The sequence below is a fragment of the Callospermophilus lateralis genome, unplaced genomic scaffold, assembly GCF_048772815.1.
Source record: "Callospermophilus lateralis isolate mCalLat2 unplaced genomic scaffold, mCalLat2.hap1 Scaffold_413, whole genome shotgun sequence".
Taxonomy (NCBI): Eukaryota; Metazoa; Chordata; class Mammalia; order Rodentia; family Sciuridae; genus Callospermophilus; species Callospermophilus lateralis.
In genome coordinates, this window is record NW_027514365.1 from 914,497 (window position 1) to 1,058,675 (window position 144,179).

General features: G+C 33.6%; 1 protein-coding gene across 1 annotated transcript; it reads left to right on the forward strand.

Annotated features, from left to right (window-relative positions):
* The first annotated feature begins 27,793 nt into the window (after positions 1–27,793).
* LOC143388008 (A-kinase anchor protein 9-like) lies at positions 27,794–100,397 on the forward strand. The gene is given in 30 exon segments (XM_077108296.1): positions 27,794–27,840; positions 27,884–28,165; positions 30,568–30,619; positions 47,967–48,212; positions 48,737–48,781; positions 52,357–52,410; positions 52,999–53,154; positions 53,927–54,124; positions 58,504–60,864; positions 68,230–68,440; positions 70,161–70,323; positions 80,582–80,681; positions 81,805–81,897; positions 82,653–83,009; positions 84,685–84,888; positions 86,137–86,277; positions 87,400–87,522; positions 87,621–87,729; positions 88,773–88,828; positions 88,917–89,007; positions 89,179–89,317; positions 93,994–94,095; positions 94,965–95,025; positions 95,136–95,171; positions 95,248–95,315; positions 95,426–95,526; positions 95,710–95,847; positions 96,798–96,874; positions 98,480–98,642; positions 99,653–100,397. Coding segments are annotated over 30 exon segments (6,288 nt in total). The 3' UTR covers positions 99,967–100,397.
* The last annotated feature ends 43,782 nt before the right edge of the window (positions 100,398–144,179 follow it).

Sequence of the window (144,179 nt, forward strand, 5' to 3'; positions counted from 1 at the left end):
TATCACTGGCTGCAGTGGTACATGCCTGTAATCCCAGCAACTCAGGAGGCTGAGGCAGGAGGATCTAAAGTTCAAAGTCAGTCTCAGAAATTTAGCAAGCCCCTAAGAACTTTAAGCAGACCCTGTCTCAATATTAAACATAAGAAGAGTTGGAAATATGACTCAATGGAAAAGCACCCCTGGGTTTAATTCTTGGAAGGAAGGAGAGAAGGAAGGGAAGTGGGGGTAGGGAAGGGAAGGGCAAAAGAGAAGCAAGAGGAGAAAAGAAAGATTTATTTTTTTTTTAAATCCACATGAGTGGATGATTTCTCTTGTTGTTTTCTAGTCCTTGAAGGTCTAGTACACAAAACCAAAGAATATAGAAGCCCTGAGTAATTTAGGAGCAAGATTGAGGATGAGGATATGGCTATATATAATAGATATACCTAGACAGACTAATACATCTCATAAGTATGAACCATATTATATATAAACTTTATGTAAATGTATACACATGTGTGTTTAAGTACTTTTCAAGTACCTATGGAAAAATTCATCATAAATTAAACCCCCAAAAAACTACATTGTATCAGAAGCACTATACAGACTTAATGCAATTTGATCAAAATCTCAGTGTCATTCCTCATAGAAATAGAAAAAGTAACCATGAAATTAATCTAGAAAGGGCTGGGGATGTGGCTCAAGTGGTAGATCGCTCGCCTGGCATGCGTGCGGCCTGGGTTCGATCCTCAGCACCACATACAAACAAGGATGTTGTGTCCGCCGAAAAACTAAAAAGTGAATATTAAAAATTCTCTCTCTCCCCCCCTCACTCTCTCTTAAAAAAAATTAATCTAGAAAAATAAGAGACCCAGAATAGATAAAGCAATCCTTAGCAAGAAGAGTGAAGCAGGTGGCATCTGGCATATACCAGACCTTAACCTATACTACAGATTAATAGTAACAAAACAGCATGGTATTGGCACCAAAACAGACTGGTAGACCAATGGTACATAATAGAGGACACAGAACTAACTCACAAAATTACAATTGTCTTACATTAGACAAAGGTGCCAAGAACATGCACTGGAGAAAAGATAGCCTCTTCAGTAAATGGTGCTCAGAAAACTGTAAATCCATATGCAACAAAATGAAATTAAAACCCTATCTCTCGCCATGCACAAAATTCAAAGTAATCAAGCACCTAGGAATTAGACCAGAGACCCTCCTTCTAATAGAAGAAAAAGTAGGCCCTAATCTGTCATGTGGGTTTAGGCCCCAACTTCCTTAATAAGACTACTTTGGTGCAAGAATTAAAATCTAGAATCAATAAATGGGATGGATCTTTTTTCAAACTAAAAAGTTTCTTCTCAGCAAAAGAAACAATCTGAGCTGAATAAAGAGCCCACATTATGGGAGAAAATTTTTACCCTCACGCATCACAAAGAGCATTAATCTCTAGGATATATAAAGAACTCAAAAAGCTAAACACCAAAAAAAAACCCCACAAATAACCTAATCAAAAATTGGGCCAAGGACTTGAACAGACACTTCTCAGAAGATGATGTACAATCACTTAACAAATACATGAAAAAAGGTTCATCATCACTAGCAATTAGAGTAGTTTTGATTTGCATTCCTCTAAGATTTCATCTCACTCCAATCAGAATGGCAGATATTATAAATACAAATAACAATAAATATTGGTGAGGATGTGGGGGGAAAGGTACACTCATACACTGCTTGTGGGACTGCAAATTGGTGCAGCCAATATGTAAAGCAGTATGGCGATTTCTTGGAAAATTGGGAATGGAACCACCATTTGACCCAGCTATCCCTCTCCTTGGTCTATACCTAAAAGACTTAAAAACAGCATACTACAGGGACACAACCACATCAATGTTTATAGCAGCACAATTCACAATAGCTAAACCATGAAACCAACCTAGCTGCCCTTCAGTAGATGAATGGATAAAAAAAAATGTGGCATATATACACAATGGAATATTACTCAGCAATAAAAATAAAATCCTGACACAGGTAAATGGATGGAGTTAGAGAAGATAATGGCAAGTGAAGTTATCCAATCCCAGAAAAACAAATGATGAATATTTTCTCTGATATAAGGAGACTGATTCATAGTGGGGTAGGATTGGGGAGCATTGGAGGAATTAGACAAACTCTAGATAGGGCAGAGGGGTGGGAGGGAAAGGGAGGGGGCATGGGGTCAGAAATGGTGGAATGGAATGGATGATATTATCCAAAGTACATGTATGAAGACCAAAATTGGTGTAAACATACTTTGTATACAACCAGAGATATGAAAAATTGTGCTCTATATGTGTAATAAGAATTGTAATGCCTTTTGCTGTCATGTAAAAATTTTTAAAAATGATTAAAAAAATTATTGACTTTCATACAAGTACACTGCCCTTTTGGTCATCTAATATAGTATTGAAGAAAAGTTTTTGCTAATGCTATGCATATGATGAAGACATTATTCAACACAGACATTACTATCACATTATTTAGTGAGCACTGATGAGATTAAAATGTACTGCCAGTTATGTAGCCTTATATTTTTCTATTATTTAGCAGTATTTTTCCTTTTAGCAAAAATGCTTGAGTTTAAATTGTTTTAAAAATTATATAGCATTCTTAGTAAACTCTCATCCTACTAAAAAAGGAAGGTAAGCAAACTAATTTGGTTAAATATTCCTAAAACTTCTTCATAGTCATATTCCTTCTTAATCAGTGTCAGTTATGTGTATCATTTCTATACATATTGCTCTTTGCATTCTAAAGGGAATTGGGGACAATATTTATTTTTAAATTATTCACTATTGTGTCAGGGAATGTTTTCCTAAATACCTGACAACTATTCTGCAAATTTTGATGCTAGTACTTAGTGAAGGCACTTAGGGTATGCATGGAGGAGGTGGGTCATTTTGGGTGTGCATTTTGAATCTGGTGAATGGAGTCTTTCTCTGCTTTCTGATCATATGAGCTGCTTTCCACTGCCATACTCTTCCACCAAGATCTTCTGCTTCACCTCAAACCATGAGAAATGGAGCCGTCTGCCTATGGACTGAGACCTTTGAAACCATGAGCCCCAGATAAACCTTTGCTGTCTTCTCAGTAGTTCTGCTCAGGTCTTTTAGTTGCAGCTGCAAAAGAAGCTAAGACATATACTACAAGATTCAGGCATGGACAATGGACAATTTATACTAACACCAAAAATGTTCCTATGGAGATAGATATCATAGACTGTTAACATGAACTTGGATTCCAGAAGTGGTTTTTAAAAATCTGCATACCTTGAAACTTATTAAAAGTAATGTTTATATGCTGATACAAATTTGATAACAAGATTAATGGAGCTAGTCCTATATTGGAAGATGGGAGGCATGTTATTATCTTACATTAAATTCAACTCCAAATCTTCTCTATTTACTACCTGATAGTCTTTAGTTTTGTGATGGGATAAGGCATTCATAGGTTGTATTCCTCAACACTTAACAATGAATGAAAGTACTTTCCTCAACAAGGCTAGAGATGAATACAGTAATTCATTAACTTAAGTAGTTGGAGAAACTTCTCCTTTCCTCCTGAGTGTTAGATGTGGCTTCTCTTATGCTTGGTCTCTTCCTATGTTCATTCAAAACCTAAAGTGTATTCCCTTTACTTACTTCAGAATTCAAGCTAAACCTCATGGTAAACTGTTATATTGAAGTATAAATAGTTAAAGATTAGAAGGTAAAAAAAATAAGCAAAATAATTTATTCTTATTTTTTATCTTATTATAAAGAAATTTCTAGTTCAGAATAGATTTGAAACATTAAAATGAAACTTAATTTTAAGACGAGTTTTATTCCACTTGATAAGGTGAGTTTCAAGCCTATGAGTTTGCTTCTTCAATGAAAATGCTTTAGAGTAATTATGTATTATTAATGTTACAAATGAGAGCATTTAAATATGCCAGATATCCTGCTGTTCATACATTAATTTGCTTATAAAATAAACAATTGATGCATTTGGGTGTTTTGAATAAACTTGTTGTATATAAGTATTAGATCATGCTTCCTCGAAGTGGGGCTAAACCCATTAGTTTTCATTTTCTATTGGTTTACTACACAACATGTAGTAACCGTTTATTTAAATGCAAAGGTATATTATACCTAATTAGAAGTGTAATTTTCTTTTCAAAATCCTCAGACTTGAGATTACTATAATTTCATTGAGCACCAGAAAGCACAGACTGTTATTAGATCTAGGGTAAATTTATGCTTTATATATGTATTGTATCAAATAAACTCACCACATGGAGAATATTTGCTTCATATTATTCAGTAAGACCATAGTGAAGCTGCAGCTTTTTATCAATAACCATGTTTGTTCTTATTTAGCTATCACAAAAAGTAGAACTTACTTTTGTTCATAACAAGATATATTCTCTTCAGAGAATTTTGTGGCAGGTTCGAGAAATGTGTCCTGTAAAAGGAAGCGGAATATGTTCCTAATGTACAGAATAGAAGAAAAATAATTTCAAATCATGAAGAAAAGGGGTTAATTTCTAAAATACATAAGGAAATCTTTCAATTCAATAATGAAACAACTAATAACCTAATTTTAAAACATAGTGTAAATATTTGGAGAGACTTTTTTTCAAAGAAGATATAAAAATGGGAAACAGGTATATTAAAGGGTGCTCAACAGTAACAATCACCAGGTAAATACATATCAAAATTATAAGGGATAACAAACACCTAACAGCTGTGCAATGGCAATTATTAAAAAAAAAAAGAAACCTAAAGATAGCAGGTGTTGGCAAAGACATGCAGAAACTGGAACCCTAAAGATAGCAGGTGTTGGCAAAGATATGCAGAAACTTGGTGGGAATGCAAAATGGTATAGATGCTAGGGAAAACAATGTTTCCCAAAAAAATTAAGAATAAAACTCCATCTATATGATTCAGCAATCCCGTTTCTAGGTATTTGCCCAAAATAATTGAAATCAAGGTCTTGAAGGGATTTATCAACCCCATATACCTTGCAGCATTATTCACAATAGCCAAGATGTAAATATAACCTAAATATACATGATGAGTGGATAAAAAGGTGGCGTGTACACACACCACACACACTACATAATATTATTTAGTCCTTATGAAAAAATAAATCCTTTAATATGTAACAATATTGATGAATCCAGAGGATATTATCCTCTGAAAAATAAGCAAGTAGTAGAGAAAAAGTACTGCATAATGCCTCTTACATGAGGCATCTAAAACAGTCAAGTCATAGAAAAGAATGAAATAGGGGTTTCTGGGAGTTAGGAGTAGAGAGAGTGGGGAATGGCTAATTGATGGATATGAAACATCAGTTATACAATGAGTAATTTCTGGAGATCTGTTTAACAATGTACCTATTAATGATAAGGCTGTACTGTACACTTAAAAATCTGTTAAGAGGGTAGGTCTCATTAATATTCGTGTAAAATAAATCTTGTTGAAAGGAAGCAAGTGAACATAGTGGGAAAAAGGAGACTATTTGGTATTGAAGAGACACGTTCTACTACTTACTAGAATTTTTGATAATTGCTTCCCCTCAAACAATAACTTTCCCTTTTGCAAAATGAAAACAATGCTTCTAACTTCACTCCAGAATAAAAGTTTGAGAGTAGGATCATTGTCCTGGTTTTAGCAGTGAAAGCCACATATCCCAGGAAACTTCTCAGTCTTAAACATATAGGGGTGGTTGTGCACTCTTATTAGCTCGAGGGAGACTGAGTGCTGCAAAAAATGCATATGAATAATGTATCATCTAAGAGGCTCTGTACTTTTCAATATGTGGATGACTAGAGGAAGGAGTAATTCCTATGGTCCACAGTTTTTGAGGAAGATTTCACAGAGACAATAATGCTGGGGCTGCATCCAGTGCTAAGTAGGAGCTGATAACTCTGATCATTAGCTGGTACTTAGTTTTATATCAACTGAACACAGGTATGTTGGAGATTCATTGACTCTTACATGTCTAGCTTTTACAGATGGATCAAATTATCTATAATAGTCATCTCTTAGTTGGTGAAAAATGATTAAAAAAGAAAAATGGAAAAATAATCTGCTATAATAGTCATATTCAACAAAATATACATTTACAGAAAATCAGCCTACAGTTATTTCCTCTGAAAATCAAGTTGAATGATAGTAATAGTGGAATTCAAACTCTGCTATTACCACTAAATTTAAAAAGGTTATTTTCCACTACAGGATTTTTCATCTTAGTTAAGTTCAACATCACTATTAAACTCTTAATACATTGCCAATTTTCATGTGTAACTGAGAGACTGAGGTTCAGGTTTTAAATTCTGCATAAAGATGGAAAGAGAAGAAATGGGGAAGATGATGGCTATGTTCAGTCAATAGAACTGAAAATGTGGAGAGCTCACTGGGATGTTGAAATGTGTATTTCTCACATGTGTATTGGTACAAATCTCTTCAATAGCTTTGTTTCAGTGTCCGATTTGGATTATTTCTCAGTTGACGAGGTTTTAATGAGTGACCTACTTTGGGATAGTTTTTGTTGAAAAAAAAAGTGTTTGCTGATGTCTTTTCCTTATATCCCAGATGGTTAATATCAGACTGCAGGAGGAGCCTGAGGGAGCATATGTGACCCAGAAAACTTTTAGATCAAGTCTGTTCAGAAATGATAGGCTGCCATGCCAAGTCTCCCTGCTTCAATGAACTTTGCAAATAAAATGAAAAAAAAATGAGAATCAGAAAAGAAATGCCTACCATTCCTAGGGGTGAGAGAGGTATTGATAAGACTTCATTGAAGTTGTTTCCAGAAAACTTAGTATCAGGATTTTCCCTGTATTTTGAGTGAGCCTGTGTGTTTGTGCTTGTGTGCAAACACTCATGCCTATGTGCACAAGAGGGGAGAGAAAAGGTGTTGAGGTGAGGGCTGTGGGTCTAATTTGAATGTAGTTGACTTTGAGTTTTTTATTACCTGAAATATATATATATAGACAGAGGTATCACTGAACTTGTCAATTATTTTTAGGTTTTTGAAATTTCATGGATGTTTGATTAAAAGGAGCAACGCAAAGATCCAAACTTAGGGATTTTATCCATTTTCCTCTTTTCTATGAAGCTCCTGTCTGCCTCATAATGCACCTAAAGAAGGTAATATAAAGTCCATCAAAATATGAAGAACATATAACATGCAAATGACTTAATTTGAAGGAATAGAAATATAAAGCTCAGGTCTCCCCCTGTGCTTTCTTTTGTGTTTTTGGTATAACTGTTGTAATAGGGTTTGCTGTGCATCATTGCCTTATTTAACCAAGGGAATAGCTTGTGTAAAGGGAGTAACTGTGGTAAAAATGATAAAAATAAAACCCCAAGATTTGTTCTTCCCCCCTGATAAAATGTAAGAAGAATACAGAGGAGAAGCTACCTGAGGAATAAGTTTGGAAGGCAGTTTAGCAATAAAACTTTAGTATTTATTGGTTTGAAGATGTGATTCAGAGAAATCATTTTGTGGGCTATAAGAGGGAAAAAAAGATAATGAGCTCTGGGTCTATTTCTCCTTCTCTTGCCATGTCTAAAATTAAATTTGCTTTAAAAACAATAAGGTCACAGTTAGTTTAAAAAAATGAGGTAGAAAATGTTAGTAAGTCTTGGTTTCCAAAGCTGTGGAGAATGTTGAAAAGCATCCCAGTTTCTCTCCACCGGGCCTCAGGAGTAAGGGTTGGAAATCTGAATGAGGTGGGACACACCATAGGTAAAATGACCTAACTGGACAAATTAGGCATTATTCCAAATCCTCCATGAAGCAGATACCAAGATGGAGTTATGAAAATGCAACAAACTAATTAGTAAACATTCATATGAGAACAAAATGAAATGGGATCCAGCAGAAACTTGGAAAGCAATTAGACGGAAGTGTAGTTTTGATTTGGAGAGGAGTAAGAAAAGGAAAAGTGTGAGGTAAGTCTGAGACAATCTATAGAAGAGAAGGTAGGATAGTTCTGTGTATCCTACTTCTAAGGAGCATATCGCACGGTCTTCAGTGGGAGTATGAGGGTGGTCCTTGAGTCAAATCAGAATCACAAGAGTCCTGCATCTGCCACCCATGGGTCTGCCTTAGTATCTCAGTGATGCTTAGTTATTGGTTAACAGGGGTCAGTAGGAAATGTGGTATCAGAGTGAAAATGATGGACTTCAGAGTGCAATTGCTAGAACCACGGCCAATTAAGCTCCCTGCAGTCAAAGAACTGAAAGATATTCTCATACCCAAAATACCATCCTGTGTATCCTAAAATGCACCTCAAACATTGAGAAGTAAAGCTAATTCAAGTTCCAAGGGAATTAAGAACTAGGGCTTGGTCTAGACTTAACTTCCTTTATTCCTTCATCTTTCCTTAAAAACATTGCTCAGGGGAATTAAAGATTGTGGGCTAGAGGAAAGCTGAGAGGTAAGCTGCATTCTTCATTGCTCCATGGCTCAGGATTCAAGTGGTAGGAGTATTGCTTCTCTACAAAGTGGATGAAAGTGGGATTTACTTATATTCAGTATTAGACAGTGAGAATGTCTTAGAAGTCATAAATTTGGGTACATTGAACAAATAAAGACTATATTAGAGCCAAGTTATTTAATGTACAAGCAGTGCTATTTTCACACAAAGGGAAGGGGAACATGGAAAGAAACCCAATAGACAGTTTTAGTATAGAAAATATTGAGATCGGAAAGCCGCCTGCCCTTAGCTGACCTATGGGCTGCACTCTGCATTGGTGCTTGAAAAGTATCCCATGTTTCCTAGCTGTTTGCAAAGAGATGAGGTGGCGCCATCTTGAGGTGGCCACACTGCAGCAGCCAAAACATGGTTACACTCTTCTGGCAAGTGCCTTCCATGTAGCCTAGGATGTTCCTAGAAGAATGGGAATGAAACAGGCATAGAAGATTTTACTCATGGTGATTCAAGTCAGAAAAGTGAAGGGGAACCAAAGTAACCAAAAGAAAATGGGAGAAAAACTAAATTTGCAGATGAAAAAGTAGAAATCATCATAGACATATCAGAAATCTAGCAGATAATTGGGGACTGTTTCGAAAACTTATGCTCCAATTAATTGAAAAACCTAGAAACAATACATTTCTAGACAAATACAATCTGCCAAAACTGAATCAAGAAGACATAGGAAACTTAAACAGATACATAACTTATACTGAGAGACAAGCAATAATAAAGACTTCCAACAAGGAAAAGACCAGAACCAGATGGATTCTCAGCTGAATTCTATCCAAACTTTAAATAAGAATGCATGAATTAGAAGGAGATGGAACACTTACAGCTTCATTCTATAAGGCCAGTATCACACTCATATCTAAAGCAGACAAGCTCACTATCCTTGATGAACTCAGATGCAAAAATACTTAATAAAACATTAGCAATTCATGTACAACAAAATAAGATTACATACCACGACCAAGTTGGTTTTATCCTAGATGCAAGAATGTTTTAATATATGCAAATGAATAAATGTAACTCATCACATTAACAGAATCAAGGACAAAAGTTACTTAGTAACTTCAATAGATGCAGAAAAGCCTTTGACAAAATTAATCACCCATTCATAATAAAAACACAGAAGAGACTAGGGATGGGAAGAACCTACCTCAACTTCATAAAGGCTATATATGAAAAACCAAAGACAGCCTTATAGTAAATGGGGAAAAACTTGAAAGCCTTTACTTTAAAATCTGGGACAAGACAAGAAAGGGTATCTACTCTCACCACTTCTATGCTAGAAATTCTAGCAGAGCATTTATGGAAAAGAAAATAAAAGGCGTAAATAAAGGAAAGGAAGAAATCATCATTGATATGATCCTATACACAGAAGAGCCAAAAAACTCCACCAAAAGACTGCTGGACTTGACAAACCCATTTTTCAAGGTAGGAAGTCACAAATTTGACGTAAGAAATCAGTAGCTTTCCTATGTACCAACAATGAATATGCTGAGAAAGAAATAGGACAATAATTTCATTTGCAATAGGAATAATTGTGAATAATTCTATTTACAGCAATTAGGATTGTGAATGGAATTATTTTAGGAATAAATCTAACCAAGGAGGTTAGATTTCACAAGGAGTTGAAAGAGCTCTACAATGAAAGGTATAGAATAATGAAAAATGAAATTGAAGACAATGGAAAGATCACCCATATTCATGGGTAGGCAGAATGAATATTGTTAAATGGCCATACTACCAAAAGCAACTTACAGATTCAATGAAATTTCCATCAAAAAGAAGCAATGGCATTCTTCATATAACTAGGAAAAGCAGTACTAAAATTCATTTGGAAGAATAAAAGACCCAGAATAGCCAAAACAGTTCTAAGTCTCTACCCTGCCCCTGGCAAAAACAAAAAAAAAAAAACAACAAAAAAAAATGGTAGAGTCATCACAATACCTGCATTCAAATTATGTTACAGATCTAGAGTAACAAAAAGTGCATGGTAGCATAAAAATAGACACACAGATTGATGGTACAGACAGAAGACACAGACAATCCCACACATCCACAGTCATCTAATCCTTGACAATGGTGCCAAAAATGCACATTGGTGAAAAGACGGCATCTTTATCCATTGGTAGAATGGTTATCCATTGGTAGAAGAATGAAACTCTCAACCTGCAAAAACATCAACTCAAACGGATCAAAGACCTCAGAATTAGACTAGAAGCTATGCAACTCTGAGAAGAAAATGTAGTGTCAACACTCCAGGTTTAGGCACTGCAATGATTTTCTCAATAAGACCTCCAAAGCTTAGGAAATAAAGTCAAGGGTTAATAAATCAAATGATATCAAATTAAAAAGTTTCTGTTCAGCAAAGGAAATAATCAGAAATATGAAAAAATTAACCCACAGAATGAAAGAATCTTTGCTAGCTACCCTGAAAGGATTAATATCTAGAACATATAAAGAGCTCAAAAACTTTATACCAAAAATTAACCTTTCATAACTGAGCAAATAAATTGAAGACACTTCTATAAAGAAAAAATACAATTAGCAAACAAATACATGAAATAAATGTTCAAGATCTTTACCAATTGGGGAAAAGTAAACCAAAATTACACTGAGATTTCATCTCAATCCAGTCAGAATGGCAATCATCAAGAATATAAATAATAATAAATGATTCAGAGATGTGGGAAAAAAGGAACACTTTTACACTATTGATGTGACAGTAAATTACTACAACTTCTATGGAAATAACTATAGAGACTTCTTAAAATGGTAGGAATGGGACTACCATATGACCTAACTATACCATTTCTCAGTATTTATTTGAAGTATTAAAAGAATCTACCTTACTATAGTGATACATGCATACCCATGTTTAAAACAGCATAATTTTCAATAGTCAAATACTGAATCAGCCGGGGTGTGCATTGATGGATGAATGAATAAATAAAATATAATACGTATATACACAATGGAGTTTTATTCAACCATAAAGAAAAATAAAATTATGGCATTGCAGAAAAATGGATGGAATTAGAAACCATCATGTTAAGTGAAATAAGTCAGAATGTTACAGTTCATATGTTTTCTCTCATATGTGGAAGCTAGAGAGAAAAAGGGAAAACAAAGTTGGGGATTGATCTTCTAAAAATCAAAGGGAGATCAGAGAAAATGGACCAAGAGATGGGAGGTAGGGATGGAGGGAGGTAGAGTGATATTGGTCAATATAAATGCTAGAGAGTGATATTGATCAATTTATATTGTTATTGTGTGCCTTTATCAATATATAACAAATAAATCCCATTAACATGCATACTTACAATACACCAATAAAAATGTGGGAAAAATTACTGACATTACAATTATACTAAAATCACTCTATCATTATGTATACTTTAAAGCACAGCATTTAGAATTAAAATTGTTTGTGACCAATGCATGTCTTTAATATTTGATTTTAGTAATCTATGTTGAATATAGTCTATTTGCTTTTAATACTAGGTTTCATTCATATAAATTTTCTTTCAAAGAAATATACCTTTAAATTCTAAAAATTTTTTCTGGATTCTTAATTATGAAGAAAATCTATCCATATGAATAAATTCTAAAGATAGCACTCAAATACAAATAGAATTCTCTGAAAACAAAAGCAAATACAAAAACCATTGATTAGGGACCACATCTGTGACAGGTTTCGTGGTAAATAATGCTAAGGCACATTTAACCTGGGGATACCATAGGAGGGGTTTTCTAGGCAATGATAGTAGATGATTGATAAAGCTGAGTCTCAACTTTGTTTATTATTCAAAACATTTTTTTTGCTGCTTTTATGTATATAAGAATATAAGAAAAGAATGGCCAGGCATGGCTAGCTGGGAAATCATGAGCCTGGCCAGGTGAATTGTTGACATTATCTAAGTAGAAGCTCAATGGGAAAATGAAGACAGCAGTCCATTTTAACAATTCTTCAACTTTGGGGGTTTATATCTTGTTCTAATTCAGACCCCAGTACCTGTCCATCCCCTCCTTAATCTACTCCCCTAATTTGCTTCCCTCTATTGAGCTGCCAGTTACACATAGTTATTTTTTAAATTAATTTCTTATGGTATGTTAATATATGTACACAGTCAGACTTGCCTAATTCTAAATCTTAGTATCAGACAATCCAGAAATAGTATAATTCTATTTATATAGAACTTCCAAGATAGATAAAAGTAGAGATACAAAGAAAATAAGTGGTTAAAAGAGACTGAATGTGGGAAAGAATGAGGGAGACTGTTAAATGGGTTCACAGTTTCCTTTTCAGGGGAAAGAAAATATCTTGACATTAGATGGTATGGTGATGGTTGCACAATATCATAAATGTGCTAAAATGCCACTAGATTATGCACTTTAAAATAGCTAATGGCTAATTTTATGTGAATACCTCAATTAGAGTAGAACTGTAGAGCCCACAGTTGAGAGTGCTTTATGTGAGACCAGGCAGGGGTTCAAGTATCTGTAATTTAAAGAACACTCTTGAATTAGCTGTCTCATTTATTCTTTTCCTCAACAAATACAGGTGGATACCCTGATGTGGGTACTTGGTTATGTTCTCAGAAGTGTGGCATGAACCAAATTGATAGAATCTTTACTGTCATGCAACTTAGAGTTTTTTTCAGAGATCTATGCACTTGATTTAATGCATTCTTATCATTACCTTTTATAGAATTGTATTACATACTACATGAAAAATAGATGTAAAAGTATCACTTTAGGAGAAGGTAATCTGAGAGCAAATTTTCAATTAGAATTAAATCTTAGCCCTAGTCTTACAAAAAAAAAGTGAAATGTATTTTTCCTTTGTAAGCAAAGAATTCTCTTAATCTTTGCTTAATCTAGGAAGCCTAAAGCCAAATATCTCAAATATAATGTACTGCTTCAATTTTTTCAGTAATGAACTCATTTTCATGCATGCATTGTGAAAAATTAGCCACAGATAATTTCTCTCCTTCTTGAGCCTGCAGAATCAATGGATTATCTAAGTACCACAGTCTGAAATCTTTTGCCATAAATGTAATTATAGAAGTTCTTTCTCATATTCAAAGTTCTCAGTAACAGTGGCTGAAATTTTAACAGAATGAAATTCAATATGGATCCATTAAGCATATTTTAAGTGAAAGGTACAGCCATACATCCTACTGTAGAGATTCAAAGAAGAATAGGATTCAAGTTGTCATAGATAACTTTATAACCTCATCAAGTAGGGGAAATCTGATAACCACATCATATTTAGTAATAGGAAATGCAGGAAGCAAACATCTGAAGAATTACACAGGCCCAAAATATGAGCTGAAAAGAGGGAGGTACACTTTCAGTACATAATAATAGATTTCTCAAGAAGTGCTGTTTGGTGGCCAGTAATAGAATTTTGAGAGGAAATTTGGCACAGAGGAGAGAGACTATTACAGCAGTAGCGAACACAATGTGCAGATGCAATAATAAGAAATGTCAAGATGTGCACGGGAAACAGGGAGCAATTCAGAAGTATGGAACAGTATTTTCCAAATCTCAGCCATACCAGGTCCTAACCTTCATGATTTTGTCATATTTTACTCTGTTTTGAATATTTGCACATAAATATTTGAAATAGTGACTCCTAATTATATACAAACCTTTAACTGATGAGTAATTTCATAATTGACATTTAAAAATGAAATTCAATAATCTTTACCTGGAAAGAGAAGGAGTAAATTAAGGCAGCAGTACTACTGTATTATGTATTGTTTGCCTAAGGTGGAATCAAGAGGTAGAGTGAATCTCATTTTCTTACTGCACATTTCTTATCTCAGTCTCTATCTCAAGGTAACTATATAATGAAAACAACATATGTCTGTTAGAAAGTCACTGATTGATATGAAGATTAGTCTTCCAAAAAAGGATTAGGAAAATTTTCCAGGCAGGAAGCAAAAAAAGAAAGCAAATAAGGGGGAAAGGATGTCAACAGGTACCTGGTATCCCAAGGAACAATTTTATAAATAAGGGAGAAGTAGATCACACTAAGCATATATTTTTATGTGCATTTTTTTGCCTCAGTAAAACTCTGAATTGAAGAATAGACCGGGGACAATTGTACTCTCTTCTAGTGCCTTGAAATTATTATGTATCAAGCTTTGAACTTGAAAATGTTCATGCTTAATCAAAACAATAACATTTTAGTTTGTTATTGTTTGCTTTAGCATCACAATTGTATTCCCTTCAGGTTCAGGAAAGTAGTTTCATGCACCTGATAAAATAGTGGATGGATATATAGTATGGAGTGAAAGAATGGTAGTAGATCTATTAAGATGCAGAGTTGAAATTTTTCAGCTCAAAGATGATATAGATTATCATGTTGAGATAGCTAACTCAGATTTTTCTACTTTAATTGTGTGCATCAACGTTTCCTTTCTCTGTGGCACATGGGAGTTTCTCTCTTTATTTACAGTTTTAATAACAGACGAAAAATTGGATTAGTAAATACTCCCTCTCATGTCCTATCCTTTTCCCTCTACTACATTTCAGTCTCCTCCCCTCTAAATACAAAAGCAATTAGGGGTTAGGAAATGTAATCAAAATGTCCTGATTCACAGGTTCACATTCCTCTTTTGAATTGCAATGTGGTTGAGATTGAGTGAACGATAGTGATGACACATGATTGATGCTCTTCCCAGAAACTCCTATGAAGTAGCTATTGCTCAATTCTCTGTCTCCATTCTATGATTTGCTGAATTCCAGCTTGGAAACTAAGAATATGACCAATATTGAACAATATAATGTTCCATATGAAATACTTTCTAAATCCAGTATATTCTAAGGGTTATAGGATTGTGATGAAAATTATTTCTTTAAAAAATATGGCCCTCATAATAAACATATTCATTGCTGTTGAAAACATGATTTTTGTATGTCTGAAACTAACTCTTGTTTTAGAGTAAAATAAGAAAAATGTGTAAATGTATACATACATGTCAGTGTAAAGGGTAAGCTTCCATTCTGGCCTTTCTAAATGCCAGTAAATAATCATTGAGATCTTTAAGTATATGACAATACCCTGGCCCTTTGGTAATAGTTTCCTAATAAGTTTCCTGGTAAGGTGGATACCATTTGCTCTCCTCTATCTCTTCCATTTGGTTGGTAGAGGTATAGGTGATGTAGTCATGTGTATTGTTTGAATTCTTGTTCTAGGATTGTGATGTAGTATTTTTATCTGTTAAATTGGCAGAATAATTGAGTCTCTTTAAATATTAAGTGAAATTATGTGTGTAAGTTTGGTGTCTGATATATAGTAATGGCTTTATAAATATTAGATATAATTATTTTAAGTATTTCTCAGCAGAGGTGAATACTTTTAGAATGTTAAATATTAGGATAGATGTTCAGTAAATTTGAGGGGATTGTCCTGAAATTATTAAAGATCAGAACTGCCCTCTAAAGGACATTTTTTTGGGGGGGAAAACAAGAAAGCAGTCCTTCTGGCTTACACAGACCATTAAGTATTGAAATTTAGCACACAGCAGGTGAGAACTGGGAATTCCTTGTATTTCTGTAATGGTGACCAGTGTTGTAGACCACTGTATATTTGTCATTAGCATGGATATTTTGGGTACTGTGGAATGGAAATATTTTTGTGTAACCTCACCAGAGTTTTTTCAATCATATTCTTTTTAATGTTATTGGACTATGATTTTTCAAGGACTGAAAAACATAAAATGGGGTCTATATGTTGAGATATTCTTGGATGCTTTTAGAGAAAAGTCTTCACCCCATTTTTCATTAATAATAACATTATGATTTATCTGATTTACATTTGAAAAAACATGGACACAATCTTCTAAAGATGAGTATGGTCAAGATGGTAACATGTAAACCAGTAGTAAAATAAAATAGATATAATTCTGCTGGCTATGATTTTAATAAATATAAGTTATTCTATAAACATTTCCTTAAGGAATCTCAAGAACAATAAACTCTTATGCCTGAGTTTAGAAAGAGTTTCAAAGTATTCACAGTTTTCATTTTGTATCACTGAGGATTTTTATCAATTTTCACTCACATTATTGTATATTATAGTGGGAGTATTCCAGTGTCATTCACATGTATTTGCCTCCTAGCACAGAGCCCCGTAGCATTGAAAAGTATGTTTGATATGCTCACCAACACTTGATAGCTTCAGATGTTTTAATTTGTACTAACCTGGTGAATATAAGATGATCTCTGATAATTAAAGACACATTGAATGTATGGTTTATGTGTTTATGAAGCATTCATATTTCCTCCATAAGACTCCTACTTGTGACTTTTGTGCATTTTAATGAGTTTTTTGTATTTTATTAATTTATAGAAGTTCTTTGTATGGTTTATAATGAGCCTTAGTTGATGTTATGGTTTGGAAATACATTCTCTTAGTGTCTTGAGTTTTTTTTTTTTTTTTTTTTTTTTGTGTGTGTGTGTGTGTGTATTTGGAAATGTTTTAAAGAAGAAAAATAAATTTTTATGTTTCAAGAGAGAGAATTATCATTTTATCCCCTCATGGCTATTGCACATAAGGTCTTTCTAAATCTTTACTACTTAAAGATCACAAATTTTTCATTTATTTGGAATATTAAAGTGCCAAATAATGATTTTCATATTCAACTCTTTAATCATGGAATTGATTTTTTTTTGGTAGAATGAGATATATGATCTAATTTTTTTTCTCACATAAAAAATGGTCTCACTACTATTTGTGAAGTAGTGTCACTCATCTGCACTGCTAGTTTTCTGTAGAGTAGACTCATATCTGTGTATCACTGAGGTGTGAGTTTTCAATGCTCTTATGCTAATCTATTTGTTCTTTTCTGAATTAGTAGCATACTATATTGTCTTAATCACTACAACTTTAGCATATTGTATTAATATATGGGGAAAAATTACCCCATTTAATTTTATTTTTAGAAACATTATAGTTCTATTGGTAGATTTGTTTTCAGACTTTAAAAGTCTTTAGTGATTTTTTGATCACTATAATAATGTTATCTTTCAAATTATTCAGATTTTTCTTCCATTTCTCAATAAAGTTTTATAAATTTGTACTTAAGTAGTTTATATATTTTTGGTAGGCTTATTATGTACCTTATTTTTTGGTTATTGTATATATGAAGATTAGATTACAGAATTTAATTAACTTGTGTTAATTGATGTTATGTTCAGTAACCTTGAAACAGTCCTTTGATTTCTAAAAGTTTGATTGATGATTCTCTTGGATTTTCAGTGCATGCAATTCATTATTTGCAAATAATGATTGCTGAATTTATTTCTTTTCAATTCTATCTTCCATATGTTTTTCTAAAATTATTGTACTTGTCAAATAGTAATAGTAATAATAATGGGTATCATATTTTCCTATTAGTTTTAGTGTGAATCATGATAACATTTTACTTTAACAGCAATGTTTGGTATAGGTATATACAAGTTAAAGAAGTTTGATTTTTATATTAGTCTACTAAGATTTATCTGAGTAATGCTATGCTCTACTGGCTGAATTTCTCCAAATACCCAGACCTGTATTCCTAGAAAAATATTAAGATTAAGGAATTAATAATTAATATTGTTATTAGTATTATTGAAAAATCACAAGTAAAAATTGAAGTTTACAGTTTCATTCTGAATTAGAACACTGATAAATTGTAATTTTTCCCCTTAAGGTTTCTATAATACTTTCCCATGTTAGGAAATAAGTTAAATCATATTATTTCACAAACAAAAATTCTTTGACTCCACCTCCCAATATCAAACTATTATGTAGAAGGGATGTTCTTTTGCCAAATTGTTAGTCTGACTTCTTTATTTTATGCATGGAAAGGCATGTGTAAAACAATATATGACTACTTGTGTTGCATTTAATTTTTCCTAAGATCTTGAATATATTTGAAGGATCTAGTTATAGTCTCAGCAAAATCCTCTGGTTATTGACTTTTTTTGATAGTCCTGTTGCATTTTAAAATGGCTATGAGTACCAAATTATATCAAATACCTTAATACAATGTGAATATTGATTAGATGATTATGAGCATAAACTTCAAATTACAGGAAAAATCATACTGCAAGATAAGGGTCATGTCCAAGATGCAACAAGAGTCAGAGAGATGAAAGTATCTTGGAATTGGGTCATGGAGAAGAAATGGGGAGAAGGCTATGCACTTCACACCTTAGTAAAAGGGAAGGGAAGACGTAAGATGCAGCTGTGTAGCAGGCAGAAAAGGCAGTCCGTCCACATTGATGCAGGAATTCTGCTCAGTCACATGCATACTATTGGGCGGATTCATGGGTCTAAAAGCTTCTCATTCCAGCCAAGCCCAGCTTCCCTGGTGTCTCAAGAAGATGACAAGACATTGTTGTAATTGTGCACAGAGAATGAAGAAAGGTGGGTGAGACAGTCCCCCCCACAGTGGAAGCAAGTAAGTTCCCACCAAACTAAGAAAACAATCAGTTTCTCCTTTCTTCCCAGAGAAGATGATAGTAGAAATTGTCTTACCAGGGAAGTCCTATGTCTTGGATTTATAATATCAGCAGAGAGATAAGTTGATGTCCATACTTACGAATCCCAGGAATACTATATATATGTATTTTTTTACTTTGATCTTGTCTTATAACTGTAAATATTTTAGAGATGTGATCTCTATTTATTATTCAAAGGAAGTTCTGCTGTGGAATTATACCTTTCCTCTGGCATTTTAGTAAGTTCTATATTTGCCAGCATGTTATATTCCTCTACCCCAGAATTAATCACATTTAAGCATACCTAATGTTTTCCTAGTTTTATTTATATGTTAGAAAAGTAGAGTTTGGCACAAAGGGATTTGTTTTGATTATGTCTCTATTCACATTAAGTTTAGGGTTGCTTATACGGGTTGCTGATTTTGTTGGACTATCTATATCACATTAGATGCTCTTCTATGTTTCCTTCCAGTAAATTCTAATGACACTGCTCTTTGGATGTGATTACTCATTCTTTTGAGAGTATTAAAAGGGTGTGAGCAAAGCTGTCACACAATGATGATGTTTTTATTTATGTAAAATATCTGGTGGCTGGAGTAGGAAACTCCTACACAGTGCCACCAGGTCACACAAACACTGCTCTGTTTCTTGAAGCCCAAGTAAGATTTCTTGGAGTCCCTGAAGAAAATTTGACTCCTCTTATTACAATCTATTGGACATACTCTGCTTCATATATTCTTTGCTGTTAACTCCAAGAACTTTTAAGTTTTCCAATGTCTGACAGACTAAGGAAAGAAGATAAGGGTGAACTAGCAGAAGCTGGTCAGAGGTAGGAGAATTTACTCTACAACTCTGGGAAAATTACCTGAACAAGGGGGAAGGGGAATATGTTTTGCTGTATTATTTTTGAGAATTTTACTATCTTTCTACTTACGTTTATAAATAAATACATATCAAAATTTCCACTTGAATTTTAAAATTATTTGGGTATATTCAGATTTGGTAATAAAGATATCAAAATTTATATAAGCCCTTTGGCTCCAAAATGTAATACAATATTTTAATGAAGATGACTTTTAAATCAACACAGGATGCTAACTTTATAAGCTGTGAGGTATGAAAGCAAGTCAGAAAGGTGTACTTTCAGGCCTAAGTCCTTTCTTTTTTTTTTTTTTTTTTTTAAAGAGAGGGAGAGAGGAATTTAAATCTGAATTTAAAAAGCTTCCTGGAGGATGCATAGCTACAAGCCAGATCTCATATGGGTGGTCTAAAAATTTTCAAGCTGAGAATTTAGTATGAAATGGTCCTGAACTGCTGGTGCCTCCAGGCATCTATCAGCAGTTTTCTCCAGAGAACTTATCATTTCAAAACTCACTAAATTTCCATGCATAAAGCTCTAAGGATCAGAGAAAGAGAGAGAGAGAGAGAGAGAGAGAGAGAGAGAGAGAGAGAGAGAGAGAGAGAGAATTTTCAATATTTATTTTTTTAGTTTTCGGTGGACACAACATCTTTGTTTGTATGTGGTGTTGAGGGTTGAACCCGGGCCGCATGCATGCCGGGCGAGCGCGCTACCACTTGAGCCACATCCCCAGCCCTAAATCCTTTCTTTTACCTTCTCTCTTATGTGCTGCTGAAGGAGATTTTAACTTCAGATTTAAATTCACAGTATTGCTGCTGAGGGTAAGAAACAAAACAATAGAAGAGTGTTTTCCTTAACAACATTGTCTCAGTTGATATTAAAAAAGTCAGGTGTTGATAAAATGTTTTAAAGATAATTTTCTTCAAGAAATTTGGCTTGTTAAAACCCTATATAATAAAGATTTTTCTTTATTAATTAATAAAGATGATGATAGTATTAATAAGTTAAACCAAAGAACAATAATAAGAAGCTGTGCAGAGTTAGATTCTACAAATGCCTGACTTGCGTACATACTGACTACAGTTAATGGGAGGAATATATCTAAAATCTTATTTTTAAATTAATTATTTGAAACTCAAAAGTTTAATATAAATTGGTGAGGTTCACAGCCCACTTGAGTCCAGTTAAGTTATATTGAATCTAAAGCATTATTAATGAAATTATTTTTAAAATGGTAATTCTAGAGTTTACAACTGTGTTTTTCTTTTCACACTCCAATGGGAAAGAATGTCCTCTCCTGGTACTTCTGGGTATCAGTAACTCATCATTTTAATTTAAGGCACATTTATATATGGATAAGTAACAGGAGGTTGGGGGGCCAGGGCTTACCCATGTGGTTATCACAGCACATCAGGAAACAGGGCAGTTGGCTCACTGAAGTCCCTGAACTGGATTTTTCCACACCATTAATATATAAGGATGTAAAAGTAAAGGACCATTTGGGTATGGCTTAAGGAAGGTGGAAATATTAGGTCACTAAAAAGTTGGTATTAATTTATTTTATATGACACTATAGACAAAACTATGCAATTACAATAATTTAGTCAAGACTTCCATTAATATCAACTAAAAATCAAGAATTTAATTTTTTTAAAAAAATTATTTAAAAGTTTTTTATTTACCTTTCTTTCTTTCTCTTTCTCTCTTTCTCTTTCTCTCTTTCTCTCTTTCTCTCTTTCTCTCTTTCTCTCTTTCTCTCTTCTTTCTCTCTTTCTCTCTTTCTCTCTTTCTCTCTTTCTCTCTTTCTCTCTTTCTCTCTTTCTCTCTTTCTTCCTTGCTTCCTTGCTTTCTTTCTGGAATTGAACACAGGGCTTTATACATGTTAAGCACATGCTCTTCCAGTGAGCTAGACTACCAGCCCTAAAAAATATTTTAGATGTATTCAAGAGCAGGCAGTCAGGTAAGGAAAGAGTTGGGGGTGGGGGAGTGAAAGTCAGAACTGGATGAATTTTAGCATCTGTTGTCATGGCCACATGAGGCTTGAGGCTTTTCCTAATATGGGAATCCAATAGGATACTCCTCATAAAGCAGACACCCCAGAGGGATTTAAGGAAAATCAATTATTTCAAACACCAAAACAGAGTAAAGGAGAAAAAAGCTTCCTGGAGGATGCATAGCTACAAGCCAGATCTCATATGGGAGGATGCATAGCTACAAGCCAGATCTCATATGAGCCAGATCTCATATAGGCATCTATCAGCAGTTTTCTCCGAGAACTTATCATTTCAAAACTCACTAAATTTCCATGCATAAAGCTCTAAGGATCAGATAACTTAAAAAATCACCACATACATAAGAAAATAATGGACCATAAGTAAGAACCAGCATGAACAAAAATCGAAGAATCAGATCCATGATTCAGATATTAGAGTATTCGGAAACAGAATTTAAGAAAATTTAAAAAATAAACTAACATAACTTTAGAAATAAAAGTAATATACATTAGAAACTAAAAAGATGATGTTAGCAGAAGATGAGACAAAACTGAAGAATCAATGAATAGGAAGACATTTGTGAAATTATCCAGAATGCAGCCCAGAGAGATAAAGAGAAAGATACTATGAAAGAGATATGGAGTGTAGAATGAGAATATATGTGCTATCAGCAGCCTAGAAAGAAAGAAGAGAAAAAGTGGGGTTCAGAATGTTTGAGAACTGATGAAGTCACCAACTCTAGAGTCAAAAAATCCAAGGATAGCAAGAAAGATGGATTCAAAAAAATCTGTACCTATATTTACTCTTATTGAGTAAAACTATTGTAAACTAACGACAAGGAGAAAATTCTAAATGTAGCTAGAGAGAAAAGATGGATTACATTTCAAGATTATTTTTCAAAATTCAAATTGTAACTAAAGAAGCTAGAAGATAGTGTGATTTTTTTTTTTAAAAGAATAAGGATAAAATACGTTCCCAAACAAAAAATGAGGAGATATACCAGCACTTACATCATATAATTTAGGTAAATGTAAAGTGATTCTAGATGGGAGATCTAAGGGAAAATAGGAAAAAAGAACAAAATGAGTGGTAAAATTCTGGATTAATCTGAACAAACATTGACTGTATAAAACAACATTCACTGGGCCTAGTGGCACATGTCTGTGATCCCAGTTATTTGGGAGGCTGAGGCAGGAAGATTGCAAGTTCAAGGTCCTGTCTCAAAATTAAAGATGTTATAAATACTTAATTACATACTGTAGTTTTGGATGGGCTTTTAAAGATTCTTGTGTTGTTTTGGAGAAATTGGGTCTATCAGTGAACTCTGAATTTAATCAGTTAGAATCTGCCTGTTAGATGTTATAAACTGTCAGCTAAATGCATAGAAAGTACAAAGCTTTCAAACTTGAAGGTTGATGTGTGAGTGTTGAAGCATAAAAAACCACAATCAATCCTAAAGAAGATGAAGGAGGAAAACAAATCAGGAGACACTGACAGGAAGCACAACATTAAAAGGCAGAAATAAGCTCATATTTATCAGAAATTATAATAGGTGCAAATGATTTAAAAGCTGGATCTAATTAGACTAGTTAGAAAGTAAAATTTATTAGGCAAATTTAAAACACAATGATTAAAAAGTTCAAATGTAAAAGAAAGAAAAGAGATATACTTATACCAGACAAATACTACTCAGAAGAAAACTGCTTAGCATTTAAGGCTCAAGAAATTTACCACATAATGATGAAAGGTTTCATTTACCTGGTAGATATAATAATTATAAACTGGCATGTATAACTGCAAACTATATGAAACAAAAAAAAATAGAAATGTTTGCCAGGTCTATAAGGTGAAATAGATGAATCCACCAATGTATTAGGATATCTTAACTCACCCTTCCCATTAATTGAACCAGTCAAGCACATGGAAATTCAGTAATAGAAAATGTCAAAACACACTCACTATCCTTGATACATATTGTTAGAATACTGTACCCAAGGGCTGCAGAATATATATTCTTTATATTTTTTAATTTTTCTTGAGGGGCCAAGGATGGCACTTAGGACCTTTCATATGCTAAGCAAGCATTCTACCATTGAGCTACAATTCCAATCCCAGAATATACTTTATAAACCTACACAAAACATTTAAAATAACTCTAAAAACATTTAAAAACATTAATATTTCCTAGTTACATATTCACTTTTCCACTTCAACTTAAAAAAATATATACAGAACAATAGCTAGATAAAATCTTAATCTCAAAGCAAAATATTTGCAATAGGTCAGTACTGCCTTCTCAACTTCAACCATCTTAGCCCAACATTAAACTTAGTGAGTAAAATCTTTATCAAATGTGTTGGTGCAACTAATTCTACAGAAATAATTGGTACTATAAAATTTTCATTTATATTTAGTTTTTTTTTTGTCTTTCCCATTTTGTTAGAAAAAAAAGAATTTATAGTTTAGCAATATAGGTGACATTTTGAAAGCTCTTCTTATAAATACATCTTTTGGAAGGACTTCAATTGATTACTACTATAAATCACTTAATCATACCACCTGTCTGTGTTTCTCTCTCTGTTTTTTTTTTTATTGGTTGTTCAAAACATTACAAAGCTCTTGACATATCATATTTCATACAGTAGATTCAAGTGGGTTATGAACTCCCTTTTTTTAGTTAAGTGAATATCATCCCTTATTTTCACAGGGCTCATTTCATAGATATACAAGGTTTACTTAGCAGAAAGTTAATAGATGTGATTAAATAGACATAAACTTTCTAAGTCTGTAAATACACCAGAAAATTCAACAAATATTTTAGTACCATTATGCAAATAATACTCTGCCAAAGACACCACTGTCAGATTCAAATAATGGGAAAAGGCATAGATGTAGGGGAAGTTCTACATAGTAAATTACACACACATTTTACAACAAAGGGCTAGCACAGGGACAGGCAAAACAAGGGTGGTTAGGATTCAGCTGGTAGGAAAAAATAATTGCAGACTACATTTTACCTAGAATTTTATTTTCAACACTGTCACAAAATTTGTTTAGGCTGTAAGAAAAAGTTGGTTGAGCTACAAAGAGGTCAGGTGCTTTTACCAGCCAGGAAACAGGAAATTAGACATTTCCAAGTACCAGCAGTCAAGCATTTTGGTTTTTTTTTCTGCATCTTTAAATTATTTTTTTCTGCATTTAACATTTTTTAAATGTCTCTGCCAGGTTTGTCATATTTTCATTCTAAGACATAGATGTAGCATTCAAATATTGAAGTTTTCTTTTAGCTTTAGAACAGTTTTTGGGTTTCTCTTTTTGCTAAAAACATGCCACTAAAACCTTTTTTTGTTCTATACTTAGTACTAATATAGAGAAGTGCTTACCAATCTTAGATTCTGGAGCAACAGTGCTATGCCCAGTACTTTGTGATCATCTAAGGTAACACAAATTCTCAAAAGCACACCATTCCTTTCCAATAGATTGTTGAAATCAGTTTTGAAGTATATTCTGCAATGAACCCTTTTGGAGTAGTTGTAAACTGTGATCTTAATTTTAGCCTCACCCAGTTAAAGGTCAGGTACCAATGAATTTCCAAAAATTGAACCCTAATCACAGTACCAGAGTGGTTGAAACAAAGTTATGATGCAAACTCTTATTAGGGAGGTGGTGGTGACAGCAGAAGCCCTCCAAGTGAATCCTCAGGAAGACGGTAACCCCTTAAAAAAAAAAAAATTAATATTGTGCAGATTGTGGTCTTTGAAAATGTTAACATCAAATGTCAATAAGGAAATTCTGCTGAAATATGATTTTTGGAAGGTCTAATACCAATTTGAAAGTCTGCCCTTTGTACACTTCTCTATCAGTCATAGGGGAAGTTCTACATGAAGTGTCACTAAGATTATACCACCAGTTTCAATAATCATATTACCAAGATAAGTATTAAATTCTTCTCCAGTAGTTTTTAGTAAATTATGTATGTAAATCATGTCCATCTGATTCTCTTTTACCTTGGTAATCTCAGAATAAATAGAACTCTTCATTACAGATACCTAAAAGGTGGTTTAAAAACATTCACTTTGGTGGTTTAAAAATATTCAAAACATATACATACAAGGTAAATAGAAAAAACAACACTGCATATTATGCAGGGCCATAACTGTCACTTAAAATACCAAAAATGGTTGGAGAAAACAATTGTACTTTCTCATGATGTAGGCATCCCAGGTAGGGTTTTTTTTTTTCTTTTTTTGCTTTGGAGAAGAATTAATTATAGTGAAAGGAGAAGTTCAAAAAATTCATAACACATGGAGCAGAAGTGGTTTTAAGTTTACAGAATTTATCTCAAGTCTTGGAGTATGCTAATGTCTTAGGTAGAAAAAACTTAATTTGGGAAAAACAAATTTATGTGGTGTAGTTGGCTTAATTATACAACTGAAATTCACAGAATAATATTTTAAAAGATCACACAAATTTATAGAACTTTAAAACTTGAACATTACTCTGTTCATGTGGTATTACTATAATTCCCACTTTATAAATGTAGGAACTGAGAAACTGAAGTTAAATGTCTTACCCCAAGTCAAGTTATGACAACACATTATGCCAAAATGAAACTTCAAAAAAAAATTCAGTTATGTTTTAGCTTCATTTTTGATTAAGAGGCCATAGCTGTGTAATGTCTTGTTTTGTTGACCAAGTAATAATAACCTTGGCAAGAAAGTTTCAGATCTTTGAATTTAACCTTAGCTTTTTTGATTCTAAGTTCCCTAATTTCCAAGACCTTGTTTGACTTTTATATCTCATGATACACTATATTCATACCACATTGGATTACCTCCTGCGTGAAAATAGACTGAAGTAACACACATTTGGATGACAATCAGTGTAGCCACGTGTCCTATGTTTGCTGGGAGGCTGGGGCGCCCGGATCCCGGCTCAGGCGTCCTCTGCAGGTTCCCGCCCTGGGCCCTGCGCCGGGCGCGTCCCAGTGCGCCCCTTCCCCCACTCCCGGCGACTTCCTGGTTTGTAGAAGGTGCAGGAGTTGCTGTGGGCGGCCTCGGTTGCAGGAACTAAGAGGCCCCTGCTTTAGTGGCGGTGGGAGCCGCGGCCTGCGGAGACCGGGGCAGCGGCCACGCCGCTGCTGCTGTCACAGAAAGGCTCTAGGGGTGGGGTGGGAGGCGGGGTAGCTCCGGTGGCGCCGCGACATGGGCCCGCCGCGACCGCAGCTGTGAGTAGCCTCCTTGGCGGTGGGGCGGCCGGCGGAGGCGGGAGCGGCGCCACCCTCGAGTGGAGGGCAGCTGGCTTCCAGGCCGGCCGCGGGTCGGGATGGACAGCCCCGCAGCGACATGTAACCATGGAGTGCAGGACCAGGTGAGTGGGGACCCCGGGCGCGCGGGGTGGGCGTCCCTCGGAGGCCCCTCCAGCTCGAATCCTGGCCCATGCAGCTGCCTCAGCCCCGCCCGGCGGGGCTGTCGGCCTGAGCTCCGAGCACGGGAAGGAGGGCCCCCGGCTGCCCGGCGGCGCGACCAGCTTGGGAGCGGGCATGCGGCCGACTCCGCAGCTCCGCGCTGCGCCCCGCCCTGCTCCTCCCGCGAGCCTGGAGCTCGCGCCCCGCCCACTCCCTGGGCGGCTCGCGCCGGGCCCTCCCGCGCCCTCCCGTGGCCGGCTGGCGCGTGGCGGGCTTCCCGAGCTCCGAGGGCGCACCCGGGAGTGCGTGCGCGGGGGTCTCGGCCCCCTCCTCCGCAGGCGGCTGGGGGCGGCGCGGTGGGGCCCCCGGCTCCGAGGGGCGGCGCCGGGCGGGCTGCACTTGGCGCCAGGCTAGGGCCATCCCCACCCCCACAGCGGTGCGCACCTGCCGGGCAACGCGGAGTTCGAGGCGCCTGCGCTCTGTGACGTGTCTTGACTCCCGCCTCACTCTGTGTTTACATGGAGACGAAGATGGCGGTGGCGACCGCTGTACTCGTGTGGACGAGGACAATTCGCCAGTGATTGGAGCGTCTGACTGGTTTTGTTCGGGTGGGGAGGCAGCTCCCGGCTGGGCCCTGTGGCCTGGGTCGTGGAGCTAGCCGTCCCACCTCGGTCTGAACCGATTTTTCCTTTCTACCCCCGACCGCCTCCGTGTTCTTTCCCTGCCTACCCCGCAGAAGCCATGGAGGATGAAGAAAGAAGGAGAAAGATAGAAGCTGGTAAAGCGAAGGTAGGAGAGCCGGGGACCGCCGGGCCAGAGGTGGGAGGCGGTGGCCAGGAAAGGGTGGGAGGAGGCCTGGGGAACGAGTTTGTGGCAGCCATGTGCGCTGCCCTCGGAGGGAGGTACTGCAGGGTCTGGGTTTCCTCCCTTCCCTCCTGTCCCTTTTCCTAGGACATGTAAAGCCCGGTGCTGCTACCTAGCTGAGGAGACTTCGATGGTGACTGAATGGTGTGGCTCTTTTCTCACGACTGCCCCAATAAAACACCTCTCTCTCTCTCTTTTCTTTAAACCGTATTGATAATTAGGTGGTAATTAATAGCCTTTAAACTTTCAGCCCTTCACTTTTAAAGGGAGTTTTATGGGTGGTGCAGGCATTGTGTTTTCCAGGGCAGGGATTTAGACCTTTCCTTTTATTCAGTGGGGAATTTGTGCGCTGATCATCAGCTTGTCTTCTTTAGGTGGCACGCTGGCACTCGAGGACGTGTGTGAGATTGGCCTGTGACAGCTGCCTCAGCAGTGGCCTGAGTGTGCCACAAGTGCCAGCTGTGAACTTGGCTTTAGGGACGTTTTTAAAAGCGTGTCTTTGTACGTTCCTGTTTGGAGGTCTTTGTCATGGCAGTTGGTTTTGTATCCTGTGGATTGGACGTTCTGAAAACGGAAAGATTCCACAGAACAAAGCTTTAGAATTCCTGCTTTAAATAATTTGTTCTGTGTGTGTGTGTGTGTGTGTGTGTAGTGAAGTTCTGATTTTATGTGTGTGTGCGTGTGTATATGTATGGAAATTGTAACGCAAACATTTGAAAATTGTATTATGCATAGATATCCTTCTTGGGGCATCATGAAAAATTTAACCTAGACAAACTATAAATTGAATAGCATTTTTTTTAAATTACATATTTGAGCAGCTCTTTAGGCTTGCCTGAAAGGCCCCCTTCCTCCCTACAATGAGTTACTTTTTATAGGTGATACTCTTTTTAGAGCTAATGGATAACAATCATACTTGAAACACAATTAACTATTTTTCCTCTCTTCCTTTCTTTCTTCATTCTTCCACATAAACAAAGGAAACCAGGTCAATAATTTCAGTAATCAATGAAAGAAAGGCCTTACTGCAGAGATGCAGTAGTAGATGTTCAAGAGAAGTGTGTTAAAGGAATGTGTAGGTTAACCAGCTTTGCATTTCTAAAATATAATTGACTTTTTTATAATCTCCCCCTTTTAATGTTAAGACTTAAATGCTTGCATGTAAACAGGTAGATTTTGTTTTTTACTCTAGGATATATAAATGAAGGAACATTGGCATTTTCAGAAGCCCAAAATTGCTTGCAGTTGTGCAACCCAAGGGACTAAGCAAGGGACTAAGCAAACACTCTGCATCTAAGGAATTGAAAGTAATTTTGTGTATCTTTTCAAAAGCATGGAAGTTCTGGTTCGATATCTTATTTTTTACCTAAGAATGTTTACTGCCTTCTGCCAAATGTATCTTTCTTAAATGTATGTAAAGCAGTTCTACTAAACATAGTTAATTTTGAACAGTCACATTTCATAATAATTAAATTTCTTGCTCAAAGTAGATTTGGCAAAGCAGAATTTTGATTTCTTTATGTATATATTTCTTTATCTTTCAAAAGTCTACCTATGGGGTAAAAATCTTTTTAAGTTAATTTTTATTGTAGTTTATTTTCCCCTATAAATGAACCCAGTTTCCAGTAAGAGATCCTTGAGGCCTTTAAGGCAACATATGTTTGCTGTAACATTAGCTATCTGGTATAAAATACTTTACTGAGGTCATGATTCCTCAGCCATGTAAGTGCAATGGAATATTATACAATCATTAAAAGAATTAAGGCTGAGAGGGACATGGTAAATAGAGTGAAAACAACATTATCAGAAATAGTTTAGATGTTGCAGTGGTATACACCTGTAATCCCAGCTACTCAGGAGGCTGAGGCAAGATCCTGTCTGAGGGGAAAAAAAAAAGGGGGAGCTTACATTATAGCTCAAAGGTAGAGCACTACTGCCCTTTATCTCAACTACTGCAAGAACAAAACTAAACAAAGTATGTACATTATTTCATTTGTATAAACATGTGCTTTTAGAATGGGATTGAAAAACTATTATAAATATAGTTATTCTTGGGCTAGGATATAGCTCCATGGTAGAGCACAAGTTCCTAGGTTTAGTCCCCAACACCAAACAAAATTTATAAAGCAGTTCTACTAAACATAGTTAACTTTGAACAGACACATAATCAGCAAACTTAGATCAAGAGGTGGAAATAGAGAAATGGCAACAGTCACTGCTTTCCAAATTAGGAGAGACAGATGCTCCTGGGTAATAAGTACAGTGAGAGGTTGGATTTTGGATCTTACCCCCCCCCACAACATTTTGTTAAAATATTTAAAATGCTACTGACTCATTTTCTAGAATATTTTATAAGGAAAACTCTCAATATCAATTAAATGCAACCTAGCATAGTGCTTTTCAAATAGCAGGTATTCAATAAGTGTTTGCTTCTCTCCAGCTGTGCATGCTGGCAAGATGAGCTGGTCAAAAGAGCTGGCTGCAACGTTAAAGTAAGGAAACAGCTAAGAATCATGCAACCCATGGACACCAGTTTCTCAGGTGGAGGGTGGGCCTGCTCTGCCACCTCAAGTGTCCTCTTCCATGCTGGAAGGCAAGAGGGCAAGACAGCGAGTGCACTTGGAACCCATCTGTTTATTAGGGAAAAGACATTTGATAGAATGTTCCACCCCAATAAGGCAGGGGATAGTGTTTCAGCAGGGGTTGCCCAATCCTGTTGGGTACTGCTCAAGCCCAGAGCTGAGGCTCTTCCTTGATGAGTGGGGGTAAAGGCCACTTGCTTGGTATAACACATGGTGTGGCGTATGTTGCCAGTCCAATATCCCCTTTACTCAAGGCTTTTGGAGGGGCTTAGCTCATGCACAGGGCTGTCCCTGACATTTGCTTCTTGAATGAATGAGCAGAATGACAGAATAAGTTCTTAATGAGTATAGTGTTACCAGCTAGGTTGGAATTTAATAAGAGTAATCCAGAATTTTCTTAATTAGAAGTCTCTTATTGCTGGTATCAGAAACCACCTAAAATGATCATTTCCCAAAATTTATTCAGAGACTTGGTTCTCCAAGTATCTCATTTATTCATAAGACTTAAGTGTTAACATTTGATAACAGTTTTACAACATACAACTTTTTAATCTTTTTCTTGGTAATTGGTCTTCTGTTTCTTTCTCTCTCGATTTCTCTAAATTTCCTTTTTCAAGACCTTTTAATAAATGATCATTTTAAAATTCTCATGTATACAGTATAGTATAATTTTAAAAATTTTTTTAGTTGTAAATGGACACAGTACCTTTATTTTATTTATTTACTTTTATGTGGTGCTGAGGATTGAAACCAGAGCCGCACATGTTGCTAGACAAGTGCTCCACCATTGAGCCACAACCCCAACCCCTACAGTATAGAAGTGTACTTTGTAAAGTATTTTATATTAACCCAAATCTGCAGTAATAGGAGAATGAATTATTTTATGTAGCCATTAAAATAGTTCTACAAACACTTTTCAAGTTGGGAAAATGCCCACAGAAAATGTCAGGTTAAAAAAAAAAAGGTACGTGTAAGTATTTATATATGAAGACATCTGAAAAAACATGCACCAAGATGTCAGTTGTGGTTATCTCTGGGTAGTGGGTTATAGGTATTTTAATTTTTTTATACTTTATTTTACAAATTCTCTACAACATTATTCTTTTATGATCAGGCACAATGTTCAGGTATCATTTTTTTTTTCTTTTTTCTTTTTTTATTTGGTGGGGTTCTTTTTTTTTTTTTTTGTCTTTTTTGGAACTGGGGGTCGAACTCAGGGCTTTGCAAATGCAAGGCAGACGCTTTGCCACTGAGCTACATCCCAGCCCCAGGTATCATTTTTAAGAAAAAGATATTACATGCTGTATGATAAACAGGTTAATGTTGTATGACTCTCATCTAGAACAAGAATATGAAATGCAAAATAACTTGGTCTCCTACATTAGTGTAGTCCTGGAACTCTAATTCTTACTCCAGTACCACTTGTATTATGTAGTCAGAATTCTATATTATTGGACATTTATGGATCGCCTTTTTGTTTTTGTCATTCTTATCCATTTTCCTTGCTGTCAGTTTTTTTGGTTTTTCCTATGAACTTGCTTGTCCAGCTTTGTATTTTCTCATTTGCCTTTTTCCCTAACTTGCTGCTTTAGATTTGTTGTAACAAAAGAACCCAGAAACTGAGGTTAATGGAATGATTTGTAAGAATGAAGGGCTAATGGAACTTAGTAGAAAGGATTTTGCAGCAATTCAGTTTTTCTGATGCTAGGTAGTTCTTTGGTTTGCTGTTGGGTCCTCAACTATCTCCTCAGTATTGATGTTGCAAGAAGCCCAATACTTGGAGATGTTAACTACATTATTACATATTTTCAGAGCTGGGCTTGACCTCATTTACAAGTTCCTGACAGAGATGGTCCCACATAGGCTATCCTTATAGTGAATCAACCAAACTATTTCAACTCCATTTTAAATTACTTCATTTTTTCCAAGTAAAATTATTTATGATTATATAAATAAAGTAGTTAATTATTAGTGGACAAAATTAAAGGACAGTTGTGTATTTAGAATGAAATTAGTCCTATAAATCACTTTTGCTATATTTTTAAAAAGTTCTTCAAATGTATTAGAATTCAGCAAAACCAAAGTATTATACTTCTATAGCATTTTATATAATTGTCATTATTTATTGAATAATTAAAATTTTTACTACATTCAGTAACTTGGAATTATATGAGTTTTTTTGTTGTTGTTGTTGTTGTTTAACAAGCATTTTTAGTTTGTAGAGTAATGCCAGTGTTGTGTACAATGTTCTGTGTAAGCTCTTTTATTAGGTTATTGATAGGATTTTTCAATTACTGTGCTGCTCTGATAGGCAAGCTAGTTATGGTATAAAATTGTTCCTTGCATTTTCAGATATTCTGCTCCACAGTGAAGAAAGCTATTCTCCCTCTCTGATTTCTTTTAAACTTTCTAGTTTTTTATACTTGTGACAGGTCTTACTTAATTTTCAAAGTTACATTTGATAACAGTTTTACAACGTACAATTTTTTAAGCTTTTTCTGGATATAGCAATTTGATGCCTCCATCAGAGACTGGTGCGTTCCTGTGATTTAAAACTAATTCATGACTTTTGGGCTTTGCTGAAATAAAAGAAATCATGGTGTTGAGAGGAAAGAATAGACATGACAGGCTTCTTGAAATGTATGTTAAAGAAATTTCTCTAAGGCAGGAAAACCGAGCGTCAGTAAAATCCAATGAAGAGATAATTTTGTTTGAGAACAATTTTTATCCCACTCCTGTTCTCATCTAGTCCCTTGGATGTGTCTTTTATTTTACTTTCTCTTTTCACTTTTCAGTTTTATTGACAGAACACCACAGACATCCTTACTGAATGATAACCCACAGCAACGAGGAAACAAAAAAGATAGAATTCATCCAAAGGATTGGACTATGACAAGAGTGGGACAAAAATTTTTCAAACAAAAACATTTCTTATTTTTGTTAAATAAAAAGGTTTGTAGAAAGAGCAAAACTATGACTATTAAACATTTAATTTAGGCTGCTGATGATTGAAATGTGAATTAATTTCTTCTAATATGACAAATAGAAAAAAGTTCTGGTAAATTGTGAAACATTAGTGATAAGGGACATTATTTTTATTTCTTAGTAAGATTTTTATAAAATTAAAATTAGGCATTCTATTTAATTGGTTAGCATCCGTTTAATTGGGAGCCAGGCATGGTGATGCATGCCTGTAATCCAGTGATTCAGGAGACTGAGGAAGGAAGATCACAAGTTCTAGGCCAGTCTCATTGATTTAGTGAGACCCTAGGCCACGTAGTGAGACCCTGTCTCAAAATAATAAATAAGAAGGGCCACGTGCAATGGTGTTTACATGTTTGGCTGTTTTCACTTAGTATAATGTTTTGAGGTTCAGCCATGGTGTAGCATGTGTCCATGCCTCATTCCCTTTTATGACTGAATAATATTCCAGTGTGTGTATATACAGCAATGTGTTCACACTTTAATCCATTGATCGGCATTTAGATTGTTTCTCTGTATTGTCTATTGTGAATAGTGCTGCTTTGAACATTTGTATACAAGCATTTGAATACCTGTTTTCATTTTTCTTGGGCGTATATTTAGGATTAAGAATTCTGGGTCTTATAGTAATTCCATTTAACATTTTGAAGAATCTCCAAATTGCTTACCATAGTGGCTTTACCATTTTACTGTACCATTTCATTTTACATACCCACTGATAATGCATGATAATTCTAGTTTCTCTGTATCTCAACAAATTTGGTTTCTTTTTTTAAAATCATAGCCATTCTAGTGGGCATAAAGGGATTTCTCACTGTGGTTTTAATTCTTGTTTTCTTGATGACTAATGACACTGAGTGTCATTTTTGTATGCTTTTTGGCCATTTGTAGATCTTCAGACCATTCAAGTCCTTTACCTATCTTGTAATTTGGTTGTTAGGAATTTGTTTTACATATTATTTACATATCTAGGGAGAGAGCATGTATGATCATGTACAAGAGAGGAACAGACAGAAATACACATTTCCAGTGGGATTATCTTTCATCTCTTTTGTTTTTTAAAGCTTGTTTGGCTCACCAAAATTTAAACTGGTACTTCCTTTGAATAAGCTGTTGGTGAGTTGATTACAGCGTGATGGTGAAGTTTGAGTTTTTTTGTGGTGCAGTGAGTCATTCCATTCCTTGACCAGCTGGTCAAATGGGCACCTGTTGGCCTTTTGGCTTGATCATTACCAATACATATCAGTTTGGGGGGAAAAATGACTTAGTCTTCCATAACAAAAAGCCCTGTCATTTTTCTGTGTGAACATGATAGACATGTACTAGACTACCTAGTACAAAGGATTTTTATTGTCATATCGACTCTCCTTTTACTTTTTGTGGTAGTTTTCACCAAAATAGAACTTAGGATATTTAATGCCCATTTTGGTACACCTCCTAAAGCTTGGTTAATTTGTTCATGGATTTTACACTGTTCAAAAGTGCTAAATGTTAAGACTTTTCATAAATTTAGCATTGTTCCAGGAGTAGTTTTGCCTAGGTTATTTATTTAAATCTATATTCTTTTGTTCTATGTAAAATTCCTTTATCTTACACGAACAATGTAATTCTTGTTTGCAGTTGCTGTCCTCTTTTGGGTTACTGTTTGCTCTGATTTTTATGTAATCTAAATTTTTTTGTGTAATTCTAAGATTTGTGTGTGTGTGTTGATGTGTTTCCCCTTTTAGAGATCATTTTTTAGAGCCTCAAGTTATTTTGATGATTCAGAACTACTCTATATATTATACAAAGTCCTATTTAAAAATTTGACTTTATAAATTGTATTGATTGATTAGATTTTCTGACTTACAGATTTCTGAAAAACTAACAAGATCTACAGTTTCTTTCTCTAGCCACTCCCTAGCCCCTCAGCAACCCTGGGATTGAGCCCAGAGGCTCATGCATGCTAGGCCTTCTATTTCTTGATATTGCATATACTATAAAATTCCTTGTTGTTTTCTAAGGATTGTTCATTGTGGGGGTTCAGTAATTAGGTTTTATTTATTCCTCAGAAGTCTCACTTTTATTCAAGTTGGTGTTTCTTTACTAGTTGTTTTCCCCAGGGAAGATAGAAAAAGGAACCAATTATAAATGAAATACTAGTTCAAGAATCAAATTTAATGTGTGAAAAGTGTGTGAGGGAGATGTGGGGGGTTGTTGTTGCCATAGGTGTGGTAAATGATCTCAGTTAACTTCCCGCATCATTAATATTTTATTGAGTGCATGTGTATATGTTGATTCCTTGAAAGTTGAATAAATTAGTAGATGCTCTAAAGATCAAGGTATTAGAAAAGGTATAAAAACTGCATTAACAAATGTGCACTAGGAGGACATTTTTTAAATGAAATAATGGGTTTTAGCTAAAAGTCACAGAAATTCTATATTCTACTAATAGATAAATATTTTTGGTGTGAAATCTTTTATATTTGTCAAACTAATGTTTACCTTTTGACTTGCATAAATTCCTTTTTAGTGAACTACATGTCTGAGTATTTCTAATGACTTTCATTTTTCTGCTTCAAACAACCAATACCAATTTTTAAAATAAAGTTTGACAGAAAAAGTTTAATTTGAGATTTATTTTTGTATATGATATTTATTTTTTGTAAATTAAAAAATGAAATAATATTTTATATAGGCCTCAAGATTTTAATTTTTTGAAAGAAGAATCTATACTTATTTTTTTCCTAGGATATGAACTTAAATTGTTTTAATGTTCTAAGTTTTCTCTGTCTCACACACAATCATATTTTCTATGCACAGTAGTATTTATTTCGAGACGCATCTTGGTTGAAAAATCCTTTGAACATTATGGGATTATTTTTTTATACTCATAGCCAAATCCCAAACCTGATTTTTTTTAATTCAAAATCTGCCTCATTCTATTCCTATCTCACACCCTAAAAAAATCAGGCCTAACTCACCTTTTATGTGCTTTTTTTTTGACTCTGTTAATTTTCTCAAGTTGATTCTGTACATTGTCACTGTCTTGATCTTAAAATGTCCCTTTCATTTTGTTACTCAGGTATTTTTAGTCTTAATAATCTATTTAATATTTATTTGACCTCCATGCAAGTTGGTGTAGATTCAGAGATAAAAATACCCACAGGCCTGCCCCTAATATTTTCACATTCTAATAGAGTAGAAAATCAACCACAATACAGTAAGTGAAGTGCAGATAATCATTTATTTACTCATTTGATAAATACATTTGTGCACTTATTGCTTGTTATTTCCTGTGCTAGACTGTAGAATGTGAAAGACATGAAATCTGCTAAATACAAGATTCATTTAGTTAGTAGTAGGCAGAAATATAAACAGATATTTATAAATTTAGGAATGTAATATAATTCTGGCTCTATGAAAAACACAAGGGAGGAATATCTGATTCCATTTGGCAGATAGAGAAGGTTTCTTGCATGGATAAACTCTGAATGAAGCCTTGAAGTTTTGAGAAAAACTTGGTGAAAAAGAGAGAGGTATGGGTAGAAACTTCAGGAAAATGAGACAGGAAGAGTAAAGCACCGAGGTGTGGAACAGTTTGACTTCTTTGGGGGAAGGTGTACAAGAGCATTGGTATTATTGGAGTATAAAGGTATAAGCAAGATAGGGCAAGAGATGAAGCTAAAGAAGGTAGGTCTGGGCTCTATCCTGAGGGTCTTGAATTTCATGTTAAGGAGATTTTTATCCTGAAGGTTGTGGGATATGTTGATGGGTTTTAAGACAAGGACTAATATGGTTACATATACATTCATTCATTTAAATTCTTGCAATTAAAAAATTATTTTTAACTGGTACTTAAAAAGATTGAGTTTCAGATTGATCCATTTTGCAGCTGTATGGAGGACAGACTTGAGGGTAAAACTATTTAGAGGCTGTTGAACTACAATTGAGACAGTGAAATAGGAGTGAAAGTGTAGGGATAATCAAGAAATATAGAGAGGATAAAATCAGAATGTGATTGGTTGGTAAAGGAGAGAACATGGATAGAAGGTTGGTGTTATCACTAAGAGAAAAAGAAGAACAGTTTCAGTTGTTGACTTCAGGCAAGATTGGGAAATCAGTTTGGAATATTTTGTATTAGAAGTTTCTTATGAGACATCTGAGTGGAATTTTTCAAAAATTTTGTTGAGAAAAGTATAACCTATAGTGGCTAACCCAGATTGTCTGGGATCAAGTGTGAATTTGTCAGTTATGGCTATATGTCTTTATGAAGTTATACTTAACCTCTCTGTAACTCATCTGTAAATGTTGATACTGGGGTTGATGTGAAGATTTAGCCTTTTAGTATAAAATACTTTAGAATTTTGTCAGGCTGTAAAAAGTCTTAAAGAATTATTAGCCATTCTTAAAATCATTGTCATGTTGGGATTTAGAAGATTAACGCTATATAGCAGAAAACTAGAGTAGAGAAATATGCTTGGATCAGATAATGAGGGACTGTATGTATCACTTAAAAGTAGTATGAATTTTAACCTAAATATAGCAGAAAACTTTTTTTTTAAAGTGTGTTGTATCTTAACCTCTGAAAGGGTTCTTTCCAAATAATTTATTATTTTTAGGTAGGTATGCTGCCACCAGGTGCTAGGTATGTGTTACTGTTGTACAAATGAAGCAATAAAACTATCATTTTTTTTAAATGAAGTATTGATTTGATTAAGATCGCTGAATATAAACAGTCTAATTCTGGTAGGACTTCCTTGTTTCAAAACAAAAACTAAGATTAGTTAAGATGAGGTAAGAGAGGGTTGTTGTAAAAATGCAGAGATTTCAGAGGAAGGACGGAGAAGTGTAGTAGGGCCTCAGAGAATCTGAAAAGCCATGGGAAATTGATGCCATTCTTGCCACCATTTCTTATCTCATTTCCATATTTTTGTATATTAACTTCCTTTATTTACACATCAGTTTGTGTATGAACAAAAATTATAGGATGAATTTCCAAACCTATGCTATATAGTGGAATGGTTTCCCATTAAATACATTTTAAATTTTTTTTAAAAGGCAAAAAAAAATATATATATAAACAGTGGAAGCAAATCTCATAAAATAAACCACTATCCGGTGGTTCCCAAATTTTGTTGTACACTCGAAGCTTCTGGTAAGCTTTTTAAAAATTCTTTTTACTGTTTAGAACACACACCATGCCAAAATCAGAAAGTCTCACTATTTTAAAAAGATTTTCAAAGAGCAGAAAAGTTTAAAACCATTGATAGAGCCACTTTGCAAGATTTTGCAATACTTGAGTGATTATATATTATGACTTCTTATAAGCCAGGTACTTTACTTGGTATGCTTCTGTAAGGATTATTTAATGCCAGAAGGAAAACTGGCTGTATTGGATATAGAGAAAAGTGTCTTGGGCTGCAATTTATCTTGTAGGATGATCATGTGTACTGTTATTTAGAGGTCATTTTAGTGGTGTGGCTGTAATTACATGAGGATCAAATTATGCACTAATTTTAGAATCCTTCATACAAGATATCTCTTCTCTATAACCTTTCTGGACAGCTCTGCTACTTCCTTGTTCCCTACTTTCAAGAGAAGAATCTAATTGATTCACTCCTCTTATCAAAAGAGGGTGAAAACAGATGTCATGGATGGTAGAAGTTGTAAGTACTGGCCAGTTCCCTCAGAATGAAGTTCTACATACTTTAAAAGTACTTCAGTGTTTCACCTACAGAAGAATGCATGGTAAATATATAATATTAAAACAAGTGAAAAAAAGACCTCTACATCTGTCACTTAGATTAAAAACATTCATCTACCAATGCAATAAAATCTTTATCTAATTCCACCCCTAGCACCTGAGCTAACTATAGTTCTGAATTTATCATCACCTTGCTTTTTATACCACATATGTGTACATAAACTATACTTAGTTTTCTGTTTTTGAACTAAGCGGTGTCATTATGTGACGTCTTCAGTGATTTTCCTTTTGTTCAATATCATTAGAGCATTTTCACTCCTGCAATAGTATTCCATTATAGAAATTTATCTCAGAGTCCATTCTCATCAGTGAGCATTTAGGTCATTTCCAGTTTTGTTACTGTTACAAATATTTCTATTGTGTTAGGTTTTGTCTGCAAGTGCCAAGGGTTTAGAGTTGGATAGAAATCATGAATCCTGTGTTCCCTTAGTCCTTGAGTACTAGAGAGTGTCTTTGAAAATGAGGTAGAAAGAGGGAGTGAAATCAAAAGCAACCTGGTGAGGCTGGGGTTGTAGCTCAGTAGTACAGCACTTGGCTAGCAGATATGAGGCACTGGGTTTAGTCCTCAGCACCATATAAAAATAATAAAATGGGAATTGAGTTTATCTACCACTAAAATATAAAAAAAATGAAAAAAAGCAAAACTTGTATTTTTTAATATTATCTACATGGTTTCATTATATAAATCATCAAACAGACATCCCTGGGAACTATTGATGAACACTTGATACCCATTGACCATTAATATGGATCACTGACCTGAACAGAGGTAGCAGTTCTTTTATTTTCTTTTCTATTTTTTTTAGTTGTAGATGAACATAATATCTTTATTTATTTCCTGTGGTGCTGAGGATTAAACCCAGTGCCTCACATGTGCAAGGCAAGTGCTCTACTAGTGAGCCAACCCCAGCCCAGTTCTTGTATTTTTGAGTTGATATTGCCTGCCAAAACTATATGCTTACCAGAAGGAGTCATTTATAACCTAGACTTAAAAATTAATAAATAATAAAATAGCCTGCATGACAGTGAAATGAAGCAGAGGTAGGTGGTATCTGAATAATACTCTTTTGGATGTGATTTCTAGTAGGTATATAGTTTTATTATTCTTTAAGAAAATAGTTATTATTGAAGGTGGAATGGTGGTGGAATGGTGGTGGAATGACAGTGGCGGGAGAAGACAGCCTGAGACATAAGCATACAAAGACTGAGCATACTATCCCAAGCAGCAATTGTAAATGATATTCTTGCTAGACATTTTCTATCAAGCATCTGAAATGAAACTCTCACATTGATTTGGATTGCCCTAGAGCCAGGAGTACTGGATTCAGTTGACTTCAGGCTAAAAAGAAAACACTCTTGGTTTTCATCATAAACATAGGAACCAATGTGATAGTAAAATGAAATGAGACTCCAATATGAAACTGTAGCCACTGCTTTAGCATTTATCACTTTGTTCCTCACTCTGTCTTGGTATTCTAGTGCTAATATCATTGTATTGATTCATGGAAGAAACTAAAAAGATTGTTTAATGACCTAAATTTTTTGTTGTATATGTTTATATGTGCATATTAGATACAGAGATCTCTCTGTGTATGCACATATACTTACATGCATCTATATGTATAAAATAAGAAGATGTAAATGGAAAACATAGGCACCATAAAAAATAGTTATAGTAACACATGGAGCCATGATAATATTATCAGTGAATATTCTTTAAAGATATGTAGGGGTAGAAGGCAGTAAAGATCTTTCAAAAAAGAAAAAATTACCTGTAGTCTCATAATCTACAAGTAATTATTTTTAATAATTTGTTTTAATTTTTAATAGTTTGTTTATATGCACAAATATATTTAAAAACTCCACTTGATTCATTTTATGCAGTTTTGTGCTCTTATTTTACCCAGCTTTATACTGAGAACATTTTCCCACATTAGAATTTTTTGAAAATATTTTTTGACAGCTGCATAACATTACATTGCATTAAGTAATTATAGCCATGTGTAGCCATGGACCTGAATGTATCATTTTAGGGTTTTTTTTTGTTGTTGTTGTTTGTTTGTTTGTTTTTGGTTAAAGAAACTATGTAGGAGTTCTGAAGTTCTGAGAAATAATGCCTATTATTAATGCCTAGAGGTGCCTCTTTCACAAAAAATCAGTTTTTTAAAAATTCAGCAATTATTCAGAGCTAATATGCAGTCATTGTTCTAGACTTGGAGTGTATAATGATTGATTTTTATTAAAAATCCCCTCCTTTATGGAACTTTCTAGTAATTTGTTCTGAATGATACTTAATAACATGAGAATAAAATAATGTTTTGGTAATTTTATGTACTTAGATGTGATTCGTTCTGAACACTGAATCATTCCACTTTTTCTGTATCCTATACCATTTTTCAGTTGGGATTATTTAGTAATAGCTATATACTTTTTGTTGGCTTGTATTTTCAAGCAACAGTTTACAAATTTTCATAAGTAAAATGCTGGTTTCCTTAGAATTGCAGGTAAAGAAAGGAAAGGAAATAATTGAAAAATTTTCTCAAAAAACCCCAAGACCTGGAGGAAATTTTAAATGATCCTTCTAATGTATCTCTTCATTATACAGTTGAAGAAACTGAATTCTCCTGATGTTAAGTGGCTTGTCCACTGTCACATAGCTAGTACTATATGACAGCTCAGCACTATATTATATGTAGTCCATATTGTTTTGAAATTCAAGAAATATTTGGGTTGTCTGTATACCCAGGCCATGAAGTACACAAAATTAAGATGATTCCGTAAGCTACAGAATCTGTTTTCTTTTTAAACATGAAGGTGATCAAATTGAATGAGATTATAGGCTATAAATAGGTTTGGTTGCTCAATGATTTAAAGTCTTATGGTCTTTTCCATTCTTGATTTCCTTAGTTTTATTTAGCACTATTTTTTTCTTACAGGTTTTTTTTTTTTTTTGAACGGGGGGTGTGTCTTGCTGATTCTGAGGCTGACCCCAAACTCCTACATTCAGGAGGTCCTTCTGCCTCATCCTCTCAAATAGCTGGGACTACAGGCATTCTACTAGGCCTGGTTTGTACCTTTTTGTTATTTTGGAAAATATGATTCAGAGCATCCTAAAATGTTGCTTTTATCTTTGCTCTCATTTCCCCTTCTTCAGCTGGTTTTTAGGTTAGTCGTTATAATCTTTTTGTTTCCATGGTTAGGCCACCAAAGTTTTTCTGTGATAGTTTATATAGCTTCTTGTTTATCATCCATAAAGAAATATTAAAAAGGCTTAATGACATCCCTGCAAAGAACAAATAGTCACCATAATTAGAATTATTTGGGATTTCTTCTATTTTCTACAGGAAAAACATAAAAATCACTTTTTATAGTTATTTTTAAATACTATAGAGATTACCAGATTACATATTTTTGTAACATTCTCTTTGTGGTATGTGCATTCTCACATTTGTTTTTCCTGTCATCAAAAAACACTTGTCAGTTTGGCAATTTCATTTGTTCATGCTTTAAAATTAATGTTCTAGGATTGTGAAATACAATGAAAAAGGACCTAAGAATACATAGAAAGCAAATTAGTATAATGAAAGGTTGGATTTGGAGTCAGATACTCTAGTTCTGTTTTGTTTTGCCACTGATTATAATATTGATCAGGTAACATTGATTTTTTAAAATATTTTTTATTTCTACATAATACATTTATTTTGTTTATTTACTTTTATGTGGTGCTGAGGGCCTCGCATGTGCTAGGTGAGTGCTCTACCGCTGAACCACAACCCCAGCCCCTAACAAATTGATTTTTATATATCAGCTTCTACATTTTTGTCTCAGTAAGATATTTTCTGACCTCTCCCTACAGTCCCACAAATTGAATTTCCATTGTATGCTGTCTTTAATGCATATACTTTCTCTTCAAAGCACTTTTTATAACTTGGATGTACGTATTTCTTTATTTGTTTAATATTATTTTTCTTACTGAATTACAATTCATGAGAGTTCATATGTGTTATTTATCACTACATGCCCTGTCATAGCTCATGATAGGCAGTCAATAAGTATTTGTTAAATAACTGAACTATATACTTACAACCTGACATAAATCCAATTTTTTATGCTTTCCAGGCATAAAACTACAACACATCTCTTTCGGAAGTCCTTTTTAAAGAAAATCAGGACAGTACAGTTTCCTATAACACAATACACCTCTTCTCTCTCTTCTCGCTGTCCATATATGTATATATGAACGATTTCCAGGCTTAAGAAATTGTGCTCTAACCCTTATTTCTCACTCCATTTAATAATAGAGTTTGGCATTATACTCTGAAGTTCTACCTTTGGGGCCATGTGTTTCATTTATGTCTAGCACAGTGCCTGGCATGTAGTAAATAGTCAATGTACACACAAAAACCTAAACAGACTTCAATTAGTCACTTATTTTTGAAGGAACATTATAAAAACTTGGCATGTTTTTATATATAACATTTTGAAAATGTATTGTTTTATTGAGAATGATCATTTATAAAATTATAAATATTGAGTTTAAGGAACTCAATATATTTATATTCAGTTGTTTATTCATGTTCTGGTCAAGATAAGACATTTACTTGTGATCTGGTCTACTTTTGAAAGACAAATATGTGAACATAATATCTTTCCAGTAAATCTTGCAACTATTTCTGTGACTACATATGTTAACACTTTTATAATTGGCTTCCAAATGACAAACACAGATGGCTGTAGTCTGAATTTTCAGCATGTTTTAGAATAAATGTTTTCTCAGTAATTTAAAGTGCATCATTTCAGTATCAGATGGTTATCTAATTGATTCAGATTTTTTTGCTTATCTGCTAGCTTGCCATTTTTCAAATTTAAAATAAAACTAAATAGTTATAAATAATTGAATACATGATACAATCTTATTCCTCTCACATTTTTATAAAACAGTAGTCTTACCAGAAAGCTATTATGGATATTATTTTTTATGAGAAACTTTTTGTTCTGTTTTGGTTTTCTTGGTGGAGGAGGGAGGTTATAGTGAGAAGGATTTTTTTTATGTTCTTATTCATTTATTAGCCATTTTTGTAGTTGGTCTATTTAATAGTTACAGTAATTCCAATCATATATTTCCTCTTTTTAAGGAACAAAGAAATTCACTTAGTCTCATTCTTTTATCTTTCACCTCTTAAGAGTGATTCAAGTAATTTGAAAATTGTTCATTTTAATTTTGAAACCATCGAACATTTTAATAAAGTAGAATTAGGTATGCCTTTTATATGATCTTGCTTAGTGTGGTGACTTTTCAATAAAAGATAAATTATCCTTTTAAAAAATTCAACATAGGGGCTGGGGATGTGGCTCAAGTGGTAGCGTGCTCGCCTGGCATGTATGCGGCCCGGGTTCAATCCTCAACACCACATACAAACAAAGATGTTGTGTCTGCTGATAACTAAAAAATAAATATTAAAATTCTCTCTCTCCATATCTCTCTCTCTCTCTCTCTCTCTCTCTCTCTCTCTCTCTCTCTTTTTGCCACAGTCCGGCTGCAGCAAACTAGCCGGGGGATGACGAACAACTTGTGTACGTTGATACAGCAGGAATGGGAGCCTTTTATTGTAGGACAGGAGCAGTATTTATACATTCCACCCAGCTTATCTAATTAACATAAACTAGATACAGCAGTCAACCAATCAGGAATCTCCACATTTAATGGCTCACTGGCATTATTTCACAAACCACTCCCTCTGGCAAAATGCCAGGCACCCATCCAGACTCGTTTACAGACTCTAACATCTTTTTAAAAAAATAGATAAAAAGTTCAACATATATTTATTTAATATTGCTCTAGGCTTTTAATATATAGAAGTAGGGAGGAAAAAAATCCTTGCCCTCATGGGGTTTACCTTCTGGTTAGTTTTTCTGAAAAAATAATATGACTCATATAATGAGTAGTATAGGCCTAGAACAGTATCTTTAATTATGTTGTAGAAGTGATTCATTCTAAATACTATAATGGAACTCTTTCTACTTTTTATTCCATATCTGTGTGCTTATTTTTTGCATTTAGTAACAGATATTAGTATTTTGGAGGGTTTTTTTTTTGTTATTTTGTTGTTGTTGTTTAAATCAAACTTTCCATTCTTTATTTATCTATCTTTCATTTTGTACTGATGGTTGAACCTGGGCCCTCTGTGCTTGCTAGGCAAGCACTCTACCACTGAGCCACATCCCCAGATCTAAGTCATTCTTTCTATAATGCAAAGTTAATAATTTTTTCCTTTGTTATATATTTGATATTTGAATAAATATTAGATATAAATTATTGATATAATCTAACACTTGGAATTTTAAGCAAAATCTTCATCTTTGCCTTGATAAATTTTGCTGACTAAATATATTCTGATGCAGAAACGTGATATTTCAAGAAGTTTCTGAAATTGAGTATAAATATTATAAATGTTATTATTAGTATTTATTTTTTGGCATTGCATTCTCTCAAAGGGATGTTTTTAAATAATGCTCCTGGATTTCTGATTCTATTTATAGATAAAGTATTTGCCAATATTCTAGTTAGTTTATTTTTAAGAATGATCTGCTATGCTCCAAGTAGTTCAAGTACATTTCAGCAGCTTAATAATGTGAAAATAGAGGCAACTGGTCTTGCACCTGTTCCTCAACACACTGGGTAGTTACTAAATAACTGGGAAAAATGTTAAATGTCATATATTTTTATTCTCTGTAAGTATAATCATGAGCTATTTCTGACTTATGAATTAAATATCTTTATTAAGGGAATAGAACTTGTTTATATGCTTTTCTTCATCTACAGCAGATAATTTAAGTATAAAATGTTATTTATAAATAATGTATTTGCCACATATTTTGATAGTAACATTAGCAAGATTGCTTTAATACTTTAGATAATAAGAAATTTATTTGCTGTCTTTGTAATTGGTCTGGTTAAGAGTTATGGTAATTCTAGGCATATATTTCCTCTTTCTAAAGCAGAAAGGAACTTACATGAGGTCTTCTTTTTTCTCCTCTTAAGAGTGTTCAGGAGCTCAAATTAAATTTAAGTCTTTGTCAGTAGTTGCTTTATATAAAAATCAGAATACTTACTGTATTTAAAAAAATACAGTAATAGCTTAGCAATATATCCTTTGCCTAGCACATACAAAGCTGTGGGTTTGATCCTCAGTACTACATAAAAATAAAATAAAGGGATTGTGTCCATCAAAAAAAATTCGAAAGAATAAATAAATAAAATGTAAGTGAGCAATAGGAAAAATACCTGTAATCTGAACTCCAAATGTAAACAAAAGTTGTTAAGGTTGTAGTTTTCCAGAATTTACCTATGCCTATGAATATAATGATGTTTAAATTCATACTGGATATAATCATTGAAAGCTATGAGCCTGAGACTTGCCTTATCTTTTAAAAAATGAAGTGTAATTTTCCTTTCATCAAAAGAAATAGATATGCTACAATACTACTTTATACCTGCTATTATATCACAAAGTCTTTAATAGCAATTGCTTGCATTGGCATTTTTAATATAAGTTCACCATAATTAGTTCTAGTGTTACCTGGTATATAATGTGTACTTCTGATTTTAGGTGGTAAGAAAATATTTTAGGTCTTAAAAAACTTTGAATAGTATAGTAAGAAAGTTTTTACCTTTTTCAGTTTTCTTTCTGCTTATGATAACGAAAATCTGTTTGATGCTTGTCTCTCTTTAACAGTCTTTTATTTTGTCCATTTTTTTCATAGCCTTCAGCAACCTCTTACTAAAATTTCAATAATAGATTTATCATTTCTTTTATTTTCAATTTATCTCTTAAAAAAATAACAAGTGATATTAACTTTCAATTTATGCCAGAGATTACATCTCCTTTTAAAATAAATTTAAAGAAAATACACTGTTTAAAATATGTTAAGTAAATGATAACATGTCGGCAACTAGGATTTGGTACAAATTCTGATGATGACAGACAAATGATAAAGGGTAGAAAACACTGCTGTTTAAAATTTTAAGTTACTTGTAAGGTTTTTCCCACTATAAATATGGTTGCATTGAGCATTTGTATAGCTAATAGGCTAATTATCTTTTTTGTATAAAAGATAATTATAAACAATATCTTTTGTATAAAGTAGTAGACCAGAACAAGTGTGTTTGGAGCTCCTTGTTTTTGTGTGTATTTTCATATAATCTTAAATCCAGAGATTATACTGTGAATGAGAGTCCCTCTATTCCCCTATTCTAGTTATAGAATAGTTTTTCCCCTAACTCAGCTAATTTCCTCTTCTTTAGACTTGACATGTTCATTTCTTACCCCTCAATATTTAATAAGTTCATTCACAAGTACCTAGTTTTACAACCTTTACAACCCGAATATTCAATCCAATAGTTATTCTGAAACTGTGAAGTCATCTATATTATTATCATGGTTTTAATTTGGTGATAGTTTGATCTTTTAAATAAAGTGATCCCAAAGAAAAATTATCATTGATATTAATGATACTTTTTTCCTGTAGCTTGCCCAGTTTCAACAAAGAAGAGCTCGATTGGATGGACAAAACCCTCATAAGAAGCCAAAAAAGAAGAAAACCTCAAGCAGTAAAAATGATGTTCATGGCTTGAATATTGATCAATCAAAGAGTGAGGAGATGTTCACAAATAGTTCTCAGGGTGTTGGATCAGCCGTGATGCCTGAATCCACAATAATGAGAACTCTAAACAATGAAGAAATGCTTAAGCATGAGGAGGTCTTTTCTATTGATGTAAGTATTCATCCAGATTTTAAAACATTCTACCTCTAACTAGAAAGTAGTGGCAGTGAAAAGTCATTAACATCCACCTGAGGGAAGCTTGACAAAGTCATTGACTTTTTAGCATCAAGAACTGATGATTCTTATAAAGAACTTGAACTTTTCTGATGGCATGTTAAGGATTTACTTTTATTTAAAAGAGTTACATGAATTAGAGGAATGGTGTCTTTCATGCTTTTGGCTTACAGATGACATCTACTATATATGTAAAAGTTCTTGGTACTTTTGTATTTATAACAATGCCTTGTTATAAACTTTACATGCATTATTATAAGTCATTATAATTCATAATGAAATGAAATTTTTAAAGATTTGGATAATTTTTACTAGTTTTTTAATAGTATTTTTTTGAATTTTCTATCGTTACTAACAGCAACGTCTTAGTAAAGCAGGATTTTTTTTTTTTTTTTTGTAAAGTATGATATTTAGCAGGGGAAAAATGTCATAATTGTAATCATGATTTACTTTTGTTGTAGCCGGAAAGTGAGATTTCAACCACAGCAGAAGATTATACTTCGGAGGTAAGACTAACATATCCCAATTAAAAATGTCATAGATAAAATTGATATTTTTTTTGAAATTATTGATTTTTTGTACTTTATTTCTTATAAATTTATATGCTTCTGTATATATTTAATATAATTTAAGGTAACATAATATAATATAAATGGATTGAAAAACTGAAAATAATATTTTACTGCTGTATCTTTTTCCAGTGGTTAGCTAAAGTCTTAACTGTTTGAATTGCTTAATTCTTAATTATATAGCAGCCCTATCTTGGTTTTTAGGAAAGTGAGTCTGCATTTCTAGGATCCATGACCATTTTAAGATAGCCATTTAACACAGTAAAAATTTTATAATTAGTATGATTTTTATAGTAATGCTTTTTACAAATGTTTGAATACTAGTGTGTGTATATATATGTATGTGTGTATATATATGTATGTGTGTGTATATATATATATATATATATATATATATATACACACATATATACACATTTATATATATAAATGTTTATTGGAATTAATGTTGCTGTAGTGTTGTGCGTGTGCATGGGCATTGAACTCAGGGCCTTGTACATGCTAGGAAAGCACTTTGTCACCAAGCTACATTCCCAGCCCTTTTTCAGTTTTACTTTAAGATAGATTCTCACTAAGTTGCCCAGGCTATCTTTGAACTTGTGATCCTCCTGTCTCAGCTTCCTGAGAAGATAGGATTAACGGTGTGCATCACCATGCCTGACAATGATGATTTTTATTTTAGGTGATAAACTATACAATAGGCATTGGTCTCTTAAGAAATACCTGCCTTCTTTATATGTTTGCAATAAGTATCACTTTGTTATCTTATTCTTTTTAGATATGATTGTCATTTCTTTGCTCCCAAGTTTAGAGTACATGGAAAATTATTCTTTACTCTGAATGTTTAAGCAACTTAGTATATTTCATAAGTCTGAATTTATTGTAGGCTTCTAATAGAAAAACTATGTCCTTTTTTTAAGAGAGAGAGAGAGAGAGAGAGAGAGAGAGAGAGAATGAGAATGAATATGAATCTTTTTTGTAGATGGACACAACACGATGCCTTTATTTTATTATTATTTTTTAATGTGGTGCTGAGAATCAAACCCAGGTCCTGCCCATGCTAGGCAAGCACTCTACCGCTGAGCCACAATCCCAGCTCAAAAAACTATGTTCTTAAATTAACATATTAGTTTTTATTTTTGTTGTTTGAGTGTGGGTGTGTGTTTGTTACTGGGGATTGAACCCAGGGTCGCTCTACCACTGAGCTACATTCCCAGCTGTTTTTATTTGAAACTTACTTGCTAAGTTGCTCAGGCTAGCCTTGTACTTGCAAACCAGAATTATCTCAACTTTTTCCATGGTGTGGTTCTCTGAGGACCTGCCTCTGAACATCTCCCAAGAAAATGCTTCAGCAGAGAAAAATCTTGAAAGTCATTCACAAAGACATTGTTAAAATTTGCCTTGAGCTTTTTTCTGAGCTGGCACAAAATAAAGAAAACTACAGGGAAAAAAATTTCAGAGGCATTCTCTTAAACTCTCTAAAACCTAGAAGCTCTGAGGACTCCCAATAACTACTGATGCCTTTCTGAGCTGCTTGACTATCATACCTCCCAGTCTGGAGGTGAGATCACTTTTCTGTCAAAAATGTCTGTTGCCTGAAGGAGACTCAGGTCTCATCACTGATGAGAGCAAAGATCAGATAGCAACTCTGCTTTTGTGGAGTGGAGAAACAGGGCTTTCAGTTTGTATATTGATGAGTATTATATGCTGTAGCTTGGGGAATTTGGTGGGAAGGCCTGCAACTAACTAAAGATGAGGATGAGAAGAATGAAATGGAGGAGAGTGAGGTGAAGTTTGAGAACTCTTCTGCAAACTTATGAAAAAAATCTTAGATAAGAAGTTGAGAATCTTAGTTATGAAGGTTGTGACAGTCCTACAGTAGGCTGTCTTCAACCTGCTGCATTGTGACTAGCACTCAGGGCTAAACAGCGAACTCAGAGCAGATCATAACAGTCCAGGCACTTCAAGACAACTCTACAATGGGCAACATGATGGCCAGAAAGTACTTGGAGATAGATCCTAACCAACTCATTGTGGGGCAATATAAATATGTTTAAACTGAATTAGAGGAGAACTAACAATGGGCAACATGATGGCCAGAAAGTACTTGGAGATAGATCCTAACCAACTCATTGTGGGGCATTATAAATATGTTTAAACTGAATTAGAGGAGAACTAACTGAATATTTGCTATAGAGGTATTAGATATAACTATTATACTGGATAAATAATTTATGTAATACTGATAACATGGTATTTGACATGATCTTTGATGATATTTACAAATATTCATTTTATTACACTGTTACTTCAAAATAGAAATTTTAGTGTGTACTAAAATTAGAATGTGTCATTTCTGAGTCATGAAAAACTAATTGAAATTTAGAAGTATTATAATTTGAAAATTATCACAAGTGACTTTATATCTAGAAGTAGTATTCTACATTCTTGTGGTTTTTCACCAATTACAATAATGTGTTAACAAAACTTGTTTTTTTGCCTTCCCTTTAGCTTTATTTCTCAGAGATTATTCTTAGAATAAAAGTAGAGGAATCAAACTGATTTTTTAAAAGTCTCTTAGTTAGGACCCTCTCCCCCTTTTATTTGGCAGTTGTGGGTATTGGGCCTTGCACATGCTAGACAGATGCTCTACAACTGGGCTACATCTTCAGTCCTAGGATTTTTACTTTTTAATGTGTCATGGCTCATACAGACTTAATCCTAACTCTAGACATTCTGACTAGTCTGTCCTACATATTTCAATGTTAACAATTTCATTCTCCTGGGTTCTATTAACATAGAATTGTGAAGGCTTAAGATATGGGCAGGAATGTGGGCAGGAATGAAGTTGGTTTTTGTATTCTTAGTGGTAAAAAGGCAATTAAATGATTAATTGATAAGAAATTAATTTCCCACTCCTTAAACCCTATATACATATTCTATCATCCTCCTTTCTCTTACTACAAAATATCTGTTCTACAGACAAGTGGTGATATGTTAAAGAAAGCCCCCACATCTGTCTGGATATGCATGACTAGCAATAGTACTATCCCCAGAGGAAAGTTTTTAGGGGAGTGTTCTTTACCTCTTTATTTCCCTTGGCTTGCTTACTAGCCTTTAATAAAATTTATACCAGTAAATGGTTTTATTTGAAAATAAATAAGGCTTAATTTTAAAAATATATTTAGCTAATTTTAAGGAAGCATTTTGTAAAAGAAGATCTAGTAACTTGAAGCTTTTAGTTTTCTTTCTGAAGACTAAATAGGAACTGCACTTAGAACTTCAGTTAACTTAAATGAAAGTGTCTTTTGCATTGTAAGAACTTAGATGTTTGAGGAATGATTGGCATTTGATATGCCTCTTAGATACTTCAGTTAAATATAATTACCATATTTGTTTTGCTATTAAGGCATTTTCCCTAGATGTAAAAGATACACAGTTAGTAGAAATATTATTGTTAGGTAAATAAAATTTGGTCTATCATAATATATCAGGAAATTGTTTTTATACAGGTAAATGATTGCTGTAATGTGGTGAAAACAGGAAAGCCTACCAATTTATTAATGGTACAGTATATAAAACTACTCATGATACTAATATTTTTTATTATTTAAAACCATTTGACTTACTAACCAAGCTTTCTCCTGTATGTAATTCTTTCTGTATGTGATTTCTAAAAGTTACTAGATCTTCTTTACTGCTTAACAAAACAAAGTTACCTCATTTTTATTATAACATGGAATTGGAACAAAATTTGCAGATATGCTGTTTAGGGGTAATGTCACATTAATAGCAAACCAGATTACCATAGAAGTGAACTTCAAAGTGAAGAGTGATGTTTTAAAGTGGATTTTGCTATGGAATTCAATATTTGAATTCCTCTCTCAGGAATGTTGCTAGTACTGAATTATTAAAAATATTGGATTAATTTAGGAAGAAGAATTTGGTGTCATTGATTCTTATTCTGAACAAGGCGCACACTATAGTGAGACTCACCTAGAGTTGATAGAAAACGATTTAGTTGGAAAACCTGTAAGAATTCCACTGATGTGTTTTGAATCTCATATTTTTTAAAAAGTTGCTTGTAACAATGATAACCAGTTTTATGTAAAATATAAGCCTAGAATGTAATTATTTTCACTGATTTCCTTTAGTTACAAGAATTTGAAGCAGCAGTTAAACAAAGAGATAGTATTATCACACAGCTCACCGCCAATTTACAACAGGCAAGAAGGGAAAGGGACGAAACGGTGACAAAATTTTTAGAGTTGACGGAGCAAAGTCAAAAATTGCAGATTCAATTCCAACAAGTAAGTATTACAAGTAGAACAAGACTTACTCGATTTTTATAATGAATTTTTAAATTTTTTCACTTTCTAGGACAAATCTGTTATAAAGCCATTTGTTTATTCGTACTGGAAAAACTAGTGAATAAGTGTTATGTTAATCAAGAATTTAATTTATACTTCTTGGGTAGTTTCTTGCTGTTGTTTTCTTTGTACTTCTTCCCTGTCTCTATTTAAAAATTCTACAAAGTCTTATCAGGTGTATTTTTGCAGAAATTTAACCTGCAGTTACACCCTACTTTTTCCAACCCTGGTATGGTTTTATGTTAATTAGGTTCTCAATTATAACTAGACTGACAACTGGATATATTCCATTTATCTTTAGTTGGAACTATAATCTAATTGCGTTAAACAAAAGGGAGGAATTTAAGGTAAGAATACAGGCTTGTTTATAGAACTTAAGGGCAGAAATACAATCAGAACTCTGAGAGAAATTGGAACTAGAGTTTGAAAAGTCATCAAGAATCCAGGAAGAACTTTCAGTCCGCATTTTTCTCTGCCTGTCTGCCTGTCTTATTTCTCCTATCTTCTCAGCTTTATAATGTGAAAGGTAAATTCTTTGGCTCATTACCCAAAGTGCACATGACCTATCAGCATGTTGACAGCATGGAAACTTGTTGACTGAGATAGTAAGCCGATGAAGTGAGCATAGTTTCCAGAGAACCCCTGTGGGCTGAGGGTACAATAAAGTGTCACTTCAAAATTTAATATTTTGAGATTTCTTTCTATTTTCAAGTTACAGGCTAGTGAAACTCTACGAAACAGCACTCACAGTAACACAGCTGCAGATTTACTGCAAGCCAAACAACAGATTCTCACTCATCAACAACAGCTTGAAGAACAAGACCATCTATTAGAAGATTATCAAAAAAAGAAAGAAGACTTCAAAATGCAAATTAATTTCTTACAGGAGAAAATTAAAGTATATGAAATGGTATGTGTGTCTTAAGGAAGTCAACCTACTTGTAGCAGCTTTGTAATTAACGTTAAAGTTTTTAATGGAGGTGTTTATCTTTTTTTATGCATATGCACCCAAAATTTCATAATTGAGACAAACTCTTTGAGTATATAAAATAATATATTTCAAAAACATTGAGAATTTCGTAGTAATAGTTTTAAAGATGATACTACTCATTACTCTGCTCCTTAAAAGTGATCTGCCTATGTTAAACTAAAGTCTCAGGAGAATCTATTTTTATGACTAGGATTTTTATCCTTTTTCCTCCAACTAAATGTATTTCTTCTTATTTTAGCCATGATTATAAAATTCTGAAAAAGAAAATTTGTAAATTTAAACTAGAAAAAATTGTGGTTGATTCTTTTTATTCACTTGAGTTATATTCCAGTTTGGGGGAATTATTTAGTCAATAAGTGCTCCTGGTAGGAAATGTATCACATGGATTGTAATCTTTAATCTTAAAAGCAATTCATGCTAGTAGATTCCATTTTTTTGTTTGTTTTTTTGAGAAGTTGAAGTTCAGATGTGATTTGCCTGAAGCTTCCCCATTAACAGGTGCCAGAGTTGAAATTCTGAGCTCCTTGCACTACACTGCACTCTGATCCTTGCCATCTCTGTCCTCTTTTTTGCTCTGTGAGAGCTGAAACAAGGCAGTGTGATCACCGTGTTTGAATGTAGCTGAACAGCATTTTACAGTAACTCAAATTTCTTTCCATCACTCTGTGTGTGTCTTCAAATGTCTATGAAAGCACCATTGGTATGGATTTGTGGGTTTAAAATAAATTTGAGCAAGTAGGCAAATACAGAATCTGGGAACAATGAAGATGGAGAATACATATAATACAGCATATTTTATAAACCAGAAGATTCTACAGGAAGTTGAGAAATTACCAAGACAAGAATATTGTTTGGATAACAAAAGCCTTAACTAGCACTTATTAAGTACTTACTCTATAACAGGCAGTATTCAAAGCCTCTTACACATATTAATGCATTGAATCATCACTACAACCCCATGAGATAAGGGTACCTTTATCATTTACAAATGATGGTACCAAGACAATGCAAGATGAAGGAAATAATCCAGGTGCAGAAGTGATGTATTGATAGAGCCATATTTCAAAGCTCAGTTATCTGACTCCAGAGACTCCTCTTTGAAAAATAGGAAATGTACAAATTAAAATTATGAGAAGGGCATGCTTTTCAATTAAGGTAATTTAAAGATTATGCAAGTGTTTACAGAATACCTATTCTGTAGTAACCCTTGCAAAAGATATATGACGGACCTTAAGATGTCCCCTTTCTTCACTGAACCCATGGAGAGGTGCGGCATGTACACAAGTTACCACAAAATAAAAAGTAAGTGCAGGTAACAAGTGTTATGAATGTTTTGACGAGGTCTGAATTATGAGGAAAAGATTCAGGGTAGACATCAGCAGGGAAGTAATATTTGAGATAGATCTATAAATTGGAATAATGTGTTATTTATATTTTGTTTACCCATAAATTGGTATAATATATGGAACAGCTATTCAATACCTATTTGGTAATCAAGAGAATTGTTTATGAATTCATGACAAATAGAGATAGGCAGGATATTCTTTGTGGGGTATGGAGTGGGCATAAAGACCCAGGCTGAAATGTTGAAAATGTATAGGGAGCAAAAAGTAATTTACTTAGAAAGCAATAGGCTTTGGAATTGTCTTTCTGGAGGGTAAGAGTAGAAAGACAATCGAGGCCTAAGTTGAAAGTGCCTGGATCTAGGATTTTATTATTTCTTATTGTCACTAGGCAGTATAATTTCAGATAATCTAAAATTTATGTAATTCATTTTAGTAATGAAAATAAACTGTTTACTTGAATGTTAGCAATAATACTTTTATTGTTTTATTATTATATTTTAATTTCTCAGTTTTCAAAAAATTTAATCCCTTTGAGAAGTAGTTCTGTCAGAGCACCTGAAGTAACTATATTGATAGTCAAAGGCTCATTATCCTAATCCTCCAAACCTCCTGTGTTATAGTAGTCACAAACAGGAAGTATATTATTCCCCACTCTTTCAGGTGTAGTTCTAAAAATAGAGGTTTCCTTGACTGAAGGGCTCTCAGTTTTGTAACATAGAACAAGTGATTTAAAACCATGTAATTTGAAAAAAGCTAAACAAAGAAAACTGTGAATTTGTGGTGTTTAATAGTTGAATGAAGAATTATGGTTATCATATTAGGTGTTGGACAGTGTTGAATTAAGTTATTTTCTTTTATGAGGAGTGTTCCTTTCATCTTATAGAAAATCAGGAAATAAAATTATAACAGATTTTTATATCAATGTTAACATTTTTCAAAACTAGTTATTAACAGTTTAGCTAAAATTGACCATCATGAACTGATTTTACTTTTTTTAAATTTTTTTTAGTTGTAGATGAACAAGATATCTTTATGTATTCATTTATTTTTATGTGGTGCTGAGAATTGAACCCAGTGCCTCATGTGTGTGAGGCAAACACTCTACCTCTGAGACCCAGCCCCAGTCCTGATTTTACATTTTATATAGGTTCCAAATGATTTATAAATTTCTTTCTAGTATATGAATATATTTGTATAAAGCTCAGTAAAAATAAAATACCTTAATTATTTTATTTTAACCTCAAACACGTTCTGGGAGGTAGAGGAAATTTATCTTTATTGTACAGATAGAAATACCAGGATTAATAGATTACACTAATTTACTAATGTTGCATTCTAGTGTAGAAATTAAGAAGGCTCAGCACTTGGTAATAACATATGATGTAATTGGAAAAGGAATATGTGACACTCGGACAACAGCTCATAGTCTCACTCAAGAGGCTGCACAAGATAACCTTGGTTTATGTAGTGCAAAATTTGGCCTTTATTTGTTAGGCTCAGAAGTCATATTTTTTTTTCTTGAGCTATATCAGAGGTGAATTAGTTCAAGAGGTTAATGTTTAAGTCTAAATATAAGACTGTGAATTTACAATGAGAAATAATTATCACAAACTTCAGATTTTAAGCTCATTGGATTTTATATTCTTTCTATGGACAGATGAATTTTAAAAGCCAGGTAATAATTTAAAAAGTTGTTTATTAAGTATTAGATGAAAGGGTGTTGGAGGAATCAGATGTTCAGTGGCATGAGGTTGAGATAACCTGTTACATCCATCTCAGAGTAGTAATGTTCATGTCTGTAGACTAAACTTCTTAAATGCTCCTTGCTGTAACTCCCAACATTGTTTTCTGCATTCAGTATGGTTTTTCGAGAGGGATCAGACTTCTAAAAGGTTGATGGTGCGTTGGTCTTCTTCCAAGAACTATACTCAATTGATCAATGCCTACATTTTCTTAGTACATTTATTCAAGGGGCCTAAAAGTCCTGTTTGGCAAGGACTCGTGTCTCCTTAAGATAACTTTACTTCCTTACCTATATTTTCATCAGTTATATGGATTTCACTTATTTCCTTGGCTTTGGGACTATAGCTCTTAACTGTTTAATGAATATGCGTTAATATGTCTTGTCTTAGCCTAATCTCCAGTTCCAAAGATAGGAACTGGGGAAAATTATCTGATGGTCTTTTATCTTTCTGTGTGAACTGTGGGTCTAAGCCCAAGTTGGTATGCTGTAAATATACAGTAGTGGTCTTAGGTGTCACTTATTGTTCAGTCACTTAAGCATTGCATATCCCTAAATTTCTGACTCACTTAAAACCCCAGGAATAAAGTTAAGGAAGACTTTAAGGAATCCACTTTAGTTCTTGTTGTTGTTCTCATTTTATAGCACTTGTCCATGAAATACCTTCAAATCACTAGAATCCAGGGGAGGACCGGTATTTATTTATTTATTTTGTTTCTTATGGGAATCCAGGGGAGGACCGGTTTTTATATTTTTGTGTCTTCTGAGAGTGTCTAGATAGTATGTAGTACTATAACTAGCCATCAGAAATACTTATATTTAGAATATTGACCAGTTAATAAGAAAAATGAAAATGTGATAGTTTATATAGATATTTTAGTCAGACTGGTTTTTGTTTTGTTTTGCTTTTTTGGTGGTGCTAGAAATCAAACCCAAGGCCTCACACATGCTAGGCAAATTAGATTGCATTTTTAAATTTAAATATTTAATCACAGCACAGTGTAAGAGAAATTTCTTCCCAAGAAGGGTAAAACTGTTATATTGTTTGCTCATATGTACTGAGTCCTAGGTCTCCTTGTACTGGGAAAAATGGGGGGGGGCAGGCCCAACAGTTGCTTTTTATAGAATTTTATAAAAAGGAGACACCCATAAGAAGTTGCCAGAAGCTAAAAATGTCATTCTTATATTTTCATTTTCTTTTCTTTCTAAAGGAACAAGATGAAGTAGAAAAGTCAAATAAAAAAGAATTACAAGAAAAGGAGGCGATCATCCAGGCATTAAATATAAGAATAACAGAAGAAGAAAAAAAGAATCTTGAGCTAAAGGATCAAGTTACAGCCACTGAAAAATTAATGAGAGAATTACAAGAACAAATTGCAAGTATGAAATTAGAGCTGGCTAATTCTAAGCAAAAAGAAAGACAATGTTCTGAAGAAATAAAACAATTAATGGGTACAGTTGAAGACCTTCAGAAAACACATCATTACACAGATAGCCAGTTTGAATCTGATGTGGTACAGAAAATGGTGGAACAAGAAATGCAGAAAAGATTAGAACAACTCCGAGCAGAGATGGATGAAATGTATGGGCAACAGATAGTACAGATGAAACAAGAGTTAATAAAGCAACACATGTCACAGATAGAGGAACTTAAAGCACAACATAAGGAAGAAATTGAGAGTGTTTTAAAATCACATTTAAATATTACAATTAATGAAGATCAAATAAAGTTAATGAACGTGGCAATAAATGAACTGAATATGAAATTACAAGATACTAATGCGCAAAAGGAAAAACTCCAAGAAGAACTAGGAATAGTTTCAGGAGAAAAATCTACTCTGCAGAGACAACTTGATGACCTTTTTGAAGAATTGAACTTTTTAAGGGACCAAATTCAGAGAGCTAGAATGATAATAGCTGAACAAGAAAGTCAACTGAATGAAGCACGTAAGTCCCTAAGTACAGTGGAAACTTTAAAAGCTGAGATTGTTCTGGCATCTGAATCTAGGAAAGAACTAGAGTTAAAACATGAAGCAAAAGTTACAAATTACAAGATAAAACTTGAAATGTTGGAAAAAGAAAAAAATGCTGTATTAGACAGAATGGCTGAATCACAAGAAGCTGAATTAGAGAGGCTGAGAACACAGCTCCTATTTAGTCATGAAGAAGAACTTTCGAAACTAAAAGATGATTTAGAATTTGAACATCGAATAAATATTGAAAAACTTGAAGATAGCTTAGGCATTCACTATAAACAGCAGATAGATGGCTTACAAAATTTAATGAGTCAAAAGATGGAAACAATGCAATTTGAAAAAGATAATTTGATAACTAAGCAGAATCAGTTGGTTTTGGAAATTTCAAAACTAAAAGATTTACAGAAGTCCATCATGGATTCAAAATCAGAAGAAATGACCCTTCAGATGCATGAACTCCAAGAGGAAATCGAAATATTAAGACAAGAAAAAAAAGAAAAAGGTACGCTTGAACAAGAAGTTCAGGAATTACAACTTAAAATTGAATTATTGGAGAAACAAATAAAGGAAAAAGAGGATGACCTTAAAGAAAAGTTTTCACAACTTGAAGCAGAAAATAACATTCTTCAAAATGAGAAAAAAGCTTTTGAGGACATGTTGAAAATTTATGTTCCTGCTGAACAAGAAGAAAAATTGATTTTCATTGACTCCAGCAAGTCCATATCCAAAGATTGCAGCTGGCAAAAAGAAATGAAAATGCTTACAAAAGAGAATGAGGCCCTCAAGCAACAGTGTATTCAGCTAAATGAAGAAATTGAAAATCAAAGAAGTACATTTTCATTTGCTGAAAAAAATTTTGAAGCTAACTATCAAGAGTTACAGGAGGAGTATACTTGCCTTCTCAAGGTAAAAGATGATTTAGAAGACAGTAAAAACAAACAAGAATTAGAGTATAAAAGTAAACTTAAAGCACTTAATGAAGAGCTTCATTTACAAAGAATAAATCCAGCTACAATCAAAGTGAAAAGTGCCATGCTTGATACTGACAAAGCTTTTGTCGCAGAGGCATTAGAAATCTGTGAAGTTGTTGAGAAAGATACAACAGAACTTATGGAAAAACTTGAGGTAACCAAGCGAGAAAAGCTAGAATTGTCAGAGAAACTGTCTGATCTCTTTGAACAATTAAAACAGAAACATGGTGAGGTTAATTTTCTCAGTGAAGAAGTCAAATCTTTAAAGCAAGAAAAAGAGAAAATTCTATTGAGATGTCAAGAGCTAGAACTCCTAATTAACCATCATAGAGCAGAAAATATAAACATGTGTGATGTTCATTTAAGTCCTTTACAAGATGGAATAGTAACTATTATAAACAAGGATTCTCAAGGATCATTATCTAATGTAGGTGAAGATTTTGGAGAAGAATCAAAAACAGTAGTGGAAGAGAAAATTTCTTTTGAAAATGTGGCTATTAGAAGAGAAAGCAAGCAAGAACAGTTATTTTCACCATCAGTAACAAATGAGTCCTCACCTGGGACAGATCAATCAAGTGAAAACGATAAACTCCATCAGGAACTTTATGTACTTAAATCAGAACAGGTATGTTTACTTATTTACATATGGTATAGCACAGTGAAAATGTACATTTCATGCTAAAAAGAGTTTTCACCTTCTTAAAACAAATTTATAAAAGAAAATGAAAGTGAATTATGTAATTCTCATTTGGATCTATCATTTATCATTTAATTTTTCTATTTTTTTCTTAAACTGTTTTTCTTTTAGCTAATCTATTATGTATTCTGCTCAGAAATTAAAGCAATATTTTCTTTGTAAAGACAATAGTTTAAATAATATTGTTTAGAATCTCAACTTTACAAAAGTTATTGATTTTATAACTTAGTATTTTGTAGCAATTTCAAAGACTTTTAGAGTTTTTATTTCATACTGGTCTTTTTCAAGGTTTCACAATTGTAAACAAACTCTTTTGAGTGTTTTAGAACCTTATGCAGTTGTTCAATAGTTATAAATTCTTTTTCCTTTGTGCAAGAAAAACACTTAAGCCCTAGAGTTTTTTGAGTCTTATACCTGAGGAGGAAAAAAATAGTATTAATTCTCTGTACAGCTAAAGAAATAAAACACATAAAATAATAGGTTATTTCCTTTTATGTCAGCTATTCATATTAGAAATAACAGAAAAGTCTGATGTGTATCTTCAGTATGATAATGCTAAATAAACTTTTTATAATTAAAAACATCTTTTAGCTGTAGATGGACATTTTACCTTTATTTTATTTTTTTATAATATGGTGCTGAGGATTTAACCCAGTGCTTCACACATGCTAGTCAAGCTCTCTACCACTGAGCCACAACTGTAGGCTGCTAAATAAACTTATGTGTTTCTAAAACTCAGGTAATAAATATCTTTTGCAGATATAAGAGTTTAGTGTTGAAAGAGAGAAGAAGTTAAGGAGTATATATTTCAGTGAGGAAGACAGGTAATAAATGAGAAAATAAGACAGAAATATTGTTAACAGTCTATGAAGAAATAAAACACGGTATCATGATAAAATAAAACAGGGAAGCTCACAAAAAAAATTGAGAATGATGGGTGGGGGTGGGTGGTGGTCTGGAGATTGGAGGAATTAACACTTGAACTGAGATTCAAATGAGAGGGAAGAGGCTGCATTATGGAAATTAGAGCAGTTGTACCATGAGTAAATTTGAGGAACTGAATTGAAGGCCTATGTAGTTGAGTTTGGAAAGAGTTTGAAGAAGGAAGAAACTCAATCATAGGGAGCCTTACAGACTTTGTAAGTTTAGATTTTTATCCCTAAGTACAATAGGAAGTCATCGGAAAGTTTTCTGTTTTTATTTCTAATGACATGTTCATGTTGATGATCTTATAAAATGTGGTCATACTTTACGTTTTTAATAACTTGAATAGACCCAAGAAATTCAAATTGCTTAACTACTATTGCTATGTTAAATATTGCAAATTGTTTTTAAAACTATAAATGGTGGTAATTACTCCTAAAAAATGTCAGACATAATTTAAATTTTATTAAAAAGCATTATTCGAAGAAGACCTGAATTTGAAGCACATTTGTCAAATTGGTGAAATTTTCTTAATAGGAATTTTGTTTCTGTATTGAAGATACTTGCAATGGTATTTAGATATTCTCTCCTTGAAATTAACTAAACAAAGTGAAGAAAAGCAAGTCTGTAAATTGCTCCCATTTATCATTATTAAAATAAACCCCATCATTGATACAGAGGGGGGAGTAAGGTATTTATGCAGGTGGAGGGAAGCTCACAGAAGAAATTGAGCGGTGACTTACATAGTGATACTGTTTACTTGTCTGAAATACTGCAGAGGCAACAAAATACTCCTACTCTCAGTATTAAACTTAGTAATTAGAGCAGATATATCTCACTGAAACCAAAATAAATGTGGCTGTTAAAAATTTTTAACTGGCCAGCTGCAGTGGCAAACGCCTATAATCCCAGCTGAGGGAGGCTGAGGCAGGAAGCTAGTGAGTTCAAAGCCATCCTCAGCAACAGTGCGGCAGTAAGCAACTCAGTGAGACCCTCTCTCTAAATAAAATACAAAATAAGGATGAGATGTGGTTCAGTGGTCGAGTGCCCTGAGTTCAATCCCCAGTACCAAAAAAGAAAAAGAAAAAAATAATTTTTTAACTGAAAAGAAAGAAATGAATAGTTTTGGAGTATAATTCCATATTATCAAAGAGTCTTTTCAACATTGGGGTGCAAGAAATAAGGAGTGGCAGGAACATTATAGATATTGGCTAGTTATTGATGCTGAGAGAAGCCATAAATTCAAGTGTGTGTGTTTAAAATTGGAGGTAATTATTGGTATTGGAAGAGATACTGAGCTTAGAAACATCTACTGGAACTTAGAAACCTCAAGAGAAACCATAATATCAGTTCTGTGAGTGAAGAGACACTACTATATAGGCTATATAGACAGCTACTATATCCCTAGTACCTAGAATAATGTTTTGCACATGATCAGCAGTTAATAATGTTTTACAAATGGATGAATGAGGGGTGAATAGGGGAAATAAACAAAGCCGCTTTATCAAGAATCAGCTGTGAATCAGGATAGGCCTTCATGTTAGAATGAAAATCAGAATAGCTTTTGTCGCTTGCTATTTAGCATCGTTCTATAAGCCCTAACCATTCCAAAGATAAAAAGATACATGGCATAAATAGAAGTAGATAATTCACAGGTGTAATTAAGAAATTGAGAAAAATAATCTAAGCAAAGAAACCAAAAAACCTAATGTAAAATAAATGTCAAAATTAGCCAAAAATGTGTAAGACCAATATAAATAAAATTAGAATACAATCAATTTAATAAATGAGATATTGAAATGAGTTAAGTATTAAACAGCATAGAAAAGTGTCAAGAATATCTACATTCAAAGGAAGTAGAAGGAAGGAAATAAAGAGCAAAAATAAGAGAACTTGTAATAAACAAGTGGGAAAATTTTTCAAGAACTTTGGAGGTTTATTATTTGAAAAGATTATTTACAGGTATTAGATCTCCGAAAATATGACCAAGGGGGGAAAAACACAAGCAAAATCAAGAATGAAATAAGGACATAAGTACAGGTACCACAAGAAATTTTAAAAGTCATAAAAAATGCTACAAATAATCTCTGCCAATAGATTTGAAAATATAAGCAAACTCTAGATGGTGTTCTGGAAGAATATAAACTACCAGAACTAATGGAAATAGAAATGAATAAGTTCAAATAACCATTAAATAGAAATGAATAAGTCAGTAATCATTAAAGAGTTGAAGTAGTGGTCAGAAGTTTTCCCTTTTGCCTCATCTCAAACCAAAATGCTAGACTTAAGACCATTTTACAAGTAATTGTTATTAACTCTCCAAGAACAAAAGTGTAATTGTCCACTAAAGTAGGATTAAAGAGAGAATGGAAAAACAAAGGAAAGAAGAAAAACTGAAGAAAGAAAAACCACCCAGTTCACCTTAGAAGGCCAATATTAATATGAAGTCCTGATAGGAATTGTAAAGAAAATAAAATTGTAGAGTAATCTAACTTGTAAGTGTAGTTGCAGAAATTCCAAATAAAATATTAGCAAGTTATACCAAGAGTGGACAAATAGTTAAACATTTGAAAAAAAAATCTGTGACTGTAATCTCTACATTTTTATGTAGCAAGACAAAATCCATGATTATTTTAGTGCATCTCAGAAAAAAATACATAAAAAAATTGACAACCCATTTATAAGTTAAAAAAAAAAGCTTTAGGAAATCAGGAATAGCACGGAAATTTTCTAGTCATGATGCTGATTTTCATCAAAATGTTGACAGATTATATTTCTGATGGTGAAGTTTAGAAGCATTTCCATTAGAATCAAGTATAGGACTAGGATACATACCAATTGTCAACATTACTATTGCAACATGGTTTTGTAGTTCTTAGTGAATGCTTCTCCAGTTCTTGCAATATGACAAGAATAGGAAATGAGAAAAAATATGAGCAGATCAGGCAAAACTTTAAATCCAAGATAATAAGATGTTTTGAGTTTTTGTTAAGAAAGTTATAAAATATTGAAGACACAAAGACCTGACTGTGTGCTAATACATATCATATCCATAATGGAAAGATACAAAGAAAAATATCAGTTCTCTCCTAATTAATAGTTCTAGTCAAAATTACAATAAGGTTTCTTAATGAATGTGGAATACTGATTCTAAAATTGATATAGAAGAGTAAATAGCCAAGAATACTCAAGACAATCTTTAAAAGTATGTATTTGTTATCAAAACTTATTACAAAATCATTATAAACAATATGGTTTAATGCCAGGATGGTTAAGAAGATCAGTAGAATATAATGAAAAGCCCAGAACAGATCTGTATCTTGTAAAAATTTAGCAAGAAGGCCCTACAAGTCAATGAATCACTTAGTGAATCTCTACTACATTCCAGGCACTGTTCAAGTCATTCATAATTTAACAGTGAATGAAAATGGTCAAGGAAGAATAAAGTTTACTTTTTAGGGTTTAAATGAACATTAGAAAATACAGACAAATATTTCTGGTGGTCTTAAGTGCTATGAATAAAATTACAGTATGATAAGAAGATCTCCCTAAGTGTAGGGCTTTTTTTGCATAGGGTAGGTCAAGGAAGACTACTTTGGTGAGATGATATTTGAGCAGAGACAGAGGAAATCAAAAAATAAACCAAATTAGCAGAAGCTTAGAGTATTCAAAATTGTTTGGGAGGAAAAAAACAAAATTGTTTTGAGCACAATTGACTTTTGATACTAGAGGTTAGAAGTTAGGGAATTAGATCATTGTCACTTTAGGGAAAAAAATCAGGTTGGTTAAAAATGTACACATAAGAAGAAAATAGAATCTTAAGATAGGGAAAACTTTTAATAAAGACAAAGCATGGGAAAACATTTAAAATTTTTATTGTATCTTTTAAAAACAATGATGTAAAACAGATTTGAGGACTGGGACTAGATATTTGCCATGAATGTAAGTTGCAAACAAAAGCTATCAAGAATATAGAAAGAACAATTAATGTAACAAGAGGTCCAAAAACAAAATAATAATGGGCAAAAGATGTGAAAGACATGTGCCTGAATAGCAAATCAAAGTATCTAATAAACATGAAAATATTCTTTCAACCTTACTATTCAGTGTAAAAATAAAATAACATTTTATACCCATTTAGGTTGGTGAAGTTAGTCTGATATAAAGAATGGTGAGGATGTGAGTATATAAGTACTCAACCTTCTGGTAGCATTGTAAATTAGTACTGTTATATAAAAATAATTTGATCAAATCTAGCACAGTTAAAAATGCACTATCTGTGACCCAGCAGTTATATTTCTAAGTAGTTCTCAAAGTGGGGTTCCTGACCAGAAGCCCAGCATTACTTGGTAACGGGTTAGAATTCAAAGCTCTTTGACCTCTCCTGAATCAGAAACTGTGGGGATTGGGTTAGGTTCCTAAAGTAACCTGTTTTAATAAGCATTCCAAGTGATTCTGATGCATGTTACATTTGAGAACCACTAATTAGAAAGAAATTAGCACATTTATCCAAAAATTAGGAATAAACCAATTTATCTCCTGAAAGGAAATGGACAAATTTTGGTATAGTCATAATACCACAGTTAAAATGAATTAACCTGTTGCCTTCATGCTGTTTATTTTTTTGTTTGTTTGTGGTACTGGATTTTAAACCCCCCATTACCTACATGGAATAATACCACAGACATATTGAATGAGAAAATAAATTTGTAAAATTAATATCATTTGTGTAAGTCCATAAAAATACAAAATATACAGTGCATTGAGAATGCAAAATGTATTGTAATGAGAAGTGATAATGTAAGAATTGGACTGGATTTGTACCAAACTATGATTATGGTTGCCTGTGAGAAAGGAGTGATGAGAACATAGAAGTTTATGGGGAGTACAGGGAATGAAAAATACAGAGAAAATGTTAGAGTACTTGTTAATTTGGGTTTCGAGTTTATTGCTTGCATTATTCCATATTTAAAATAATATTTTAAATCCAGGCATGGTGGTGCATGCCTGTAATTCCAGCTATTTGGGAGGCTAAGGCAGAGGAGGGTTCTAAGTTCAAGACCAACCTTGGCAACTTGTTGAGACCTTGCCTTAAAAAGGGCTGGGGTTGGGATTGTGGGTCAGTGGCAGAGCGTTTGTCTCACATATGTGAAGCACTGGGTTCAATCCTCAGTACCACATAAAAATGAAAATATTGAAAAAAAGGGGCTGGAAATGTAGCTCACAGGTAGAGAGCAACCCTGGGTTCAATTCCCAGTGCCATGAAAATAAAATATTATTTGAAAATAAAAAGAAAGATAAGGAAGAGCCAAGACAACATGAGAGAAATTGGTATGAAAATTTGTTCTCCTGGTCTCCTTGGCTAACTACTCTTACACAGCTGTAGCCTATCCATTGCTGTTAGTCCTCTTAGGGTTTTTAATTGGACCCTGCATCTTTAACTGTTTATTTAATAAGATATATAAAACAAAAAATACATTCTGTAAAACTGATGGTCCTCCATACTCACTACAGTAGCTGTAAACCAATGATGATTAATTAATGATTTGATTAGTTCCATAAAACCAGTGGGGAATGTTATAGGCCAGGCTATATAAGCAATGACCAAACAGACTTCATTTTACCCTGAGACTCCATATTACGTAAGAAGAGCTTCTCCCATAGGAAAGTCCCATCACTGTACCACATTACTAATTGCCTAGCATAGCCTACTTGCAATACAGAATAGCAATTCTTGCACAATGTAAAATTGTTCTCTTTGGTTCCCACTTTCCTTGGGCAGTGTACGTTTGTGGGGAATAATTGATTAGATGTTAGTAGCCATTCTTTAATGTGTATTCAACTAGGGTCACTTTGATCCATTTCTCTTTTGATTATGATTATGAAAAAATCCCAGGAGAAATGAATGAAATGAAAATTTGATGAAGACATTGCATTGTTTCGCTAATGGCTTTATTCAGCTTCTGTACTACTTCTTGCTTGCTTGCTTGCTGGTTGCCAAGTCAATCTGGATGTGGTTTTCGCCTTTAAATATCCTAAAATGTTGAGGCTCTAGGCTGTTTCCTGCAGAGACAACTTGTTCCTGTAGGGAGCATTCCCAGACAGTCAGAATAAAGACTCTCCAATATGGACAAATCATAAGCTATACCAAATATCAGAATTTGCTCTAAAATTGAGGTAATGATACTACTCTCCTTGAAAAAAGAAGTAGCTAAGTATAATTGAATGAAGAATGAAGAAAAAATGTCATTGGTTCTCTTATGAAGTTTTAAACTATAAATTATTTCTCCTCTTGTTTTAGTATATGCAAAAAGCAAATTATTTTATAGTAAATTATTTTAAATTTTTCTAATATATATTCACTTTCAGAATGATTTAAGGCTACAGATGATAGCTCAGTGCATATGCCTTTCAGTGGTTTATTCAGCTGACGTGGATCAGGTTCGTGAATATATGGAAAATGAAAAAGATAAAGCTCTTTGCAATCTTAAAGAGGAGCTTATTTCTACTCAAGAGGAAAAGATCAAGGAGCTTCAGAAAATATACCAGTTAGAACTACAGAATGTAAAAACACAAACAGGTAAATAGTTTCTGACTTATAATTACCATGAAGCATCACTTAGAGTCCACCATTTTATAATTCTGTTCTTAGAACTCACAGGGGAAGGTGACTTGTGTATCTAAGCCCTAGTCTTATTTGTTCATATAAACGTTGGATATTCATTCAAGTGCTAGAGAAAACTAAAATTACTGAGTCATTTTCCCATAGGAAATTATAATCCATTGGGAAAGCATATGTAAAATACACTGAAAATTTCTGAAATGTAAAGAATGGAGGGAGAAAAAAGAGTTTTGTCTTTCCTGTGGAGATGAGTAGGATGAGGGTATGGGTAGGAGTAACTGGGTTGGAAATTTGGGGAAGGCCATGGAGTCTTAAGCATTGAGCTCTATCTAAGATTGCATCCTTTTGGGAGAACTGGGAGTTCAGGTTGTGTTAGCTAGATAAAACTGGAGAGATTGGAAGGAGCTTGATCAGGAAATATTTTATGTACTCTGATGAAACATGTTTATGTTTTATGCTATTGGTGATAAGACCTACAGCAGGATTTTAAATAGTGGGAGTAACAATAAGATTTTTATTTTAAATTGATACCATTAGGATCAGTTGGAAGGGATGAAATTATTGATGGGAAGACCAGCCAGATTGAATTGAGTATGATAGAAAGTTAAGTTCAACACTTAGAGTTTGGTTCTAGTTTGTCGTTAATGTTAGCAGAAATTAAGAATGATACCCAAGTTTCTAGCTTAAGAAACTAGAGTATGGTTCTAGTCATAGAAAGGAACCAATTTGTGAAAAAAATAATAATTCAGTTTTAAATATATTGAGTTAAGAATAGAATACTTATTGACTTTGAAAAAATATATAGGAGTTAGTTGAAAATAGAAGTCTGAAACCCGGGAGAAAAATTTAATTATGAGGTAAAGATTTATAATCAGCATGAATGTCAAGGACAAGAGGTCAAGGACAAGAATGAGTTATCAGGGGAAACTAGAGAGTGAGTTAAAAGACCAAGATGGCATAATGGGAAGTAACAATGTTAAGGGACCATACAATGAACCATAAACAATTAGTCACAGTTAATGTTTTTCTTTCATGATTATTTGGCCAGTTAACTAGACTTCTTGTGTTCAAGGTATCTCTAGGCCTTCACTTTTGCTTTTAGGAATGAGTTTTATTATTGTAATTGCTTTGGTGAACAGAATAGAATTTCAAGCATATCAGATAATACCATGCTTTTTCACTTCAGGGGTTCTTTGAATATAGTAATATTTTAAGTTTATATTTTTTTAAATTGATATCTTCTTGAGGTAGTCTGTCCACTATTTCCCAAATTGCATGTTAACTAATGGCTCATTTAATTGGCAAAAAAGTTAGTTTAGTGATTAATTATCAGCATTTTTAAGAAATAAAAATAAAAGAGGAAAGTGAAAGGTGTTAACTACTCTCCTGTGGTCCCTTTTCAACACTTCTTTTGTTTCATGTTTCTGAATTGTTTTAAAGATATAAAATTGTTGAATTTAAGAGATACTATACCATAAGGATAGGAGAAATGATCTTGAATCACACTGTTTTCTTGTTTTCATCAGTCAGAATGAGTCAAATTAAAACCTGAGTTTCACTCAAAACATTTTTCAAAGAATAAATATTTTTATACATTGAAATAAAATGATTGTTATTTCACTGAGAAGTTTGTATTGAAATGTGTATTGTCTTCTCTTCCTGTTATCTTCTCTGAAAGATACCAAAAAAATTAAACAACTTGAAGAACAAATTCAAGAATTAGAAAACTTCATATGCTTTTTGCGCAAACAATTGAAAGAAACTGAAGAAAATCATAGGGCAGAAATTTATTCTCTGCAGGAGAAGCTTCAAGCCATTAGTGAGACCACGGTGGACCCAAGGTATCTATTTACTTAAAACTTCATTCAGCAGTATTTGTAGCTTAGTAACAATGATAGTATCATCTGGAATGTTTATTTTAAGAATAAAATATAACTTTAACAAAGATATAGGATGTAACATTTTTTAAGAAATAAGAGCAGGAGATAATTCTGTATTTGAAATGTGTGAAATAAATGTTGGTATAAACCAAAGACATTTTATTATAGGAATTTTACTTATACTTTTATAAAGATGTTATTATTAATCTATTTTCTGAATTAAAATATGTCAGGTAGTAGACATTTACTTGTTTATTCTATGCCTAGGCTTTGATATGTTGATGTGGTGAGTACTTAAATAGTCTAAGTATGATCATTCCACTATGACTTGAATATACTCCATTTGATTGTCTAATGCTCAAATTCATCATGTCCCAAATAGAACCCTGATCTATGAGGAGAGAAGAAATGATCTTCAATTACCACTATGTATGTTTTCTTGGATCAGGATCTTCTAAAATTTGCTCCTTCTGTAGCCATCTTCATCCATCGTGACTCCTTTCTGTCATAACTCTCTGCCATTCTATGAAAAAATCTTGGTTTTTTTTTAACCTTCAAAGTACATCACAACTGTGCCACTCCTTACTGCTCCACTGGTCCCTGCCATTGTTTTGTGTTTCACCTGGATTACTCAACTTCTGTTTACAGTCTATTCTCTATATAGTCAACACAAGTGCCAGAACCTTTGCTTTTATAATTTCAGTTACATCATGTTACTCTAATCCTCTTCTGCTCTTTACAGTCTCACTAGTCCTGAGGACCATGACATCTTTGACTTTCATTTCCTACTGACTTTCTTATCACTTACTGTTCTCAAACCATATAATCCCATGGGGTTGGGGTTGGAGCTCAGCGGTAAAGCGCTTGCCTGGCTTGTGTGAGGTCCTGGGTTTAATTCTCAGCACCACATATAAATAAATAAAGTAAAGGTCCATTGACAACTAAAAACAATTTTAAAAGATTAAAAAATAACCTCATACATCCCCACTGTGATCCTCAATTATATCACATATCAGTACGCTTCTGCTTTAGGGATTGATTGGCTTTTTCTTCTACCTAGAATGATTATTCTGCAGGTATTTTTATGCCCATACCCTCATCTCCTTTGGTTCTTTACTTAGATGTCATGTTCTTACATAAATTAAAATCGTCCCCAAAGAGTCTGTGTCTTACTTTTCTACTTCATTTTTTCTTAAAATTATTTGTTTTATATGTACGAATACATTATAATCATTGTGTGCATGTATATGTGTATATAAATAATGTATGTGTGTAATTTATGTATCCAAATATATATAAATTTAGAGGAAATACTGTTTCATTTTGTTTGTTTTCAATTAAGGAATTTAAGCCTTTTTAAAAAACATTTTTATTAGTTGTTATTTTATTTATTTATTTATTTACATGCAGTGCTAAGAATTGAACCCAGTGCCTCATACACACTAGGCAAGTACTTTACCACTGAGCCACAACCCCAGCCTAGGAATTTAAGCTTATCGTTGTCTATTTAAGTCACTGATGTATTCTAAATCCACATGATTTCTAAATACTAATCTTGCCTTATTGTTATAAGATTAGACATTTTAAGAAAACATTGTTACAAAGTAGTGAATGCTTATATAACAATACAGAATTCGGACATACATACCAAAAGATATGTGGGTAGATAAAATTAAACTGATTGTAAGTTAAAATTAAACTAACTGTAAGTTAAGAACCTTCTCTTTCCTGTTGCCACTCTTCATTTCCAATATAAGCAATCATTGTTACTTTTGATATGTATTCTTTCAGACATTTTCCTATTTATATAGACATATATGTTAAAACAGGCTTTTAATGCAAGTGAGAATTTACAAGCTTTTTTAACTCAGTAATATATCTTAGGTATATCTTTATATATATACATACATACATGCACACACACATATATTTATATATATATCTATATCTATCTATCTATATATATATATATATATATATATATATATATATATATATATAATTTTTTTTTGTATCAGGGATTGAATTCAGGGGCTCTTTACCATCAAGCCACATCCTCATCCCTCTTCTTTTTTTTTCAGAACTACTGTTTTTATTTTAAATAACTCATGTTCAGATCTACCACATACCAGTTGGGTAATGTTAGACAAATCAATTTTAATGAACTATTATTTCTATATATGTAGTTTCAATAACTAATTATTATTTTTTAGTTCTAACAATTTTTTTTCTTCTAACTAGTTATCTAAGACAGTAGGATGCATTTTGACATATCATACATAAATGAAGTATAACTTCTCATTCTTTGGTTGTGCATGATGTAGAATATGTGATGTAATCATATATGTACCTGGGGTAATAATTTCTGATTCATTCTACTATCCTTTCTTCCCTCATAACCCTCCCCTCCCCTCATTGCCCTTTGTCTAATCCAAAATATGTTTATTCTTCCCTACCCCCGCCAACCCATTGTGAATTAGTATCTGCATATCAGACAAAATATTCAGTCTTTGGTTCTTTGGGATTGGCTTATTTAGCTTAGCATGATATTCTCCAGGTCCATCCATTTGCCACCAAATGCCATAATTTCATTCTTCTTTAAGGCTGAGTAATACTTCATTGGGAAGATATATATCACACTTTCTTTATCCATTCATCTGTTGAAGGACACCTGGGTTGGTTCCGTAGTTTAGCTATTGTGAATTTAGCTGCTATAAACATGATGTGGCTGCATCACTGTATTATGCTGATTTAAAGCCCTTTGAGTATAAACCTAGGAGTGGGATAACTGGGTCAAATGGTGGTTCCATTCCACATTTTCTTATGAATCTCCATGCTGCTTTCTATAGTAGTTGCATCAATTTGCAGTCCCACCAGCAATGTATGAGTGTACCTTTACCCCCACATGCTTGCCAACATTTATTGTTGCATATTTTTTCTTTTTCTTTTTTTGTGGTGCTTAGTAATGAACTAGGGCCTTGGTCATGTGACGCAAGCAGTCTACCAAGTGAGCTATGTCCCTAGGCCTGTTGCTCGTATTCTTGATAGTTGCCATTCTGACTGGAGTGAGATAGAATCTCATTGGAGTTTTGATTTGCATTTCTCTAATTGCTAGAGATGTTGAATGTATTTTCACATATTTGTTGATCAATTGTATGTCTTCTGTGAAGTGTCTGTTCAGTTCCTTAGCCCATTTATTGATTGGTTTGTTTTTCTGGTGTTTTTATTGTTTTTTAATTTTTTTTTAGTTGTTGATGAAACTTTATTTTTTAAATTTATTTATATGTGGTGCTGAGAATCAAACCCTAGGTCCCTCACACATGCCAGGCAAGCACTCTACCACTGAGCCACAACCCCAGCCCCTGTTGTTAAGTTTCTTGAGTTTTTTATATATCCTGGGGGTTAATGCTCTGAGGTGTATGTGTGGTAAAGGTTTTCTCCCATTCGGTAGGCACTCTTCATGTTATTGATTGTTTGATGTGAAGAACCATTTTAGTTTGAATCTTTTTATTGATTCTTGCTTATAGTTCTTGTGCTCTAGAAATCTTGTTAAGGAGGTCAGTTCCTAAGCTGAGGTGGTAGAGTTTGGACCTACTTTTTCTTCTGTTAAATGCATGGTCACTGTTCTAGTGCCTAAATCCTTGATCCACTTTGAGTTGAGTTTTGTGCAAGATTAGAGATAGAGGTTTAATTTCATTTTGCTTCATGTGGATTTTCAGTTTTCCCAGCACCATTTGTTGAATAGGCTATCTTTTCTCCAGTGAGTATTTTTGTCACCTTTGTCTAGTATGAGATAACTGTATTTATATGGGTTTGTCTCTATGTCTTCTATTCTGTATCATTGGTCTATATGTCTGTTTTGGTGCCAGTGTCATCCCATTGTTTTTTGTTGTTGCTGTTATGGCTCTGTAGTATAATTTAAGTTCTGGTATTATGATGCCTCTTGCTTCACTTTTCTTCCTAAGGATTGCTTTGGCTATTCTGGGTCTCTTTTTTCCAAACGAATTTCATGATTGCTTTTTCTAGTTTTACAAAGAATGTCATTGGAATTTTAATAGGAATTGCATTAAATCTATATAATGCTTTTGGTAGTATGGCCATTTTGACAATGTTAATTCTACCTATCCAAGAATATGGGAGATATTTCCATCTTCTAAGGTCTTCAATTTTTTTCTTTAGTTTTCTGTAGTTTTCACTGTAGAGGTCTTTCACCTCTTTTGTTATATTGATTCCAAATATTCTATTTTATTTTTTTACACTATTGTGAATGGGGTAGTTTTCCTAATTTCTTTTTCAGTGGCTTTATCACTGATATATAGGAATGAATTCGATGTATAGTTGTTAATTTTATATCCTACTACTTTGCTGAATTTCATTCATTAATTCTAGAAGTTTTCTGGTGGATTTTTTAGGTCTTCTAAATATAGAATCATATTGTCGGCAAATAGTAATAATTTGAGTTCTTTTTCTATTCGTATCCCTTTAATTTCTTTCTTCTGTCTACTTACCCTGGCTAGTTTCCAGGATTATATCAAATAAAAGTGGTAAAAAAAAGGGTATTCTTGTCTTACTACAGTTCGTAGATGGAATGCCTTCAGTTTTTCTCCATTTAGAATGATTTTGGTCTTGGGTTTAGCATGTATAGCTTTTACAGTGTTGAGATTTGTTTCTACTATCCCTAGTTTTTCTAGTGTTTTAAACATTAAAGGGTGCTTTATTTTGTCAAATGCTTTTTGTGCTCCAATTGAAATGATCATATGATTCTCCTTGAAGTCTATTGATGTGATGAATTACATTTATTTATTTCTGTATTTGAACCAACCTTGAATCCCACTTGAATATGATGCACTATTGTTTTAGTCAGCTTTTTTATTTCTGTTACTAAAAGATCTGACCAGAACAATTTTAAGAGAGGAAAAGGACTCATGGTGTTATTTGAGGGCTCATCGTGTTTAGATGTCTTAGTCCATAGAAGGCCAGCTCCATCCCTTGGGCTTTGAGGTAAGGCAGAACATCTGGAAGAAGAGTGTGACAGAGGGAAGGAGTTCACATAGTGATCAGGAAACAGAGTCAGAGACTTCACTCTCCAGATACAAAATATATACCCCATATAAAGACTCCACTCTCCATATAAAAAATGTATACTCCATAGCCATCCCCCCAATTCCCATCTCCTCCAGCCATACCCTGCCACTTCTTTTAATTCATATCGGGGATTAATTCACTGATTAGGTTAGTCATTTCTCTTCTGAATCTTCTTGCATTGTCTTATGTGAACTTTTGGGGGATACTTCACAACCAAACCATAACAACTATATATTTAATGTTTTTATATGTGAGTTGCCAGAATTGTATACAGAAGTTTTGCATCTATGTTCATTAGGGATATTGGTCTGAAGTTATCTTTCCTTGATGTGTCTTTGATTTTGATATCAGGTGATACTAGCTTCATAGAATGAGTTTGGAAGAGTTCCCTCCTTTTCTGTTTCATGAAATAGTTTGAGGCTTATTGGTATTAATTCATCAAAGGTCTTGTAGTACTGGGTAAGAATCTTTTTCATCCTGGGTGTTACTTAAATGGTTGGCTTTTGATGCCTTCTTCTATTTTATTGCTTGAAATTGATCTGTTTAAATTGTGTATGTCCTCCTAATTCCTTTTGGGTAGCTCATTTGTCTCTAGAAATTTGTTGATGTCTTTAAATTTTTCATTTTTATTGGAGTATAAATTTTCAAAATAACTTCTGATTCTCTACTGTATTTCAACAGTATCTGTTGTAATATTTTTTGTGATTATGAATTTTAGTGATTTGAGTTTTCTGTCTTCATTAGCACGATTGAGTTTATCAATTTTATTTATTTTTTCAAAGACACAAATTTTTGTTTTGTTAATTTTTTAATTGTTCCGATTATTTCAATTTCATTTATTTCAGCTCTGATTTTAATTATTTCCTGTCTTCTACTGCTTTTGGTGTTGATTTGTTTTTCTTTTTCTAGGGCTTTGAGGTCTTATGTTAGGTCATTTACTCATTGACTTTCCATTCTTTCATGAATTTAGCTTAATAGTGTCCCAGAGATTTTGACAAGTTTTATTAGTTCTCATTTATCTCTGGTAAGTATTTTAAAAATTTCATCCCTGATTTCTTCTTATGTCCATTGGTTAGTCTTTAGGTGTTGGAGTTTTTTATTTTTTATTGTATCAATTATTTCTAATTTCATTCCATTATGATCTGATAGAATGCAGGGTATAATCTCTTTTTTATTTCATAGTTGTTGCTTTGTGGCATATTTTAGAGAAGAGTCTGTATGCTGCTGAGAAGAGCATGTATTCGTTGATGGGTATAATACTCTTTATATGTCTGTTAAGTATAAATTATTGACTATATTATTAAGTTCTATAGTTTTTTTGTTTAGTTTTTGTTTGACGATCTATCCAGTAGTGAGAAAGGTTTGTTAAAGTCACTCAGTATTATTGTATTATGGTCTATGTAATTCTTGAAATTGAGGCAGGGTTTGTTTGATATATGTAGATGCTCCAATGTTTGGGGCATAAATATTTAACGTATTATGTCTTGTTGATGTATAATTCCCTTAAGCAGTATGAAATGTCTTCTTTGTCCCTTCTGATTAACTTTTGGCTTGAAGTACACTTTATCTGACATGGGGATAGAAACCCCTGTTTGTTTACTCAGTCCATGTGAGTGGTATGTTTTTTCCCGTCCTTTCATTTTCACTGTGTGGATGTCTTTGCTTATGAGGTGAGTCTCTTGGAGACAACAGATTTTTGGGTTTTGTTTTTTTAATCCAATCTGCCAATCTATGTCTTTTGGGTTTATTAGTTTAGACCATTAACATTATTTTTGAGATATGATTTGTGTTCCCAGTCATTTTAGGTTATTTCTACTTTTTACTTTGAATTAATTTCTCCTTTGATTGATTATTCCTTTTGTATGGCTCCTCCCTTTGTTGATTTTTTTTGACTTTTTTTTCCATCTTCATGGAATATTTTGTTGATAATGTTTTATAGCACAGATTTTCTAGTTATGAATTCTTTAACCTTTTTTTATTACGGAAGGTTTTTATTTCATCTTTAAATCTGAAGTTTTATTTTTGTTAGATATAAAATTCTTGGTTGGCATCCATCTTCTTCAGAACTAGGTATATATTATTCCAGGACCTCCTGGCTTTGAGGGTCTGGGTTGAAAAATCACCTGAGATCCTAATTAGTTTCCCTCTATATATAATCTGATATTTTTTCTCTCATAGCCTTTAAAATTCAATCCTTATTTTCTATATTTGACCTTTTTTTAATGATGTGTCTTGATGTGGGTCTGTTGTGATCTTGTACATTTGAGGTCCTCTTGTATTTGATTTTCCATTTCATTCTTCAGATTTTGGAAATTTTTTCATATTATTTCATTGAAAAACTGGGCATTCCTTTGGTTTGTATCTCTATGCCTTCACCTATCCCGATAAATCTTATTTTGGTCTTTTCTTGTTATTTCATCATTCTTGGAAGTTCTGTTCATGGTTTCTTACCATCTTCCCTGTGTAGTCAACTTTATTTTCAAAATTATATATTTTGTCTTCATTGCCTGAGGTTCTATCTTCCAAATGGTCTAGTCTATTGATAGTAATTTCCATTGAATTTTTAATTGGTTTATTGATTGTTTCATTTTGAGGATTTCTGGGGTTGTTGTTGTTGTTGTTGTAATTTTCTGAGAATCTCTGCCTCTGCAATGATCTTTTACCTCCTCAAATTTATCTCTGATTTTATTCCCTATATCATTCTTTATGTACCAGGTCAGTCTAATATGTACTTTCTAAATTCCTTTTCTACATTTCTTTTACTGTGTTGTCTATGGGTTTAATTATTGGATCATCTTGGTTTGTTTGGGCCACTTTGTTCCATTGTTTTCTCATGTTGTTCTTATGTCTGTCCTTCTAGCAGTGTGGATTTCAAGCAGTACAGTGTCTACCCTGTAGATTAATAGTGTCCCTGAAGATTTCTAGTACCTCGCCTTTAAGGAAGAGACAAATAATAACTGCACCCAATACAAATAATATACAGCCTTAAACCAAATAGCTCCTATTAAGGCATCCACAGTTTTATTCCATTAAACTGAAATGATGTGTTCAATTATTGTCTACAATATAAACATTAAGTTTGCAAAAAAGTTTACAGTTTCCATTGGTGGACAAAGAGAGAACAAAAGTCATGTAGGGTGTGATGTTTATGAGGAAGGATCAGAAAAGATAGAAGTTAAAAAATTATAGGAAGAATGAAGGGAGGACTTAATAGAGGTTGGGTGTTAGCAAGAGAAAAGTGAGAAAGAGAATACAAGGAAACAGATAAATGAGAGGGGAATATATATATATATATAATTTTTTAAAAGAAAATAATAACAAAACTGTAATGTACTATTCAGATATCCCAGTCCTCAATAAAATGATCCATGAAAAATACTTGGTTTCAAAAATGGTAGACATGTGAGAGAAGAAAAAAAAGGAATCTGGATGAAAAATTGAACACTTTTTTTCATTGCAGTTCAAGTTTCTCAGCTTCTCTTCTGAGCAGTTAGGTATGTTGTCTGGAATTTGATGCTAGCTCTACCCTCAGGGTAGTTAGGGTTGCTAGGGTGAGAGTGTTAGTCCTGGAAGCGGAACTACTAGAGCCAAGGTGTAGGCTTAGGTACGTTCCAATCTCTTCACTGCGTGCCTATTGGTCTGAAGATTTTAAGTCATCACACCTCCAAGGCTCAGCAATTGTCTGTCCACATTGGAAGACTGTACCTCGGGAATCTCCTTTAGGTTCTACACATGTGATGTAGGAATCTGTTCTTAGCCCACAACTTTGCCTGCAGACCCCATGAACCCTGGTCATCATTTGGTCTCCAAACTTGATCTCTTTCTTTGCCTGTCCTTTCAAATTCACAGTCAGGCACTTTTCTTCCAGCCAGTACTGCAAGCAGCTGATTGGATGGGGAGGGGAAAGCCAGGTGGGTTTCCTTGATCAGTATTCTCCTGTGTAAATGTCCCTCCATGCTTGATTTTCTCCGGTCACTTTGGAACACTCTCTATCACACAGCATGGGTTTGCCTTGCACATTTTTGGGGCCAGACTTCGATCTGCCAATAATTGACTCACCTAACTGCAGGCCCCCCAGCCACTGCTTCACAAGGGTTCTTTCTGCTGTCCTCCATGCATGCCGCCAAGAAAGCTGGTGGCTTCCCTCCTGTACACACATGCTGTGCAGCACAGCTTACTGATTTTTTGTTGTTGTTGTTGTTTTTTGAGCAGTATCTCTGAGCTCTTAAGCTCTCCATACCGCAGAACACCTCTGTTTTCCTAGGAATGGGGGTTCCTTTATTGCTTTACTACATTCACATAGGGATTATTCTGGTTTGTACTTCCAGCTATTTTACAGCTCTGGAGCTGGGGATCTTTCCCCCTTATTTTATTATACAAGATCTCTTGAGTCCATGATCTGTTTTGAGTATCCAGTATTAAATTCCAGTTAAGTCCTTCCTAGTTCTGGACCATTCACCCATCTTGTTGAAAAAAGTGACCTTTTTACTTTTCTTGGTTCACTCCACAGATCTGTCAGGGAAGCAAATACTTTATTCAGCCATCTTCCTGCATTTCCAACCGTTTTTTTTTTTTTTTTGAAAGAGAGTCTCACTAAATTGCTAAGGCTCATCCTGAATTTTTGATCCTCCTGCCTCAACCTTCCAAATTTCTGGAGTTGCAAGCACACACCACTGTACCTGGCTCTTTTAATATATTTAATCCAATATAATCTATTCTATATTATTATATGTTTTGTGTCTGTGTAATTTAGATATCCATGTAATATGAATAATATGTATCATATATCTTAGGTATATAAGTAGTGTGTAGTATCAGTGTATATAGTATGTTATGTACACTGTTGCTATATAAGCATATCTAAGATGTTATTTTTAAAAGAATTATTAAATTTTTTTTTACATAATAAATTTTTTATCATACATTTATACTGAAATTCATTAAATGACATAATATTCATTGTTACTTTTAATTGGAAAACTTAGTCAAAAATGTTTTAAGTTACAATACTTGTAACCCTGGGGGAACTATCATTTTTGTATCCCCACTGCCTCAGTACACGTTATACATGGTAGAAACTTTGGATAAAACACACAACACTAATTTTTTTTTATACTTTTTTATTTATATTTAGCTTCTCTGTTGATTCAGTGGTAATTAAAGAATCTGATGTACAGAAATCAGTAGTACATCCTGGAAGTTGTCTAAAAAAGAATATTGATCATGCAATAGAGGTATATTATTTTTGATCTTCATTTTTAAACAGTTATGTACACTGATACTTTTTCTTACTATCAATTTTATGTCTTCAGTTTTGTAATTATGTAGTAAATATTTGGCTAAGATTAAGCATAAATCATGAGGATAATACCTTATGTAAAAGATCCAGAATGTCTATAGAAATATTTTTCATAGCATAGGAAAAACACAGAGAAAGTTAAATTTGAGAATTTTCCTCCCCTGTTACAGTTTAAATTTTTTCTTTGTAACATTTCTTTATGAACTGTGTAACAAATCAGCTTCAGTACCATGGCCAACATAGTCTTTCCTTCCCATTATGGAAGCGGAGGGTATCTTCAGAATGGTGTATAGGATTCCCTAAAATCCAAGGTGCTAGGGCTGGAATAATGGATCAGGCCACCTTCCAACAGAAATAATGATAGAAAAACGCTTTTTTTACCGTGCTTGCCACTGAACCACTCTCTGCCTGTCCTCGACATTGTATTATTCAAAACTTTTTTCAACCCCCAACTGCATCATCATCTTCACTAAATAATTCTAAATTCTAGTAAAAATTAAAATCACTGACTATTGCCCATTCTCATTCTGGATATTAAGAAGAGATATGAGCCACATTCATCCCTTATTAAATGTCTGTTGGATGAAATTCAAATAATTGGTAAATAAACAAATACTTTCATGTTGACTGTATATCTACATTTCTAAAAGAAGATTTATTTTTTTAATTTATAAAAATAATTTGTATGTGGAAAATTGTGTTCTTTTAATAAATACCAAGAAGAAAATTTGCTCATGATTTCATTATCAAACATAGCCACTTGTTAACATTTTACCTATGTCTTATTAATTATATTTAAGTATCTTTAACCCACCCTAGAATTTATGCTAATAATTACAGATATGTAAATATATTTCTCTCTTTGCATCTTTAAGTTTATACTAAGTGTAATTATTTTGTAGGATTATTAGATTAAATGTTTTTAGTTAAAAGATAACTGAAATTTATTTTTATTTGAAAGTGTCCAAAAATAGTGATATTTTTGGAATATTGACTACATCCTTAAAATTAATGGTATAAAATCAGTGTAAATTGTCATATTTCACCCTTAAATTTAGTTTTCTAAGGAATGTGGAATGAAACAAGAAACAAACATGGTTAAATTTTTGGAAAAACAATACCAAGAAAGATTAGAAGAAGAAATAGCTAAGGTAAGTTTACAGTTTATCTGCAAGGTTTTCTTGGTTTATAGATTTTCTTGATCTTTGAACTGTCAAAAAAAGCATGGATTTTATTGATGGTATGTACTTTGTTTTTATTTGTAAGTTTCATATATAGTCCATCAAACAGTTGTGTAACAGCATCAACTATAATTGCTGCTTCATAGAATGTTTTGCGGTGCTTTTCATTGAAAAGAACGTTTTTTCTTGATATAGAATAGTAATTACAATTTTTCAGAATGCCACAAGTTTTTATATATGTGTTACATTGTAAATAGTTACCTTGTGAAGGAGTTTGGCATTCTAAAAATGAGGGAAAAGTTATGAAGAGAAAAAGTAGTTGTATTACCCTGATAAATTATTGTAATGTTAGATAATAACTACAGATACTGATGGAGGATTGTCACATAACATTATCACTCATGGCCAAGTGAATTTTCTTGGAAGGAAGAAATATAAAGACTTTTATTTTTTTTTATTTTTGTACTGAGCATTTATTGATGTTATAGTTAGAAAAGTTTTGCTTGTTTTATTTTAAAAGGCAGGCAGTAAAACACTTTGATGTTAAATTTATTGAAAAATAGCCTATCTCTGTATCATTTTATCAGAGGATTTATTTTTGTTTTTAAAACTATGAGGCCAGGCTTTTTTCTAATTCATATAATTTTGAGTAATGACCCACTTTTTAAATCCAGCTGGTATTTATAAATCTAATCTTTTTTTGTTTGTTTGATTGATTTCTTTAGGTCATTGTGTCAATGAGCATTGCATTTGCTCAACAAACTGAACTATCTAGACTATCAAAGGGAAAAGAAAATACTATGTCATCAAAACAAGCATTTACTTTCTGTCAGCAAAATGAAAAACATTATTTTAATGAAATGAAATTATCTCAGGATCAAATTAATCTTCAGACCTCTGATGCATTGGACATGAAATTTAAAGAAGAATTTAAGCCACTTAGTAAAGAGTTAGGAGAAGATGGAGAAGTTCTATTACCAAACAGTGATCATCTTGATGATATAACAGAATCAGAGGTCCACCAACTAACTATTTCAGAAGAAATGTTCTCCAAAGACAAAACATTTATAGTTAGCGAATCTGTAAGTATGCTTCTTTGAATATAAAAAAGAAAAACTTATAATAACATCTTCAGTTTAAAACAGTAGCAATAATGCTGATTAATAGAGAATGAAAGTATGAAGTCCAGTCTTGACTTTAATGTATTTTATTAATTATAAGGTATTTGATTAAGTGAAACAATATTGGTGTGAAGTATAAAATAAATCAGGTCATAGTATTCTTGGTTGTCTTATGGACATAGTACATGTTAAGTTCTCATTGTAAATTATACCTGTGTTAGTTTTATTTAAACTAATTGAAGATTAATTATATTATAACTAGGTAATACATGTGGCCAAATGATTTGCTCAATTAAATGTAAGAACATAAAAGGAAATTGCTACGAATTCAAGAAGACAATTCAAAGTATCTTATTATCTCTATACTAATTCTTTTTTCTTGTTAGTTGAGGATCTGTTACCCCAACGAATTGCAGCCTTTATTAGAAAACAATAAATTCTATTTCTTTTAAAATTATCTGAATTTCAAATTTATTTTATGTGTTCACGATAGATATATCTTGTTCAGAGGAGTATTCAAATAAAACTGTCAGCTTTTTATGTAATGCAAAACTTGTGAAATGTTTATGAAAACTAATTTAGCTATAGCTGTTCAAGGCAGAATGATTTTAATTAGTATCTTAAGGGATTGAAGTATTCATAGAACCTATTGACTTGTCATGAGTGTGAGAAACTCATAAATGTAAAGCATTTATTTCCAAATAAAATTTATTATAATTTTTCTTTGAATAAGCAGTTTTCTATAATACGGTGATGACCAATGAATAAAAATTAAATAGGCAAAATTCCTTATATTTTGTGAACTTAATTTTTAAAAATATTTTTCTAGTTGTATATGGACATAATACCTTTATTTTATTTGCTTATTTTTATGTGGTTCCCAGGATTGAACCCAGTGCCTCATGCATGCTAGGCAAGCGCTCTACTACTGAGGCACAACCCTGGCCCTATAAACTTTGCATGTGTGTGTGTGTATATTTGTTGTTGCTGTTTATATTATTTCCCCATTATAAAATATCAAGAGATATAAAGGAGTTATAACTTTATTAAGAGAAGGGGCTAGAGATGTAGCTTGGTGGTAGAGCACTTGCCCAGCATGTGTGAGGCCCTGGGATCAATCTCTAGTATGGGCGGAAAAAAAAGTGGATGGGGTGGGGGTTGGAGGGGGTGGATAAAGAATCTTGAGTATTTTGTTTTTCTCTGTTAGAATTAGATTTTAGCTAAACTATCTTGTAAGTAGCTGTTTCCTTTTGGAAAATAACATGTATGGTGGTAATAAATTAACTTCATGTTGTTTTGGAATTATAAATAAGAAAAATACTTTTTTAAAACAAGTGATTTATGGGCTGGGGTTGTGGCTCAGTGGTAGAGTGCTTGCCTTGCATGGGTGAGACACTAGGTTTGATCCTCAGCACCACATAAAATAAATGAAAAAAGGTATTATGTTCATCTACAACTAAAAAATATTTTTTTTAAAAAAAGTGATTTATGCTTTTGTTTAATAATAAAACTAAAACTCAGATGCTTTATGTTGTTAATAGAATTGTTTTCATATTCAGTTAAAGTATCAGTGCTGACTAATTACCACAAAATATGTTATGATTGAGTTTTTTGCTTGTGTTTTTTCCTATCAAAGATTCATGGTAAGATGTTGACATCAAGCATGGATGCTTCTAAACAAATGATGTCAAACGAAGAACAGTTGGAAGATATGAGGCAAGAACTTGTATGACAGTATGAAGAACATCAACAGGCCACAAAACTGTTGAGGCAGGCACACATGTGGCACATGGAGCAGCTACAAGAAGAGATTAAGAGACTTAATAGACAGTTAGCCCAGGTATGGAACTTTAGAGTCTCTTTTCTCCTCAATTGAAATAATGGTATTTTTTATGTGGCTTTTTTTTTAAGTCAAAATTATTTTTCCTAGATACAAATAAATTACAAATACTTAACATCAGGAAGTTCCTGGGATCAACTTTAGACCTTGTTAGGCACACCTAACTCAACTGATATAATGTGCATTATCATTTTATTTAACTGCCTTTCAGGCACTGGAAATGTGACTACAATATAAATTTTAAAATTCTATTGACCATACATAGCTAAAGCACTTTGAGAGTTTTGGAAATATTATACTGAGGTACTTGAGTATACAGTTGCTGTCATTCACTTTTTCAATGTTCATTTGTAGTTCTATGAGTCTACCAATTACCATCTCCAAGGTTTATCTTTAGCTATCTTTAATCCATCTTTTTAATCATGAATGGAAATCTTCTGAAGTAATCTGTTTCTAGAACTCTCTCAGAGGACACATCTCTTGTTGATTAGAGAAATTCAAATTTATATAACATTCTTTTCTAAATTTAAATATCTCATGGTATTTGGGAGCTATATTCTTATCAACTGCTATATAAAATATACTCACAAAATTATTTCAGAAAAGCAAGAAATATTTGCATGAAAGTTCTTATGAAAACAAATTTATTGAATTTAATTTTGAAAACTAAAACGTGTATTTTTAAAATATAAAATAATAGGGAAATTGATATTTGAGAATAAAATATATCATTTGAAAAATCAGTTTTGTGGGGCTGGGGATGTGGCTCAGGCGGTAGCGCGCTCGCCTGGCATGCGTGGGGCCCGGGTTCAATCCTCAGCACCACATACAAAGATGTTGGGTCCGCCGAGAACTAAAAAATAAATATTAAAAAAAAATTCTCTCTCTTTCTCTCTCTCTCTCTCTCTCTCTCTCTCTCTCTCTCTCTCTCTCTCTCTCCTTTAAGAAAAATCAGTTTTGCTTTTCTTCATTGCATTTTGTGAATTTATTCTTCTAAAATTTCAATGCAAAAATTGACAGAGAAAATATTACTCGAACTATACAAATTCCCGAATATTTAAGTTTAAATAACTTTTTTTCTAAAGTTGCGAATTTTGCATTGAACTTCATATGTGCCTTTTAATCCGTAATAATGAAATATGAATCATAAGGTAGAACCAAGGTCTCTTGGTCCCAAGGGGTTAAAAGAAATCTGCTTTTTACCTCTATCGCAATCAATATTCTTCCATGACCTCTTTTCTTATTTAGAGATCCTCATTAAATAACAAAAACCTGGTTTCAGAAAGAGAAAGGGTGCTTTTAGAAGAGTTGGAAGCACTAAAGCAGCTGTCTTTTGCTGGAAGAGAGAAGCTGTGTTGTGAGCTGCACAGCAGCAGTACGCAAACACAGGTAGTATTGACTTTGGTGCATTTAGGAACAGTAGATCAACAATGCAGTAGGATTTGTTTGTCTTTATTGTTGATAGGTGACGTATTTTTATAGTTACTGAGCTTAACATATTGGTGATCACTTAGATGTAAGGTAGGTGGAGTCAAAATGCCTTGCTTTCTGTTTAAGATAATTTGAATCTGGCATTGCTGTAGGAGAAACTGTTCTACCAAGGAGCAACCTTTATTGACAACCCTTATTGCCACACTATATAGAGTATATTAGTTTGAAGCCATTAAAACATTTTTCATCTCTACACTTGAATGTTTTATCCTTTTCTTGATACTGCTGATCTCTTGATAAATTGTAGTTAAATATTATTTCAAGCACTTTCTGGTTCACATCATACCAGTACAGAAGAATGATATGCTGTTTTTAAGATGACAGGTTTTCTTTCTGTCTTGTCCTCTCTGCCGTTGCACAAACTTAAACAGAATGAAAATGAAAACCAAAGGGAAATTGAGGAACAGACATTGAAAGAAAAGGAAATGGACATAAAACCTGAAGATGTACCTCCTGATAGTCTGTCCAGTGAAAGCTATACAAAATGTGTATTTTTTCAGTGCAAAGTCAATTAAAATGGTTGTTCAAATGTAATAAACTTTATTCATCCTGATTTTTATCTTGTATATGTGTATTTTCTTAAAATGTCAATCAGTTACAAACTTGCATTGCCTCAAAGAAACTTTTTAAACCAGAAAATTAAGTACTTTATGATCCTCTTTTGAGTAGTTACTGATTCACCGGCCAAGGGAAGATTACATGATAAGGAGTCTAAATTTAGGAGACAGTCATATGTGCCCAGCCATTCTTGCTGGAGGTAAATTATTTGAATTGGCAGCAATTTTCTGGGGAATGCAATAAACAGGGTCAACTTCCTGAGAGCTCTGATGTTCTTACTGCAGCTGTCAAAGTTGGGGCCACTCCGCCCTCTTCCTTAACCAAGGTCTCAACCCCCTCGATTGAGGCAGGCCACCGAGGAGTATGGTTCTCTATTTCTTTGTCTAAGTCTTGTAGTCCTGATGTATCCAGTGCAGAAACCCCTCCCTAACCCATAGGAATTCATGTGTTTTGACTTTTCAGTTGCAGCAGGAAGTCAAAGACTGGAGTGCATCACACACTGAGCTCAGTGAACAAATCAAATCATTTGAGAAGTTCCAGAAAGATTTACTTGTAGCTCTTAATCACAAAGATGATACTATTAATGTAAGTTTATACTCCAAATACATGTTTCATCTCATGAATTCTCCTGAAATCTTCTGAATTAAAATCGAGAGTCTTCCAACCTTTTGCTTCTTTTCTAGGCTTTGACTAATTATATCACACAGTTGAATCGGTTACAATGTGAATCTGAATCTGAGGATCAAAATAGAGAAGATGAGTCAGATGAATTAACCAACGGAGAGGTAGCAGGTAAGATCAGTCTCAGGGAGGTTGAATCCTTTTTTTGCTTTCTTGTCTTTAATTAAGTATTTATACAGATGCCACTTTTCAGCTGGCTGATTTTCTTCTTAAGCTTCAGGGTTGTAGACACATATCACTGGATCTATAGATATGTCTTTTGCATTGGCAGAGGTGGGTTGCTGGGGTATAATGTAGCAATAGGCATGTGAAGAACACTGACTTTTTCTATTCCATTGAAAACTAGTAAGTACACTGCAGCTACAATAGTCACATCCTATACAATACTTAGAGTATTGAACATTGTACAGTAAGAGAAATTTATTTCTTAACTTATGCAGATGATAGTTGATTTTGATACTCATCATCTCTATGGCTCTGTGGTTTTAAGGTCCACAGTCAGTCTTAAGAGTCCGGAGGTAGTTGGAACCATAAACTAAGGCTGTGAGAACAGAGGCTAGAGACTATCAGAAATCTAGAGAGAGGGAGTGTAACAGTGTTTACTGATGAGGAAAATATTTCCACATGTTTTCTCCCAAGTTGGATATTGCTTACATAGCAAGTATTTCAAACCACACCTGGTAGTAGATTCAGGGAGAAAATAGAGGATTGAATCTTTCTAAATAAGACACTTACTTGCCCAGGTGAAGATAGATCTGAGAGAGAAGAAAAGATTTTATCTTACAAGAATAGCATAGATAACATTTTAGTTGTGCAAACTAGAAATTCACCTTTTTTTTTTGTTTTGTTTTTAAGACAGACACAGTACTTTTATTTATTTTTATGCTGAGGATCAAACTCAGTGCCTCACACATGCTAGGTGAGCACTCTACCACTGAGCCACAACCCCAGCCTGAAATTCACCTCTCTCTCTCTTTTTTTTTTTAAATCTAAGCTTGCAATTCTCTTAAAAGTCATTAGTCTAATCAGTTTAGTTATTTAATTGATTTTTTTTCTTCTGGTGTTTGAACACAATCATTATTTAGTTTGGGGAAGTTAGGAGAATATAGAGTTAAAAGTAAGGAAAGAAAAAGCTAAAGTCTTTTGTTTTTTAGGTGATCGGAATGAGAAGATCAAAGATCAAATTAAGCAGATGATGGATGTCTCTGGGGTATAGTTCTTTGTTAGAGTCCCATAGTGCCTGTGAATTCTTCCTGTGCCTCACTTTTAAGAATACCTCTCTTTTCTGCAATTTTTAGACACAAACTACAATATCAGTAGTTGAAGAGGATCTAAAACTTTTACAACTTAAGCTAAGAGCCTCGATGTCCACAAAATGTAATCTAGAAGGTGGGTTCTTCTTGAGAAGAAATTGCCATGTTGGAAAGACTTAAAATTTTATTGCAAAGATAAAGAATGGCTTCTTGCTTTCATGCTTCTTACTTTTCTTGGCACTACTCCCTCAAACAAGTTCTTAAGTCCTTGTACACATATAGAGATAAGCTGTTTTATCCTTTACAGACCAAATAAATAAATTAGAAGGTGACTGCAATTCACTACAGTCTTCTAAAGTTGGACTAGAAGAGGAATGCAAAACTTTAACGCAGAAAATGGAGATTTTAAATGAACTCTACCAGAAAAATGAGATGGCACTACAAAAGTAAGATTTTCATTGTTTGTTATTGTTATCACTGTGTGAACTAACAGATAATTTTATCTTTTCTTAAGATTATTTACAATTTCTTCTAGTTGTAATAAGTAGAGATTTGTCTTTTTTCCTTTGTGTTTTGTTTCCTATAAGTTGCATTTTTCTTTCCATCGTCAGTCTTAAGAGTCCTGAGGTAGTTGGAACCATAAACTAAGGCTGTGAGGACATCATAATCAATTGTCAAATTCATATGAAGGCAGGAAGTGGTAAAAAGGTATTAACAGTCACTGTGGAAATACCTCTCAAAGTTCAAGACCCTTTCTATGATCCCCCTATTTATTTTAATTACCTTTCATTGTGATCAGTTATGTAATTCTAATATTTTGAACTTGTATCTCTAACTCTGGACCTTTAAAAATACTGAGTGATTTGGAATGACATGTTTTAGTAGAATAAAAACTTCAAAAAGGAATAATATTTACTTATTGATGGTACAAGTTTTGGACTTGAATATCTCAGATGTTCACACAAAATTGAACTGTGGCAAGGACCTTAGGAGTTATGATTACAGAAGTACTTGTTTGGAGTATATATTTATATATTAATCTTCTTAGTGTGGAGCTAGTTATTTTTTGAAAGTTCATTTGAAGTTTTTAATCCACAAAAATACTTGAATTCTCTAAAAATAGGTTGTGTCAGATTTTATTTGTTTGCACCTGATTTTACTCTTCGGCATATATATATATCTTGTAAAGCAAAGACAGACCTTCTTACAGACCTAACTATTTTTAGGTATTTTGACTTCTGTTGCCTAATTAATGCATTACATATTGAAACCTTTCCATTAACTTTTCTAAAATTCTGTGATCTCCAAGTGACCTTTTTAGAATCTCAAATTTTTGTTCAGGCCAGTTCTAAATTCCTGGCCTGTTTCAAAGAAACATTTCTCATTTTATCACTTTTTTTTTAAAAGAACACTTGTTTTCTCTGTCCCTACTAGTAATCTGAATGACCTAAAAGGCAATTAATTTTCTTTGTAATGCAATTAAATTGTAGCACTATTTTTCTCAACTCCTCCAAAATTCATTCAGTCATCATCTGTGGTTTGTACTCTTTTTACTCATCCTCAGGTACTATGTCAGTTCATGCCTCTGTCATCTTTTCTGTTTCTAACCTAGATCATCTGTCTTCATTCTCCATTTTTTTATATTTGTATATAACTTATTTCAAATTCTTAGTAGTTTTCTCTATAGCCGCTTGAGTGGACTTTCTAAAATATAAGTCTGTCCATGTCAATATGTGCCTGTGGTTTATGAAGAATTTGCTTTCTATTTGATGACCTGTTCTTTTTTTCTTCCTTGTATCTTTTTAATAGTTTATATATTTTTAATTATTTTCCTCATCCCCTGTATAAGCTTGATGTAATCATAAATTATAATGGAATTATAATAATATAATTATAATTTTATTCATCTTCTCATAATTTAAAGGCCATGGTATATATTCTGGATTTAATAAAAACCTGACATAGATTAATAGGTTTATTATTATTTTTTATGGGCTTTAAGTAGCTCCTGAATCAGATAGCTGTTGTGGCATTATATGTTAGTACTTCATATACTGTGAACTCCACAAGACATTCATTCAATTTATACACATATTTAAAGTTTCTGTAGTTCTGCATTCTACACTGTTGGTTTCTTATTTGAAATTATTTTCATTCTATTTGAACATTGTCCTTTAATGATAGATTTGATTAGTGTATCAGAGGTAGTACAAGGATAAACAGAGAATAGTATTTTATCCACTAAATATTGCTACCTTTATAATCCGTATTAGGCTGACATGAACTTCATGATTAGAGTTAAAACCAGTTTCCATTTTTAAAGGATCTTTCTTTTGGCTACTGAATTTTGACTGTTACTTAGTTTTAGCAATTTAAAAATATCCAATTAATTATCATCTGTTTTAAATTTTTTCTTTAAGGAGTCCATTATCATTGTTGTTTGGTCTTATCCCTCCCCTAGTTTCTGTAGTCCTTTCTCTTGTTTTTTTAACAGTTGTATTGGGAAGTGCCTAGGTGTAGTTTTCCCCACCCCACCCACTTTTCCTCTTGCAGTTATGTTGCTTGGGACCATTAAACACTTCTTGAATTTTCGAGTCTTTTTCTAAATGTTGATTTTACCTCATTCTCTCTTCTGATTATAATAATGCATATTAGAATTTGATTTCCCCTGCCTCCTACATTCTGGATTTACTTCTTCTGGATATTTTCTTCTGACCTGTCTTAAAAGTGCTAGGATTTATTTTACTTCCCAAATCTGCTGCTAAAATCATTCATTGAGTTTAGGATTTTAAAAAATTCAGGGTTTAAAATATTATTTTAGTTGTAGATGGACACAATATTTTATTTTTTATAGGATTTTTTAAGAGAGAGAGAAAGAAAATTTTAATATTTATTTTTTAGTTTTTGGCAGACACAACATCTTTGTTTGCATGGGGTGCTGAGGATTGAACCCGGGCCGCACGCATGCCAGGCGACAACGCTACCGCTTGAGCCACATCCCCAGCCCGACACAATATTTTATTTATTTTATGTGGTGTTGAGGACTGATCCCAGTGCCCCACACGTGTGGGGCCCATGCTTCACCACTGAGCCACAACCCCAGTCCTATTTCAGTACTACAGCTCAAACCCAGGACCTTGAGCCATGTGCTCTACTATTGAGCTACCTCTCCAGACTCCTTGTTCTTTCTCATAAGGGACTAGGGTCCTACTGCTTTCCAAGCTATCTTTAATCTCATAATTCTGCCTCTGCCTCCTGAGTATCTTCCACTGTAGGAAGGTCACCACACCCAACTATTTCTTGGTTTTATAGTTTCTAATCCTTTGACAAAATTCATAATCTTTTTTTTCCTCTTTAGTGGTGCTGGGGTTTGAACCCAGAGCCTTGTGCATGCAAGGCAGCACTCTACCAACTAAACTATATTCCCAGCCCTGAAATTCATAATCTTGACTTTACTTTTTTGACTATATAAAGCACAGTGATTTTAAAACATGTGCAGATAACCCCATTAGCTGGTTTCCTTTTCTGTGGGATTTTTTCTCACAGAATTTTGTCTTATGGAGTGCCTGGTCAGTTTTGATTGGCCAACATTGTTGTGATAATTATAGATAAAATTTGAGGACTAAGACGAAGTTATCTTCTTATAGAAAAGTGTTGAGGTTACTTGAGTAAGATTGTCACTTTAAACTTAGTCAACAATTAAGATAATTCAAAAATGACTTGTCTTTTCAATGTTTCAGTATTGTTCCTTTTGGATTTTTTGCCTATTCATCACTTAAGTGTGCAGTACTTTCTAATCTAAACTCAAAGACTAGGGCTTTTATTAAGGGTCCCTTTATTGGTAGCCTCTTTTTTCCTCTAAGCCCAGGAATTTAATGAAGGCTTGGTTCAGACTCATATCTTTGTGATATCTTTAATAGGAGAAAAGTACCTTAAAGTGCCAGCCTTACTTGTAATTCTGAGATTCCTTTTTCTAATGGATCTTGGCCACATACATATATCTTCACTGACTTTTTAGCTTGGATCCCTTCAAACACAATTTTATATTCTTATAAAGATGTTTTGATTGTTCTTAGTGCTCTCAGACTAACTCTTTGATAATTGGAAACAAAATTCTCTCTTTTCTTCAAGATTCAGTTTTCTCCATATTCCTTCTTACGCCAGTGGGGAAAATTATTATATTCCTTTAGGCATCATTTATACCTGAAACAGTGAGCTCTTTTATTCTTTAGCATCTTACAAGGTAACTAGTATATTATAGCCACTCATAAAATACTTGCTGAAGAATTAAATGAGAAGCTATATAAGAATATATAATCCCCTTTTTCTATTTGGTATCAGTAATCCTTTTTTACTGTAGTTCTTCTGATTTATGGAAATTAACTTTCAAGTTAATTATCTTTCGAATTGGAACTATGGCTAAAGTAGTACAAGGATAGCAGAAAATAGTATTTTTTAAATCATTAAATGTAGCTACCTTTGTGTCAGTAGATGAACATCTTGAGTTTCATGATCAGAGTTAAAACTTGTCAGTAGATAATACTCTGATAGTGGGTCAGTTTGGCTTCTTTTTCTGGTTGATAGACATTATCAAAACTCAGATTTGTCTTTTTGCTTAATTTACAATTCTAAAGTGTGAAAAATGTTCTGTGGTTAATTGCATAGCTAAAAGACATATTCTAGAAGATTTTTTCTTTGACTGACTATATGTTTATTATGGTACCAGTCTTGGATTGAGAAAAGAGTTCCTCCATGACAAAGATATACTTAGTGTCCTACCCATGGCAGAAACGAGAAAAGAATTATCCCCTGCTTTATCCTAATATGTTTAATTATGTTAGGTTGATCAGTCCTGATCTTCCACATTGAAGTAAAGTGAGTTTTTATTATCTTACACACAGGAGACTTGCCCTTGGGGCACATGTTGTTTTCACATTTATTTTATTTACTGGTAAGTAGAGAATTAAGAGGAGAAGTTAGAAAATGTAAGTGATTTGCCAGAGTTTGATTTATGAAATTGCAGGTTTGAATTCCCATTTTATGTGCCTAAGCATTTTATAGAATTGTTGGAAGTGATATTCACAAAGAGAAACTTTTGAATTGATAACTGGCTTTATTTTAGGAAACTGAGTCAAGAAGAATGTGAGAGACTAGAAAAAGAGCAGCAGCTGTCAGCTGCAGATGAAAAGGTGGTTTCCGCTGTACAGGAAGTTAAAAATTACAAGTGAGTTCAGTTTCTAAAGGAGGGTGTCAATGTCTAATGAATTAGTGTTAGCTTTCTTTTTAATCTTTTTTTACATAATGTAGATAGAAGAAAATAGCATGGAAGTATAATAACGAGAGGATATGAACACATTCAATTCACACAGGAGAAAAAATAAATTTCAACTTAACAAATAAAAAATGTTAACAAAAATTTACTTGTACCCAATGGGCAAGACCATAGGGAACTTGGTAAATGCAAACAGTTCTGGGGGTTTTGTATGTTGTAGTAATTCTTAAGAAATCAGTTTGCTGTGTGTTATATCAAGACCGACAAAAGTGTGGCATTTGATAGACCTTGGAAATCTTCTATGGATATAATTTGAAAAAGAGAAAAAAAAGTTTTAAGGAGGAAGATATTTCTAGCAGAATTACTTGAGAACACACTGATGAGCAGTTAAGGAAATTATAATTTATCAATTCAGAATCTCTAGCAATTAAATGATAAAGAAGTTATTAGTATTAGGTTTTTATTTTATTTATTTATTTATTTATTCATTTATTTATTTTTGGTGCTTTACTACTAAGCTACATCCTTAGACCTTTTTTTTTTTACTTTGAGACAGGGTCTCAGTTGCATAGGTTCCCACTTAATTGCTGAGACTGACCTCGAACTTGTGATCCTCCAGCCTCAGCTTCCCAATCTGGCATGGGATTACTGGCATGTGGCATTGCACCTGGTCTGTAGTATTAGTTTTGATCACACTGGATTCATATAACTATAGAAATGTTTTTCTTATGTATGATAAAAGTCTTTAAAAGTATAGCTGATGGAATAAAGAGAAAATGGTCAGAATGTTTCAAATTTTATTCAATTGTTGTAATTCTTAGGCAGAGAATTGAAGAGATAGAAGAAGAATTAAAGAAAACCGAGCGCTCATTTAAAAACCAGGTAGTAATTAATACTGTCCTGTAGTTGCAGAATTCTTTGATATCTAATACAATTATAGGCTATTATAATGAGTCCCTAAAAACATTTTTTTATTGTGTTGTCTTTTTCAGATTGCTATGCATGAGAAGAAAGCTCATGATAATTGGGTAAGATTTTTTCCCCCTTTTCTTTATTTTTTGCATAGCCTACCGTAACTGAATTTGAATATTTTCTCTTTAATAGCTCAAAGCTCGTTCTGCAGAAAGAGCTATAGCTGAAGAGAAAAGGGAAGTTGCTAATTTGAGACAGAAGTATGTGATTTTTGTGTCTTACTGTATGTTTTATAGTGTTTTAAGGTTATGCTAGATATTATTTAGGATTGCTGTTTCATAATTCAGCCCATTCTTTCTCAATATTCAAGACTACTGGAAATGACCCAAAAGATGGCAATGCGGCAAGATGAACCTGTGATTGTAAAACCAATGCCGGGGAGACCAAATTTACAAAATCCTCCTCGGAGAGGTAGGGGGCACTTTGTAAAAGGAGCTATTTTATTTCTTGGTGCAGAATGTATGTAAATTACTTTTTATTTCTGTGTGTAATGGTTATGAAATAATCTGAATGATTTGCTAAAGCGGGAGGTGTGGGGGTTGGTGTCAGGGAGAAGGCTGCCTTAAAGTAGTAACACGGCATTGTTGTCTTTAGGTCCACTGAGCCATAATGGCTCTTTTGGTCTATCCCCCGTGAGTGGTGGAGAATGTTCCCCTCCATTGACAGCAGAGCCAGCTGGGAGACCTCCTTCTGCTACTCTTAATCAAAGAGATATGCCTAGAAATGGATTTGGTGAGCATTCGCATGTTGCTTTATAGTAAACTGCTTCAAGGTTTTGGTTTTTTTTTTTCCTTTTGAATATTCTAATGAAAACATAGAATTTGGGCCTGCACAATATATAGAAGATAATTTCTTACTTTATCTTAGTGAATGTTTTCTGTAAAATCTGTTCTAGAATAGAAAACATTTTTTTTTTTCCTGGAGGTCCTTGTATTGTTTTTTTCTTTTAAATTTTACACTGTGAAGTGTAAACCTTTATCTTTAAATTAAATCTCTATGGTGTTCCTTTCCCAAATATTAAAAAAGTAGCCTTAAACTTTATGTAGCATACATATTTCCAATATGAAATACTGAGTCTTATTTCCAATTCTAAATAGGACTGTAGTCTTGGTAAGATTAGAAGTCAGGTTATATAGACTAAAGAAAAGCCAACCTACACATACTTCAAGTCTATAGCTTAAAGTTTAGGACCAGTACATATTAATTTGCTGTTCTATCAACCCAAGGCAGTTCTTTATTTTACTTAAGTCTCTTCATAAATTGTGATTTTCGTATTGGGCAACCCATTTTTTATAAAAAATATTTTTAATTGTAGATGGTGTGGTGCTGAGAATCAAACCCAGTGCCTCACACATGCTAGGCAAACACTCTACAACTGAGCTACGACCCTAACCCCTGGGCAACCCATTTTTAATGTTGCTTTCTAGTTATTGTTGAACCCTGACCTGTCCACCAGTGGTTTATTTCTTCTGAAAAATACATACAAGGGCTCTGATCTTTCTTTCCCAAGGGTCAATGGATGGACCTTTACCTCGTACTCAATGGTCTTCTGAGGCATCTGGGAAACCTGTTGCCTCTGGTAAAGAGACCAAGTAATTTCAAAGAATCTGTAATTGTGGATGCAGGATTTTTATTCTTTTCATGTTAGCATAAGTCTGAATCCATTCTTTGATCTCTAACAGACCCAGGATGTGGTCCAGCTCACATGAACAGCAGCTCCAGAAGTTCTTCTCCAGCTAAGGTGACAGATGAGGGCAAGGTAAGTTCTGTAGTTACTGTGAATCACATGGTCGTGCAGGAACATGTAGCTTTCTTACAGTACTTGCTCTTTGCTTTATCCTTCTTTGTGTTCTATTTGTACTATCCCATTTGTTTTTTAAAAAGCAAACTGTTCCCCAAGAACCTGAGACCCACTCAGTTTCTACCATTACTTCTTTGACTGAGCATCCAGTTGGAGTAAGTACTTAGAGGTTGAGAACTGAATTGGGTTTTATTCTGTGCATTTCTGGGAAGGATATTCAGAGCATGACACTGATCTTGTTTGCTTTAAACTGCATGCAATTTTGAGCTTACTTTTCTCCTTAACTTGGAAATGTGGCTTAAGTGTGTACAACTATAATGAACTACAGAATGTGAAAAGTTATCACTCTAACTTTATATGGTGTTTTGTGTTGAATGTTCTAAGGCAAAGTAAATTCATTATAAATTATATAATTCATCATTTTTATTTTTGTTTGGAAGAATACTATTTAAGAATTCCTCCATTTGAGCAAACCCTATTTTGAGTGATTTGAATTAGATTGGTATCAGATTTTCTGAAAGTGAAATACTGTTTCAGTGCAACAATGATAATCTGAAATGACCTCTTGAGCCAGTCCCAAGCAATGGTCTCATTTGTTCACATAAGTGCATTCTCTTGTAACTGTGTTGCTATTATATCTGGTAGGTCTTCTGCAGCTCTATAATAAAATAAATTTTTAATTGTTTAGTTTCAAACCCACTACTCATAGGAAATGATAAATCAATATCTCAAATGGTTTACAGTAAATGAAAGTAAATATTAAAGCCTTGTCTTCCTAATTTGTGTATATAGCATTGTGTTGGAAAATACTTCTCAAGTTCCAGTGTATACATATTCCAGGAACATACATCTCTGGAGCAATCTAAGGGCAGCTTAGATAAGACCCCCAAACCCCTTTGTAGTAGAAGATTTAAAAGAGAGCAAAGACCTGTTGTTAGAGAGGAGTATAGGTGGGAAAGCATGGCTTGGAGGCAAACCTGGGATTGAGATCCTTTAATATGCAGTGTGGCCGTCAACAAATTATGATAATCCATTTGCTTTTGTTCCCTCTTATTTAAAACAAGACAGTTTACTTAAAGATCTCAGAGGTTGAATAATATATGAAAGACGTACTGAAGATACTCTGAATTGTAGCTATTATTACATGGGTAGAGAATGGATTTTTCATTGTATTCTGTTCATTCTTAATATGGAAGTAATGAGCTACTGTGATGAAAGGGAAGTGATGGGGAGGGGGGGACTCCCTTTGAAATAGGTTGTAGTGAATACAGCAAGACATACTGGTCAGAAATCACCTCTGTTAATAACCTCTGCCAGTCCTCTTGCCTTTCCCTTTCCTGTGCAAATATAATCAGTAACAAACTGCTCCCTCTTGTGGAATCCTTATAACTTCTGTAAGCTGTCAGTGGGAATACACAGGAGGGGTGGGTAGAGTTTTGTTGCACTGATGGTGTTCTCTGGACAGGTGCCTGTTTTGGGTTTTAGCTTTTATCGGTGTTGGTACTTTGTCTTAATACATAGGAATTTTAAAACTTTTAACTGCTTTCAAATCTTAAATTGCAGGTTAATATGGCTATGAAAGAGCCCCCTCCTTTCTCAGGGGTACCCTTCATGGGTCCCCCTATGGGACCCCCGATGGGACGGCCTCCACCACCTCCCTTTTGGTATGGACCGCCATTTCAGCTCGGTGGGCCTTTTGGGCCTCGGCCAATTCCTCCACCATTTGGTATGATGATCTGAACAGTAGTGATTGACTTATAAATCACATTCATCTTTCATTTCTATTGCTTGCTAAAACAGTTGGTTGCTATCTCAGGTCTTAACAATGAAAGGATACAGCTGAGTACATTTTAACTTTTCCTCCAGTTTTCTGGGACATATGGGACACTACATAATCTTATACTGAGATAGGCAATAGCTATCTCATTGACAAGGATAAGGGGCTATATAGAGAAAAGCCAGAAATATTACTTCTGCAGATGTTTGTTGAAAATATGTTGATATGCACTGCAATAGATGGAAAGGTGGATGAGACACATGCCATAACTTAAAATTTTGTCACAGATATAAAAATCCTATAGCATAAAGTTTGTAATCACCCATAATGGAAGCATAAGCAGTAGGTTATAGAATATAGAAAAGGAAAAGTCAAATCCTCCTTACCTTGAGAAAAGTCAGAGGGAAGTGTTAAAGAGGAGGATTTAACAGTGACCTAATAAATGTTGCTGATTTAATTAGGTGGCTGTGGAAGGCCTTTTCCAGGAGGGCATGCACCTTGATTTTGATGGCATGTGTAAAGTCCATGCTGAAATACTTCATGAATTTTTAATGGATACAGTAATAAATAGTGGGATTTCCTTTTATCAAAATTTCTTTGATGTAGCAAAGTTCTTATTTCATAATCTATTATCTTGTCATGGTAATATAGTACTTCCAAATATAAATGGAGCTCTTGTGAGATAGAAATAATTCTGCAATTATATAGTAGGGAAAGAAAAAAGATAAGCCTGGAGCTAGGTAGAGCCATGTTTAAATCCTTAATATGTTGCTTCATGGCTGGTTGGCCAGGCTATAACCTAAACTTGTTCCATTTCAGTTTGCCTCATCTGGCAAGTCAGGGTGTTCACCAGTTGATGTTCTAGGCTTGGGAGAAATTAAAGACTATATTAACATACTTGAAATCACCCAAGTTCAGAAATTTCTGGGTATTTACATAACTTCCTTATTATTTTCCAGGTCCTGATATGCATCCACCAATAGGCTTCAGAGAATATGCACCAGGTGTTCCACCTGGACAATGGGATTTGCCTTTTGACCCTCGTGATTTTTTTCCAGGACCTGCACCATTTAGACCTTTAGGCTCATTTGACCCAAGAGAGTACTTCATTCCTGGTGCCCCATTACCACCTCCAACTCATGGTCCCCAAGACTATGGGCCACCACCTGCTGCAAAAGACTTAATGTCTTCAGGCTTTAAAGATGAGCCTCCAACTACACCCGATTCTCAGAGTAGTGAGGGCTGTTCACAGGCCTTAAAACAGGGCCCATAAAATTAACCTCTGACACTTAGTCAGAAAGTAGACTATGAACTATTCATTGTGTTGAAGGATTATTGGCTTCAAAATATAAAAGTTTTTTTAATTGGTTTATGTTTTTAGAATGAAGCTGCCTTGGCACAGTATACATTTGGAGCCAAAATATTTTCCCCCTAAATATCCCCCACTTAAACTAGAGTATCCTTCCAACTTTAAAATGTGCAATAAAGAATACCTTTGTTTTAGTTAATGTAGCATATACAATTGCTAAATGATTTAGAATGTCATAATTATGGACATTTCCTGTGGAAATGCTTTAAGAACATGTATTTCCATTATCCTCTTTTTAGTGTATTCCAGTTGATAACAGAGAAATGGTGTTTTATAAGCTTGATTTTCTCTTTAAATATCTGGTCGCAGAGACTGTTACGCTAAAAATGTTTACTCAAAGATCATAAACTTCATTTTCCTTCTTGCTGAAGTTCTTTGTTGTAATAGTTCATAAAAAATTGTTTATTAATATTTCCCAAGTGTCTGTTGATTCATTGGATTGTCATGAGACTTTGTGCCATTGCGGAAGCATGTAAACTCACTCTCAGAACTGAAGATGGTGACTTGGCAGCATATTTCCTCTTGCTCACTGTTAAGGAGGCTGGACCTTGGTCAACTGTGGACTTATACAGAGGAATTTATTTTACTTGTGAGAAGTCTTGTGGCTCTATTTTTGTAGCACATTCATGTACTTTTTTCTAACCACTGTCCATGTGAGAATAGTTTTCTGAGAATGAGTTTACATTAGTAGCAAGAGTTGTTTGACCTGAAGTTCTACTGCTTTTGCCATTATTGCATTATAACAGTAAAATATAGGGTGGTATGTTGTGTCTATAAAAAATAAGGAAATTTCTTTTAAAAAATGTACCTTGCCACTGATTTTCAAGAAATATGATTAAAAAAATTAGAAAAGTATAATCCTCTGAGAAAGAATGAATGAAACTCTAAGGCTTATAATGTCTTTAATCAGCAACTATGGGCTGAATTAAATTCTTTTTTTTTTTTTTACAGATACTCAAATATATTTTATTTAAAAATCAATTAAAGCAAGTCCTGAATCTGTAACTACTGTCTTTAAAACAATGTTTCTAAGAACTAGCTCTCCAGAGCTGTAATTTTAATTACAGCAATTTTAACAGTACATTTTAAGAGGTTTAAGATTTAAATAAAATTATAAAAGCCTGGTACTTTTGTTTACTGCTAGACCATATTCTTCCATTCTTTAAAGTTCTAGAAAGTAATAGGATTGTTGAAACCTAGAACATATCATTGTTCTTTTTATGTCCCCTAAGTATTCTCAAAATAGGGGCAAAAGCTTCAGTGTGAAACAAAATCTCTGTGAAACAACATCTCTAAACTACTGAAGATGACTCAGAATCAAAAAGAATTTGAGTCCGTTAGGAAGAATTCAATCTACATAGCCTCCATTTAATATCAGAAGCAGCAGCTGTGTGTAAGAGGAAAACCATATAATAGCTTATGCCATTTTTAACCTTGTAAAATAAAATTTAAGTCACAAACACCAATTTTGAATGTATCTTTCAACCTCTATAGGACACAAGGCAATGCTGAAGTTACTAAAACTTCTAATTTTAAAATAGCATTTAAATAAAGGTGATGTCAGCTAGGAAGATAGATTTTCAAGGAAAGGCAGATTTATTTTTTTATTCAAAGCAACAGTAGTTTTCCCTCTCAAGCCTTTTTTGTATTTATTCTATTGGTAAGCTATTATGTGTTCTATGTAGTTTATCTGAGCAGTTCTGAACCCACCCATAGTTGCCTCTCCTTACATCCATCTGATTGTACCACTTCTGTAGCAAAGCCCAAGGTAGCTAGCTGCCCATATACCAGTTGTGAGAGAATACTGTCTCTTGATTCAATTATACTTTTGTATCTCAAAAGTTTTAGAAGTCCTCTCCAGCAAATTGTGTTTGAGTTTAGTTACTAAAATCATTTCATTTGTGAAGCAGTAGTGTTTCAACCTGAAAGTATTACTGCTATAGTTGTAATTATTGTCCAGTGACTCATCCCCTCCCACACTAGAAAGTAAATTTAAACAACTAATTTGTGAGATACAGATTGTTTTGTGTTAATTGCTTCAAGATAAAACCACCTTTTTTGGCAGGGGAGGTTTGGTCATTCAGGTCTGAATTAAAGCTAAGCTGATGACAATGTTCAATTTAAGTTTGTTTAATGCTGATGAAAGACATTCATACAAAGCATCCTCTTTTTTTTTCACATAACCCTGTTCTTTGGTGGCAGCTGGGGTTGTGGCTCAGAGGTAGAGTACTTGCCTAGCGCAGGCAAGGCCCTGGGTTTAATCCTCAGCATCACATAGATAAATAGAGGTTTAAAAAAAGCATTCTTATGTGAAGGATGCTAAATGTTTCTTTATATAAATTATCACTTTGAGGGGCTGGGGTTGCATGTGAGGCACTGGGTTTGATCCTCAGCACCACATATAAATATAAAGGTACTGTGTCCATCTACAACCAAAAAAAAAGGTTTTTTTTTAAATTATCACTTTGATATACGTGTTTTATAGTCTATGAAAAAACAGAAAGAACAATGTATCAGTTTTGCTACATTTTAATAGTAGATTTTAAGGGAGCAACTTCAAACATCAGTAACATCAAACAAAAAGGTACTGAGTACTCCACAGGGTACAGAGTGCTGCCAAGCACCTTGTAAAGTTTACATGACATGGAGAAGATGAGGCCCTTCTCTTGAGAAGTTTACAGTCTGGAAATTTTGACTACTCAGAGTTTCAGTTGAGTGAACATTTTATTAAGGCAAATTCTTCATTTCCTAGAACTACTGTAGACTGAACTATTTTTGCACTTGTGAAATTAACCCAATCCAGATGAAAGAAAAGACTAAATTTGGTTGAGAATTCTTTCAGGCTCATATAGTTTTATTAACATTCATCTAGTAAACAAAATTGACCTAACAGACAACTGAAAAATTAAAGACTAGATCTCTTGAAGTGCAAGGGCTAAAATAACTGTTATTCGGTTTAAAAAGCAAACAGATAGTATGATTAGGGTTTACACTAGTTTAAAAATAGGCCAAGTATTGCATTCCCTTCATGCATTGTTCTTTTAAAATAGTGAATATTAAAATACATGGGTTCTACATGTAACCCACAAAAAACTCCTCACAAATTTTTATGTTCTGTGTATCAAATATCCACCTTGTGTACTATGAAAGTTTTATTTATGTCTCATTATTAAGTTAAAAGTAATGTAAATGGTGAAATTATAATAGGCTAATGACCTGCATATTTTCATATGAATGTCAATATATCTAAATAGGATATAAATGGCAGTTGTATCTACCTATATTAAAAAAATAGAATATCTTTCCAGATTTTGCATACTCATCACTTTATAAAGACAAGGTATGCAGGTTTTAAGGTTTCACAATCAGTTGTCAGAAAAACAGCAGTTGTTCCTACAGTATCTCATTAGCATCTGACTCATATATTTTTAGATGACATGATTTAAACCCACCCAAAAATTTGTAATTATTCTGAGAGACATGGTTTTAATGTTAACCCTAGAATCATTAATGTTAACCCTAGAAACAATAGCAATGTGATGTAGAACAACTAATCAACATGACTAAAAATATGCTCACTTTCAGAAAAACAATCTGGTCATCTGGAAAAAAATCATAGCTACAATCTGGGGGGCACTCCCATATAAGATATTGATCTGGTCAAGGCACACTATTTCTAAGTAGAACTATCAGATGAGGGTGAATTTAGGCCAGCTCTAAGGAACAGCCTATAAGACAGACCAAAACTGATCCAATTTCCTTTCAAAGCAATCTGGTACTATCCTACCCACTTCAATTCAAAAGTTTGAAGTTAATTCAAATCAAAAGACCATATTGGAGCAAAAGTGAGCAAACGTGTAAACTCTAGCACATTCTTATTGCTGTATTTTAAAGTTTGAAGATGAGCATACCTACCACAACAGTATTGTTCAAGGAAGCAGGGTAGGAACAGTGGTAAATTAGGAAAAAGACTATTAATTGCACAACTAATAGAAAAGTAAAAACATGTTTCGAAATCTACAATAAACCTTGTATCCAAAGGAGTCATAACAATGAGGTGCTGGACTTTAGTTCTGTGGTACAGCTTTGCAAATGACTCACTGGCCTATAGGTACGGCTCACTTCCTGCCTCCTGAAGGATGAATATGCTACCCAGAGCTATGGTGGTTTCTACTGAGTGGTAAAATTCACAGAAATTCCACATTACTCATGTCAGAATCATTCCTTGTGCAAAGTTTGATGTAGATGAAGATAAAGTGGTTTCTTGGTCAATAACTGCAATTTCTTTCTTTTAAAGTCAGTGGGTTTCTTGTATCTGTAACCACAATAGAAAGATGATTGTTTAAAATACTTTGATGATTGATTTACTCCAATGTTACATTCTAGATAAGAGGGACTAAGAAGAAACATGAACCAGTAACCATTAGAACAGTATGAATCCTATATGTATATCACTTACAGTTCTATTACAATTGGCCAAGGTTTAATCTCATCCATCTCCATGAAAGCAAAACACTTGGTGTAGGTAACCCTTTTTTTAGGCTTGTAGTGTTTGAATTCAAAGAAGATAGCTGCACCTAAGGAATTAAAACAAACCACATAAGCCAGAGACCACACATTTCTTATGTGTCACCAGAAGCCTATGATTTTACAAAGTAACATGTCAAACAGTCTGATGACACAACTGTTGATAACTCACTGTGGCTGTCACTCAAAGCTCTTCTACCTTGTCTGAGTGACATTTCTCCATATCATTTTAATTCTACAAAGTACAACAAAATTGTATAGCAAGAATGTAAGTTATGTACACAGGTAGAATCATAAACTACCAAAGAATATAAAATATTAAATACCACAAGAAAAACAGAAGTTACTTAAGTATCAGCAGTACCTATAGCAATGGTTTCAATAAGCACCTCTATTAGATAGAATAGAAATTTAAGAGTTCCTTTGATATTTTATTTCTCTCCCTCCTGAAACCACCATGCCCAGATTGTCCTTTCCATATTCTTACAAACTAACTGCCAGTTATAGTATGTTTTTACCCAATGCATCTTATTGAAAGAAATAATAATAATTCTTTAACTGTTAGAAAGTAATCATTAGGTTCCTAAAAGGACTTAAGGTAATTATTAGAGAACCTGCTTCCTTAACTCTGTATTATGAGAAAAGCTTCCCTGTCAAATAATATTTAACCACATTATTACACAACTAGATAATGCAACTGCTAATTCTCATATTTAAAAAAAAATTGTTGATTTCACTTTCTTTAAGTCAATATTCATAACTATGTGACATAAGATCTTGTGTTAAGTACACTATCAACACAAACCCAGATAAGTACTGTCCTTAAGAAGTCCTTAAGAAGTCAGTAACTGATAATTACAAACCTTTGGTTAATTTTTCAATATGCTTCTGGAGCTCAATGTCCACATTAAAATGAACATATGTATCTTCTTTTCTTGAAGCCACAGGAGTATCTGGCACAAGAGTTAAATCTATGCCATTCAGATCTGGAGAAACAAAATAAGTTTCTGCTTATGAGCATTCACATATACAGATGGAAAATCTAGAAACTGCAAAGGTTACAGTTCCTAAAGAGGCATGGAAAGAGCTGAGAGGAGATTCTCAGGCTAAGAGATTCCTATTTGGTGTGAGCAAGTATGTGAGAGTTGTTTAAGTTCATGGGGCATGTGGAGAGAAATGAATATTGACTGGATAGGAGACCTCATGAAGGGGACAAGGAAGCCTTTACATGGCCAAGTGGACAAAATTTGATCTTCATAGTGAAGTGGTAAAAAGAACAAACATGTTTTCCTTAGGGAATAGCCCACTATATTTTTCTATGCAAAAAAAAAAAAAAAATCTGGAGTATATAATTTGCCACAATGGAGCTCTGCCACCAATTTCTAACTTTGATCAAGTATATGGCTTATTTAGAAAAGTCTTTAAACCTAACCTTATCATAATTTCCCTGTTAAGAACCCAAAATGGATGAGAAGAGCCAACAAAAACCCTTTTGTTAATGAATAATTTTTTATATATATTTTCTAAATTCTGGTTATACTGTTTACAACATACCCTGAATTTACAGCAACCAGATGGTACGTTATATGTAGTTTTAATTTTCTGGGTTTTAAAATCTCAGTTTAATCAAATTCAACATGGACTCATTTAATAACTCCTCAGTGTTTATGTGTTATTCATTTATGAGTCTCAAAAAGCTCAAAAACAATTTAGTACATTTAATTATTAAAAAATATTTACATAAAAATATTTCAGTTTAACATATGCAAAGGTAACTTAATATTTACAACATCATTAAATATTTTTGTGTTTTAAGTATACTTTCTGAATGAGTATGCAGTTTTACAAATGGTCTATCAAACAAAGTAAATATTTTCCAGTACACTATATATTTGATAACTGGTAACATCGGAATTTAAAAGTGTACCAGTATTAATGCTGTGGATTATGTTCTTTAAATAAATCTTTTTCTTTGTGGTCATATTTTTCTTTTAATTAGCACTAATGAACCCATGGATCTGACTTTATTTCTGCAATTGATAAAAGTTCCTCCATTTAATTTCAGCACCGATCTGTTCCTTTGGTGCAAAACTACAGATTAAAATAAGCCATTTGTACTAACTATAGTTATTTCTGTAAAATGGTATAATTTATTCCTTAATCACATCATCATCCCAAGGGATTGCTTTCAGGGCATGGATGTTATGGACGCACCCTACTTCCCTGTCCCCTGATTTTCATCTGCCTCTGTAGGACTCACCTATGTAGATACCTCAGTAGCACAGGAAGAAGAGGGGCTGAAGCAGGAGAGATGGGAAAACAGGACATGGGGCTTTGTGTAGAAAACTACACACCCATGGAAGGTGAGGAGTGCTGTTGTTAATCTACATCCTGAAGGCTGTAGCTGCTGTTAAGGACAATGTGTATGTTTAGTCCGCACGTTAGCTGGAATCTGAAGAGCAAAAATCTATACAAACTCAAAAGCAAGTAGGAAATATATTTTGTAAGTCTTTCAGAACTATGTTCTGTTATGATCTCTTCTAGGATTTTGCCTCATTATAGAATGCATTAAAGTAAGTTGTCACATATACAAGACCATCCCCTGTCAAAAACTTTGTCCCATATTGCCGCAGTCTCTGGCTGGGCACAAATCACGAGTCTCCACACAGCTTGTAGATTCAAACAGTAATTCTTTATTCCCGAACTCACACTGGCTGTCTACAAACACGTTCTGGGGAAATCCACGTTCTCTGCCCAAATCCACTTCTCCCAAAATCCACTTCTCTGCCCAAATCCAACACTCTGCCCAAATCCACTCCGCATGGATTTCTGTCTCCCAAATATACTGTCTGGCCCTAAGAACTCAAGAGGAACTCAGCAGCAGGATAAGCCCTATTCTAAAGGGGGAACACCCTAATCTCCTATTATGCTAAACTCCCCTATTCTAAAGGGGGAACACCCTAATCTCCTATTATGCTAAACTGCCCTGGTCCTTGAGCAAGGTCACCTTTCAGAAGTCCTTCCACTAGACAGCATGGGAGTAAGCTGGCAAGGAATTTGTCATACCTACTTGGCTGATGGCGCCCAGCACCATATAAGAAAAAACATAATGCAATTTGCCAGTTATTTACCCTTTACACTAACTGCAATGTAGGGATCGATGCACTGTCCAGTGTCTTTTAGATCAATTTTCTCAATCCTGATAGTGAGTAATGTCATTCCCGGTTCTGATGGCAACCTTGGTAATAAAGTACCTGGCAACAGAGAAACCTCAATAAAAGTTAGCTCCACCAATAATTCAGAGTAAATACTTTGACAAACAGAAGATATAGCCTACCTCTTAAGAACTAGCTAGGCATTATGTATTTTTATTTCCAAAATTCATGAACATCTGATTTATACTTTTTTAGAAAAATATTTAATTTTACAAATAATATATCTGCATTTCCCAACCATACAATCACCTTTACGCAGAAATAATAATTTCTATAACAATAGTGTATAGTATGTATAATAAAAGTTTGTTAAAAACATCACTTGAGGAAGCCCAATTATACATAATAGTATAATATGCTCACATAATATTTATATTCCATATGTACTTCTATATTATACTCAGCATCTTAATATGAAGTGGTAGAACAAAGACAAGAAAAGCTTTTAAAATACTTGTTATTCTGTTCTAAAGTCTGAGACATTTAATATCAGAGTTGATCAATACATTCTTTCCTTTAGGTTACTCCTAATAAAGAATAATTTACAATTTGATATTTATGTTTTAATTTAACTATATAGTCTAACTTCTATTCTTCATTCTATTTTGTATGATTTATTCTCAGAAATTAGTACTATACAGACTGCCATATAAAAGTGCCATTTGTATAACTGAACATTTTCCCCAAAACCAACTAAAATTTTTAAAACTAAAAACCCACCCAGAACAACATGACAACATTCACCCACCAAGAACATATGAAGGAAGAAATCAACTGTTCAGTGTGTTCCCTTTTTTGAAACTACCAGTAGAGAACAGATGCAAATAAGCTGATTTTAATCAAGTATGTATACAGAACCTCAAAATACATTTAACAAAAGATTTTGGTTGATGTTTTTCAAGTTTCTATTCATCAATGTGTTATGCTACTTTTAATGATGAGTTATTTGAAATACATGAAGCAATTAACACACTATATTTGAAAATACACATTTGATTGATGGCAAATGTGGCTTGAGGAAATTTTGGGAGGTGATGGGAATGTTCTGAACTTGTATACTGATGACAGATGCAAAACTCTATAGAGGTGTCAAAAATCAATGAATTTTATTCTTACAGAAGGAAAATGTTATGATATACAAATTATACCTCAACAATGCTGTTAAAAATGTATTACTTTCTAATTTAAACAAATATGAAGACAATACAGACAAATGCAAGAATGGTAAGGCCTGGAGGCTGCATTCCACTGTTGCATTAACAAACCTAAATGGGCTCAGGCTGATATCATTAAATATATAATCATATTATGGGTTTTCCACTTTCACAGGCTGATATGTAAAGATTTTCATACAATTAACAGCCTTCATATGTGGGTTTTAAGGCTCTCAGTGACAAAAACACACATTTTGTGTGGATGATACAAATTTTCAGCTTTTTCTCATTGCTAAGTATACATCAATGCCATGGATGCAAGCTAATAATGAATCACTCAATTTCTCTGATGCCAGGATACTTTTATCCAGGTAAATATATTTGTAGTATTTTCTTTCTTCCCACTAAAATACATTTGTTTCATAAAAGGATTAACCACTCAGTAGAAAATGGAACACATAAAATCAATATATTTCCATGCTTACCAAATCAACATGATGTATAACAGCAGGTGATTCTGAAATCCATTAAAACAATCTGGTTTCTAAAATATATATGTAAATTCAATTGAAGTCTATAGGCATTTTGCTTTATGACTATATGTCAGGGAGATATTTTTAAGTACACAGATATAAAATTTAAGATGATTTCTCTATCAAGACAAAGCCTGGTGACATCAGAGAAGAAACTGAGAATAGTTCAAAGAGAGAGAACCAAAGTGAATTTTTGTTTTTCCTCCCCAAATACAATTTTGTGTGAATTTTAAAATAATTTCTAGATTATAACCTAGATAAATATTATCAAATATGATAATTATTCTACTTGATATTGAGGGCATATCTGTAAACAAGTTTATTTCCTGGCATGGTATGGTTTCATTGAATAAATAGATAAAAAGACATATATAGCAATATTTATAAACAGTAGTGATTATAAATTCCCTAAAAATAGTTATTGTAAATGCAGGGTCAGAAAAAAACACCTAAGCATCCCAGTTTGAAAGCAGAACACATGAAGATTTGATGTCCTTCAGTATAGTTTTTTTTAAAATATTTTTTAAGTTGTACATGGATATTGAAAGACCCACCGATTCCCTGTCCAAGAAAGACGCACGAGGCACTGGCTGCAAACGCAAGAGGTTTATTCAGACACAGACGCCTGTGGGTGCTCAGCAAAACCTCAGCCGGAGCTTTGGTGAACTGGCACACCGGGCTTTGGGGTACAGGTCTTTTATAGGATAATGGGGCAGGTTTCGTGCGCGCGGGAAGTGACAGGTTTCTTATTGGTTATTTTGAACCCAACATATAGATTACCTAAAGGGCAAAGTTGTTTTTCACTTTATGTTCCTGGATAAACCTCATGACAGTTACATATTAACACTCTGGTTTTTCTGTTCCTGCTTATCATTATCAGTTCCTGTTTGTTCAGGCATGCCTTGGGATCTGCTTTTCTGTTCTTCCTCAACCATCCTATCCCCTCACAATAGACTACCCTTAACTGATTAACAAATAGACCTCTCTTTACGTGGGTTAGCAACACGCCCTGATGGTTTCACAATGGGGCCTGGGGTTTCTGGGCTGGGGTCTTTCAATATAATAACTTTATTTTGTTTATTTATTTTTATGTGGTGCTGAGGATTGAACCCAGTGCCTCACACATGCTAGGCAAGTGCTCTACCACTGAGCCCCAACTCTGGCTGGCTCCTCAGTATCATCTTAGTATCTCTAACCAGCACTATTTTGAGCTAGAATTGAACTTTACTATTAAACTGGATCTAACACCTCTTAAGAGAGTGGTTATATAGCCCATGTTGCTTCTTTAGCATCTGTCTTTGAGCAAGGTTTCTATGATACAGAAACAATGGCACCCAACCAAGGGAACACATAGGAATGTAAAAAATAGTTTGCGCTTGGATTTGGAAGCTGTCCATCATGTTGTCCAACTGAATCCACATAGAAGCAGAAACATATACCAAAGTGCTGAGTGAGTTACAAAATGGTAACTTTTGATGAGCTTGATGAAAATAAAACTACATAAAAAATTATCCCTAAGAATTCCTGTAATTAAATTTTCTCTATCTCAACTTTCGGACAATGGCCACTACTTGAGTCTGGCTCCTGAATGTGCATTTGTGAGTTTTTCTAGAGAAAAGTACATGCTGGTTATCAGATTCGCTGAAGGGTTAAAATCTTAGTAATTATAAACTTCTCCCTTAGGGTATGACATTCACACTTTGGGGGCAGGAGTAAGATAGAAAGGGATATATCTTCATTTGAAGCAGGTTATTATATTGAAAAGAATTTGGAATTTGGTTTAAATCACTTTTCTCCCAACAGATATGTAATGTTTGCAGTAAGTAATATATCTGAATCTGTTTGGTCACTTATAAAATCTCAAAATAATAAACACTTAAGATAAGGTATTCCTCATCTCAATATTAGATTAATTCTTTCACATATTGTAGGATATTTTTGTTAATGCTATAATACTTTTAACAGGTAACAAAATAAAATATGTTTACACTTTTTAACATGCCATGAATATTGAAAGCCCTATTTGTGTGGTTCATAAAAGAAAATCATAATGTGTATGTGACAATAATTATATTCACATATTCTACCAGACCACAGAGTCAGGTTGTTTAATATATAAAATAGAATTTTCTTAAACACCTTAAATTTTTTTAGGTCAGCTAAGGATGAATTATGAAAAAAATTAAAATCTAACGACTTTTTTTAAACTATACATGGAAATAAATAATACTTTTATATAATCAACCTTGAATTTTAACCCAGACATTTCAGTTTTTAAAACCTTTTCCTTATATTTACAACTATGTAGCATATTTGAGTTTGTTCATTATCATTTTGTATTTCTAAAATGCCAGAAATTAATTTTCAATTTCTTCATTTTCCTAATCATACATGTGGACAACCATAGTAGCAAAATATACACAATTTTATATATTTTTATAAAAACATATGAAATTTCCACACCAAATTTTATAAGATTCATTTGTATTCAGTTTTTAAAATGAAACACTATTTCTAGGAAAACAAGATTTATGATGATTTTTTTTAAAAAATATACAAATTATCCTTCCTATCTCTCCTGAAACAAACATTATTATTACTGTGTGTATATATATGAATGCATGAATAATGTGATTCTGCAACCTGTATACTCAGAAAAATGAGATATTGTATCCCATGTGATTCAAATGTATGATATGTCAAGTCATTGTACTGTCATGTGTAACTAATTAAAACAAACAAAAAAAGAAAGAAAAAAATACAAATCATAAACTAAAAATAAAACATTTCAACAAAGGGCTAATACTTATGTAGTGAAAAAAGTTAAGTTGCTTGTCAACAGAAACAATAATTGTTGAACCAAAGAGACAGATCAAAGACATTGACAGAAATGAATTTGAGCTCCAGTTGGGAAAGAGATGATAAGGAGACATCTTGTAATTTAGTTCAAGTTTTTTTTTGTTTTTTTTTTTTTTTAAAGACTAATTACATTCCAGTGCTACAAGGAGAATTGCATGTGAGTCAGTTATTTTATCACTGAACTTTTAGGAAACAATGAGACAGGAAATGAGGCTGCAACCCTGGAATTTAGAGAAGGAATCTCAGCATTCAAAACAGAGAGAGAGAGAGAGAGAGATAGACAGACACATAGGGAGACTGAGACAGAGACATAGACAGAGAGGTCCTTTAAACAACAAACTGCTTTTGATGTTGATCTAAATGAAACTATATTCTATAAGTTAATTTTCAGAAATGCTCTAAAGGAAAGGGGAAGACAAAAAATCACCCAATGGGCTTGCCATAAATTGCGTGACATTAAACAATTCCTTTCCCCAACTCAACATGAAAGTACAAAAGGAAACTAATACAAAAATGTGGGCAAATTTATATGTTCATTCTGTTTGGCCCTTTCCATGAGTTTGAATAACTGCATTTACATATGCAATGCAAAAATACTCCCCCTTTTCCATTCATAATGGACACTCAGAATCCTTCTGTTTTTCTCTCCAATTCCATTTCATTTCCTTGCAGCTGCTGGATTTCTCCTCAGATTTTAGACCTGCTCTTAAAATTAATATCTTAATTTTCTATGGCTTTGACTCCTGCCACTTCATTAGGACTTTGTTCTGGGTTCAGCTTTTTAATCACTCCAGGTTTCCATGAGAACCTGCAACCTGTCAGTAGCAAACTAGTTGATGGCCCTAACTGACCTATGCCTGGATTCATCAACAAATAAAACTGTTCCCTGCATCTGAGGATTGCATTTGATAGTTTTACGTCAGCTAACTTTGTAGGTAGTAGTCAGCTAGAGAAATGTCTGTTAGATCCTGAGAAGGCAAAATGGATTAAAAATGGGTATATGAATGAAGGGTGTAGAGTATTGAGTACTGGCTCCAGGTCGGTGTATACTTTCCTAGGAAGCTGGCTTAAGTCTGCCCTCTCCTACTGTGTGTGCATATGTGTATGTGTGTGTGTGTGTGTGTGTGTGTGTGTGTGTGTGTGTGTGTGTGTGCGCGCGCGCGCGGTTAGGGACTGAACCCAGGCCTGGTGCATGCTAGGTAAGTACCCTACTACTGAGTTATATGCTCAACACATTCGCTTCCATGTAGAGGAGGAAAAGTTTGTTTGGTGCTCACAGTTTCAGAAGTCTTGGTCCACAGATGGCTAACTTCATTGCTATGGGACTCAGGTGAGGCAGAACATCATAGCAGAAAGGTGAGGAGGATAAAAGCAGCTCAGGATATGGCAGAAAGGAAGCAGAGAGAGAGCTCTGCCCACCAGGAAGAAAACAAACTCCAAAGGCATGCCCCCAGTAACCCATTTCCTCAAGCCACATCCTACCTGCCTATGGTTAACCACACACTTAATTTCTCTGAGTGAATTAATACACTGATTAGATTAAACCCTCAGAACCCAATCATTTCACCTCTAAACTTTCTTCCATTTCTTTAAACGTAAGCTTTTGGGGTTTATCTTATATTTAAACTACAATGCCCAGCAACTTTGTTTTGGTTTTTAGCACCTATTCTAGGTGGGGTGATTATTAAATAGGCAGAAGACAAATTTAGGAACCTGGAACACATGGATAGTTGGGTAAAATTCCAAAAGATGGCTTAACAAGCTGGTGACCACAGACAGATTCTGACATGAATCATTAAATATATAGAGAGAGAATATTTCAAAATGTGTATGTATGAAGGTTAGCATGTTTTGTATAAAATGATTTTAACTTTTCTTGAATGCTTCTTGTAAGTAAATAACACAAAAAGATTTCCAAAAAGTGAATGAAATCTTTGTATTACTTAGTAACATGCAGAATACTTGATGATACCATGTCAGTCTGCCAGTAAGTCTGCCAGTGGTCTGACTTTGACCACACCAAAGTCAGAGAAAAGAATAATAATGTGTTAAACTATTGTATTTTTTCAGGTGCCTTTTTACTTATTTTTTTTTTGTAGCAACCTCTATAAGATATTTGTTGCTAGAACCAGTTTACTGATTAGAAAACTAGAAGTTATAGAAGTTAAGTAAGACTATAGGTTCTAAAGCCTGGACTTACAACATTGTCATGTCCTTATGTGTTATTAAATGGACAAGTTCAGCCTATACAAATGGATCTTACCAGGTACTCAAACTGAAATGAATATGAGGAAGAAATAACTTGGGACAAGAAACTAATGTGTTAAGACTAAGCTTTAAAAGATTTATGTTAGATAAGATCTTTATAATAGGATGTGTTAAAAGATAGGGAATTACCAGTCTCTGCAGGTTTAAGAATAAGCTGAATCAACATTTGTCAAATGTACTTTACACATGAGTCAGTTAATTTGAGTAGGCAGCTTCTAAGGTATTTTTAAATTTAAAAGAAAATCTTTGATTTTAGAATATTTATGATTGAACAGGTTCCAGAACTGAATCAGAAAGCATAATTTGAGAAAAGAAGATAAGCAATATTCCAGACAGAATCTACTGAACACTCTGAATTGGAAGTTGATAGATACTCTAAAATAAGTTTCAAAGAACCAGAAGACTTTGAAATAGTCCTTTTCGTATAAAATTTCTCTGGCTCCAGTAACTTGCAAGTACATCTTAATCCAGTATAATCTTTTAATGATTTTATTCTAATTGCTGAATTTGAACCCACAGCAGTCTTATTATTGTATATAGTATTCAGATATCATGAGGAAGTTTTAAAACTGTAATTTTTTATCCTTTAATTGGAAATTCTAAAACATATATTCAAGGAGTTGAATGTAAAAATATAAAATACATACTTCTTCCTATGTGAAGTAACTACAGACTACATATAAGGAATGCATGCTCTTTCTTTTCTCTCTTTTTTTTTAACCTAGAGGTGCTTTACCATTGAGCCACATCTCCAGTCCCCTTTTTGTTGTTTTTTTTTTTTTTTTTTTTTTTTTTTTGCAACAGGTATCACTAAGTTGCTTAGGCTGGTCTTCAGTTTGTGATTCTCCTATCTCAGCTTCCTGATCTGCTGGGATAGCAGGTGTGCAACACTGTGTCCAACATCTGGTTTATTTTTAAAAATAAAATGATTTTGCTGAAACAGTTATTATACTGGTTTTTCCTTATAACCCAATTAATTTCTAACGTAAGAAATCTTGTGATTTTCAGATGTATAGTCTGTGTCAAATGAACATAGTGAAGTTCAGAATCTTGATTCAAAACTACAGGAATCAAAGCAACATGATATTGGCATGAATACAGACATACAGATCATTGAAATGGGACAGAGAAATAAGAAATAAAATTCGTACATTTAATGTCAAGTGATCTCTGACAAGGGTGCCAAGAATACAGAATGGGGAAAATACTATCTGATAAGTAGTGCTGGGAAAAATGGATATTTATATGCATAAGATTGCAACTAGACTCTTATTACCTCATATACAAATATCAACTCAAAGTGGATTGATTTCTTAAATGTAGGACCTGATTCTGTAAAACTACTGGAAGAAGACATATAAGAAAAGTTTCCTGGCATAGGTGTGAGCAATAATTATTTTATAGAACTCCAAAAAACCAATAATAAATGCAATAAAAGCAAAATGGATAAGTGGAATTGCATGAAACTCATCAGCTTCTACACAGAAAAGGAAACAAGAAAACAGTTGAGAGACAACTTACAGAATTTGAAAAACCATACATTTGATAAAAGGCCAATATCCAAAATATATAGGCAACTCAAACGACTCAATAGTAAGCATATGGTTTTGATAAGTGTCTCAAAGGCCATATATTAAAAACTTAGCCTCAAACCTGTGGCACTATTGGGAAGTCAGAGAACCTTCAGAAACTAACAAAAGTTAGGTCACTGAAGAGATGAAGGTGATATTAGGATCCTGTCCGTCCCTTGCTCCCTCCCTCTCACTCTCCCCACCCCCAACTCCCTGACATAATGCCTTGCCTCATCACAGATTCAAAAACAAGATAGCCAACTAATCATGAACTGAAACCTATGAAACCATGAGCCAAAATTAGTCTTTCCTCCTTATAAGTTTATTGTCTCAGGTATTTTGTTACAGTAATGAAAAGCTGACTAATAGCCAAAAAAGAAAAAATCCAAGTAAAAAGTGGAAAAAGGACCTGAAAGATAATTTTCTACAAAAGACTTATTAGTGGCCAACAGGTATATTAAAAGGTGCTCAAAATCACTAGTCATTAGGGAAATACAATTAAAACCATAAAGACATCACTTCAACAATTGTTGGATTTGTTATTATCAAAAGGAGAAAAGATAAGAGTTGGTAAGATTGTTGTTTTGGTCAGATTTTGTGCTTCTGTGACCAAAATACCCAATCAAAACAACTTAGAGGAGGGAAAGTTCAGTTTTGCTCATAATATCAGAGGTCTCAGTCCATATCCAGTTAATTCCATCACTTTGGCCCAAAGTGAGGGAGAACATCATGAATGAAGAATGTGGTAGCAGCAAGCTGCTCCCCTCATGACAGGAAGGAAGCAGGGGGGGCTGCAGGGAAGAAGACCCCTTCCAGGGCAAGCCCCCCCTGTTCCCCGTGATTACCTCCTCTAGTTCTACCCACCCTCCTACAGTTACCATCCAGCTTGTTCATTCAAACTAGGATGGACTAATCCGGTTACAGGTCTCATAATCTAATGACTTTACTTGTGAACATTCCTGTCTTAACACAGGAGCTTTTGAGGGATACCTCACATCCAAATCATAACAGATTTGAAGATAAGGAAACTCTTATACACCAGTGGAACTCAAACTAATATAAACATTAAGAAAAATATTATGAATATTCCTCAAAAAATTAAAAAACTACCATATCACCAACAGGCCTATTTCTGAGTATATATGCAAAGGCAATAAAATTAATGTCAAAAAGATATCTATAATCCCATGTTTATTGTAGCACTTTTCATAATACGCATGATGTGGAATCAATGTAAGTGTGTAACAATGTTTGTTTGCATGGAGATATATGTGTGTGTGTGTGTGTGTGTGTGTGTGTGTGTGTTTATAGATATATAAAATGGAATATCACTCAGTCTAAATAAAGGAGAAATCTTGGCATTTGCAACAACATGGATGAACCTGGAGAAATTATGCTAAATGACTACAACAGACACAAAAAGACAAAAACTGCATGATTTCACTTGTACATGGGATATTAAAAAGTCAAATTCACAGACCAAGTAGAACAGTGGTCACCAGGGGGTGTGGGAAGAGGTGAAATGGGGAGATGTTAGACTAAGGGTATCTAGTTTCATTAGGATAAATACATTTTTGATATTTATTGAATAGCATGGTGAGTAAAGTTAATAATTCTATATTAAATATTTGAAATTGCTAAAAGGATAGATCTTAAGTGTTCTTACCATAAACATACCAAAAAGATGATTATATGAAGTTGAGGATGTGTTAATTGGCTTGACTGTAGTAGTCATTTCATAATGTATACCTACATCCAAACATCACTCTATACACTGTAAAAGCATACATTTTTTTGCATGTGGATTATACCTTAATAATGTTGGGGGAAGTAAAGAGAACATGAACCTCGAGTTTAAACCAAAATATTTTAAATAAGCCAGTATTTTAAAAGTGGATAATTTGGGATTTTGTTTCAGTTTTTGTTTTTCCCTTTCTCATATATACTTTCGCTCTAAAAGAAAATCTCCTTAGGCAATGTACGTCACTAAGAAGAAAATTTCCTTTGCTAACTCATCTTCCGTTTAGCTTTGGGCCTAAATTCTGTTTAAATAATTATCACCTATGAAAACTAGACCATAAATACTAGGATTCTTTTCCAGGCAGTTAGGTAATATAAAGGTGATGCCGTTTCATAGTATCTTTCCCATGACATTGAAATGTTTCATTATTATATCACATATGTTATTTGTGTCCTCAAAATATGCTTAACTCCAACATCCTAAACACTTTTCATCCCACAAGGATATGGAGAAAGTCCTTGGAGCATAACGTTAAATAGTGTATTTGATTTTAAGTACAATAGGGAACATTTAACCAGGAATAGGATATAATGATATCTCATTTTTTTTTCTCTTCAATCTCATTTTTTTCCATTTTCTCTATTCTCATTCTCTCTTCCCATCTCATTCATTTCACTAATTGTAATAACTTCAATAATATAAAAATGTATATTTTTTACAGTAATGAAGCCTATGCATTATGAGGCTGAGTTACACATAGAACAAACATAAAGGGTTGTGCCAAAATCATAGAGAAGGTGACAACATTTTTGCAGTGAATTAGTATTTCCTGTCATGCTCTGATTCTTCTACATATCCTACTCTACCACCTCCCACTACAGCAATTCACCAACTCTCCTCTACTAAGTTTTTCCATCTCCCTATTAATAATTACCTCTTGTAGTTGTCTTTCTTCATTCTTTAACACTTTCATGCCTAGATTCTTTAGGCTCCCATTTAGGCTTCTGTTCATAATCCATCCTGTATTATGTAACCCAAACTTCCTTTCTGAAATAATATAATTAATCTATTCCCTTTCACAAAATAAAAGAAAAATAAATCCTTAAATGGCCATCCATTAAATATAGGGTAGAATTATTTTAAGGCCCTTTGATACCTGACGTTAAGTTTTGTATTTATTACATTCTGCTATCACCCCCCTCCCACCCTTTTTAGCAATAATGAAAGTGTTTTTCATGTACATTCATGATACCCATGAGAAATCAGGCTCAACCGTCAAAAATTAGTTCAAATATTACTCCTTCAGTAACTTTATTTTCTAGTAAATCTGTTGTCAGAAATTAGAGAGGGGAAACAAAATTTTGAGAGGGGAAACAAAAGCAACTTATTCATTTTCATATCCTCTATGTATACAACTGGAGTGCCAATATGGTTTTTGAATGAATGAGCTGGTTCACAGAAATGAAAGAGAATCTTTCCTTTTCACTGGAACTTAATCAAGGAAGGAAATTATGAAAACTACAGAATTCTAAGAATGTTATATATGTCTCAAATAGGAAGTTATAGGAGCCTAATGCTTATCACTTATTCATGTTTACATAATACACAGGAAGAAGCAATTTGAAAATAAGATGATATCTAACCAAGAATAATAAAAATAAAACTCTGAAGTTATGAAATAGTAAAAAAGAACTGCTGAGATAGTGGATAAGATTTTATTGTAGTGTTATAAGTGGTAAGATGCATTAATCAGGTAAATCCAGTATAGTAGTACATGCAGTCACATTTACTAGTGGAATTAAAATCTTTTCCTGTAAGAAACTGTCCATAACTCTTTGAAAAGTGGATATTTGTTGTTCTTAGAAGATTAGTATCAACAACTTCAGATTTCTCTGTATGTAAATTAAGTTTGATCATCATTAGAAGCTTTCCTGAATGTAAGGTATAAACAGTGTCTGATTAGAGATATGGAGATATGATAATACTACTTTTGCTACATTCAAGTTTTACTTATATATTCTGAGTGAGTAGCTTAATAGCCGCAGATGTTGTGTTATAGGTAGTAATCACCTCCTCCTCTTGATCAGGAACTGGCCATCTGTCCCAAGATATCCCAAGTGAAAGATTCAATATCTGAAGTCAGAGACTGTGTACAATTAATCTATAAGTAAAATAAAGTTATTAAATTCCTCATTATATCTCTCATAACTCTACATATGCATAAATATTATTTTATGTTTATTTTCTTTATAACTGAATAATGAAGAGTAAGTTTATGGGCCATTATTCTTGCTAGAGATTTGTTTAAAAGAGTTAACTCATTGTGTCCAAGATAGTTAAGAAATACAGTCAGCATAGAGTCTCTATGTTTAACTTCCCAGCCCTTCTAGTTATGAAACTAACTCATATCAACTAGAAAAAGTACTAAAAGATTAAAAGAGAAAGAAAAGAAATACAAATTAAGTGTCATGAGAGAGAAGAGGTGAGAGAGAGTGAGCCATGGAGAATTAGATTATTTTCCAGGTGGAAAAGGAAAAAAAGGAGGGAAGGTTCTTGTATATGTTTTAGAGTATCAACCCCATTCCCTTTGGACTGAGGCCTTCACTACCCTCAGCTACAGTGTTGGCTGCTCCGAGAACACAGCTAACTATTTGCTTGGATCTTGCTCTTGACCAAAAGATCACACCCATAAGTTGTCAATGAGGGGATTCAGAGGATCACTCAGCCTCATTTCTGAACAGACATTTGAATTTCAGCAGAATCTGTGGGGTTAGGCGAAGCCCTTTCTGCAACTGCATCTCAATTCACTCTCCCCAGCTATGTATTCTTTACTCTGTCTCAATTGTTGTTGACAGGAGGACCCCTACCCCCTCCATAAGTATCCTGAATGCTGGTTTAGGGCCTATTTTCTATAGAATCTAGCCTAAGATAGGATAAAATGGAAGCAAAGGAATAAAACAACATACAGGTAATTTTTCAGATACAATAATGTAGAAATATAACCATCTACAGGACGTGGTTAAGTTTGAAAGGAGCAGTAGTAGTTCCTCATAAGGCCCGACACAGCTCCAACTGATAGCTGTTTAGGAAACGAATAACTAGAATTCAGTCAGGTATGCTGCAAGTATAAAGAGAGTAAGCTAGAAAAGACATCTGGATGTTGAACTCTTAGATTGCAGGTCTGACTTGACAGAAACAACCAATGATTCTCAAGTTAATGTATTAAGAGCATTTGGAGACATCCTATCAGTTATTGTGATGGCACTGGTGTGGCAGAGACTGGCTTATCAGCATAATGCAGACTTTAAGAGAAGGAAAAAAACGAACTGAAAGGGACATACATTAAGACCTATGAGACAGGTCCTTGCTTTAAATGTTGAACAAAGACTTATAAAATATTTTCTATGCAAGAAAATTCAAAAAATTTATTAAATCATTATACTATGCTGGAAGAACCCTCCCAACTTCCACATAGTATGACTGCACTGATTAAATTTACATACAAAGTTAACTTTTTCATGTACTTGGGAGAAAACAAACTATTATTGGCTTTGAATCAATAAAATTCTCAAATACTAAATAAACTCTTAAGAAATAGCACTTAGCTTTTCTTTCCCTCTGTAATTTCTCCAAATGTGTGATTCATCTGATAGGCCTAAATATTGTACTAATGATCATCAAGGATATCATTTATTTCTCTAATACTCTTTTAAGTGTAAATGACATCATCCCAGTCCAAAGTGTAATCAAATGTCTTCAGAATATCAAATAATTCATGAAGAGTTGTTCTGTTGTATTTTCAAATTAGAAACATGCCAGAACATAAAAATACCAAAATATTGTTTACATATAAGCCATCTGAGAGGAGGAAAGATTGCCTCTGCTTGCTAATCATGCCAATCATGAAATGAATACCACAGTCACAGATTGTTAACTGAATTTTAAGGTTTGATACACAATTTGGAAATGAAGCACTTGTAAAGCCATCCTGGATATGGGCAAATATATTATGGGCAAATGTATTCATGGTCAAATACAAAAAATAAAAAAAGTAATAAATAAATGATATTTCACATTTTGCTTTGAAATTGAGTTAAAATATTGTACAGTTAAAAGTCTGAGCCCAGGGCTGTAACCTTTTTCAATCAAGGTGAACATGAGAACTTTCCTTAAGTGGAAGCTTCAATCCCTACCTCACCAATCAGATGAATGTGGAAAGCTTGCTCTGTGTCATAATGCTACATACTGAGTAAGACTGTCCTTCAGGGGAAAATTTCTGCAAATATGATGGAATTTTACAAAGAAATAAGTGCACATTTCTTGAATGGAAGAGTAACAGAAATGAAAAAATCTGAAGGATCTTGGGAAAGTTGTAAATTGAGAGAAAATATGTTACAATAATATAAATAAGGCCTTTCAGTGTGCATCTAACCAGAAAAGCAATTACATTTTTGTTTCTAGGGAAAAATATAATTTTAACGATTCATTTAAATGATGGTGACCTGCTCACCCAGAAGCTGTTTTTCCTTCCTTCCAATTTATCTGTAGATGAAAATATGCATTACATATTGCCACACAGCTGTCACTCTCTACTTGGCAGGAAAATTGAAGCTATGATAGCACATATTGCTTATTATACTAAAAGCTGAAAACAAGTACTTAACTGGGTACCTGTCAAATACAATTTTTAAAAAATTCACTCACAACAAATGAACACCACAATAATAGATCTTGAAAACTCAATTTACAAGATATATTTTATATGATGGAAAGAGAAATTCATGAATAAAGACCAATTTTATTCTCACACCAAAATTCCACATTTACAAATGAATAATTGTAGCTGCTGAAAATAACCTCTAAGTCTGCACATGACAAAAACCTCTAGGTGTATAAATTAGAGCCTTAATTCCTCCCTGAGTTTGGCATAATTTTCACTAAGACTTGAAATTAGACACAACACCAAAATTTATTTTCCTATCTTCTGTAACATTGTATCCATGTCAATAGGTGGAGGGGAGAGAGAGAGAATTGCAGATGCTCACTGGTTGGTATCATCTTCATATCTAAAGTTCTCTTCAAAACTTTTTCCTAAAGACGTCTAGTAATAAAATTTCCAGGAAAATGATGCCATATATACTATAATATATGCTTAAATAAGTACATATAAGAATTATATATTTTGTAGTACTTTCTGCAGATTATGATAATGAAGGCCTAATTTTAGTGACATTATGAGCAAGTCACATTGTCTATCTGTATTCCAATTTTCTCCTATTTAAAATTGAAGGATTTACACTGGTTATCTAGTATTTCTGGGGTTCTAAGTTAAAACAATAACAACTAAAAGTGAAATATAGAATAATATGATTTATCAAGATAAATATTTTTAAAAAGAGATGAATCAGACACAATTAAACAGAGTTGAGTTTGATTTCTGATTTCTACTTAAACCTGTGACTAGAGACTGGTACCTAAAATTTTGTCAAAAAGAGTGTGTTCAAAGGTTAAAACACCATCAGGAAGGTGATTTCATTAGACAAACTACCATGTCTAAGTAATTTTTGACATGTAATCACTCGTCTCCATTTATAAATCTTTTAGTCACTTTATCCCTATAAATGAGAATAATCTTTCCACCAGAGAGATTAAAATGCAATGAATATACAAATTATCTACATAGAAAAATTGAAAAATGTTTTAAAAAGTTTTTTTTTTAATGTGTTCGTGTTCCAATAGGTAAAAAAAAAAAAAAAAAAATTCAGAGTTTCTTAATATCTCCTGGAATTTGATTTGTATTTACCCAAAAGATTTCTTGGCATGATGCCCTCACTGTTCCAAGTGATTATTTTGGATGAAGTTGTTAGGTTGGCATATGAGCACTTCTGTACTTACAATTATCACTAATAATTTGAGTAACTGCACTTGTTGTCTCTCCTCTACTAGGCCATAAGCTTCATTGAGGTCAAGAGAATTTGTCCACCCAGTTCACTGCTGTCAGCATCTGTCACAGCAGTATGCCCTTAGTCAATAAATATTCTGCAGTTAATGAATAAATAAATCCTGCACATCCTGACATCTCCACTTCGAAGGTCTCCATTCTCATGACTTTTTTCCTATCTTCTTTTCTAGCACACAAGAAAACACAAACAAAGGACTCTTTTATAAAAGTTGAAAACTTAGCAGCTTTTATTATTTTAAAATTTTTCTCCAAGTAATGGAGTTATTGACAGTTGTTTTTTCCATGTCTCTTTTAAAATTTATCTCAAAAGAGTAATTTGAAGCTATATATTTGAGACCCTAATAGAACCATCCTTTACCTGAAAGGGGAATTGTCAGGGTTTTTAGCCCGTGTCTCCTCCTGACCAGTGGGAAAAGCACACCCAGACCAAGAGGAGCCAAGAAAGGTAAAGGTCAACTGGCTGCCTCCTGGGAGGACAATCAGATGTGCCAGGGAGAACAGTCAAAGCAGGATCTCATTTAATAAGGAAGTACACACAGTTTATACAGGAGCCAATCAGAATACAGGTCAGAGGAGTGGAGCAAGTTCACATGTACACCCATCCCATAGTCTGTAAGGGAAGGCACAAGCTGTCCATGAAGGCGGAAGAGCCCTGGACCTATCCTGGCCTCTTCCGTCACCGCCCATAGCACCACCTCCTGGCTGATCTCCAGGAGCTGTCCCAGCCACATGTGCAGCCTCAAGACAAGGAAGCAGGCAGCCATGCCCTACAGGGAGTATTATTTTATGTAGTTTCACTGTGCTAAAGTAGGTCCACAGAAGACAGTCTCATTTTATAATGAAATTAATTCACGAATCTAGCATGTATTCTAATTTAAGCTTAAAATTTTTTCACCCAAATTTGAGCCATCCATGAGTATAAGGAACTGAACTACAAGAGGTCCATTTACATGTTTCATCAGGCAGCCTTCTCTGGGAAAAGAACTTACTAAAAGAAAAGTGAACACTGCATAATTTTGTCTGAAGACATATGCTTAGAGTTGCTCATTCATTCAACAAATAATTGCAGTCCAAACCAAATAAATCATGGTTCTTGCTTTCAAGCATCTTACAATAGGGAAAGCTTGGCAACAAGTCAATAATAACAAAATAGTGCACCAAGTGTCACAGAACAATGGTGGCTATGAGTATGGCCTGTCATCTGTCACTCAGGTTGTTCTCTGCTCAGTCCTTGAAGTTTGACAAGTGTCACTGGAATGTCATCAACTTTTTTTTTTTGGTACCAGGGATTGAACCCAAGACTGTATAACCACAGACCCACATCCCCATTTTTTTTATATTTACATACAGTGTCTCACTATGTTGCTTAGGGCCTTGCTAAGCTCCTGAGGCTGGCTGTGAAATCACAATCCTCCTGCTCAGCCTCCAGAGGTGCTGAGATTACAGGTATGAGCCACCATGCCTAGCTTGTCTCCAACACTGGATATCCACCATAGTCTTGGACATCACCATGAAAAGCAAGAGCAAGATGGGACAATGTTGACTGAAAAATTGTAGCTGTGAAGAGAATCCTCAGAACACCTTCATGTTAACACATGGGAATTTCTAAAATAATAATAAAATATTTAGAGGTGAGATCAAAGTTCCAAAGAGGGTGAGAGCAGTGTCGGACATTCACTAAAGTGCTATTGTTTAGCTAGTACACCTGCAAAAAAAATCAAATATGAAAGAGGTTACCTTATTTATAAGATGGCAAATTCTCTGCCTATATTTTTTCAAGCATTAGTTTCTGCCAGAGGTATATGGAGTAGGCAATTATTGAAACAATAACCTCTTCATCTCAGATCTCATGAGTCTATAATGGCCTACAATAAAACACTGCATATATATATATATTTGCGGGGGGATCAGGGATTGAACTCTGGGGCACTTGATCACTGAGCCACATCCCCAGCCCTATTTTGTATTTTATTTACAGACAACACCAACTTTTGCTGAGGCTGGCTTTGAACCTGCGATCTTCCTGTCTCAGCCTCCAGAGCCACTGGGATTACAGGTGTGCGCCACTGCGCCTGGCTGCACACACATTTTGAACCAGCATTGTGCTCTTTTCTTACAGACTTTCTTTCTTGGCAATGTGATGAATTTTAAGGAAATGGAAAGGATTTGTGTCTATAAATGCAATAAAGTTTGTGCCATTTCCTGGACCCTTTTCAGAGCCAACTCTTGTCTAATCCCATATCAGAGTTGGAATGAGTAAAATCTGCAAATATCAATGTTTCATGCTGACTAAGATATTTTGGCATCCCCTGATTGATTTTTAAATGGGAATGCCTGCTCTCCATTTGCTTTTAACTATTGATAATAACCAGCATATTGTTTTCATGTGTTCTTTTCCTACTGAGCTCTCCACTGACTTTCCACTAACACTCCTTTCCTACCACTTCCTGTGGTGGGTAATACCATGACAGCTTTTACCTAGCATGCAATTTACCTAGGCTTGCTCTGCATGATATGGGAAGTACCAGCAAGAATTATAAAGGTTTCAGAGACAAGAAAAGGTATCCTGCTATGTTTTGAATGAGGCCAAATTTAGTGAAGGAAACTTAGGTCTCTTATGTACAATAATAATTCTGGCACTTAGAGAAGTATCATGTAGTTTTATTTGGAAACCCAAGAATATAAGTTATAAAATAAATGTTTAAAATATACAACACATAATTTTTCTGTATAAAAAAAGGCCACTCACAAAAAGAATAATATCCTTGGGCTGAAAGAACTTGCAACCTATTTGAGCAAATTACATGGAGAAAACCAATGATGAACAACCAAACATAACCTTCACTAAATGATAATGTGGCATACACTGTATATGCTCTCTAGAGATTGTTTTACTTATCAATTAATTATTATTGATAAGTAAAATCCTCATGAAAGACACAGACATAAAATTGACTAAATAAGGTTTGAAATATGCATTCCAGAACAGAAACTAAAGGATGCATGCAAACACAGATCAGAATCATTTATATGGAATACACCTGAATTTAGTTAATTGCAAAAACAAACAAACAAACAAACAAACAAAAAACTACCTTTGGGTTGCTAGAAGGAGAACATGGGCTCACCTTGATAATAAAGTTTTAATAAAAGTAGAGGCATATAGACTTGATTTAGGCTACAGAAGAACATCACAGTGTTGAACTATGATGAAATGAAGAATGTGGTATAGAACAAACATATAAACAGGCACTGTCACCCAGGATGACTTGATTCCAGCAGCAAGATTTCAGGTACAAAACTAGTTTGAAAAGCCTTGATAAAACTGAAATATCTTATTACTCCTAATTAAAATATTGCCAATATTTATTTTATTTGCATAAAATAATAATATTAATATATACATGGCTGCCAAGTTCAGTGTCAGACTCATGCCCTAAGTAATTCATCCATATATTGAACTTTTGTGTACGTAGCATGGTTAAAACATGATAGGTTTGGTTTAAAGATATAAAGATAGTAAATTTTCTTTCTTTCTTTCTTTTTTAAGTAATCCTATCCTATTCCCTAGTCACCTGGAACACTTGGATGCCAGACTCCTAAAATTGTTGCCATCCTTTTCCCTAGACACACTTTTGGTGAGTTACCAAGTTTTTCTACTGTTGAAATGTTATCCAAATCTAACTACTATGTTCCTGTTGCATGACTGATCAAATCCTCATAATTTCTCCCTAAGGCATCATATAATAGCTTTTTTCTCTGGTCCCCATATCTTTAGTCTCACATCTTTTCAATCTGTTCTTTACACTGCCACGAAGAGATTTTCAGAGAAAAACAAACAGATTACATTTTATTTTTTCCTTCTTTTAAAACCTTAGTTTTTAATTCACACATAAGATTATACAAATTCATAGGGTACCATGTGATGCTTCAATATGTGCATTCATTGTATAATGTTCAAATTATGATAAGTGTATACATCTACTCTAAAACACTTAATAACCACCTATGATCTCCTGTTCCATATAAAACTCCTCAGCAAGTACATAAGGCCCCACCTACCACTAAGGCTTTATTGGCCACGACTTCATGTCCCTGATCCCACTGTTTGTCTCACAAACCTTTTATGTTTTTCAGATTTCATGTCTTCATGATCTTACCTTGAATTTTCTGACCATTGTTTAATACTCAGGGCAATTCTTCTAATACTTTAAGGAAAATTTGAATGTTCCTTTTCTTATGGACCCTTCCCCAGATTTCCTAGGAAAGTTCACAGGACCCTGTGTTTCCAAGTATTATGTATGTTCTTTTGTTATAAATCTTTGGGGATAGCTTTATATTATATGTGTACCTATTTCTCTATTTTTGGCAGTTATCCATCCAGTAGATAGATCATGTCTTGGCACAGAAATTTGAAAGTATTTCTGAAATAAGCAAATGAATTTATCCTGTCACATAAAAGCATTAAATTTATTTATATTTAATAGCTTTGTTGAAATGATTTACATACTATAAAGTTTAATCAACTAATTGTTCAATTAAATATTTGATAGCCATTAGTATATTTACAGAGTTGTATAACCATGCCCAAAAGCTTAATTTTAGAACCTTACCATCATCCCCAAAGAAAATTTTAATCTATTAAATCACTCTTCATTCCCCTCTCCCTCTAGCTCTAAACCACCTTTAAATCTAATTTCTATCCCTATAGATTTACCATTGTATACATTTCATATGCAGTAATGCTCTATGTAATGATGTTCTGGGCATTGGTTGGCTGTATATAAGACAGTGGTCCTAAGATTATACTGCCTAGTAACAATGCTGTCTTAATTTCTTTGAGTATACTTTATCATCTTCCTACAACCATGAAATTGTCTATTGATACACTTCTCAGAAACATCCTTGTCATTAAACAACATGTGATTGTGAAAGTTCCTAACAACAGCATCAGATAGAGCAGTGGGTGGAAAAGTCAAACATCTCAACTAATTCTCTGAGAATACAGCTGTCCAAATGGAACCTAAGGTCTAAATGAGACTCTCATCCTCAGAAGCTTCTCTTGCCCTTGGTTAACTCTGTTGCTTAAAATTTTCATTATTGAAAACAAGCTTGTTATTTTAAAGGACATATAACTGCACCACCAAGACCTTTAGTTTTCTTGCACTGTTAAACCCCATAATTTGTCATGACTTGTGCTTCTATAGGATTGTTCAAGGGTTTGGTAACTTCAACTAGTTGTCAAATCAAAAGACAGGGAATGTGGACTCATTCTTGTGCTCACAAAAGTTGTTTCATTTTATATTTATTTATTCATTTATGGTGCTGGGGATGGAACCCAGGGCCCTACACATGCTAGGCAAGCATTCTAACACCAACCTAGACCGCAAGCCCTTGGTGTGTCTTTGACATTGACCTCCAGGAGGGAGGCTAGAATCTGATACACATGGGAATATCTGCTTAAATGAATTAGAAATAAATAAGAACTTCAAATGAGCAGTTAGAAGAGACACATAAGGGGGTCTTTTGAATTACTTGCATACCACCAACAAAATAATGATGATACCTAGTCAAATATTTATTATAGCTTATTTGGAAGTCACTGAAAAAGCATATACTAGACATTCAAACCCACAAAGAATTATGTGGATATAATTTTTATAATTGACTCTATGCTAACAGTGACATTTTAGAAATACCATTCAATATGTCTGAATATTCCTTTGTAATCTAATGTGATTAGACAAGATAGCTACCAAGTTTACTCCTAACTCTAATATGTTCTAATTAATTCATTTTTATTTCTGGGTATCATATATATTTTCTATTTCTATATATCTATTATATATATTTTCCCTGTTCCTGCATTTATGAATAAAGATATTTTCTTCAAAATTTAATATTACAGCTTGAATTGGCAGAAAATAAAGCTATGATTATTAACCCATGCAGTAAAGAATTAAAAATTAGAGATAATATGCCTCAAATACTTTGAAAATATAAATCAAAGCACATTATAAAATGGCTTTGCATTAGCCAATTAATATTAATCTTTATTACTAAACAAATATTTTATTCCATATTGATATGCTATTTGGTCATAGTAAGGATGTTTTACTCATTTATCTTATTTAAATGTCTGGCTATTTAAAAATCTCAATGCTTTCCCCAAAATAATGTTTAGTGAGGGGTTACTATTGGGTACAGAATAGGGAGAAAAAAATACAAGGAATAATGTAAACCATACAGAGATATTTTGGCTCAAATAGCTACAAATAGAAAATAATAAGTAATTCTTGTCATACTACTTTGAGCATGTTCTTAGTAACAATTCACAATGTTTTTAAATAAAGGCAAAATTGCAGCATATGCCCTGGGTTATTTCTTATCTCCTACTTACTAACCCCTGTTGCAGCCACAGCAACAAGACACAGTGCACTGTCTCTGGAGTAGGTTGCACCTGAGTATGAATCTCAGCCTGATAACTCAAGAGCTAATTGATCTGGTTAACTAAGTGATCTAAAATCAGTGGGTAAGCATTAAATAAGATAACTTAAATAACAGGATCCCATAGCACCTTGGTACCTGGAAGCACTGAAAGAATGGCTGCTGTCATTATGACTCCTCTAATTTTTATGGGCATAATAAAAATATATATCATAAGAATTGATCTATTCACTATTATTGGTGTTTACTGGAATTGTTTAGAGAATGTTAATTTGATTGCTAGGTGAATGTTTACAACTTTTATTCAATTATGTTTGGAGACAAGAAATTAAAATATAAAGTGAAGCAGATTTTACTTATTATCTTAATTTTCCACTTATTATATTCAGAGCACAGTTTGTATGGCCAAGACAATAGTGTCTATTATCTATGGCATTATACAGTGCCTTTTAACTCTTTATTTAATGAAAATATGCATATACATTGGGGAGACTTTGTACTTAATATTTTCTGAATAACAAATCTTTAGCCAATCTAAGATATATAAGTCAAGGTACATCAAATAGCAATAACAAAGAACTCCAAAATCTCATTGGTTTACTATGCTGCATGTTTATTTCTTAATTACTCAATAATTCAACATAGTTGGCAGTGGGCTTCTGTTCCTATGATCATTCAGTTATACAGGCTACTTCCATCTTACTTTTCCCCACAGTACAGGGGCTTAGAGTCCTCCACTGGATATTTCTTAGGGTATGAGGAAAAAGATGGCAGAGAGCTTTACAAATTATATAGTAGGGCTTTAATGATCCAAACCTAGAAGAGGCTTATATTGTTTTATTATTATTTCAGGACCTGTATTAGTCATATGATTCACTCAACCACAAGGTATTCAGGGAAACTGCATCCAGGTGGGTGACAAAAAGATACAGAGTATTGTTTCTGACACAACACACTATCAGTAAGAAATACTAATTAAGAAATATATAATCCTTTCGTAAGTGAACATGTTCATAAAAAAGAACGTGAAAATATTTGGAACACAAAAACAAATTATATGCAATATTAAACAGATTTCCAACAAAAGTTAGTTCTTAATTTCCAAGAAAAAGATATGCTTAGGATTCTAAATGATCAAAAAATATTTCCCAATTAAAAATTAGAAAGTTGACAGGAAAAAAATATGTTTAAATTTTATGGTCAGCAAAGCATGATGGGAAAGCTGCGGATAGGTCTGCTGAAAGTAGATACCCCAACTGTGATTAACAATAAGGAAGCTTAAACTAAGTTAATGAATAAACATGTTGACTTTCAGCTTCAATTCATTGGAATAATTAACTCACATTAACATATCAACAAGCCACTAATCAACAGTCTAAAGTCTCAGGTCACTGACTACTTCTACAAATATATTTTAAGAATTTTTTATTATTACACAGCCTTCTGCAAAATTTCTGTCCATATTTTTACATGCTTAATTGCACAGAATCTCATAAATTCTTTCTGAAAGTGTTTTGTTAATGTTAATTTTATCATTATGTTAATGAGAATATAATAGAACTGCATTCCAATAGTAATACTGACAGCAGAAGCCACCAATTTGTTAGCAACCATCAAACACAAGCCGAGCCAGCACATTCATCAATGGTGGACAGAACAGCATGGCAATTATATTCTTTTCTTGATAGATTTAGAGAATTGTACTGTTGTAAGTTATAATAAGAATTAGATTATGTTCCAAATAGCCCCTCTTCTTTTGTATATTTATAAAAAATAAATGTATTATCTTTTCCCATTTCCCTACCTTTTTGTCACAAGGTTCCTACAAAACAATCTTAGAGTCCTAACTACTTTTTCATCCTAACTTAGGCAAAGATATTTCATAGAACATACCCTAAGATGTTATAAATCTTGGCCACATGACAGCAAATAATTCACACTCTAAATCTACCTAGACCTCCCTGTTTTAATTTACCTTTTATGTCTTGCTTGGAATCGTTTTGTTTCTCCCATAAATTGTGTTTCACATCCAGATCAAATACATAAAAAGATTATGTAAAAAAGCAGAGAGATAAAAGAAATCCTAAAAATTAAAACTTAAATTAGCAATTAAGGTTATTACTTCCAATACCAAAAGTACAATGATATTTGAATAATTTGAAATAATCAGATCCAAAAAAATAAAGTGAATCATTTAACAGTTTTAGAGGTCTGTAATAAACACTTGATGACAGCATGTTTCCAAGGAATCAGATTTGGTTCACCTCCTGGGTCCATCACTTGCCAGTCCTATGACCTTGGTTTCCTGTGCTGCAGTGTCCTTATACTGACAATGAGAGCATTAATGATGCCACTTCAAAAAGCTGTTTTGAGAACTGTGATTCCAGTTAAGGCACTCAGAAGAATTCTTAGTACACTGTAGAAACTCTATAACTGTCACTACTGTCTCTTCATCTCGTGGAATTAGGTTTCTAGACTCAAATTCCTACATTTTTTATTCATTTCATATTGTTTTTGCAAAATTTTAATTTAAAAGTAACAGAGAGGTGACACTGGTAATGGTATAACTTATACCCACATCATTATTCACATGCATAGATGTTGATTTAATAAACACTCACTGCTTTAAATTTTCTTTTTGGATATGTTAACTGCATATATTCTGATTTATCTGCTGATCAAAATACCAGAAAAAATTCTTTGCATTAAATTTTGTTAAATTATTACTAAAAAACATTTATTTTACCTATCATGGATAGACTTGATATGACATGTGACACAAAATAGTCACTATGCTTTGGTGCTTGTGATCATCCAATCCTGCAGTGAAGATGTAAATTATCATCAAATAACTATATATTAAAAGTGTCATATGAAGTTTTTAGTATTAAAAAGGAAGCAATATTATTTTACTTTCATTGAGATAGTGTTTGAGTTACAACTAACAATCGAACATCTATGATACTTTTTTCAACTTTTTAAATTCAATGCTTTTAATTTAAAACCATTTTTTAAAATTAGTGTTTATTTTTCACCCCAAAAAAGTAACATTAATTATGTAACTGGCTATGTCTTCCTGCTTTGACTATCAAGAAGCAAAATACAGCAAGGATTTCGATGTTGATGGTCATTTAAATTACTCATTACCTTGTTTTCTTTTATGTATCTTTGTCTTTTATTAATGATTTATTGTATGTTATTTTTAAAACTATTTAATTCTCTTTAATGTAATACATACATAATTTTAAGCACCTGATACTTATATTTTAAACATTGTTCTAGTTTCCTATACTTTATTTTCTCTATCTTTTCATAACATAAAAATATTACTGCTTTATTGAGAAGTGTTAAGAAAACATCCCAAAACTGGATTTTTTTTCCTATGAGAATTTGAATGTTTATTTAAATGACTATGATTGTATATATTCTAAGGAAACTACAATGAAGAAAAATATTAGAAGATATGAGCAGTAAACTTTGAGTTACTTATAAAATTTGTTAACAGATGATAAAGATTTTGACTTGTATGCTTCTGTTACTCAGCTTTCCATTACTGTAACAAATATCTGAGATAAAAAGAGAAGAAGTTTCTTTTGGCCAATTTTGGAACTTTCAGCCCATGACCAACTGTAACCTATTTGGGACTGTGGCAACATAGGATATCAGGGCATGACTTTGAGATGAAGGACCCCATTTGCCGCATGGCAGGGTACAAAAGGGAAGAAGGGGAAGGGGTTGGATTCCCATTTTCATCTTCAAGGGCATGTCCCCAATAAGTCTTAATTTGAACACAAAAATTCAAAAAAATCCTGTGTCCCTGATATTAATTACCAAAATTGTTTTCAATTAAAATTAACATTTGAATTTTTTAAGCCACTTCTAAATGGTCTGATTATTCTACCCTTAAAAAAAAGTGAGCATCATGCAAGAGGTCAGAGTTTACCAATTATCTTAGCTTTAAGTAAAAAAACAACTGAATATACTGACTTTATTCTTGTGTGTCTCACTAAGAATTTAAATGCCCATGTCAACATAACTCATGACAGATTATATTCTCCTTTTGAGTTATATTTGGTGCTTTAGAAAAATCACAGGCATGAGGTCAAAGGCCAAGCACTCTCAATACTTATGAAGTAAGTAAATCTCATTATTAATCATTACTTGAACATATTTTTGTACTGCTATGAAGTACTCATGGATATACGTGTACACAATAATACGCTACTAAACTACTCTAAATATAGCCTTGCTATGAAAAGCCTAGTGTTCAAGTATAGGATGTCTAGGATATATAAGTGTGTGTGTATATATTTCTATGGGAATTTTATTGTTTATTTCAATGACTATGATTGTATATATTCTAAGGGAACTACAATGAAGAAAAACATTAGGAGATAAGAGCAGTTAAATTTGAGTTACTTATTATATGTCATTGTTAACAAATGATAAAGATTTTTATTTGTATAGTTGTGTTACTCAGCTTTTTATTACTGTAACAAATATCTAGGATAAAAAAGAGAAAAAGTTTATATATATACATATATATACACACACATAAATATATATGTGTGTGTGTATATATATATATGTATGTATGTATATGTGTGTGTGTATATATATATGTATATGTGTGTGTGTGTGTGTGTATATATATATACACACACATTTTATATTGTATATATATAATCTCCTTAGTTTAAATTCACACACACATTTTACAAATACATTTTCCTTAAATATTTGGATACATATAAATTTATTAAGACCAAAATTAGAAATAACAGCATTACTAAAATCTGTTCTTTCTAGTTCATAAAGTTTCATTTGCTTTATAATGAGCTTCATATTTTTGCCACTATCCCTGGGATGGGTCTCTCAAGTTCATAGTTCAAGATGCATCATCAGGAGCCTTTACACTCTTGCTCTGAGCATTATAATGGGAGAAAAGACCAAGAACACAGAGATTCAATAGTATAGTTCCTGGAACAGCAGCATTGATCTCATTTAGGAACTTGCTATAAATGCAATTTTTCAAGCCCCTCTTCAGGTTCAACTGGAACTGAGACCACAGGTGGGGATCCATCCATCTGGTTTTTTGATCAGCCCTTGAACTGCAACAATGTATTTTTAAAATTTCAGCATTATTCTCTTTTCTTCTCCTGCCCCTTCAAACACTGTGTTTCTGCAAAGTATCCCCATGATAATGTTAAAAGTCTTTTAAAATGTGAAAGCTAAAATAATAGTTTGTGTAGCAAGACAATAAGAACTTTACAATTATGATACTAATCAGAATGAGCTACACTTGACATTTTCTTCTATTTCTTGTTTATATTTCAATCATCAAAACCTCGAAGAAATAACCAGATTTTAATAACTGAGAAAATGTTAGTAACTCAAGATAAATAGCTGCTGAGCACTAATATTAATAAACTTTGATTTGAAGTTAAACTAATGTGAGAACACAATTTTTAAGAGACAATGACAATTGACATTAAATTGTTGCTTGCTTGTTCTTCCATTTAAAAAATGAGAAAATAGTTGTTATGACAGCAACTATAATGAGAATGGAAAGTAATTAAAAGTTACTGTTTACTTTTGAAATCATGATCAGAATATTTAATTCCATTCAAGTCAGTATTTTTTTTAATGTTTTGAAAATATTTATTGCCAGGGTTCTAATAGCAGAAACTATATAATATGATAATTTTCTCTCATATTTCAGAATTTTTAAATGAAAACAAAAATTGCTATGTAATTTACAAACATGAAACTGAATGCAATATAATAATCAACATGTATAAACAGTAAACATACATTGTAGAACACAGAACAAAAGAAACTCTGTTGAGAGGCCAAGTCAGTTTGATGCTCAGAGCAGATTCCTTATACTGTGACCAGCGTATGTTTTCTAATGTTGCAAGAGTCTGTGTCATTAAGGGTGATTTGGCCATGACTCAGGCAAGCTCAGAGGGACCCCCTTTGCTGTGCTGTATCTAAAGCTGCACAATTAATGGCTGATAAGAACCACTTACCAATCTGAGAAAAGAAGCTGTTTTTCCTCTGACAACCCCAAGACATGAAAAGGAAATATTTAGTATTACCACTCCTATAGGAAAAAATGCTCACAAAATTAATGCATAAAACTACATTTGTAATTTTATAAGTTATAAGATTTAGCCATATGGGATAAATGGAATGGTAATATTACATCACCCTAAAAATGATCTTATATATATGGTCAGAGAAAACAGATTACCATAGAGAGATCACAAAACATAACCCCAAAATTCATATTATATGAGTCCCTAAAATACCTTATGTACATTATTTCAGTAAATTTTCACTCTCCATCTTTTAGGTATATATATTTTTCAATCAGAGACCAGAATTAAGGAAATTCATTATTGACAGTTATATAGTTTACTTAACGTTATATAGTTTACCAAAAGTTTGTATTCTTTTTCAAATGTAGAGTCATATCTGGGATGCAGTTGTGTAAGCAAGAATTCTATTTATCAGTTCCTATCATCATCCAGATATGTCTATTGGTGAGTTCTTGCCAATAAATAAAGGTGATCATGCCATTTACACTGGGCCTTCTCCATGTTCTCTTACTTTATCCCCCACTGTAGGAGGGAGGCTGAGACCTCTAGGAGGCTAGAACTGTGAGATGGCAGAGGCCTTGGTCTATGAATTCTATTGTGCAGGACAGTAGCTTTGTATCTCTGTTGGTTAAGCCATGGATATATTTGAAATTTTGTTCATGTTTGGATATTGTGCAATTTTAACAATAGAGAAATTAAGTTGTGAAACAGAAAAAAGACCTGTGTGTCTGACTCGATAAGACCAACGGTGGCTCTTGTTATCCTGATATACTTAGATTGATCTTAGTAGAACTGCTAAATATTTCAATGACTTCTTCCATCAAAGAGAAACACTCTGTACTGTACAGAGTACTCACAACATTACTAACCAGCTTTTAATATGTCCTGAGCATGTTAGTAACCAATTAGTTGATGATGATGATGATGATGATAACCAAAATAAAATAATAATAATAATAATAGTAATAATAATAATAATAATAATAGGAATACTAAGTATATCGACTCACCAACTTTGCAGATATTCTTTTGTCTCTGAGATTTAGTGAAAAAAAAGAAAATAAGTTTAAAAATCTATATTTAATGAAAGATTCAGATACCTCATTTTTGCTCAGGCCTAATCTTTGTCCTGCAAATGTACAGTTACAGCTTTTCCATGCATTTGGAAATTAAGGAGTGCTGTCCATACATTTACAGAGGTGAAATTGTGACATCCATTTGATTATTAATATTTTGCCTGTAATACTCCTATCCTTACTCCCACTCCACTATTCTCTCTGATATCTCTACTGCTGGGCACAATGACCAGCACAGAATAAGATCTGATTGATACACACATTGTTAAATTCACTGAAGGAAAATGATGGTAAAGATCTGTAAAATCAAAGTTTTGTTTTTTTACAGAGAAAAGGTTCTATTTATTGTATTTTTAGTTCTTGTGGTGGTGACAATGTAAAATTAAAAGTTAAAACTTGTTAACCAAAAATATATTAAAATTAGAAAGAAAAAAACCCCACCATTTTAATTTAGAATATTTCAGAGCACCAAATTTCTGATCAGTGATTCTGAACCCATCACAATCAAGTGGGTCTTCTCCCAGTCTCAGACAAGACTTAGATGTTCAGGCCACATATGACCCCATTAACTCAGAAGATATGGTTCTGAAGATAGGGTATTTCTCTTTTTTATGGTTCACTTTTAAATTTTAATTTCTTTTAACTTACAAGGTACAGTGAAACATAACCACATTGAGAGTCATCTTGACAAAAACAAAAATATGTAGCCTGTAGAATAATAAATAGGTAACATTTCAATAAGTATATAGTAGGTACTAGCTAAGCATACTCTAATCTCCATAATAATCCTTTAACCCAGATTTAGCCTACTTTTACAGAATGGAAAACTGAACCTTAGACAGACTGGGTATATTTCCCAGTGTCACAAGCTGTTAAATGATGACCCTTCATTCAACTCTTTTTCTTGGGAACAGAAATTATGCTCTGAATTCTATGAACTTCCTGTACAACAAAATACAAATAGTTTTCTGTGTAGTTTGATTATCTCAAATTCTTTGGGTTTTGATAGGACCCTTCCTAAAAACAGTGACAGTATACACATAATTCTATAGGTTTTGCTTTTAAGGTTAGTGATTTTTGGAACCATAGAAGAATATGTCTAAATATTGATTTCAATTAGTATTGATGGATTTTTATTGGAGTTAATGCATATAGTGCAAAATGGTAAAGACTTCTGAGAGTATGGAATATATTGTAGGGAACATCAATGAAAAATCTCTGCTGCAAATCACTTTATTGTCTGAAAATTGCTCAGGATAGGAAATCATATAGCCCAGTCTTGGGACAGTATTGGTTTGTCCCAGCTTTTCCAGTAAAATGGGAAAAAAGAGTGATGTCTTAATCACAAGGCTTTTGTGAGATAAAATTTAACAATACACTTGAAGTTTGTGGCAAATGACAGTACATGTTAAATACATTGTGTTAAAAATTACTGTAATTATTATTGGTTCCAGCCAGATATTAAAACATCTCTTTTATTCTATTCAACATACATATTTATATTTTTCTTGATCTTGAAAGTATGATTTTTTATAATTTCTCTTAGTTTTATTCTCCACATTATCTACAAAAGCAATTTAAGAAGCAAATCTAGAGTCCCTAAGTTCTAGAAATTGTTTTTATTTGTAGTAAATTTGTTTAGCCAATGAGTCCATTATGAATCCCAATTTCAGGCACAGAATGTTTAAAATTGAGGTAATGACTCCATTACCCAAGCTGAAACACAATAATTCAGCTTCATATGTACTATATCAAGGCAAACATGGTAAATAGGTGTTTCCCTTGTGAAATGTAAACAAATTAAACTCCGGTCATATGAGCCAATAAATTAGAATTTGCTTTTTAGTTACTGTAGATTGCCTATCCTTTCCATTTCTTGAATTTCTGAATCTTACATGTGATGTAATTTACACACTTACTGAGCTGAATATATTGCCACACATTATAAATTGAGAGTAGAAAAAAGTCAGAATGTCTAACCGCCCTTTTCTTTATACTGGAATGCCCTTCAGGAGAAAAAAGATGTGAATTTATAGTGTGTTCTACAAGTAAATGCATGAAACATATGAAGCCATAATTCACACACAAAGAAACTGCAATATTTCTATTTTTTTCTAATTTCAACGGTTTTACAGCATTAGCTACAAAATATCCTTATCCAAAATATAACCAAAAAAGATTTAAGAAAAAGAAGAAGCTTATTAGATTCTGAAAAATGAAGTAGCAAATGGCTTGTCTCAACTAAATTAAGGTAAGGTCCTTAGTCTGTTTTCTAGAATGAAGGGAATATAATCATTTTATCGAAAAAAGAAAAAAAGAGGGGGGCCTTGATATGTCTCCATGAAAGGTATGGTATGAGCAGCAATTATAAAATTAAATAGAATTGCAGTAAAATAAATAATATTTAGACTATTAATTGCAGTATACTACTTATCAATAAAATATACAGCTTAAATTCAATATAATTTATATTGCTCTGTCCCTTACTCAGGAAATGGTGAAAATAAACTCCATGTGTTTTCACTTAAACCAGTATCACATCAGTTTTCCATCAGTTTTTGAAGCTAGGCTGGTTATAAAATTTATGAGTCCTTCAACCCTCTGTCTACAGTTTGATGGGTTCACTGAATGCTCTGGAGAAGTCACTTTTCCACTTCTAGAGTTAGGATGGAAGCTGGCCTTAGCTGGAACCATGAAAATAGCAACCTCAGAGTTCATTACAATGTATGTTATCCCAGAGTTTGGAGCTACTAATACACAGACACAGAATGAGACTCACATAGATGGTTTGATTTCAATTTGGTTGAAAAATGACAGACTTTTGAGATTCTGGAATTCTCCACATTTTGGGGTGGAGTGGGGTGGGGGAAACACCAAAAGAAAGCTATTTTGTGTGAATTTCAGATTGTTGACATTCCATCATGGGACAAAAAGATTAGAGAAAAACCAAACCTTAGATTGTTAACTGAAATACATTTTAATTTAAAAATATCAATAGTTCTAAAATTGAACTGTGACAAGATCACAGGATATTCAACATCTTATTAAAAAGTTTGTTTCTTAGCTATTTTTTTTCATAATAATTTCTTAGTTGTATGTTTTTCAGACATGTAAGTATTAAGCCTTACATTGAGTCAGTTCTCACTGGTATAAACTCACAGATCATTAGAGTACAAAAACTTCTCTACTCATTGTTAAACACCTAATAGCAAAATTTCTGGAGGGACCACTTTACCACACTAGTCCCCATCCTGGTTTTCTTTGCCCTTTCCTTTTCAAGAGCTGGCAAATAAAACTGCCATAAAAGGAGGTGATAAGGACTTTGCTTCAGTTTCAAAGCCAGTATCTATAGAGTGCCTTACAGATTAGAAAACATACTGAATGTTAACTCTCTTGTGCTAATCTTGTGGACGATGATGTGTTAAACCACCAGTATAATCCATGTTTTAAATTTCCATAATGTCTAGAGTGTCACACTTAGATGCTGCTTTCAGCTAGGACTTTTTTTTTCATGTGAAATGTTGGGCATTAAATCAGGTGAGTCACTGGTATAGCATTTGTGAGAATCCTGGCATACAGAGACTGGGAAGAAATGGTGGGGACTGTCAATCAAAACACAAAGAAATGGGGAAAAGACAGTTCCTTCCCAGGCAGGCTTTAGGATCAAAGTGGGGAATAATCCAGAAGAGCAGAAGGAAGGAAGTGAAGCATAGGCAGAGGGAACAGAAACACCAAACAGGGAATAGATAGTAGGATATATGTGTCGTCAGATGAGGAAACATGATAAACAAGACTAAGAGAGGAAATAAGATGTGAACTACATGCTAACCATATAGCTGGAATTCAGGCATGCTTCTCCAGAGACCTGACAGCACTGAGGGACAGAACAGCTCCAGGTACCTAGAAACAGGGAATGAGTCCCAGGAAGGGATAGTAACACTAATAGTAATAGTACATGGATAATCATTGTTCAGTCTTTGTCAAAAAAAAAAAGAAAGAAAGAAAAGAACTGATAAGATTTTAATTACCCATAAAAATATAGTGACTGAATTCCAGTACAAATTTGAGTCACATGAAACTTTAATTTAAATTCTGGGATATACACATACTAATTTTGTGACCTTCGCAAGTATGAAACATCTCTGAACATTTTTCCCCAACTGAAAAATATTTTAATGGGAAATGAGAGCACAGATATTTTAAAATTACTTTGGATTCATGTAGCACTCAATAAATGAAAGCTATGTAGATAACGATTCCATTGAACATAGGAAGACTCATTAGCAGAGCACCTCTAATACCTTGCCAGCTAAAGCCCTCTGGTCTGAGGAATGAGGAAAGTGGTTACACAAGGCTACGGTTTTCAAAGATGCTCTCACTGAGGAAGCAGCACACTCTACTTCAATATACAGACCCTTACATGGAAAACATTTGTTCTACATTGCTCAGACGAAAAACAACTTACACATTTTCATTTTCAGTTGTATAAATCAATGAAAGATGGTTTTGAATACCCATCTGTCTGGTTCATTGGCTCCTCAAAGTTAAAAATTAGCTCTGGCTTTTTACAGTCCAGAAATCTTGGGGGAAAAAACAGCTCTCAGTCCAATAGAGATTCTCATTATTCAACTCTGATGAACATGTTAACTCTCTTGTGCTAAGCAACTGGAGCTTTGCTGTTATTCCTAAGCTACCAAACTTGAAGTTTAGTCTTCAGATATCCACCCCCTCCAGAAGTCCACTCCCACCCATCAAAGGCTTTTCTAGTACCTGTGGAAGTATAATAGAACAGAGGAGACTCCACACAGAACCTGCCACACAATGCTCCTTAGTTCGCAGGTCCAAAATAATCCTTGCTTTTCTGTCAACTCCGGTTTTTCTTTCTTCCCACAGTCTAGGCATCCTAGCTTAACTTCTGTCTGGCAGGGGCAGTGCCTAGACAGAAGACAAGGCTGCTTTTTGGCATGCCTATAATAGGAAAACCAAACCTAACTATATTAAACATGATTTTCAAGTATTCCAAAAGAAATGAATTCTATTCTTCCACTAATAGTTGCCTACTATTTAATTACTCAAAGTTATTTAAATGATATGCAATTCAGTGAGTGGAAGAATTCTTAAAGACTTATCATAATATTATTAAAATTATAGACTAGTAAATTCTTTAGATATTTAAATATATGCTTCCTTAAAATTTATTCTAAAATTAATAAAACACTCTTCATGACAAAATATTAAGCTTTTTCTCAATAGTATACATTTATTCAAGGATTATTATTTAAGAATATATTTAAACATTTAGAATGTTCAAAATGTTAAACACTAAAATGTAACCAAATGAAAGTTAGAAAATAACTGTCAACATGTCTGTAAACATGGATGCATGTGTATGTGTGAATATATTTATATCTTCTATATTGTATCTAATTTAATAGTATGTCTTCTAAGTGTATCAACAAAAAGTAGTAAAATAAATGTTGTAAAACAGCATTAAAAACTAGATATGCCACATAAAGGTATTTAATATGTGTTACTTTAAAATTCTCTATTTTAGAAAATCAATGAGTTTCAAAATTATTTTTTATTAAGGTCTACGCAAGTAAACAATAATGTGAGACATGCTGGCTCAGCACATATCTAAACTATAACTGAATGTAAATACTGAAGTAGAGGATTCTTTTGTTATACTCAAAAGTTTTAAATTTTAGCATGAAGACAATATTGTAGCACAAGATTTTACCAAAACTATCACATAATGGTTTTGCAATTCATCCAATCATTTCTGGAGAAAATTAATATAAATTAATTTATAATGGCATATAAACAGTTCCCAAGTGAGAATGTTCAATTTTACCTCACCAATTTTAAAGAAAACACTTCTCAATTTATTGCATTGTGATCAGAAAAACATTCTCAGGCTGGCAACCTCAAAAGAGACAAAAAGGGTTTTAAGAAGTAAAAAATACAACCAAGGCTAAATTTTGTTTCTGAGGCCTAAAAGAAATTAGTGGAAATTAAAAAAAAATTCAATTGTATTAATCTAGTTTATCTGAGTATTTATAATAAATACATTGGATAAAATTCATAAGTCTTGAAAGGAAGGGAAAAGCCTGTGAAATACATGAGGCAAGGCTATAAACAAACTTATGTGAGATCTAACTCACAGACAGTGTATGCCACAGAGCACTGGATTGTCTTCAGTATCCCAAGTGACTTGCTTAAGGTCATACTCGCCTTTTCATCAGCAAATCACTGTGCATAAGCATATGGGCCACGTGCCCTGTCACTTTGTTTATAGCACCATTACTTCAAGTTTGATACAAATTTTATGACTCAGTTTGTCAAAGTTCTTCAACCCCATCACTCAAACCATGATTCTCTGAAAATAAAAGGTAAAGTTGGCAAGAAAAGGACATATATTTCCTAAGGCTGAGTTAACCCAATGATGTTTAAAGATAGCATTAAGCTTTCATATTACAGCTGCACATATAACCTGTGTAAACTGCCTTCTGGTGGAAGAAACACTTCTTTATAAAATTTTGATTTACTAGATGGAGAGTAAGTCAAGTATAGGAGCAATTTATAAGTTGTTATTGTAAGTTATTTCAAAGTACAATATTTTGAAGCAACCATGCATTCTCTGATCTTAAAACGTTCTCA